Source organism: Mus musculus, chromosome 19, assembly GCF_000001635.26.
Source record: "Mus musculus strain C57BL/6J chromosome 19, GRCm38.p6 C57BL/6J".
NCBI lineage: Eukaryota > Metazoa > Chordata > Mammalia > Rodentia > Muridae > Mus > Mus musculus.
The window spans coordinates 4710939-4823380 of NC_000085.6; the positions used below are offsets into that span (position 1 = coordinate 4710939).

Consider the following 112442-nt stretch of genomic DNA (forward strand, 5'->3'; position numbering starts at 1 on the left):
AAGAACATTCTTTTTGTGGTCCTTTCTTGTCCATCTCAGGCATTCCTAGTGTATGAAAGGGCCTAGCTCTTCTCAGGAGTATAGAACCCAAAGGCTTGCTACAAAAATCCATCTTTTTTTTTTTTTTTTTTTTTTTTTCTCCCTTCTGGTACCTCCCTGAGCTTAGTTAGCTCTCCAATCTGGAGGAACAGTACTTTCAGAGCTGGAGTGGGGGTGGGAGTGTCACATGACATAACGCACTTTTAGCACCCACTGCTAGCACCCACTCTGTGCATTTGCTCTGATTTGGGCATATTTCCTTCCTCTCCTAGGCAGATAGCAGCTCACCTTGGTTAATGCCATTAAACCGTAGACCACTCAGCTGCTAATAAACCAGGAAGAAACCCGGCCGTGCTAGGACTAGAAATGTCCATCCCTGCCCCCAACCCCCTTAAGACAGTGACTAGGCCGGAATTCTCCTGGTTGATAAATGAGAGGAGCTGAGGAGCCGCTGTGATGACGGTTCCGAGAATCTGATTTGTGAGAAGGCGAATCTCCAGGAGCACCATGGAGATGCTTTTGGAAAGCGGGCCAGCCTACCTGCCAGAAGGAGGACGAGAGAAAGGGGGCAAGGCAGAGAGAAACGCTTAAGCGAGATGGCCTGGAGGTGCCCCAAAAGGGACCTTTGAAAAGGAAACGGAGGCCGCATCTCGGGGAAACCTCGGAGGTAAGTGACATTTAAAGGGGTTGCGCATCCAGGCAAAGGCGCGACAGAGACAAAGGTGGAATTCCAAACTGGGAAGAATAAGCCTGGTTAACTGTGGGTGGTACCCAGACGCCCAAGGGTGTCGCGGGGCTGGCGAGGACCGGAAGGTGGGGGTCAATCGGGGCATCCACGCGGAAGACAGTGGGGGGTCGGGAACTGGCGAAGGAGCGAACGTCCTGCGTTTGCCCCGGGGAAGGTCAGAGACCCCCTACCGGAGAACTACTGCAGGAACCTAGAGGGGCCGCGGTTGCCATGACGCCGGGTGGGGAGGGGGATGACTCGCGCCCCGCCCCAAGCCCCGCGGGGCCGCGAGCTCCAGATGGTCCCGGGCCTCCCGCGGGAGCCGACGGCCTGCGGCAGGGGGAGGCTATTGTCCTCCTTCCGCGGCGCCGCAGTCCCGCCGCTCGCGCCCGCGCGCAGCCGCCACGCGCCCCGCGGCCGCCGGCCCCGCGCGCCCCCCGCGCCGCTCGCGCCCTGTGACAGCGCCCTCCTGCCGTGCGCCCTGGGCCGCCCCGCCACCGCCGCCAGTAACCTCCCGCAACCACCCCTCGCGACCGGGCTGTGGGCGCGGCGACAAGTGTGCCCCCACTAGCCGCGCTCCCCGTGCCCGGCAGGCGCTCCGCACCCAGGTAGGTGCAGCCGGCGCCCCGGCCCGCTTTGTCCCGGCCGGCAAGGAGGCGCGCTTTGTGCGGCCGCGTGCAGGCGGCGGGGTCGGTCCTGGGGAGCTCAGGAGGGAGGATGCGACGCCGAGTTCCCGGGTCCTGTGCGGGACACCCAGGTATCGCTGTGAAGATTCTGGGGGCCGAGGCTTGGGGCACGCGGACCTCTATGGAGCGCAGAGAAGAGTCTGGAAGAGTTGGGCTGACAGACGCGCTGATGGATCGGGGTCGCCTGGGCTCGGAGCGCTTCTGGCAGCGCATGTTTTTAGCGGTGCGTCGGTTCCTGCGGCGGACCGGCCAGTGCTGGTAGTGGGACTGGGGACGCACTAGGTCTGCCTGGGGCCTGTGAATACCCAGCTTCATCTAGCTCCGCAGCTTGTTGGCTATGGTGCTGCGTGGGCTTTTCCTCCCCACTGTGGTAGCTATAGCTCCATGCTTCCTTTTAGGGCTCTCATTGATAAGAGAAGTGGACACGGTTGGTGGAAATGGCTGTAGCTGCTTGAGAGGATAAAACCTCTTCGGGCAGTGAGGAAGTGTTGTGTAAGGTGTTTCTGGAGCCCCTGTACATTTACAGGCCTGTGGATTCTGCCTGTCACACAACTACCCAGCAAGGCTGCCTGACTGGGGTTCCAATTCTAGCTCCACATTCCATAAACACCATCTACTTTGGCTCCAGCCTCCTGCACCCCAGGAGCCCATGCATGACACTGCATGCTTGTCTGAGATGCAGGTTTGATTTCTCCGTGGGCTGTTTCTCAGCTGTCTTCCCCCATTACAATTCCAATTTTAAGAGCCTGTGTTTGTAGGTATTGTCAGTAGATATCCGCTACCCAGTTTCTCTTTAAGGTGAGGAGAGAAGAGTGAGTTTCATATGTGTACGTGTACATCTCAGCTTGAGCACCGGGCAGCCCTCTCGGCATGTTGAGAGGAGCACAGGATGGAGGGAGGGGGTGAAGGAAAAGCTAAGATGGAGCTTAGACTTTTCCGGTAAGGAAACTGATGTCAGCTCAAGCTTAGGACGGGGGTGGCAACCGAGGGGAAGTGAGTCTGAATAATTATGCCCCGGTAAAGGATTTTTCATTTATTTATTTATTTTTAGACCAGGTAATTTTCCTGCCAGTGGTTTGGGTGCGGAGGTAACGTGTGCAACACCATGCTCAGCCTAAACAGCACATTCTAAAGGAGAAAATGAAAGTCTCAGTGTCTTCAGCCCAGCTCCCACATTTCTCACTGACTGGGGAAAGGTTGGGTTGTTGGTTTTGTTTTTATTTTTTTTTCTCCTGTTCGTTGCTGTGATGCATCTTTCTCTTGCTTTTTAAAGTACCCTGGGTTTCACTGTGATTCTCTTTTCTTTTTTTTCTCCATGCCAATCCATCCATTTATACTTTGAGTCAAATGAGATTTTTAACTTTGCCACCGTCCCCATCTGCCCTAATGTATTATTCACCCTCTGGTCATTTATTCAGCTTTGGCTTCCAGAGGCTGTCAAGCCCTGCAGACCTTCCTCTAGTTGTTAGTTCCGTTTGATGAGCTCTAGAGCCTGCTTCATCTTCCCTCTGTCCTGGCCTGGGGCTCTCGCTCTGTCCTGAGTGAGAAGAGGTATTTCATTTAGCTTGGGATATGGCCTGCACACACAGGGAAGCCACCCACAGACACACTCACCCCAGACACTGTGCCTTCGAAGCTCTCAGAGGTCCCTAAGTGGTCCCAGCTGCTTGCTTGTCATCTTTGGCCATTAGTGGTCCTCCCTGAGCTGCCTGGGAATGAAAATCCCAAGCCCATTCCAGATGTGCTGCCCATTCCAGATGTGCTAAGCCTGATCTGTCTCAGTGGCCCAGCACTCAGGTCAGGTGGTTTGTATTTGCGACTCCTTGGTCCATGCTAGTGCTTAGCCCTGAAAGTCCTCCAGCTGAGAAGCAGGTCTTTCCTCCTCCTGTCTTCATTCTCTCCACGAGCCTTCTCTTCATCCTTAAGAAAGACATTGATTCAGTGACCAAAATAAGAATCATGGGAAATTCCTGTGATACCTCTTTATTGAATACCTGTTCTGCTGAGTGACCAATACTCCAGTTCTCAAGAAGTTAAAAGTGGAACAAGCAGAGACACATAAACAACTAATGGTCATAACTATGTTGAGCACAGTAACAGCTGCGTGCAGAGTGCTAAATGAAGCCCAGAGGAGGGAGGTAAAGAGTGGGGGAACTAGATGGCAAGGCAGGGCAGGAAATAGGCTTTCTGACTTTTCAAACTAGTGTCAATGGAGGAAGGTGAGAGAGGGTCAGCTGCCTGCAGGACCAACGCAGTCTGTACCCAGCCGGACTTGGGTGGGCATAGGTCCGGCAAGACCTCTAGCCTGAAGCTAGTGGGAGCTAACACTGCTCTGACACTGACCACATAAGCTTCGTGGGCCGGGCTGAGGTCAGCGGTTAAGAATGAGGGAATGCAGAACTATAATCTGGATTAACGGTGGTGCCTCCCTTTTGCCAGAGTTCACAAATCCTTGGAGGAGAATAAAATTGAGGATTCGCCATTGAAGGGGGAAGGCAGTATGGGGCTTGGGGTTTGCTCGACGTGTGAGCATGGAGATCCAGGTCATACATAAGGGACAATCGAGGTAGGAAGATTCAAGCAGAAAGCCATGGTGACGGTGATTGTTAGAACACAGGCAATAGATTGTGGAGGAGGATGACTGGGGCAAAGCTGGGCTGCCTAGAAACTGTCAAGACACAGACAGGGCCTCAGAGCCGCCGTGCTGAGCAGTTCCACCTCGTATTGTCCTGTGATCTATTGGAATAAACCCTATGGAGGCACCGCATGGCCCTGGGGGGTGTCTGTGACTTTGAGATCATCCGCGCCCTGTTAACTCTTCATCTGTATCATGCTGCTTGGAGATTCAGGTGCCAAAGCATGTGCAGCCCTAGCCGTGACCTGCGAAGAAGAGCATTCTAATGCTCTGCTTTTCATTTAGTGAGACTCTAGCTCCAGATGTTCTCCCCAGAATTACAGAAGGCAAGGCAGGCCAGGAAATAGGGTTTCTTTCTTTTTTTTCTCTTTCTTTTTCTGGTTTTTTGAGACAGGGTTTCTCTGTGTAGCCCTGGCTGTTCTGGAACTCACTCTGTAGACCAGGCTGGCCTCGAACTCAGAAATCCACCTGCCTCTGCCTCCCAAGTGTTGGGATCAAAGGCGTGCGCCACCACGCCCGGCTGGAAATAGGGTTTCTAATTCTTCAAACCAGTGTCAGTGGAGGAAGGTGAGAGAGGGTCAGCTGCCTTCAGGACCAGCCCATAGCCAAGCAGTCTGTGCCGGACTTGGGTGGGCATAGGCTCCAGCAAGACCTTCCCAGCCACACATCCCTGGAAGGTCAGGATCCCAGGCCTGGACACTAGTGGGTTCTGAGAGGAGCAAAGGGGCATGGTAGGGTCTGCAGAGAAGTTGGCAGCACTTCCCTACCTAAAGGAATCCATTGGCAACAAACAAGCACCAACAAAAAATCAGCCCTGGGGGCTGGTTTAGTAGGCTTGTAGGAGGTTTTAGCCTATAAAAGGCAAATAGTAAAACTAATGAGGAGGGCATTGGTGGCGCACACCTTTGATCCCAGCACTTGGGAGGCAGAGGCAGGCGGATTTCTGAGTTCGAGGCCAGCCTGGTCTGCAGAGTGAGTTCCAGGACAGCCAGGGCTACACAGAAAAACCCTGTCTCGAAAAAACCAAAACCAACCAACCAACCAAAAACCTAATGAGGAAAACTGGGCGTCTTAGTGCGAGTGATTCTGCCTGAAGGCCTGTGTTCTAACTCCCTTCCCTTAGCTGAGCTGAGTCGCCTCTGGTTGGGAGACTTTAACTCCACACACAGTGGGCTGAGGGCAGTGCTTCCGAGTCAGACTCGAGTTTCTTGTTCAAAACCAAAACCGTTGGGTGGCTGGCCCGGGTCACGCCAGGCTTACAGTGCTCTTCGCTCAGGGTGGTTCAACTCTGCCCTACAATTTAGTTTTATATAAATATTTACAGAGCAAATCCAGTGAGTCCATTGGTAGAAAATGATGGGAACGGAAGTTTCCTAGTGGAAACTAAGCTCTTTGTCTATAGGGTAAGGGTAACAAAAGACCCAAATCTAGGGACCAGAGACCTTTGTTCTTTATAATTTGGCCTCCTTAGCTTTATCTGTCATCTGAGAGGAAAGCCTCCATAAGGAATTGCCTAGAGCAGACTGGCCTGTGGACATGTCTGTGGGGGATTGTCCAGATTATTCATTGATGTGAGAGGCCTCCATCCACTGGGGGTGGCACCTTTCCCTGAGTGGTCTTGTGCTATAGCAAGAAAGAAAGGAAGGAAGGAAGGAAGGAAGGAAGGAAGGAAGGAAGGAAGGAAGGAAGACAGACAGACAGACAGACAGACAGACAGACAGACAGAGATAAGCAGGAACTGCTGCTCTGACTTCCCTTAGTGATGTCTTGAAATTTATAAGCCAAATAAATCCTCCCCAAAGTTGATTTTGGTCAGAGGGTTTTATCAGAGCAACGGGAAGGAAACTAGAACACACCACCCTCATGCCACTCCCAGGGAAAGCTGGTGTGAATCATGTGGGCAGCCCTGCAGCCCTGCCCTTAAAGAAGACCAGGCTCAGGTCTTTGGGACCAGCTAATCATAGCAGGCAAGTCCTGTGTGCCCGCGTGAACACGCCAAGTCCTGTGTGCCCGCGTGAACACGCCAAGTCCTGTGTGCCCGTGTGAACACGCCAAGTCCTGTGTGCCCGTGTGAACACACCAAATCCTGTGTGCCCGTGTGAACACGCCAAGTCCTGTGTGCCCGCGTGAACACGCCATCCTCCCCACCGAAGATCTCAACCTTCCCAGCCAGCCTTCCCCAGACCACATGAGCAGTCTTTCTTTCTTCCCAGATCGAGTATTGCCAAGGTCATACTCCTAGCCTAGGAAGTAGTTCATGAGTTTAAATGCTTGAAGGGATATTAGGAGAGTGAGAAATGTAGGATTTAGAGTTCTGTTAAAGTTTACACCTCTCTACCCCCATCCCCTTGATTGGCTACTAAATGTTGTATTGCCCCAGAACTTTGAACCTAACAGACTTTCAGAAAAAAATCTCCAGCAGCTAATCTGAAGGTCATGTGAGGACAGAGCGTGTTTGCTTAAGTTAAGGTCATAAATGGTACTGGCAAGCATTCATGATGCAGACACCATATCCTGGCCATAGAAGAAGGCAGAGATGAGCACCGGTCCCTCAGGGCACTGCTGAAAGGCTCTGGGAAGGTCAGGGAGATGTTCTCTGTATCAGTCAGAGGCTATGATGAAAGAGAAAGATGGCTCAGTGGTCAAAAGCAGTGGTGGTTCTTTCAGAGGACCCAGGTTCGATTCCCAGCACCCACAGGTCAGCTCACAACCATATGTAAGGTCAGTTTCAGTGACTCCCGCATCCTCGTTTGGCCTCACTGGGCACCAGGCAAACGCATGGTACACATGCAAGCACACACAGGTATACACACACACACAGAGCAAAACTTTCATATCCATAAAACAAAATTGAAAAGACATTTTTTAAAGTCAGAAAGAACCTTGCTTCAAAACCCAGTATGTAGCTTCGAGCCAAATAACCCTGAGCCAGTGGGTTAACAGCAGCAGCAGCGTGGCTACTTCATCTATGAATCAGGGAAGGCCCTCCGCTCATGAGTGACAGGACACACGGCACAACTGACACTTGTTAAGAACTTAGGAAGCATTTTCTGTAGCAACAAAAGAGCCCTAGAGGTAAGAGCCATGCCTTGCCCCCTATGAGCACCTAGACATTTGGTCCGTGCCTGTCTCAGTTCGGCCATCTTTATGCTTCTGTGGTAATTTACCTCAGCTCTAGAGCAGAATCTGGGCCTTTAATCTCCAGGTACTTACAAAGAAGACTCAGAAGAAGAGTAGAGCGGGAGTCTGAAACCATCATCTTAAAGCTGCTGTGTGCGTGACCCTGAATCCTTTGTGTCTTCCTTTAGCATACCTGCTCTGTCCTATGGAGCTCTGGCCTGTGGCCCTTGAAGCCCTTGCAGGCTCCAATGCTTCCTTCCTTCAAGTGCATGTGTCTCTCCTCATCATTCCTGTCTAGCCACTCCCTCAGGGTGGCTTCCCACTGGGGGCTGATTTTTTTTTCACCAACAAAAGAAAGCTACCCAGTCATAACCTCTGGCTCCAGCAAAGCCACGGAGAGCTGGGGCAAGCAGATAGAAGAACATGATAACCCAGCATGGTGGTGCACACCTTCAGTCCCAGCACGTGGGAGGCAGAGGCAGGGGAATCCCTTACGTTTAAGGTCAGCTTGGTCTACAAGGCAAGTTCCAGGACAGGCATGGCTACAGAGATAAGCCATGTCTTGAAAAATCCAAACAAAAAGCAGAAGAAAGGCCTGGTGAGCAGCGGCTCAGCCTCACACACACCCCCCCCCCCCCCCCGCGCGCTGCTCATCAGCCACGTCTTTTTGCAGGAACAGGAAGCCACCCACCACCATGAGCAGCACTCTGTCACCCACTGACTTTGACAGCTTGGAGATCCAGGGCCAGTACAGTGACATCAACAACCGCTGGGACCTGCCTGACTCAGACTGGGACAATGACAGCAGTTCGGCCCGCCTCTTTGAGAGGTCCAGGATCAAGGCCCTGGCAGGTACGGGAGGGGCAGGGAGGCGAAGGGATTGGTAGAGGTGGGTTTCTGAGCTTGCGATGGAGAATCCTCTGTCTTTATGGGAAGACTTGCCTCGGTCTCTAAGCTGCTGCTCTGAAGAAACAGGTACCGACCCCTGGTCACCAGATCCAACCTCAAGGACAAACCCCATGCAGTGTACAACACCCCCTAGTTTTCTTCTCCCCTAGCCTGGCGATGCCACACACATTAACCCCTGGAAGGAGCCAGCTGGGTAGATGAGCATCTACCTGCATCGGGTCTCTGCCCCTGCAGTGCTTTGCCTTTATATCTCTAGTTGTCACTTCTGTCCCCATCCACTTCTCCCTCCCCTCCCCTCCCAACGTTTCCCACAGCTGTTCCACTCCTGGCTCATTATCTTCCTGGCACTCTCCCCGCCCTCCTACCTGCTGCCTGTGACTCCAGTTATTTTATTTACCTGTTCCCTGAAGCAGTTCTCTCAGCAGCAGCCCTCCCATTCTCTCAGGGCTTGTGCTCCACCCACCCCCTCGGCCCCTGCCCTCCCCTATGGCCAGGGCTCTCCCCTTGGCTGAGCTGGGACAAACAAACCAGTCTGACTGGCCTCCTGCCTGGGGGGGGGGGGGGGCTGTGGTCATAGCAACAGGAGTGCAGCTGCCACCTGACACCACCACCAGCCTGTGGCTGTTTTGGGATTGACTCACCTACACACCCTAAGGCCACCCACCCAGGCTGCCTTCCACAATCATCCCACGGACCTGCCCGTGGCCCAGCCAGTTCCACTATGGGAGCTTATTCCTCATTACTTCCACACAGGGAGTGATTTCCCAGTGGGGCAGCTCCCAGCAGAAGAGTTTTGGAGGCCCAGAGAATTTTTTACAAATACCAGTTCTCAAGAAGGACATGTAGTCCAGAAACTCAGGACTCTTAAAAGCTTTCCGGACAATGGTTCCAGCTCGTGGGGTTCATGGGTCACTTTCTCCTGGCATCTTCCTAGCTGGGACTGGAGGCCGGCTGATGAAATACTCATATTAGTACTTCAGTAGCTCAGGGAAGACAGAAAATGTGGGGCGTGGAAAATGTCACCCCTGTTGGAGAAGTGTGCCTGGCAGCCTGGGTTTAGATTCGGGAATCCTCTATCCGCTCGCTCTCATTGATGTTATGGTGCACATGCTACCCAAAACGTTCATGGTATCTGCAGTGACACATAACTCCCAGAACTGTCACTGTATCAGGACGGGTCACATGCCAACCAGTGTGATCATGAGCTCTATGTGCACATGCTACATGCCACCCAGTAAATTTGCCAAGTCTAGTTCATATGACAGGTGCTACCCGAAGCTCTCACGACGTCTGAGCACGCCACATACCACTCAGTACTGCTACCATGCCCGAGCATTTGACACATACTTCCCAATATTGTCAAACTCTGCACATAAGACCTGTACCAATCAGAACTGTTACAGTGCACGCGCACGCGCACACGCAGTGTCTCATTGAGTGTTTATTCCCCTGGAGAGGCATCTGTGAATGGCCATGGCTTTGTACAGTGCCACTCACTCAGTAGGTGCCAAATAAACCCTAAATAATTAAAACGAGGAGGAACAAGCGTGGGTTAAGAGTGACAGAAGCAGAGGCCTAGGAAGAGATAGGAAGGGCCCTGATAACGTGCCCAGTATTAGGGTGTCCGGGGCTGGGATATTGACTGAGGAGCTGGTGGGCTGCGGGAAAGGGCTGGTACTGGAGGGCAGTCACAGTACTTACTCCCCAGAGGAGGCCATAGGGGTCAACACCTGGCTTCTCTTCCTGAATCTCCTTGCTTCCGCGTTTCTCTGCTCTCAGGGCTGAGATCAAAGCTCAGCTATCCCGGAACAAGCCCACCTAGAGATGCCCAAAGAAGCTGGCCCACCTGCAGACCTTCTGAAAGCAGGAGTTTGCTTTGGGGCCCTCTCTGGCAGTTTTCCCCTAGTCTTGGGCAACTAGTAGCCTGACGAACAGGTCTCTGGGTGCTGGCAACTCCCTCCTCCGCCCCTGCAGGGCCTGGCCATGCCCCAACTGGCTCCGCCTCCTAGGCAGCCTGCCCCTCCCCCGCCACTGTCCGACCTGTTTGTCTGGAGCTGCCTCTGTCTCCTCTCTCTACAACCAGGTGTGCCCCACTCACTGTCTCAGAAGCTGAGGCATCCCATAACTTTTTCCCCACTCCTTGAAACTCCCAGCATCCTTGAAACCACTCCACCCAGCCAGGTACGGAGGAAGCCTTTTTCTGGACGCCCCCAGCACAGGCTCAGGGGATACACACTCGGCCCCGGCAGGGGAGCATGGACTCTGGGCCACAGGCTGAGTAGGAGGCAGAAGCAGGCACCATGAATACAAACGGAGTGGGCAGGGTCCATGGGAACGGCCTGAACGGGGCTGCTGAGTTTTACTATGAGGCTGTGGAAGGGTCTCAGAACCCTGGGGGCGTCCTGCTCTCACCAGCTGCCTTCATCAATCCTGCTCAGTATGCCAGTGTGCTGGAAGGACGCTTCAAACAGCTTCAAGGTGAGTTTCCCTGGACAGAGGGCGTCCTGGTGTGCCCAAAGGGGCCCAACCTGGGGCAGGAAGAGCTTGCAGACCCAGAACCCATGCCTACCGCTTTCTGTGACTCAAATGTTTCTGTTGAGGGACAACGTGGTGAAGCCCAGAGGGAATCACTAACCGTATTCTGCCAGAGAATGCTGGCATGTGGACAACTGGAATCCCACTGGATCAGACTGGGGGTGGGAGTAGGGCTGCCATAAGGGGTGTGACCTTGAGGTGCCCTGCTGGGTGCAAAGGTGGTGTGGATGGAGGGTTAATGTCTTCAGCCAGAGAGGCCACAGCACTCTCCCCTGGCAGCTCACCCTCATGGTTTGGCCATGCTGGCCTTGTTAAGGAATGGGAGAAGGGCAGTGGCCTCAAGGCCTAGGACCTAGAGCTTTTGTTTTCCCGGGCTTCTGAATGGGTGTGAAGGGAGGCTGAGTGAAGAATGGCAGCGTGTGTTGGAGGAGAGGGTTTGTACTCACAGGTCCCATAGATGCCTCAACAGCAGTGTTCATCGTGGCCCAAATAAGTTTATTTCATGCTATGTGTGTTTAGGGATGATGTGGGTGTCTTGTGGTGCTACACTTTAGTGCCTGGATTTACCAGGTCTTTCTAGGTACAGTTTCCATTTTTAGTCTACCTGTATGCCTCACACCAGTGGGCCGGGCATCAGGGAGGTCTCCCTGGGTTCAGTAATGGCTAGATGACTTAAGCTGTCTTCAATTCATAGGGCCTGGAGATCCTAAAAGAGGGAGAGTCACCATGGGTGATTAGGACCCCAGGTTTGGCATAGGCACAGGACTTGGAGATGAGAAAGTCAGGAATGGACTTGGGTGTGTGGTTGCTCTATCAGGGAGGTGCACAGGAATGTGAGATTAAGGGATGAGTCTAAATTTCTGAGGTGCTGGGGCTGAGTTGGGGACAAATGGAACTCTACACTTCCCACTTGGGCTGAGTCCTTTCTTGGGGCTCTCAAAGGGCAACTGGCAGGAATCCTGGCTTCCAGAGTAGTTTACAGTACAAAGCTTACATCTTCCCTCCACATTTACAAAGTCTGTGATCATCAGTTTCCTGTGCAACCTGACAGCCCTTGCCAGGGCTCCCCTGGGGGTGAGGCCTCCCCACCATGCCTGTCTTTCTTGAAGGTTGGCACTCAGCTCTGCCTGAACTGCTCCCTTGAACCTGCAAGTTATTATTTCTTTTTGTTCTCCCCCTCCCCTTTTCTTTTCCCCCCGAGACAGGGTTTCTCTGTAGCCCTGGTTGTAGACCAGGCTGGCCTCAAACTCAGAAATCTGTCTGCCTCTGTCTCCCAAGTGCTGGGATTAAAGGTGTGTGCCACCAATGCCCTGCTCTTTTTGTTCTTTTGGTTTTGTTTGTTTGTTTGAGATGGGATCCACCCTAGCTGGTCTGGAATTCAGAGATCTTCCTCCCAAGACTAAAGGCATGTGCCACCATGCGCAGTCTAAGTTCTTATACATTATTTCTTAATCTTGGGGTATTGGTGTTCTAGATTTAGATCCTCTACAGCCAACCGTGCGACTCTACTTTAGGGTAGGAGTAGCTTGCCTTTTCTGTACATGGTCCAGGGCCTTAAAGACCCACACAGGCTCCCCACTGAAGCTCTGAGATCTGCTGAGATCTGCTGCCATGTTTACAAGGCTCCACCTTCTCCCTGTCCACATCTGAAAGAAAAGAGGACTAGCCCTTATCGAAGCTCCTCCAGGAGGGAGCCGTGTTGCACTGAGCACCGGATAGATGTATCTCATTTCATTGTCACAGTGCCTCAATAAAGTAGGAAGTAATATGCTCATCCTACAAATGGGGAAACCGAGGCATGAGTAAGCTGCCCAGTATTTCAATGCTATTACAGCATGATGCCTAATCCCAGAACCCCCCTCCCCTGGAGCAGTTTCCTTCTCCCTTTTCTTCCTCCTCCTTCTTTATTTTTGGCTTTTCTTTTTTCTTTTTTTTTTTTTTTTTTTTTTTTGGCTTTTTGAGACAGGGTTTCTCTGAGTAGCTCTGGCTGTCCTGGAACTCACTCTGTAGACCAGGCTGGCCTCGAACTCAGAAATCCGCCTCCAGAGTGCAGGGATTAAAGGCGTGTGCCACCACGCCTGGCTCGATTTTTGGCTTTTCAAGACAGGATTTCTAGCCCGGTCTGTCTGTAAATTTACTCTGGATACGAGGCTGGCCTTGAACTCAGAGATCCACCTCCCTTAGCCACTGGAGTGCTGGGATTAAAGGCGTGACCACCATTGCCCGAGTTGCCCAGCCCCTCCTGTTGTCTTTTGTTTGTCTTGCTTTACTTCTCCTTGGCTCTGCAGCTCAGCCCAGCCTTTGCATTTATTTCTTAGTTGGGTAGATTACTGGTTTTTTTCCTTGCCCATCCCCACCCCTGCCCGACCCCAGCCGTCACTTCTGCTCTCTCAGGCATCCCAAGTCCCCATCCTACACCCTGCCCATTGGTGTTTCAAAGCAGGCACACTGTCCTGGAAGGACAGAAATGACTCCTTGTTGCCACTACAGATGAGCGAGAAGCCGTGCAGAAGAAAACCTTCACCAAGTGGGTGAACTCCCACCTGGCCCGGGTGACATGCCGGGTGGGAGACCTGTACAGCGACCTGCGGGACGGGCGCAACCTCCTGAGGCTCCTGGAGGTGCTCTCGGGAGAGACCCTGGTGAGCTGGGGTAATGCATGGAAGAGGGAGCCTCAGAGACTGGACAAGGGGACCAACCATAGGAGGGGCCATAGAGAGCAGAGAAAACACCATGGCTCCTCTGCCCAGAGGATGGTCTCATTCCAAGGGGCTTTGCTGCGTGGATTACACGGGAGCCATGCTATGCAGAAACAGGAACAGTGACCCTATTGAAAACATTTCTTCTCCCACCCACCCTGAGTGCAATTAATTCCCTTGGGAATCTTAATCTGCCCAAGCCTCATCTGTAACCTTGCTTGGGCTCCTGGACCTCTGGGTTGGCCCTGTGTTCTCTGAAGGAGATAATGGGAGGTATGGAGCAGGTTGCTGAAAGACATCGTGGTCTCATGCATGCCTCTGTACCCTCCGTCCGCTGACAGCCAAAACCTACCAAGGGCCGAATGCGGATTCACTGCCTGGAGAATGTAGATAAAGCGCTGCAGTTCCTGAAGGAGCAGAAGGTGCACTTGGAAAACATGGGCTCCCATGACATTGTGGACGGAAACCACCGTCTGACCCTTGGGCTAGTGTGGACCATCATCCTCCGATTTCAGGTATCCTCTGAGTGTTATCTGAGGCGTAAACTGTACATGAACCCGAGTCATACCTCCACACTGTTACTGATGGCCCATGGCAAGATAAATACAAACACCGAGGTGCTGGAGAGATGACTCAGCAGCTAAGAACACTGTAATGGCTACTCTTCCAGAGGACCCGGGTTTGATTCCCAGTACCCATATGGCAGCTCACAACCACTTATAATTCCAGTTCTAGGGGGTCTGATGCAATCTCATGGCCTCTGAGAACACCAGGCACATGCAGGGTGCACAGACTAACATTCAGGCAAAATACCCATACACTTAAAAATAAAATAATAATGAATAAACTTTAAAAATTATACCTTACTGGGCAGTGGTGGCGCATGCCTTTAATCCCAGCACTTGGGAGGCAGAGGCAGGTGGATTTCTGAGTTCGAGGCCAGCCTGGTTTACAGAGTGAGTTCCAGGACAGCCAGGGCTACACAGAGAAACCCTGTCTTGAAAAGACAAAAAAAAAAAAAAAAAAAAAAAAAAAAAATTATACCTCTAAACTGGGAGGTGGTGGTACACGCCTTTAGTCCCAGCACTTGGGAGGCAGGTGGATCTCTGTGAGTTTGAGGCTATCCTGGTACAGCCAGGGCTATACAGAGAAACTCTGTATCAAAAACAAAAGGAAAAGAAAATGAACATCTGGAATTTTCTATGTCAGTTTGCCTTTGAGGCAATATCCATGCATCTGACCCAGGATCTTATCACTTTCCATGTTATACTTGGTGCCATGTCAACTCCTCATGGAACCTCTCCTTTCCCAGTTGACCTCTAAGCAGAGCTCTTTCAGCTCCACCTTTGAAAGCCAGCTAGCTCTCGGAGAACATTTATTCACACGCCAATATTCTTCACAGAACCAGCTCCCTTTACTTGTGGGCCCTTCCACTACATTGATATCCCACTTCAAATCTCCTGGACCTGATAATACACGTAATTAGCCCAGGATATGAGGGCCCGGGTCTGCCCCATCACAGCATTCCTAAAGATCAATTTCCCGTGATTCTGTCTGAGAATAACACCAAGACACCACTAGGGAATGAAGGCCCTGCTCACTACTTTCTTAGATCCAAGACATCAGTGTGGAGACAGAAGACAACAAGGAGAAGAAGTCAGCCAAGGATGCCCTGCTGCTGTGGTGCCAGATGAAGACTGCAGGGTGAGAGGCCCAGGAGCACGGGGACTGGGGATGACCACACCCAGACTAGACAGTATAGGAAGGATGGGCTCTGAGGTTCACAGCGTCACCCCTGTCCTGTCCTTATATCACAGAGCATTCAGTGTTTTTCCTGGTCTTTCTTTATAGATACCCCAATGTCAATGTGCACAACTTTACCACCAGTTGGAGAGATGGGCTGGCCTTTAATGCCATTGTGCACAAACACCGGTAAGAAGGCGGAGTTAGTGACCCAGGCGCACATAGCTAGGCAGGGAGAGTGGCTGAACTGTAGCATAGCCATAGAGGAAAGAAAAATGAAGGAAAATCCCAGTCCCTGAGAAGCAGAAGAAGAGTAGTAAACTCAAGGCCAGTCTGGTCTCACAGGGAGTCCTGGGCCAGTCAAGGCGACATAAGAGGAACCCTGTCTCAAAAAGAAGGAAGGAGAAAAAAAAGTGTGGGAGAGGAGCCAGGAGTATATGCTGCACTGGGGGTGGGCTTGGGGTGTTTCCAACCAGGAATAAATTCACTCTTTTTTCTTCAGGCTCTGACATGCTTTTGATGTTTTCTGTGTACCCTCCCCCACACTCAGGCCAGACCTGTTGGATTTTGAGTCCCTGAAGAAGTGTAATGCACACTACAATCTGCAGAATGCTTTCAATCTGGCTGAAAAGGAACTTGGCCTGACGAAGCTCCTGGATCCTGAAGGTGGGCCAGAGCTCTGCAAGACAGGTGTAGGGAAGACAGAGGCAAATTCGTGGTTGCCAAGGGAGGGCCGGTTGCCAAGGGAGGGATGCAAATACTCAGGAATTAGGTAGTAGCAATGGTTTCCACAGCCTTGAATATAGTCCAGGCTGCTTGAACTGTATACTTTTAAAGGATAACTTTTGGTAAGAAAGTTGTGTCTCAAAAATAAGAAAGTGTCCGTGCGGTACCGTATGCCTATAATCCCAGCACCGGGCAGGCCAACGTAGGAGGATTAGATATTTAAACCCAGCCTTGCTATAGAGCAAGTTTGAGGCCATCCTGGGCTACATGAGACTCTACTTCAAAACAGGGAGTTCTGGCTCAGCCCAGAGCACTTGTATGACAGAGCCAGTCACTTAGCCTAGTGACTAGGGCTGGGAATGAAACTCAGAGGTAAAGCGGTCAACACCCATGCTCTAGCACCACAAAAATAAATTAAAAAATTAAAAAGTCAAATGAGAGGTCTTTGGTTCACATGCTCTCTCTCTCATGATTTACTCTAAAATTCTAAGGTTTTAGTTATGTTATAGGACCTTTGGTTCTAGGAACTAGCCCGTGGTCAGATGCCCCTGCTGGCTGCCCCTGGTGACGCTAAGGTTAAAGGACTCTAACTTTTGTACCTGGTGCTGCATTCTTGCTTGGCATACCTTAGTTGTCCCCATCAACACCCCTCTGTCATAACTGTCCTCAGTTTACGGAAGAGATGGGGCCTTTTATAGATCGGGTGACCTGCTGAAGGTCATAGACCTGTTACAGCTAAGATTCAGGTTCAACCCTGCTCTAGAGCCTGTTTCCCCTGCTGCCTCTGCAGGGCAGAGCAATCTGGGTGCAGCCAGAAAAGGGCAGAGAGCCAGCCCACAAGCCCCTGTTGGAAGTGTTCCTTCTTAGCTTGTCTGGCTGGTTTGATTCTTTCTCCCTGATTTTTATCCCCCGCCCCCATAGCCCTGCCTCCCATGCCCTTAGTTCTGAATGACCAGTATGGCACCCAGCTGACACTCGGGGTGTCTTGGCTGCTTAGACACAGAGTGAGGCTAAGTGCAAAACTTCTAGAATGGAGACCATTGCAAAGCACGGCTGTTCTGCAGAATTCAGGAGCAAAGTGATGGTCCTGTGACCTGACTGAGCTCACTTCAGGAGCTCCAGCTTGCTTGGGTGTTTTCTGAAGGCTGTGAAGGGCTTCTGGTCCCATAGTCTTGCCTTTGAGAGGAGGAATCTGTGGCCGTAGTCCGACAGCTCAGGGATCCCAAGTCCTTGTCAGCTGCAGTTGAGTGGAGGGATGCTCGGTCTGAAGGATGCTTACCCCCTTGGCTGCGCCCATGGCTGAACTTTGGGAGCCAGATGGAAAACAACAGCAGTGACCATGCCTCAAGATGGTGCTCAGTGCTGGTATCTGTCCCCGCTGTGCTGTACCCAGGCTCGGGAGGCTTAGCTGGCGGTTTCTGCTCCACTGTCCCGCAACCCATTGACCTTTTAAGACATTTCTCTAGCTTAGGGGTCCATGATCCACCACCACCCGGGAATGGTATTTTTTTGCTTGCATTTCTTTCCATAAACAGTCAGCTTTAGCATATATCAAGTATTCTGAGTAAAAATCTTTCTTCCACTGCTTAGCAGGCCCTTCCCCATATCCAAGAGAAACTTGGAATGATTGAGTTGTTACTTGGCCCCAAAGCACGGGTTTTCAACCTGTGGGTCCAACCCTTCCACAGGCTTCACATGTCAGATACCATGCATATCAGATAAATACATTATGATTCAGAGCAGCAACAAAAATAATTTTATGGTTGGGGGATCACCATAACCTGAGGAACTATATATTTTGTTTGTTTGGTTGGCTTTTTTTTTTTTTTTTGGTTTTTTGAGACAGGGTTTCTCTGTGTAGTCCTGGCTGTCCTGGAACTCACTCTGTAGACCAGGCTGGCCTCGAACTCAGAAATTCGCCTGCCTCTGCCTCCCGAGTGCTGGGATTAAAGGCGTGCGCCACCACCGCCCGGCTCTTTTTTCGCTTTTCGAAATAGGGTTTCTCTGTAGTTCTGGCTGTCCTGGAACTCACTCTGTAGATCAGGCTGGCCTTGAACTCAGAGATCTGCCTCTCTGCCTCCTGAGTGCTGAGATTAAAGGTGTGTGCTACCACTGCCCACTTTGAGGAACTATATTAAAGAATATTAGGAAGGTTGAGAACCGCTGCTTTAAAGGTACCTGAGAAGATGTGTTAGCCTTGGAGGGCTAGGGGGCATGAGGTGAGCGAGTCAGATTTTGGGCCACATGTCTTGAAGGGAGGCAGGTTTGTGCTGCCTGCCTCACCCAGGTGGTCCTTTTCCTCAGATGTGAATGTAGACCAGCCCGACGAGAAGTCTATCATCACCTACGTGGCCACTTACTACCACTACTTCTCCAAGATGAAGGCCCTGGCTGTGGAAGGCAAAAGAATTGGCAAGGTGCCCTCACCGTGAGACAGTGGGCGGAAGGGCCAGAGGAGGCCTGGTGGAGGTCTTCCTCCTCAAACAGGACCGGGTAGAGCCATCGCACTGTGTGAGATACCCACCTGCCTGTCTCCTGCCACAGGTCCTAGACCATGCCATGGAGGCAGAACACCTGGTAGAGAAATACGAGTCCCTGGCCTCTGAACTGCTGCAGTGGATTGAGCAAACGATCGTGACCCTCAATGACCGACAGCTGGCCAACTCCCTGAGTGGAGTCCAGAACCAGCTGCAGTCTTTCAACTCCTATCGCACTGTGGAGAAGCCACCCAAGTAGGTGTCCCCTGGGCCCCACCCTGCCAGAGCATGCCTGCCCAGAGCTTTGCTCACTTGAGAGAAAACCTAAATGAGGGCGTCCTTCAGGGAGGGACACTTGGCAGTACAGAAATGCAGCCAAGGCTTGTTCCCTCCTCGCAAAGTGCTGGAAGCATCCAAACAGCACAGTTGTTCCAAAACACATTTTCTAATGACTAGCCATTTTTAAAAAGCATGCCATGGAAGAATGATTGCCATGGCATGTCAAGTCAGTGAAATCCATCAGATAAAAATTACTGGTTGTAAGCCAGCTGGTGTGGCTCATACCTGCAAATTCCAGCACTTGGGAGTCTGAGTCAGGAAGATTTTGCTGCGAGTTCTGAGGCCAGCCATAGAGAGTTCCAACCTGGGCATGAGAGTAAGACAATGCCTGGAAAAAAATAAATGGATGGATAGGCAGGCAGACAGACAGACAGGGCCATGCAATAGTGTAGTCTCAGTGTAGGAATAGACAGGACCGGACTTGAAGGGCAGGTCAGCAGCTAGCGGTGTGGTGTGGCTGGTAGCATGAGCAACACAATGATAATTCGTGTGTAAGATGGCTCTTAGCAATGCTACAGAGCACAGACAAGTGTGTGTGTAAATGTGTGTGTGTGTCCTTTGCCTGGAAAATACTCTTCTGAGCACTCAGCAAAGGTGAACTCTCAAGGACACTCTCTAACATGTATATTACCTTGTAATATAGTAATAATAAGTCCTGTTCATGAAGCAACCAACTGAAATAGTAATCCTCAAATGACATGGAAGAAGAAGTAGGCTACAAGAGTTCTTCATAAGCCACAGCAAACAAAGTTATAAGCATCCAAGTTAAAAGTGCCCGAGTTCAAATCCTGGCTCTGCCACCCTGCAGTTGTGATTGCTGAAGAACGTGTACAGCATGTTTGTGTTTAGTTTTCTCATCTGGAAAACAGAGGAGAGAATGTAGACGGTGATGGGAAGTTACCATGTGCAAAGTGCTGGAAGTGGTGAGAGCCAAGGCCCTGGTCACAGCTACTCGGTTGGTCACTGAGCTCTGGTTACCGTAGCTCCCTGTTGTAGGAGGCAGAAACTAGGGTTACTTTAAAATGATGTTCCTGCTGAGGCTGGAGTTGCAGGCTTATAATCCAGGCCATGCAGGAAGCTGAGACAGGATGATCACAAGCTCAAGGTCCAAGCCAACCTGGGTAACGTAGACCTTTGGTGAAGCAGAAAGTTTCCTTAAAGAGGTACAGATGTAGCTCAGTGGTGGGGTATTTGCTTAGCATGCATGAGGCCCTGAGCTATAATAAGTAAATAAGTAAATAAATAGAAGAAGGAAGGAAGGAAGTTAGTTAGTTAGTTCTTAAGACAAGCATAGTGATGCTAACCTGTTACCCTAGGTCTCTAAAGACTGAGGCAGAAGGACTATGAGTTCAAGGCTAGCCTGGGCTACATAGCAAAAGAAAGAAAAACGAAGTGAGGGTGGCATACAATTTGAATGCCAGCCCTCAGAGGGAAGCAGATCTATGAGATCAGGGCCAGCCTGGTCTACATAATGAGTTCCAAGAAAAAAAACAAAAAAGAAAACCAAGGTGTGTCCTTTTGGCTTACCTGCTCCTTTTTTTTTTTTTTTCTTTTTTTTTTTTTTTTTTTTTTTTGCTTTCACACAAAGCATGTGTAGCTTTCATGAGAAGAAAAGCAGTGTGGGTACTCTGTGTCATAGAGCTGCGGGCTTGGGTCCCTCGTGGTCTTCGCCTCTGATCTCAGCTTGGCTTCTGCTTCAGGTTCACGGAGAAAGGGAACTTGGAGGTGTTGCTCTTCACCATCCAGAGCAAGCTACGGGCCAACAACCAGAAGGTCTACACACCCCGGGAAGGCCGGCTCATCTCGGACATCAACAAGGTCCGTGGCCTCCCTAATTTAGCATCCACAGAGGCCATTCTCGGCCTCTGTACTTTTCATGCCTCATGGGAACCAGGGCCTTCTTGACCTCCACCGAGCCCTGCTACCCACTGCCCACACACCCAGGCATGACTCTGGTATCCTCTCACGATTGTGGTCTCTTTCCCTCTCACTATCCATACAGAGCCAAGAAATAAATCGGACCGCAGGCTTTTGTTTTACGTGTCCCGTTCCACTGTCTCTACCTCTCTTTTTTCACACACATAAGACTAATGCAGGGAAACAAGTTTGCCCACAGAGTCCGACCTCTGTAGACACACCAGACATTTTCCATAGATGAACTCATATCTTACCCAGAAGCAAACAGTTATTATGTGGCTTCACAGTGTGCCTGGAACCTCTCCCTTTTCAGGCACAGGTGCCTCACTGAGACTCTTCCATGGATCGGCTAGGCGGATCTATGCTTCTATGGCACAGCCTTCTGACCTCTTCTGGCCCTGGTCCCACTGTACTAATCCACTTTCTACCTCACAGGCCTGGGAGCGGCTGGAGAAAGCCGAACATGAGCGAGAGCTAGCGCTGCGCACAGAGCTGATCCGCCAGGAGAAGCTGGAGCAACTGGCTGCTCGCTTCGACCGCAAGGCTGCCATGCGGGAGACCTGGCTCAGTGAGAACCAGCGACTTGTGTCCCAGGTAGGACTCATGTTTCAGACACATCCAGGCTGGTGGGGAGGAATGGGAGACAGACAGTCCCAGGGAAGGGTTCCTGCAGAGGGCAAGAAGATAAAACACAGACAGTATCTGTCGTGCAGGAAACTCAGGATCTGGGGGCCCAAGGCTTGCCCAGGAGAAAAGACCTCGAGGCAGGTTGAGCAGATGCATTCGGCCACTGCCTAAAGTTGGCACCTGGCAGACAGTGCGCCCTGGGGAATAGACAGAGCAAGCAGAGGTCCTGTCCCTTGGTTCTCAACCCTCCTCTCGCCACCTCTGTCACAGGACAACTTTGGGCTGGAACTGGCAGCAGTGGAGGCTGCAGTGAGAAAGCATGAAGCCATTGAGACAGACATTGTCGCCTACAGTGGCCGGGTGCAGGCGGTGGATGCTGTAGCTGCAGAACTGGCTGCTGAGCACTACCATGACATTAAGCGCATTGCGGCACGTCAGAACAACGTGGCCCGGCTCTGGGACTTCTTACGGCAAATGGTGGCTGCCCGCCGTGAGAGACTTCTTCTCAACCTGGAGCTGCAGAAAGTGTTTCAGGACCTGCTCTACCTCATGGACTGGATGGCAGAGATGAAGGTAGGAGTGGCTTGTGGCGCCACTCAGCTGGGCAGGAGTCCTGGGGTGTGGCTGTCTACCTCACTCACCCACTCAGCCCATCTCTTTGTAGAGTGTACTAATGCAGAGCCAATCCCTCCTAGTTCTCAGGAGCGCAGGTGACAGACTGTCCGTATGGGGCTCCCAGCCTAAGGGGGAAAAAGTCTGATAAAAACACCCATAGACACCATAGCAGGTGCTTCTAAGGCCTGCAGGCACTGGAGCTGGTGGTTGGGCAAGGCCTTTCTGAGAGAAGTCTTTTGAACTGAGGCAAGGAGCCAGCCCAGAGAGCTCTGATGAGAGCAGGTTCTGGTCAAAAGGAATAATGAGGTTAGGCCCCGTGTTGTGCAAGTGGGGATTGCAAAGGTAGACCAGTAGCTACCTATAAAGGGGAGGAATGGTTGACTCCATCGCAATCCCCACAGGCTTGGTCAAGGAATTTGAATTTTACTCAGAGCATTTAAAGTGTTTAAAGGGTTTCAAAGAAAGAGGTGTTATTCCACCTCCTGTTTTAAAAAGATCCCTTGGGCTACTGTGTGCAGAAAGTCTGTGGGCAGCAGGAGTGGGAGTAGAGAAACAGACTGCCATCTTCTAGGGGAGAGGTGGGCTCGAGGGTGGGTCTGGGAGCAAACACTGAAGGGTGCTGGCCTGGAATAGGGACAGTAGTGGGGACCTCTGACTCTGGAGCCGAGCTGAGTCACCAGAACAGGCTTTACTGAGAAAACTTCCATGGGAGGGCAGTGGAGGATAGAGAACCAAGTGTGAAAACAGAACTGGGGGTGCGCGTGCACTCGTGTGCTCGTGGACGTGCACGTGTGCGCATGCTCACAAGAATGCTCCAAGTGAGTGTAATGTGGAACTATCCAGAGTGGGAAAGACCATGCACGCTGGTAGGGCGCTATGCAGTTCTCAGACGGGCACTGGCATGCCATATGTGTCTGGCAGGGCCGACTGCAGTCTCAGGACTTGGGCAAGCACCTGGCTGGAGTGGAGGACCTCCTGCAGCTACACGAACTGGTGGAGGCGGACATCGCGGTTCAGGCTGAGAGGGTTCGAGCGGTCAGCGCCTCTGCCCTGCGTTTCTGCGACCCAGGGAAAGGTGAAAACTGGGGGGAGGGAGGCTGGATCTGGAAGGACTAGGAAACAGGGAACATCAGGCTTGTCATTTGGGAGAACTTGAGGGGGGGGCGGGGCAGGATCATTTTTGCTTAGATAATAGTGATAGCTAGGTCCTGAGTGGAGTCCTACCACAGTGAGCTGGGGTGGTTCATGACAAGGGTGGTTGGATAGCACCTAACACTCTGGACCTCTGGCTTTTCTTTGTTTTCAGAGTATAGGCCATGTGACCCACAGCTGGTGTCAGAGAGGGTGGCCACTCTGGAGCAGAGCTATGAGGCCCTGTGTGAATTGGCAGCGACTAGAAGGGCCCGACTGGAAGAGTCACGTCGTCTCTGGAGGTTCCTCTGGGAAGTGGGTGAGGCTGAGGCCTGGGTCCGGGAGCAGCAGCACCTCCTGGCCTCAGCTGATACAGGCCGGGACCTGACTGGTGTCCTTCGCCTGCTCAACAAGCACGCAGCCCTACGGGGTGAGATGAGTGGCCGTCTGGGGCCCCTGAAGCTCACCCTGGAGCAAGGTCAGCAGTTAGTCGCTGAGGGCCACCCTGGAGCCAACCAAGCCTCAACCCGTGCAGCCGAGCTCCAGGCCCAGTGGGAGCGACTAGAAGCCCTGGCCGAGGAGCGAGCCCAGCAGCTGGCACAGGCTGCCAGCCTCTACCAGTTCCAGGCAGATGCAAATGACATGGAGGCCTGGTTGGTGGATGCACTGCGCCTGGTATCTAGCCCCGAGGTAGGGCACGACGAGTTCTCCACACAGGCCCTGGCCAGGCAGCACAGGGCCCTTGAAGAGGAGATCCGAGCCCACCGGCCTACACTGGATGCCCTGAGGGAGCAGGCTGCAGCCCTGCCACCTGCACTGAGCCACACACCGGAGGTACAGGGCAGGGTGCCCACTCTGGAGCAGCACTATGAGGAGCTGCAGGCCCGAGCCGGTGAGCGTGCACGAGCCCTGGAGGCAGCCCTGGCGTTCTATACCATGCTCAGCGAGGCTGGGGCCTGTGGCCTCTGGGTAGAGGAGAAGGAGCAATGGCTCAACGGGCTGGCCCTACCTGAGCGCCTGGAGGACCTGGAGGTGGTCCAGCAGAGGTAAGACCCATTGTTTTCTCTGAGGTGTATCCCGTGCGAGCTGGGGGCCTGGTGCAGGGAGGGATGCAAGTATCACTAGCAGTTACCTGCTACATTCTCTGAGCCTTAACTGCTCTGAGCCGTAATACTGTCTCTTTACAAGGTCCTGTTGTTGTTTCTCTTAGTTGTAGTGTGTGTGTAATTTTTTTAGGATATATTTAATGTGTGTGAGTGTTTTGCCTATATGTATGTTTGTGCACTACCTGTGCCTGGTGCCTGCAGAGGTCAGAAGAGGGCATTGGAGCCTCTAAAACTGGAGTTATAAATGGTTTCATGAGCCACACCATGGTTACTAAAGGTCCTCTACAAGAGCCACCATGCTCTTTAACCAGTGGTCATCTCTTGCTTTTAGAATACTGAGACAAGGTCTTACTCTATAGCCTAGGCTTGGTGAATGTGTAACAACTGTCTTGTCTAAGCTTCCTGAGTATTGGAATTGGAGACATGTGCCACCATGCCCAACTATTTAAAGTTTTAATGAAAATGTTACGCGCACTCAAAAGTAGAGAACATGTCACAACAAATCCGTGTCTCCACCCCCAGACTCCATTATTATCAATATGTTCATATTTTTGATTGATTTCCCCTTTTAAAAAATCAAGTCTCTAATACGATTAGAGACTTCATCATCTCAAGATGGCCCCTTTAAGAGAGATGTGGAAGTATCCTTATATAGACTAGTAATACATTTTAGTTATGTGTGGACTTAAAATAGCTACGTATTTGGAAGCTGGATATGCAGTATGCTTGCGTTGCCAGCATCCAAGAGGCCATGGCAGCCTCTATAAGTCTTAGACCATTCTGAGCTGTATAGCAAGCCCAAGATAGCCGAGGACATATAAAGACCCTGACATAAAAGAACAAGCATAATATATATACTATAAGTTTATAATATACCTGGCTGGGGGAAGGCTGTGCAGGGAAGAGCAGGTACTGCTTTTCCTGAGCTTGATTCTCAACACCCACATCAGGTCTTGAAATCAGTTCTAGGGTATCTGACACCATCTCATCCTTTTTCTGCTGGTGTGTACACACACACACACACACACACACACACACTCACACACAAATAAACACAGAGTTGTATCCAAAGAACAGTAAACCTTACAGTCATTTAGAAAGAACATCTTTTTTCTTTTCTTAAAAGGTTCTTACTGTGTAGCGCTAGCTGTCCTGAAACTTGCAGTGTAAGCCAGACTGCTTTTTTTTTCCGAGACAGGGTTTCTCTGTGTAGCCCTGGCTGTCCTGGAACTCAGGCTGTAGACCAGGCTGGCCTCCAACTCAGAAATCCGCCTGCCTCTGCCTCCCGAGTGCTGGGATTAAAGGCGTGCGCCACCACCGCCCGGCTAAGCCAGACTGCTCTTGAACTCGCAGAGATTCACTCTTCCTCTACCTCTCCAATGTTGGGATTAAAGGCATATGCTAACATGTCCAGCTGAAAAATTTTATTGAATTTCAATACTGTTATCCCATAAAACAAAATTAGTAACCCCTAGATATCATCTATTGTCAGTCTATAATCAAATTTCCTGGCAGTTTTTGAAATAAAAAGGTTTTTTTGGTTTTTACTTTTTTAAGATTTATTTTAAGTATATGAGTACACTGTAGCCGTACTGATGGTTGTGAGCCATCATGTGGTTTCTGGGAATGAAGGTTGCTTGGGTGTTTTGTTTTGTAGTTTTTAAGATCTATTACAATGTGGGCTTGATGAACCTTTGGGTTAAATCCAGCCTGCTGCCTGAGGTGGTGTTTTATTTTGTTTTGTTTTGTAAATAGTTTTATTGGAGCAGAGCCACCTCCCTCATTTATGGATCACTATAGCTGTGCTCATCCTTTTTCTGCTGGTGTACACACACACACACACACACACACACACACACACACACACGCACTTGCACCTAGCAGAGTTGAAGACTTGTGGATCAGACTGTGACTCATAGAGACAAGTATTGGATCACCTGGCCCTTTATAGAAATGTCAGCTGTCCCCTCCCAAAGGAATTGCATTTCACACTTTCTGCTTCGACATTAATTGCTGTTGTCGTCGTCTCTTTGCTCCTAGCAGCAGGATGGGGTGTGGGTAGGTAGCTAGGTAAGAGTTCCAAAAGGAACACTGAGGTTCTGGTGAAGGTGGGGACCCACCGTGCCACAGTTGAGGTTGACTGTGTAGGTATACCTGACTTGGGGCCTTCACTCTATTTTGAGCAATCCTAAAGTAGATAGTTTTTCAACTCATTTTGAGGGAGTTGGGGACAGACTCACAGGTACTGTGGACCTTATAGGCCAAGAGGCCCAGCAATGCTGGAACGGAATCTTCGTGTTTAAGGGACAGAGTTCTGTGGGCATCTAAGGGATGCGTCACATCATTCCAGGCCTACTGTTCCCTCGCTTCAGGTTTGAGACCCTGGAGCCTGAAATGAACGCCCTGGCTGCACGGGTTACTGCTGTCAATGACATCGCTGAGCAGCTGCTGAAGGCCAGTCCACCAGGCAAGGACCGCATCATTGGCACCCAGGAGCAGCTCAACCAAAGGTGGGAGGCAGCCCCAGGGCATTTACTTACTAGGCAATGCAGATGGCATTTAGAGAAAGAATATGGCAGAGCCTAGAAGGGGACTGAAGATGAGGAAAGAAACCTGACTGCAATTACGTTGGGAGAAAAGAAGTTATAGAATAAAAGAGAGCAGGGCAGTCCGCAGAGCCTGGAAACGATCAGAAAAAGGATTCGAGGAGCAGGGCTGGGTAACCTCTTGTGAAAGTAGAAGCAGGAGCTGTATGCAAAGAGCAGGAAGAAGAGATTCCCAAGTCCCTGGCCAGGGCAAGGAAGCTGAGCCCTTCACATGAGACCTTTTCCCTACTTACAGGTGGCAGCAGTTTCGGTCCCTGGCAGATGGCAAAAAGGCGGCTCTGACATCAGCCCTGAGCATCCAGAATTACCACCTAGAGTGCACAGAGACCCAGGCCTGGATGAGAGAGAAGACTAAGGTCATTGAGTCCACCCAGGGCCTGGGCAATGATCTAGCTGGTGTGCTGGCCCTGCAGCGGAAGTTGGCGGGTACTGAGAGAGATCTGGAAGCTATCTCTGCCCGGGTGGGTGAGCTGACCCAAGAGGCAAATGCCTTGGCTGCTGGGCACCCAGCTCAAGCTCCTGCCATCAACACCCGGCTTGGAGAGGTACAAGCAGGATGGGAAGATCTTCGGGCGACCATGAGGCGGAGAGAAGAGTCCCTGGGTGAGGCTCGGCGGCTGCAGGATTTCCTGCGCAGCTTGGATGACTTCCAGGCCTGGCTAGGCCGCACACAGACCGCTGTAGCCTCCGAAGAAGGGCCAGCCACCCTTCCCGAGGCAGAAGCCCTCTTAGCCCAGCACGCAGCTCTGCGGGGAGAAGTGGAGAGAGCCCAGAGCGAGTACAGCCGCCTCAGGACCTTGGGCGAGGAGGTGACCAGAGACCAGGCTGATCCCCAGTGCCTCTTCCTCAGACAGAGGCTGGAAGCCCTTGGAACCGGCTGGGAGGAGCTGGGTCGCATGTGGGAGAGCCGGCAAGGCCGCCTGGCCCAGGCCCATGGCTTCCAGGGGTTTTTAAGAGATGCTCGCCAGGCTGAGGGTGTTCTCAGCAGCCAGGTAAGAGTCCAGAAAACAGTTCCAGCTAGGAAGAAGAGGAAAATGGGGATCAGGGGAAGGACACACAAAGTGATAAAAGGGATGGGCATTACCAGTGAACAAGCAAGATAGGCAGGAAGAATATATTAGAAATACGTTCTAATAACAGGTTTTATATGTTATTAAAATAAAGTGGCTCTCAACCTTCCTAATACTATAACCTTTTAGTACAGTTTTTCGGGTTGTGGTGACCCCCAACCGTAAAATTATTTTGTTGCTACTTCATAACTGTACTTTTGCTACTGTTATGAGTTGTAATATAAATATCTGATATGCAAGTTATCTGATTTGTGACTCACTGTGGAAAACTGCTGTTATTAGAATAGAATAATTCTTAACAAAATCTAAATGTGAACATAAACTGACTTTAGAAGAAATGAAAAGCCTGGCTAGTCCTGTAAATATTAAATAAATCAACAATTACAAATAAGGGGGTATTCTCAGAGGGGTAGAATCTACATGCTATGAGAAGTGAGCTTGCCGTACTCTCTTCCACCCAGGAATATGTCTTGTCTCACACGGAGATGCCAGGGACACTGCAGGCGGCAGATGCAGCCATTAAAAAGCTGGAAGACTTCATGAGCACTATGGACGCCAATGGAGAGCGCATCCGCGGACTCCTGGAGGCTGGACGTCAGCTGGTGTCCAAGGGCAATATCCATGCTGAGAAGATCCAAGAGAAGGCGGACTCCATCGAGAAGAGGTGTGGTGAGAATGGCGGATCTGAGGAAGCTTAGAGGAAGGTGGCTGATAGTTTACCTGTGTATGGGTGAACTGATAGAGGGCAGAGAGTTGAACACAGAAGACAAAACAGAAAGATCAGAGTAGTTGTAGAGGCTGGGTCAGGATCCACAGATGGCAGGCCTGGAAATCAGATTCCTGGGGTGTCTTTCGGGGCTCCTGAGAGACAGTCTCCTCATAGGAGGAAGACTGGACCTTCTAGGGAAGTTAAGGGTATGGCTTTATCCTGGGCTGCCATTACAGGCACAGAAAGAATCAGGAGGCGGTGCAGCAGCTTTTAGGACGCCTTCGGGACAACCGAGAGCAGCAGCACTTCTTGCAAGACTGTCAGGAGGTGAGGCTCAGTTCCCTGGTACCCCCATGGCATTTCCTTGCCATTCATCCCTTACACACACAAAGCCTTTCGTGGCTTCTTCTGGAGTCTTCTGCATCTCCTGGATCATGCCCCAGCCCCCTTTCCCTCTAAAAGACCTCCTCCTTCATTCTTGCTTTATGCTTGTGCCAGCTGAGACTCTGGATCGATGAGAAGATGCTGACAGCTCAGGATGTGTCCTATGACGAAGCTCGCAACCTGCACACCAAGTGGCAGAAACACCAGGCATTCATGGCCGAGCTTGCAGCCAACAAGGACTGGCTGGACAAAGTGGACAAGGTAACCAGTGTGGGCAGAGCCACACAATGCTTGAGCCTTTGGTGGTGCTTCTGGGCAGATCCTGGACATAGTATAGGCCGAGGGGGCCTAACTCCAGGACATGCTCTTTCCAGAGGCTCACATTGCCAAATGGGTAGTTATGGCCTGAGGATGAAGTTCTGTCAGACAGAACTTCATGAAAACACAGTAGACGAGAGAGCCTGTTGTGGCTTGGGTTCAATGTCATAACTGCTTCTGGATCTGCAACACCATAACCCTCTACACCTGGGGTCTGCAAACATTTGTAAAGGGCTGATAGGAAATGCTTCTGGCTCTGTAGGCCATATACCTGTGTTTCAGCTCCTCGTTTCTACTGTCATAGAGACCAATGAACATGGCTGTCCTCCAATAAAACTTTATTAAAACATGCAGGGGGGCCAGATTTTGTCCATCTGCCATGGTTTGACAAGCCTTGGTTTTTAATCTTGTCATTCCTAGGACTTTGTCTCCCACACAGCTCTGTCTCAGTTGCTGGGGACACGTAAATATTACTTCTCAGCAAATCCTCCTGGAGATGGTGATGTTAGCTAGTGTGTTGCTATGTGGTTCGTGGCATATCAGAAGATGTTTTCTCTTAATAATACCTGGGGAGAGGAAAGCAGCTTGCAGTGCTTGCATCTGCTCAGGAGATACATGCATAGTGGTCCCATATGCAAATCATTGAGAGGAAAGGGAGGTGATGCTACCCCTGGATCAGACGAAAAGGAAAAGCACTGTAGCCAGGATGTGAAATCTACACAGACAGCTAAGTCATATCCAGAGCAGAAGGGCTAGTCTGGAGGCAGAAGCCCGTAATACTAGCTACTGGGGAAGTTGATGTGAGAGGATCCCAAGTTCAGTGCCATCCTGGACAATTTAGTGAGACTCTGTCTCAAAATGAAAGGGGTCGTAGCTTTGCCTAGCATTTATAAGGTTCTTTGTTCAATGCCCAGGATTGCAAAAAATAAGTGAAAAGATCCAGAGTAGAATACAGTGGGTGCCAAAAGGTGGAGTTCCCAAAGCCTGGGCACTAAGCAGAGATGAAGGGATGCACTGGGGCCATCCGTGGAAGGAAAAGAGAATGTGAGCAAGCAGAAGGAGTAGGTTCCAGGGAAAGAGTGATGATAAGCAGAAAACCAGAAGTGTGAGGAGGACTGGGAGCAAGGAGGACATCAGCCTGCCTGGAGCACAGAAGGCTCCTGTATGACAGAGTATGGCAAGGCAAAGGTAGGACGAGTGTCCTGGGCAAGATCAGAAAAAGCATGAATCACTATGCTGGGAGCGTGCTAAAGGCTTTGAAGCAGCACCAGACAAACCAGCCTTTGATCCTCTTCATCCAACAGTCAAATAAAATAAAGGCCTGAACAAAGCATTTGAGTTCATGGCCTCAGAAGCAGACTCCGGAACCAGAATTTTGGAGCAGCCCAACTTCAGGAGAGGTGATCCCCAAAACGCCATGGAGGGGAGCGAGAAGATGAGACAGAAGAGAGAGTAGTCCAGACAGGATTCGTTAGAGTAAAGCATGTCCTTGGCTTGTGTGAGGCCCAGGTTCGATCCCTAGTCCCACGGAGTGGGAGAGGAGATGCGAGTTCCCTCATGCCAGAGTTTGCAGCAGGCTGCTGGAGCGCAGAGCTACTGGGGCACTCTGAGAGACGTCAGAACCTGACGCAGTGCTACCCCACCCAGAGCACAGAGTGGCTGCGTATCCATCCGTCACCCCTGTCTGCCACTGGTTGGGAGTGAGTGCTTCTGACTCACCACTCATGCTTCCTGTACTCCCATAGAAACATGTCTTCAAGCTGAGAGGCTGAAGCTGGGAAGACCATGTGAGATGTGCTTTAGTGCAAGGGAGGAGACATGAGTTAAGAAACATAAAATGACAGCACATAATTAAAGTCTGTGTGCAACATAATAGTAGAAGATTCCAAATGGCTTTAAAGGTTTTTTTATTTAGACAGGATCTTGCTGTGTAGACCAGGCTGACGTTAAACTTATAGCTTCCCGTTTCAGTTTCCCAAGTGCGAAATTTCAGGCATGAGCCACCAGGCCCAGCTTGCAGTGGCTTCCTAAGTAAGGGAGGGTCGAGTTAGATTGATCTTGAAAAGGGAGTGGAGCGTGGTCAACAGTAAAGAGCAGTGTGGAAGGCTTTCAAAACCTCTGGGGAGAGACTATTAATGAGCCTGCCTCACACAGGACGTTAGAATTACCTGGAACATTTCAGCTCTCTATTGCTCAGATCCCTGGCCTGTGATCAGCCTGCAACATTCAGTGGAGTCTGATTTTGACACTTACACATCTTTTGTCTTGTCACCTAGGAAGGGCGGGAGCTGACTCTTGAAAAGCCAGAACTCAAAGTCGTAGTGTCAGAGAAGCTGGAGGACCTGCACCGGCGCTGGGATGAACTGGAGACCACTACCCAAGCCAAGGCCCGCAGTCTTTTTGATGCCAACCGGGCAGAGCTATTTGCTCAAAGCTGTTCTGCCCTGGAGAGCTGGCTGGAGAGCCTGCAGGCCCAGCTGCACTCAGATGACTATGGCAAAGACCTCACCAGTGTCAACATTCTGCTGAAGAAGCAACAGGTATGCAAGGGGCCTTTGGGGAGATGAACAGTCAGACAACCTGTGGAAGAGGGTGCCTAGCTTTTGAAATTCAGGAGGCCTGGTAAATGTCTCATAGCATTTCTGACAGTGATCATAATTAAAGACTCCGTCACAGTCTATTAGGGCTGTGTATCAGTTAGGGAAGTCAGGAGACAGGCCACACTAATAACATGGACAAGGAAACGTTAGCTTAACAAAAGTACTCATTAGTAAAAGGTGTTATTACTAAAGGTGTTATCTCAATCTGTTTCTGTTGCTACAATACAATTCCAGAGACTGGGTGATTTATTTTTTTAAAAAGTTTATTTTGGCTTGCAGTTTTGGAGGAACAAGGGTGTAGTACCAGTATCTGCTCGGTTTCTGATGTGTTGTAAGATGACAGAAGAACAAAATGGAAATTAGCTCATGTGAAAGAGACAAAACCCAAGAGGCAGCGTCACTTTACAACCTGTTCTTGTAACTAATCCAGTCTCGTGGGAACTATATAAATCCCTTTAATGGTCCACTCATCTTGTAAAGGCCCTCTACTGCTTGTCAACACTTTACTTTGAGGTCCAGATTTCAGCATAAGTTTTGGAGGAAACAAATTACAACTTAAGCCAGATCAAGTCTAAAAAGAATTTTACAGTTGGTGTCAGAAAACCTTTTCTCTGTAAAGAGACAATAGGACCACCAACAGCTCTGTGTGTAAAAATGTTTATCACCAAACCTGACTATTTGAGTTTAGTCTCTAGAACCTGCATGGTAGGAGAGAAATCCATATACACCCACAAATTAATAAAATACATATTTAAAAAATTCAGCAGAGCTAAACAATACTTTACATTTTGTAGGTTATATGATCTTTGTCACAGCAATTCAACTTTGTCTTTATTATAAATAAATGAATGAATGCCCAATACTACGAGGAATGCGTCAATATACTTAATTTAGTAAATAGATTGTATTTGTTGATTCCCTGACCCTAAGAATCCTGGAATAGCAGGATTCCTTTCCCTGGAGGGGAAAGAGGCACTAGATCCCTGTACTCTGAAAAAAAAAAAGCCCAAGCAAAAAGCTAAGCATGCCTGCTCCAGTGTTTTGTGCTTTTTCCTCTAGCGCCCTCTTCTGACAAGGCTGCCAATTGTACCAGCTTGGGAAAAATGCTTATGGGGGGCGGGGGCGGGGGGGTCTAGGTGAGCATCTCAAAGAAGGCTAAAGTGGATTTGTGACTGAGAGACAATGAGTTCATAATATGCACAGTTGTCACATAGTCCTGGCATTTTTATAAAGAAAAAAAATTGTGTGTGAACTACCCAGACCGTAAGAGGCTGTTTTTCCCGTGGGGAGGCCCCAGGAATCAGAAATCATGGCTGGTTTGATACAGGCTTATGTCTTAGGAGTTGAAGTAGAAATGTGCACTGATCTCTCTTATCTCCTCACGTTTGCAGATGCTGGAACGAGAGATGGCTGTGAGAGAGAAGGAGGTAGAGGCGATACAGGCCCAGGCCCAGGCCCTGGCCCAGGAAGACCAGAGTGCAGGGGAGGTAGAAAGGACCTCAAGGGCTGTGGAGGAGAAGTTCAGGGCCTTGTGTCAACCCATGAAAGAACGCTGCCGGCGCCTGCACGCCTCCCGGGAGCAGCACCAGTTCCACCGGGATGTGGAGGATGAGATAGTGAGTCACGGGCATGGAACGGCAAGCTGCTCCCAGCCGTGTGGCTCTCGGGCCCACTTCCTGGGCACTGGGATGTTCATGGATGTCCTGCAAGGCTCCCTGGCCTCGAATGAGATAGCTCCCTTTACACACACAGTTGTAGCTGTAGACAGCTCCTCTCTGCGGCTCTATTAACCTTTTTTTTTCTCTCCAGTTGTGGGTGACTGAGCGGCTTCCCATGGCCAGCTCTCTGGAACATGGCAAGGACTTGCCCAGTGTCCAGCTTCTCATGAAGAAAAACCAGGTGAGGCCAAGGGCAAGGGTGAAAACAAAGTTCCCAAGAGCATCTTCTCACTCAGACCTTTGTTTTTTCCCTTGTTTTGTGGTGATGGGAGGTAGAGGGTGAGTGCTGTTGATTGGAGATAAGGCCTTACTATGTATCTTTGGCTGGCTTTGAACTCAAAGAGATCCACTTTTATCTGCTGGGATTAATGGTGCATGTATGCTGCCATGTCCGGCTCCTTTGTTTTTCCCTATGATAGGGTGTCTGTGGCATTATCTTGTTGCTTGTAGCCCTAGACTTGATTTTTCTTCCCCACACTCGGGAGAGTGGCCTCTGTTGATAGGAAAGAATGAGGATTGAAGGGGTATCACATTGTCCCCCACCCACCCAACCGTCCCCACCCACCCAACCGTCCCCCTCCGGAGTCTTGACAAAGAGTCTTTGAGAGGATTCAGAAAAGAGAAGAATGTAGGGAGGGCTGGAGGGCTCAAGGTGGAGCAGGTAGGTCCAAGGGGACACAGGCTTGCAGTTCCTTTTGCAAGCCTTTCAGTGTGTCTTCTGTTGCTCTGGACAGACCCTGCAGAAGGAGATCCAGGGCCATGAGCCCCGGATTGCAGACCTCAAAGAGAGGCAGCGCACTCTGGGAACAGCAGCAGCAGGTCCAGAGCTGGCTGAGCTCCAAGAAATGTGGAAACGCCTGAGCCATGAGCTGGAGCTTCGGGGCAAGCGGCTGGAGGAAGCTCTTCGAGCCCAGCAATTCTATCGTGATGCTGCAGAGGCCGAGGCTTGGATGGGTGAGCAGGAGTTACACATGATGGGCCAGGAAAAGGCCAAGGTGAGAGTCAGAGCAATGGCTGGTTTGTGCGGCCAGTTCTTCTACCCCCAAGCCCCTGCTGCCTGATATTCAATTTCCCCTCTCCCAGGATGAGCTGAGCGCCCAGGCAGAAGTGAAGAAGCATCAGGTATTGGAACAAGCCCTTGCTGACTATGCCCAGACCATCAAACAACTAGCAGCCAGCAGTCAAGATATGATTGACCATGAACATCCAGAGAGGTGAGTGTGTGAGTATCATGAGCCTTGACCCTGGAGGAGAGGAGGGCTGGCTCTGGGAAAGTAGGGGTTGTGACATCTTCTGAACTATGGCCATACAGAATAGAAAGTTGGGAGAAGCAGGGACTTGGCAAGCAGTTAGCAGACAGAGCAGTTAGGTGACACAGAGCAAGCCATTCTCTCTACCTCTGCAGCACAAGACTAACAATACGCCAAGCCCAGGTGGACAAGCTGTACGCCAGCCTGAAGGAGCTGGCAGGAGAGCGGCGCGAGCGCCTGCAGGAGCACCTCCGGCTGTGCCAGCTCCGCAGAGAGCTGGATGACCTGGAACAGTGGATACAGGAGCGTGAAGTTGTGGCAGCCTCCCATGAACTGGGCCAAGACTATGAGCACGTGACTGTGAGTGCCTGCAGACTAGCACAGAAAGGATCAAGGCCTGCAGGGAGACCAAAGTGTTGGCCCAGGCAGAGTGATGAGGGTGGGGACAAAGAACCAGCGGAGGTGGGTTTTGAGTTGAGTTCTGCACAACTTTTGAGCAGTTATGCAGAAAGAGGGGCACAGGGATGCCTGTAGGTGAGGATAAAAATGAAATTGTTACTCTTTCCCAACAGAACCTCAACAAAATGGGAGAGTTTCAGATTCTCTGCTGTGGTTGGAGGTTTGGGTCCTCTGGTGCAGAAATCTAGCCCAGTTAGGGTGTCCGTGTTAAGGGCTATAGGTTTGGGGTATTCTAGGTACCTTTTGTCAGGTGTCTTGTAGGACTGTGGTATTATGTTACCTTAGCCATTTTAGTTAACATTTGCAACCTGGTGAAATTCCTTATTGATGCGTTTCTCAGGTTGTATCCTTACTGTCGAGCAAATCACAAGTGTAACGTTAAAGCTGCCATACCTGCTCACTGAGCAGTGGGTTCTCAGAAAGAAGTGACTGCTCCTTGAGGGGGGGACCTCACACAGAAGGGCTCATCTCTGTGTCTACAGATGCTTCGGGACAAATTCCGAGAGTTCTCCAAGGACACCAGCACCATTGGCCAGGAGCGCGTAGACAGTGCCAATGCACTGGCCAATGGGCTCATTGCTGGGGGCCATGCTGCACGGGCCACTGTGGCCGAGTGGAAGGACAGTCTCAATGAGGCCTGGGCTGACCTGCTGGAGCTGCTGGACACAAGAGGTCAGGTGCTGGCTGCTGCGTATGAGCTGCAGCGCTTCCTGCATGGAGCCCGCCAAGCCCTGGCACGGGTACAGCACAAGCAGCAGCAGCTTCCAGACGGGACTGGCCGTGACCTCAATGCTGCTGAGGCCCTGCAGCGCCGGCACTGTGCCTATGAGCACGACATCCAAGCCCTCAGCACTCAGGTCTGACCCCATATGAACTAGTCGGGAAGGAAAAGCTGAGAGGAAACTATTTGGTGGGAAATTGGAGGGGGGCCTTGTGTGCTAGGGAAGGTCTCTGAGAAGCTGGGGGGAAGATGGCACCCCTGGAGGGGCATTTGGAGATGAGGTTAAAATCACTCCAGAAATTTATCTCCAGCCAATGGATATCAGCTATCACATTCAGGATTTCTTTTATAGCATGTGTGCACACACACATGTCACAACGTGTATGGAGGTCAGAGGACAACGTCTAAGCGGTGATTCTATCCTTGCACTTCAGGTTCTGGTGGTCAGACCTGAGTGAGTGCTTTATACATACTGAGGCGTCTCCCTGGCTAAGTTCACGCTTTTAACGAGGACCCACAACTTCTTCGAATAGTTCCAATGGCTGCAAGATCCTTCATGCTTTGCCAAAACCTACCTGTTTTGATGCCATTCAGGCCAGAATTCTCGATTCCTAAGTTTAACACAGATCACTTTCAACCTCATATGGCCAGTCAGCTCCAACCTGAATCTACTCTCTAGGCTGCACATCTCGTACTAGTGATTTTCAGTGTCCCTTATACCCTGGGTAGAACAGCTCAACTTGATTTTAGAACCCTATCCCCAGGGCTAGGCCTGAACCTTGGTTCCTCCTACCACAACTTTGGCTGGTGGAACAGACATGAAGTAGAAAGCCATGTGAGAAGAGAGAGACTTCAGCTCTGCTGTCCCCCAGCTCTGCCTGACTCAGACCTGAATTCCCACCTTCAGGTCCAGCAAGTTCAAGATGATGGCCAAAGGCTACAGAAGGCCTATGCTGGAGACAAGGCTGAGGAAATTGGCCGTCACATGCAGGCAGTGGCTGAGGCCTGGGCCCAGCTCCAGGGAAGTTCTGCTGCCCGCCGACAGCTGTTACTGGATACCACGGACAAATTCCGATTCTTTAAGGCTGTCCGAGAGTTGATGCTGTGGATGGATGGGATTAACCTGCAGATGGATGCCCAGGAGCGGCCCCGGTGAGACCCATAGTGCCTGGTGTCCTTCACAAGTTGTATGATGCTACTGGTGGCTGTGGTGGGGCTGGGACAGCCTGTAATACCACCTTTGTCTTGGCCCAGGGATGTGTCCTCTGCAGATTTAGTCATCAAAAACCAACAAGGAATCAAAGCAGAGATAGAGGCCAGAGCAGACAGGTTCTCCTCCTGCATTGACATGGGGCAGGAGCTGCTGGCCCGGAGCCACTATGCTGCTGAGGAGGTAGGCAAGACCTGGAGAGAATCTGGCTAGATGCACCTAACAGGGCCCATGCCTGTAATTTCTGTTCATTTTGTTTATTTGTGAATTATTGTTTGTTTGCTTAAGACAGGGGCTCGCCATGTAGCTCAGGCTGGTCACGGTTCTCTTACTCTATCCTGCCAAGTGCTTTGACATTGCCCATCTTCTGCTTTTTGTCATTCTCTCTTAGCAAGAATTCTTTCACTCTCTCCTCCCGATGCTGTCCATAGATTTCTAAAACCTCACTTCTCCTCCCAGGACTGTTTTCCTCCCCTCTCGACGTTAAGTTAAAAGTCATCGCTGTATTTTGGTGGCTCCCAGAGACCATGGGAAAGCTCCATTAAGTCCTAAGTCATGCCTCCTTTCCCTACTCCCCAGATCTCAGAGAAGCTGTCTCAGCTACAGTCCCGGCGCCAGGAGACAGCTGACAAGTGGCAGGAGAAGATGGACTGGCTACAGCTTGGTGAGCCACTGTGGGATGTCACGGGAGGGAGGGGTCTTGTGAGGGAGCGCCTGGGCGTTGCCTGTATGTGGTAGCCACAGTGCATGAGCCCAGGATCCCTGGGTGTGGAATCCCAGGATTCCTCTACACTTGGTACCAAATCATGTCAGTGCTCTGGAACAACGCTGGTCTTTGTCCCTGTATTTGAGGTTGATCTGCCCGATGCCATTTTGCACTCTAACCTTCCATCTTTCTATGACCCCTACCCCAATCGTGGCAGTTTTGGAGGTGCTTGTGTTTGGGAGAGATGCAGGGATGGCGGAGGCCTGGCTGTGCAGTCAGGAGCCATTGGTGCGAAGTGCAGAACTGGGTTGCACTGTGGACGAAGTAGAGAGCCTCATCAAGCGACACGAAGCCTTTCAGAAGTCGGCCGTGGCCTGGGAAGAGCGTTTCAGTGCGCTGGAGAAGCTCACTGCGGTGAGAACTGTGGGACCTCAGAGGTGCCCAACCCCACTGCTGCCCCATTTCTTCCCTTCCCACCACACTGCTTCTCTCTCTGCATGTGAGCTTAGAGTGCTCTTCTGTTCCATGTCAGTCAGCTTGGGGGCCACTAAGATCCCTCTGCCTCCTGCTCTAACTCTTTAGAGTCTCTTGTCCATCTTTCCTGCTTTATTGGGCTAGAGGTGAGACACTGCAGCTTTTCACCTCACCCTGATGCTTGCTGACCTCAGCATTTCTTAACAGCTGGAAGAGCGGGAAAATGAGCGGAAAAGGAAGAGGGAGGAGGAGGAACGGAGGAAACAGCCTCCTACTTCAGAGCCCATGGCTAGTCAGCCAGAAGGGAGTCTGGTAGATGGCCAGAGAGTTCCTGACACTGCCTGGGATGGGTAAGAGCTAGATACCCGGGCCAGGATGCTGAAGCTAAGCCCAAGCAAGCCACCGGTTAATTATTCTGTGTCATATATGATTATTCTAGGACTCAGTCAAAATTGCCACCATCCACACAAGCACCCAGTGTTAATGGGGTCTGCACGGACACCGACTCCTCACAGGTAATTTCATGTCCCTGGACGTCTCTTTCAACCCAGCCAGCCCCCAGATCCTCACAGATTCTTATCTTTGCAGCCCCTGTTGGAACAGCAGAGACTTGAACAGAGCAATGTCCCCGAAGGACCTGTGAGTCTACCTAGAGGGCTGGGTGTGGGTGCCTGGAGATGAAGGGACAAAAGAAGTGGGTAGGGATCCTGGGTATGAGGTTCAACAGAAGCTTGGGCTGGGAGACCAGCTCTTGGCTGTAGAACATCCTAATTCCAAGGAAGGATACCATCCATGTCATCTTTTAGCACTGATGTTTTCCCCACAGGGATCTGGCACAGGAGACGAGTCCAGTGGGCCCCGGGGAGAGAGGCAGACCCTGCCCCGGGGCCCTGCTCCTTCTCCAATGCCCCAGAGCAGATCATCTGAAGCAGCTCATGGTGCCACCCTGCCCACACGAGGACCTGAGCTCTCTGCTCAGGAACAGATGGAAGGGATGCTGTGCCGCAAACAAGAGATGGAAGCCTTCAACAAGAAAGCTGCCAACAGGTATCAACCCTGGCTGTGCTGTGCAGAGCCTGTGGCCTCTCGGGTTTCTGCTTCTGAAGAGGGTTTCCTGGAAACTTCCTAGACAGAGAGGGGGGCACTTTATAGGAGTTTGTCCTTTGAGAAAGTGACTCCAGGGATGGCCACAAGTGACCCAAAGACAAGAGTTCCATAGTGCCCATGTTACAGGTCCCCCAAAGGCTTGCCTACCAGGTTTCTGACCCTGACATATCTTCCCCCAGGTCATGGCAGAATGTGTACTGTGTACTTCGGCGTGGGAGCCTCGGCTTTTACAAGGATGCCAGGGCAGCTAGTGCAGGAGTGCCCTACCATGGAGAAGTGCCTGTCAGCCTGGCCAGGGCCCAGGGAAGTGTGGCCTTTGATTATCGGAAACGCAAACATGTTTTCAAGCTGGGGTAGGTACCTGGGCTCCTCTCGGGTTGGAATGGAAGGAGTCAGAAATAAGCAAGGTGCAGAGAGAAGGAAGTTACTGGAGAGAGCACATGAACATAGCTGCCATGCTAGGGGCTGTATTTGCAGGTGGAAGACAGTGGTGATTCTGGAATGAGGAATGGAGGAACTAAAACAAAGGCTGAGAAGTTATCTTGCATGGGAACTATGAGGGCAGGATGCTGGCTACTCCAGCTTCCAGGGGCCTGCCAAGTGCCAGCAAAAGCCTACATAGCCTCAGCTGGAAATGGGCTTACTAGGGCCTTCTGTGGTCTATTAGAAAGAATTTGCTATTGCACTTCTGCAGAATTCTGAAACTATGAAGAATGTATAAAATCTAATCTGGCCTTGAGGGCTGTGTCCTCCAAGTCAATCCAGTCGGGAGAATTCCGAGCTCACAGCACCACTGACAATGCCAAAGACAGGTTCTTAGCTCTCCCTGTACCTTCTCTCCCAACAGCTTACAGGATGGCAAAGAATACCTATTCCAGGCCAAGGACGAGGTGAGCCTTCCCCTGCCCGCTGTGCTCTCTCTCCCTGCCAGCACCGGGTTTTATGAGACAGGGTCTCACTCTGTAGACTTGGTTCCTACTCCAGAGTGGCCTTGAACTCATACCAATCCTCCTACCTCAGTCTCCTGTGCCACCATGACCAACTGATGCTCCCCATCCTAATGAGGTCCTTTTTCTCTTTCTAAAATGAAAACCTCACTCTCTTTTTCTACCTCCTCCCATCATATTTCCCCTCTGTCTGCTACAGGCTGCCCCAAGTCAGTCCTTGTGTATGAGCTGATGTCTCCCTGTCCCCTGCAGGCAGAGATGAGCTCATGGCTGAGAGTGGTGAATGCAGCCATTGCCACTGCATCCTCTGCCCCTGGAGAGTCAGAAGAGCCAGTGGTGCCCAGTGCCAGCCGGGGTCTGACCCGGGCCATGACCATGCCCCCAGTGTCACAGCCTGAGGGTTCCATCGTGCTTCGAAGCAAGGATGGCAGAGAAAGAGAGCGAGAAAAACGATTCAGCTTCTTTAAGAAGAACAAGTAGTCGGGGCAAGACTCCCAGGCCAGCTCCCTCCCTCTGTTCAGAAAACTGCCAGGGACTGTCGACAGAGACCACCCTCTTGGCAGGACAACTGCCTGCTGCTAGGGTCTGCTGCTAAGGTCAACCCATCACCAGGAACTGTCACTGGGGACAAAAGAGTGTTCCCACAACCTTCTCTTCTGCTATTTAATTCAACTGGTGGTGGGACCCAGGCTACCCCTAATACCACCCATTCCTACCTTGTCACCTCTTCCCAAGCCTTATACCTCCACCCATCCCCCCACCATGGTGCAGATAGTGCCACCCTCAACGTGGGCTATGTGGGAACCATTGTCCCTGCCTCAGGGTCATTGTGCCACCACAGCTAGGGTGTGCCATCCACCATTCAGTTCTTTGCCTCTGGGATCAGCCAGGACCCTCAGAGCTGAAGCAGGCAGGACCTGAGGGCAGGAGCGCCAGATGATGAAGTCGGAGGCGCTGAAGCCTTCCCTGCCTATCCTGCCTCACCCTCTGACTCAAGGGGCTGCTTGTTTCCAGCCACTCTAGGTGGCTCCCAAGTGTGAGTTGTTCAGGAGTAGCCACATCCTTGAGCCTATCCAAGGAGGTGATTAAACAGCTCGACTTCTCTCACTGCCTCTGGGTGTTGTTGCTTTCCTGACCGTAGCCTCTCCTGGTCTCCTGCATGTCAGATAGCCACTGTACGCCCAGCTTCTGAGCCCCCACAAACTGTGTGATCCTGAGAGCCTCCCTGCCCAGTCTCCCCATGATAGTGATCTGTTTCACTGGGCTGACCTATGCTAAGCCTCTGTTTAAACCAAAGACATCCACTGTGGGTTGGGCTGATGATAATTAACAGTATTCATGATCAAAGGAAGCAAGTCACTCTCCCTGGTGCACACTTTTTTGTTAAATTTCTTGCCGTGCATGCAAGGCAAGCACTCTAAACTACAACTCCTCGCTAATTTTCCTCACTCCCAAGTGTCTCAACTGTTTTCAATAAGGAGTAGTGAGGGTTATTACCACAACCTAGTCTTAACTGCTGCTCAGCCATCAGTGGAAAGGTGAGCACCTTTCTGTCTTTCCCATAAAATCAAGGGAGCTCCCACAGAATCAGAAGAGTGGCAGGTCCTACCTCCTGAATTCTAGGTCACCCTAGAAAGCCATAAGGATATCCTGAGTATGTAAATAAACACACAATGTATTCTAGAGATGGAGAGAGTATTTGTTCTTAAACTTTGCAATGTATAAACAGAAGGTATTAAAAATTGCAAGTCTTGAGTCTGTTTGACTCAGGAAAACTACTGTCTTCAGCATAACTGGCCAGGGACCCCAAGCAGCCCTGACTACCATCAGTCAAAACAAAGACAAGCAGAGCCAGGTGTATGTAGACTAGGAACTATTATGACACAGCCCCAAGCTGGGCTCCACACATCAGATCTGGCACAGCACATTATTCACAGGGTAAGTATTCTCTCTCTCAGGGACGGCCTTTCTCTTAGGTGGTTTCAGTCGCCCCACAACAGTGTAACAGCAACACCCCATTCTCAGGCAAAACAAACGTCAGCACACATTTTCCTCATAACTCTCCTTCAGCTGTTACACATGGAGCGTTATTGTGGAGAGCTCAGATCATGGGGCTTGGGGGAAAAAGCAGTAATTGGAAAAGTTTGAAAGCAGATGTACTATGTGTGAGAGGAATTAATGGAGAAATGGCCTTGCAATTGAGTGCTAGGCAGAGCAGTAACTGAATGAAAAGGAAGGACAGGAATTAGGTGAAAGTCTACACGTGTGGCAGCTAAAGCCACTTGAGAATAGGGTTCCACATAGGACAGATAAGAGGGTAAACAGAGGGCTAGGGAGCAAGTCTTCAGGAAAGACATCTTGGAGTATCGGTGGGAGAGAGGAGAAGGATGATAGATAGAACGGGGCCCTGAAAGCTATGGGGACAAAAATAACACCAGTGTTGGCCCTGCAGACCGGTGGGAAGCAGGGATCAGCAGCAATGAATGGGCTCATACTTTGCACTTTTACCGACCACCACTGACGAGGGTGGGTTTTGCTTGTGTTGACCCACATGGAAGCTAATGGCCACAGTGGACTACTGAGTATGCAACGTGTGGCAAGTGTAAACTGCGATGTGCTGAAGGTATGAAATAACAGATATTCAGGACTTCAAGGGGAATTCAATTATCTCAATTTTTATATTGGTCTCATGTTAGAATGTCAAAAATATTAAAATAGATTTCAAGGTTTTATAGTTTGATGTTTCCTGGAAATTTGTATTTATTCACTGTGCTAGGTATGAAACCGAGAGCTTTGTGGTTGTTAGATTAATGCTTTACTATTGAGCTGAACCCACAGACCATTTTCACAGTTTATCACGAATTACTTATATGACTCATTGTATCTCTATTGTATGGCACTGTTCAAACTGGACCACAGATCTAAGAGTGAAAGGTAATAGGAATGGAAGAGAATAGACTATCTACATGAGCTGTGGTAGGAGAGGGTATCTTAAAGAGAACATAAAAGAGAAAGCTTTAGGAAACAATAATTTGGTTACATTAAAAATATTTCCCTCAAAAAACAAAGCTATTAGTGTAATGACAAGATATCTGAACCAAGTAGAAATAGCTACAATATGAGGAAAACTCGACAGCTCAACCCAAAGGCTGAGACCTAAAATCCAGACAGAAGACGGAAAGCAGGAAATGTACATTCGCACAAATGATAAGAACAAGGTATTTTGAAATTCATTAGAAACAAGACAAAAACAAACTACGTCGAGTTGTGAATAAAACTTTACACCTTTTCAACTGACAAAAATTAGAAAAGTTACTACCAGACCTTGGTAATGACAGGAAAAACAGAACAGACAAACATAGTGCCTCTGTGTTCCAAGTGGAGGATATTCTAGCAGGGCTTTTTTCTTTTTTTCTTTTTTTCTGGGAACTTGGTACTACTTACACATGTTAGGGTTTGGTTTGGTTTGGTTGTCTTGGGGTATGGGGTTTTGTTTTGTCTGTTTGTTTGAGACATTGCTTCTCTCTGTAGCCCTTAGTGTTCTGGAAGTTGCTCTTAGACCAGGCTGGCCTCCAACTCACAGAGCCGCCTGAATGTGCTCATCACCACCCAACTCACATAATAAAAAACGATAAAACTGGAGGCTAGAAATGATATCACACACCTGTAATTAACCAGCACTTGGGAGGCTGAGGTAGGAGTGTGAGTTCAAGGCTAGTCTGGATTACACAGCCAGTTCTTGGACAGCCTTGACTACACAGAAAAGCCATGTCTAAAAGAGGCAGGGAGGGAGAAAGGGGGTGAAATGAAATTGTATAGAAAAATGGGAACTGGGCTGGTGAGATGGCTCAGTGGGTAAGAGCACCGGACTGCTCTTCCGAAGGTCAGGAGTTCAAATCTCAGCAACCACATGGTGGCTCATAACCATCCATAGCGAGATCTGACTCTCTCTTCTGAAGTGTCTGAGGACAGCTACAGTGTACTTACATATAATAAATAAATAAATAAATCTTAAAAAAGAAAAAAATGGGAACTGTTAGTAGAGCATTAGTTGTGGAGCCCCCACAAATTTGGGAAGAGATCCCAAAATACAATGTACAAGGTTAGGTGATAGCAGATCCCGAGGAGGTTCCAGGACAGCCAAGACTGCCAGAAAACCCCATCTCGAAAAACAAACCAAAAAAAATTAATTTTAAAAATGTGTAATTACAATTAGACAATGCCTTCTGAAATGAGTGGGAAACATGGATTTGGTAAAGAAATGTTTCCAAGTAGCTTGGGTGCAGGAAGTCAACTCGGGGAACTGATCTCTATACTATTGGAGGAGCTGGTGTTGGAACTACCACAATGGGGAATTGTTTTGACAACAATGGGGATGGTCTAACAACCATCCCGGTGCCTCTTCTAGGAGATGAATTCAATCCCTCAATGTCTGTAAGCCCGCTGCTTTGTGATAGTGATCCACCAAGCTGGTACCCTGCTTGCCACCAGGAGGTGCCCTTGGACCGCAACAGAGAGTCTGGAGCCTGACAATTGCCTGTGCCTCAGGCAGCTTGGGACGGATGCGGAACCCTTGTCACTCATTCCCCAAACCTGGATTCTCCCTGGACCTCTGGACAACGTATTCCTTGGTAATGCTCACCACATTTCAGGAACCAGGATAGACAGATACTACGAGGGAAAGCCAGCCCACGTATATTCATGAATAAACATGACAAAGTATAGTTTGGATAGAGAAATGCCTCCCTCAGACCTAACCTAGTTCTAACCCAGATTATCTTTCTACTCCACTCTCAGTCTCAGCTTCTTCACCAATGAACAACACTATTGCAGTGAAAATTAAATTGTTTTACGGGAATTCTTACCCCTTCCTACCCAAACAAGGGAGAGATTAGGTTAAGATGTGGTAGTGCCTGGGTTTCTGAAGTATCGCTCTCAGCAGCCAGAGGTTGAGAAAACCCCCTTCTAGCGGGCCCAGTGACACAACCCTTTGTCATCAGCCCCCTCGACAGTGCGCCCAATACCACGATCCATTGTGATGCTTAGAGACTCCCCCGGGCCTTACGGTTTTGCCAAGGCAATGGTTGCTTCCTGAGCCCCCTTGACGCGCAAGCCGCGACCCACTCCCAAGGCGGTGATTGGCTAGCCCGGGCTGGGGGCGGGCTGACCTTCGCTCCGCAGTGCCGTCACCACATGACCCCGCCCCCGCACGGGGGGCGGACAGTTGTGTGCGGCCGCAGGATTGGTCGCCCCGCTCCTGCGAGGGGGAGGGGAGGCAGGCAGCGCGCACTCGCGCGTGCGTGAGCTGGCGCGCGAGAAAGCGCCCGGTCGCGCCGAGGCTCGAGCGGCCGTCGCCATTTTGTAGGGTTCTCTCTGACGCGGGACCCGCCGCCACCGCCGGCACCACCCGGAGGTAGGAGAGGATGCTGTGGGTGTGTGGGAAGCCCTGGAGCGGACTGGGCCGGACCTCGGAGGGCCGGGAAGGCTCGGGTTTGGGGCCACTCATCTTCTGAGGAAGGTCCCGGGAAGACAAGGAAAGGAGGCGGGGCCGGGTCTCCGGAGGGGGCGGGGCAGGGGTCGGGCCGAGTCTTTGTTGGGATGTTGCAGCGGAGGTTGGGCCGCTGAGGATAGGGGTCCAGTGTTGGGTGAAAGAGGGCTTTCGTTCTTGGAGTATGGTGGGAGGGGATACCGCGCTGTGGAGAGGTACACAGATTTCCCTCCAAAAACCCGTAACTAGGGACATTCAGATACTTCATGCCTTCCACTTGTCTTTCATCCCTGTGCTAAACCGTGAAGGAGCTAACCTTGTAGAGTCAATGTGCCTGACCTCACGGATATATATCTTAGACCTTGTTGTGCATTCTGACCCCCGACCTTCTGTTGGCATTGTCACACAGCAGTTCCTCTCTCAAAAAGAACTGTGAGGGTCGGGGTGTGCTGTAGTGTCAGTTTCTCACTTCACACCTGACTTTTAAAATCTTGTTTCTTCTCTGCCAGGCTCTTGTCAGGATGGTGAAGCTGTTCATTGGAAATCTGCCCCGGGAGGCCACAGAGCAGGAGATCCGCTCACTCTTCGAGCAGTACGGGAAGGTGCTGGAATGTGACATCATTAAGAATTATGGCTTTGTGCACATAGAGGACAAGACGGCCGCTGAGGATGCCATACGCAACCTGCACCACTACAAGCTGCACGGAGTGAACATCAATGTGGAAGCCAGCAAGAATAAGAGCAAAGCTTCAACCAAGTTACACGTGGGCAACATCAGCCCCACTTGTACCAACCAAGAGCTTCGGGCCAAGTTTGAGGAGTACGGCCCAGTCATCGAATGTGACATCGTGAAAGATTATGCCTTTGTACACATGGAGCGGGCAGAGGATGCGGTGGAGGCCATCAGGGGCCTCGACAACACAGAGTTTCAAGGTGAACTGTTCTGGGGATTGGGTGGCAGACCTTCGTGGAGTCTCTAGCTCAAGGCAGAGGGAAGAACACAAGACCACAGGGCTTCAAGAGTGGCTTCTGCCATTCTTTTAAATGCAAAGAACAGGTTATGTTTACTACTCTTAGCATAATTCACTCTGGGGAAGTAAGCCTTCCCCATTGTATTCGCCAAGCTCCTTCTCCACAACTGCATGGGCTCCTGCCTGCCTGCCTTTGGTCTTCATTCACTTGAGTACTGTCACAAGTCTTAAGTTGCCTAGGCAGAGAAGTAGTTAGGTAGTGTGAGAAGGGCTAGAGGTTAGGACTTTGTTGCTGGTTTGTGGTGGACCCAGAAGCCTTTGAGAGTTTTTACCCTCTGCTGCTTTCGAGGATGGCTGGTGGTAGTAAAGAGGAAAAAGGGAATCTAGAAGAAGCGCAGTATGAGAATCTGTGGTGAGTCTGGTTGGGTAGATGGGTATCTTTGAGGTGTTCAAATTTGTTCAGTCTGTGGGCTACTACAGGCAAAGCCAGGAAACAGGTCATAGGTTCTTCTGCTCCATCTATTACTTTAACAGGCTAGGAAAACAGCTTTTTTTCTTTAGAAATTGGATAGGAATGATGGTCTTGCTTCTAGGGAAATTTCATCAAGGACATTATAGAGCTTATTATATTGCTTATATTGATCATAAGTATTATCACCAGTACCATAGGATCTTGTCTGAAAATACTTGCAATCGTGTTACTATAGTAACCACTAGTTACAAGTGGCTACTAAATTTAAATTAATTCAAGTAAATTTTCAAATTAGATTTTTCCAGTGTGGGCAAGAATGAGAGAATGGCTACTGTATTAGGAAACAGATCAGACCCACATTGCAGGAAGTTCATTGGTTAGTAGTTATCCAAGTCTTTTATTGACACGGTCATGTTGGACCACAAATTCAAGTCTACTTTTCTAGTTCCTAAGTCAACATCTTTTTGTGGCCTAAAAGTTAAATATACAAAGGTCCTCTTATTAGAAAACAATGAATTGGTGGAGAAAAGGTAAACTTAAATCAGAAAAGTGTAAATATGCAAATAGTGATGCTTACTGGAGGCTCACTATTATGTATTCTAGCTTCACCACTAATACCCTGGCCTTTAGTTATTGAAAGCCTAAACGTTGTAGCTGATTCCTGTCCTTAACCTCAAGTTGACAAGTGTATTCCCTATGCTTTCCCCATTATAAAACAACTCTGTGTGCCTCTGTGAAAGGATGGCAGGGAGGTAATATGTGCATTTTGACAATAAAAGCAATATTAATTAAAGTTGAATGCTATTTGCAACCACGATTGCTTCTACTCTGGTTAGGAAAGTACTTAAAATCTGACAGTTAAACTTTAAACATTCCTAATTCTCACTTGATGTGGAAAGAGGTCATAAATGCGCAGGGGAGCATAAGGAAGGAGTTCCTGCCCCAGCCCTTTGGTTCTGGGGTCATCCAAGGGCCCCACAAATACTGCTCTACCATGAGTCTGTATGTCCCCATCCCTGAAGAAGGTAACAAAATGGGAAAAAAAAAAAAAAAAAAAAAAAAAACCTAAATTTGCAACTGAAATTCTCAGTGTATAGTATACGCCCTTTTACATTTAACTCAGGAAATGAGTTAAAAGGATGAGAAGGATGAGTACATGGGACCTTTTTTTTTCTTTGGTGCTGACTATTGGACCCAGGATCTTGAGCATGCTCTGTACACATTTCCACTGAGTTATGCTGCTTATCCCTTGTATTTGCTTAATAACAGATATAATTACAAAGAAACAGGGAACTGAATAATGCAATGGATGTATTTTTATTTTATATATATATATATAAAAATATAAATAAATCACTTCCATAGAAAGTACAGACAATAAACTGAGTTGAAAAAGAATCATTTATTAGTATCACATTCTTTTTCTGGCTCTTCTGAAGAGTGATTGGCTCTTGCTTACATATGCAGGTATTTTTGTACTCAGCTAATTTTTTTCTCCATGATGTAACAAAGTTTAGTACTGGGTAATTGTTTTTTGATTGTTTGTTTGTTTGTTTGTTTGCTGAGACAGCCCTCACAATCACAATCCCGCTTCAGACTCTAAGTGCTGGCATTATACATAAGCCTGTCATGTGTCTTCTTGAAATTATAATCTAGATGCCAACTTGGCATTTTGTTCAACTTAATGCCTTTTTGGTTGATAAAGTGCCACTTTGAACATCTTTTGAATATTCTGTGCATTAATGGTTGTCTAGTATTTAAGTTTCTGCATTGTGTAACTTCTAAGCATAGACTAAGTTTACCTGGGGCTTTCAAGATGTCTCCTCTCCACAGGCAGCAGTGAATGCAGTTTGAATTGGAACCACAAAGAAGCTGTTCCCAAGTAACCATCCGGACAGCTGAATTGGGAAGGATGTGCAAGACCTTAGGGGTGTCCTTCTAGTGACAAAGCAATGGAGCATTATCATGTCACCTACATCTCCAGTCTTCCGTGAACCCTCACCTAAGATAGACCTTCAGAATTAGGATTAACTTTTTAGCATTTTAATAGTCTCTCTTGTTCTAGTTTTCAAGAGAAAATGCTTTTTCTGGGCTGATTTTCTGGTAAATATTGTAAAATTTCAGTAACTTAGAGATTCTAAAGCACAGAATTTTATTTTACAGGTGTTTCTAGCTCTAAGTTCACAACTGTAGAAATGGATTTTGCCACACTAGAGCATTCTCATCCTCTACACTAAAAGCATGACTAGTGCAGGGCAGACATCAAGTAAAATCACTGTAGTTCAATGGAAAATGAACTCAGTCAGAATCTATCAAAGTCAACAAATTCATTGGTTTTTTTCCCCCTTAAAAGTAGACTTGTAGCCGGGCATGGTGGCACACGCCTTTAATCCCAGCACTCGGGAGGCAGAGGCAGGCGGATTTCTGAGTTCGAGGCCACCTGGTCTACAAAGTGAGCTCCAGGACAGCCAGGGCTATACAGAGAAACCCTGTCTCGAAAAACCAAAAAAAAAAAAAAAAAAAAAAAAAAAAAGTAGACTTGTAGATATCTGGGTCAATGCAGAGTGTTCCCTTTCTAGACTGGCATGGTTATTCTGACTCGTGTCAGTTATACAGCTGTCTGTCTGAAAGTGGCTTATCCTCTCAAATATAGAGAGCCTTACATAGGAGGTATAAGTGAGTATGTGTAGCACACGATACTTTCATTCACACCATCTATCTATTGACAGCATCAGTGGTATGAGGAAGACTAGTAGCTGGGGTCCTAAATTAGAACACTTTTGTTTTGGGACAGGGTTTCTCCATAGTTAGTTCTGGCTGTCTTGGAACTCACTCTGTAGACCAGGCTGACCTTGAACTCAGAGGTTCACCTGTCTCTGCTTTGATCTCTGAGTGCTGGGATTAAAGGTGAGCACCACCACAGCCTGGCTAAAGCATCTTTGTTCTCACTAAAGATGGTTTACGTTGAAGACAACAAGGGTCCCTGGATTGGGTGATAACATAAACTCTTGGGCAAAAGAGTTCTTTTCTTAGCTATTTCTCAGTGGTAATTTTCTAGAAACATGTATATGTGTATTGCTTGAATGGGTGCTCACAGTTCTTTTGGGCAACTGTAGAGAAATTATGTTCTGCATGGTAGGAATAAAATGTTGGTCATTCTTTTACATGAGAACAGTTCCTAAAAAACGAGTGCTGTTTTTCATTTTATTTTTGTTTGGGTCCCAGGGATCAAACTTGGTTTTTCATACAGTAGCCAAGTGTTAAACTATTGAGAGAGCCATGTCCAACCCCAGAACTTGGTCATTTTTAATACCTACTGTAAGAGGCTATGTTCAAACAGTTCTGCGTATGAGAAAAGGAGTTGAAATCTAGAAACATGGTGGATAGAAGATTGCTGTTGACCATGTTGTCATATATACATGCTAAGGGGCATATTCAGAGGTGGAAAAGATGTCTTCTAAAACTTCTATTAGTTTTATTAGTAGTAAGGTTTTGTTAGATGTCTAGCTTGATTTGGAGGTAGTAACAGTCACAGTAAAAGGTAGCAATCTTTGCACTCTGCATTGGGGAAGGAAATAAGCTGTGGAGACACAACTAGGAGAGAGTCTCCTGTGTTGCTGGTATAAACAGCATCTGACTCCAATTTTATGGGTCTTACTTCTGTTGAAACATCAATTTTTTTAAAAGGATTGCTGAATGAAGGGGCCCAGGAGCGTGTATGTCCATATATTTTACGTTTACTTTTATTTGAGTGAAAAGAGTGTTAATGAGTAATAATTTTAATCTGTTTCCTCAAGGCAAACGAATGCATGTACAGTTGTCAACTAGCCGGCTTCGGACTGCCCCTGGGATGGGAGACCAGAGTGGTTGCTATCGGTGTGGTAAAGAAGGACATTGGTCCAAAGAGTGCCCAGTAGACCGTACAGGGCGTGTGGCAGACTTTACTGAGCAGTACAATGAACAATATGGAGCAGTGCGCACACCTTATACTATGGGTTATGGGGAGTCCATGTATTACAACGATGCCTATGGAGCACTTGACTACTATAAGCGCTACCGCGTCCGATCTTACGAAGCTGTGGCGGCGGCGGCTGCAGCTTCCGCATACAATTACGCAGAGCAGACCATGTCTCATCTTCCTCAAGTTCAGAGCTCAGCTGTACCCAGTCACCTCAACTCCACTTCTGTTGATCCTTATGACAGACACCTATTGCAGAACTCTGGCTCTGCTGCCACCTCAGCTGCAATGGCTGCTGCCGCTTCCTCTTCCTATTATGGAAGGGACAGGAGCCCACTACGTCGGAATGCGGCTGTGCTTCCCGCAGTTGGAGAGGGCTATGGTTATGGGCCAGAGAGCGAGATGTCTCAGGCTTCAGCAGCAACTCGGAATTCTCTGTATGACATGGCCCGGTATGAGCGGGAGCAGTATGTGGACCGAACACGGTACTCAGCCTTTTAAAAACTGGAGGTGAGAGTGGGGAGGATGTGGTTGAAATTTGCACTTAGTTCCCTACAAGAGACCTCTGCTTCACTGAGGAGCCAAATCACCAAACAGGACCTTATCAAAAAGCAAAAATTACATGTTTTGAGTATTTTCTATAAGTTTATGCCACAGGTTTACTTGGCCTGTTGATGAGTTAGTGTGATTCCAATGTGTTTCTTCTGAAACATGAACATGCTCAGTAAAAATATTATTTAACCAGTTGTAAAAAGATACTTGGTATGAAGAAAAAAAAGGCAGGGAGAGCTAACATGCTGGCCCTTTGTTTGTGTAGTTACATTCTCATCCAGGAAAACTAAGACTCAGAGAGCATCAGTACTTTGCCTATGATTATCTCATGATAGAGCCAAAATTCACTCAGCTGACTCTTAAATTCTGGCCAGTAGGTGGTGGCACACACCCAAATCCTAGCACTTGGGACACAGGCAGGTAGGTAGAGCTGAGTAAGGCTAGCCTGATATACAAAGTTCCACGACAGCCAGGGCTACACAGAGAAACCCTGTCTTTAAAAACCAAAATAAAAGCATACTCTTCACTACTACACTGCTGTGATGGTTAAGGTGAAGGGTACCATTTGGGAGCTAGTAATGGACAGCACAGTGAGTTTTAACTAACTTCTTGGGTTTCCAGTTTGCTAATACTTCTTAGAGTAGCACATACCTTAGTCTCTCTCAGTACCAGAGAAAATGAGGTGGGAGGACTATGATGAGTTAGAGAAAAACCTAGGCTACACAGCAAGTTCTAGTAAAATCTAGGAAATATAGCAATACCCCCATGTTACAGACAACAAAACCCAACTATTTATTAGCCTTTATCAAAGGAAAAGTGTGCTACTTTGTGCATCAGATAAAGCCCTAATATTCCAAGACACTTCCGTATTGCATGTTTTCATGTTTGTATTCTATGAAGTCCTTATTTTAGCCCAAAGCATCCATCTGTTTGATATAGGCACTTACACCCTATTTCTTCATAGCCTATGATAAAATTCTTGTTTCTCTGAGATAGTTTTGTGTTATAAGGGAACATTCAAAGGAATTAGATAAAACAATTTCTGATGTGCCAAAATCTTATAGATGGTGACACAGGAAATTCAGTGTTTCCCTATTTCAAGAAATGTGTACAGTACTGGAATGGCAAGAATTGGAGATATCCAGAGACTAGTAAAGTAAATTTTACTAGAATGGAAATGGCATTTGTAATTTACAATTCTCTCATGGTTTTCCTTGTACACTGAAATCGAGCATCACTTGAGTTAAAGCCCCAACAGTGTGGTTACCACTGACACTTCAATGTTCTCAACTTATCCCCTGCATCCATATATGTATTGAGAAAAGAATGGCATGCATGTTGTTAAGTTTATATGCTATACACTTGTGTCATTGAGACTTGGGATTTCTTAGAACCATCATTCAGCCATGTGTTCAACATGTGAATGGAGTTTGCTAATTTTACACCTGGGTCTACTTTGTGAGATACCTCTGATAAAGTTAGCATAAATCTGTTAGATAACTTTTTTCTCTCAAGTATAAAAGCTAAACATGTTTAAGTTAGTATATTATAGCCTTTAAGGGTGTTTTTAGGACATTTTAAAAGTGAATTTAAACGTCAGTCAGTAGGTGCTCAACTAACCTCTTTTTAGTGATGACTTTTAAAGAAACTTACCTTCCAGGTGTGAACCTCAAATGGACTGAATAACCCTGAGTTGGTTGCAGTCCCAGGAGCCTGATGTTAATGAGGCTGCCAGGATGAAATACTCCACAACTGTTGGGGATCCAAATTCGGGTCTCACCCTAACAGAACTGATCCAAGAACATCACAGCTTTTGAAGTCGATTGGCACAGATCAAGACCAAGATTTGGCCCTGTGTCTGTATTAAGTAGAGGAGCTTGGTGTGAGTTAATTTTTTTTTTCCCCCTGCCATTGGTGTCTGGAGTTCCCACCATCAATGGAGGAATTACAGTCCTAGCAGTAGTTTCTTTTGATTTGTCAGGGGTTATTTGGTCAATTAGGAAACTACTGCAACTGTGGCTCTGACCTGACTGTATAACATGCAGATAGATACCTTAAAGGGTAAATGACCAACTGTTCTTTAACAGTATTCTTGGTGACTATGCTTTTTGAATGTTTTCTTTGGAACATCTGTAATAGTAAAATTGGGCTGGGCATGCATGGGTGGTGGACACCTGTAGTCCCAGCTACTCAGAACAGATGTTTATGCTCATACTGGGCAACATACTTAGATCCCAACTCTTAAAAGAAAGAAAGTGACTGTTAATCTGATATCTTAGCCATCTTTTGCTTTTTTTCTGGACCCCCAAATTAATCTGTAGCTATTGAAGATTTATACCTTCCTTGAAGCTTTCTACTATAGAGGGGTTACCTGAGTTAAAAGATAGGAAAATGGTGGGCTTGCGGGTTTATACTATCAGCAGTTTTGTATCTTGAGCAGCATTTAGCTTAAGTAGGTTCCTAGCTGTACCTATTAGAATTTGGGGTGACTTTGTGGGATATACATTCAACCCAAAACCTGACTTGATTTTGTTTTGTTCTTTGTGTCACCCCCTCCCCCCATTGGCATACAGGACGGGACCAGGGCCCTTGTACTCGGAACCAGACTGCACTCCAGGCATTGTGTAAGCCTCTTGTGTTCTGCTTTCTTTCAGGTAGGATAATTGCGGACTGAACCCTCGGGCTGCGGTCATATATGAGAACTTGGTCCTCGCGGTCCCCTTTGCCAGGATGTTTCCATTGCTTCATGTTTCAGTAAACAAAGGAATTTGTGACCAACTATGTTTTCTTTCTTAATTTAATTCTTCTAAGTTGACTTTTCTTTCCTCGATGCTAGTTGTCTGTAGCTTTTCACTGTTCCTTATACCCTCAGCCTCTGAACAGCCCTAGGTAAGGGTTATGCTGACATCCCTTTTCCTGTACAGTAGAAGCCCCTCTTAATCTTGCTTTTCTTAGGAGTTGAGCCCTTCTCCCTGCCTTCCTGCAGCATCTCCTTTCCCTTTAAAATGACCATGTAGTGGCAAGCAACCTTTAACTCTTCTGTCAGTGCTGGACTCTTAGCATTGAAGCTGGTCTTCTGAAGTCGCTAGGACCATTGGGTTTTGTTGTTGTCTTGGTTTGATTTTGTTTTGGTTTTCGGTTTTGTCTGACCTGTGATCGTGGTACAGCATTTGCTGAAATTTAGCCTTGTTTTATTCCACTCCTCCCAATTTTTTTTTGAAAAAAAAAAAATAAATGTTTCTAATACTTAATCTTTTCTTAACTGAGTGGCCATTATTTACCACTAGTGTCTTCTGATTCGTAAGTTGTGCTTGAGCTACAAAACTCCAATGTGTGAATGAATGCCTAAAATGTACAGAGAAACTGAGCTCAGCAATCTATGGTTTCAGGTGAGCTAGAATCTTCAAACACTGGACTACCTGGACAAGCTCATTTCTCCGAAATAATTAGGGCTATAATGCAGTTAAAAGGTTAACCAACCCAGAAAGCCAAGGTACTAGTGACAGACGCCCCATAGAAAATACTGCTTCATAAAAAGGCTGTGCTAGGGTAGCTCCTAAATCCTGTCACGTGGACTCAATTTAACAACACACTGCTCTGGGCCAGTGTAAAGAATGAACTTTTTAGGGGCTGGAGAGGTGGGCTCAGTGACTAAGAGCAAGCAGAGGACCCAGTTCAGTTCCCCACACCCACATGATAGCTTACAACCATCTATGGAACTCCAGTTCCAAGAGATCTGATACCCTCCAGGCACTAGGCAGACACATTAGTGTACACACACCCACACACATTCAGGTACTCATACCCTTAGTTGGTAACACCCTCCCTCATAGGTTTGATAGACACTCTCTCTCACTCTTCTGTGTATTTTGAGAAAAACTGTCCCTATGTACCCTGGTGGACCTAGAACATGCCATGTACAACAGACCAGTCTCATACTTGCATTGATACTCCTGCCTCCCAAATCTTGGGAGTGGACATAAGCCATCATTCTTAGTTTATCCTTTGTTAATTGGGGTTGGAGATGGCTTAGCAGCAAAGAGCATGGACTGCTCTTCCAGAGGGGACAGGTTCAACTCCCAGTACCCATACTGGTGGCGTACCCATACTGGTGGCTCACAACTATCTTATGATTTCAGTTCCAGGCAGGTCAATGTCCTTTTCTGACCTCCAAGGGTAGGTGCAACATGCATGTGGCAGAACAAACATCCAGATACATAAATTTAAAATCTCAAAAATAATAAAAAATAAGAGGCTAGCCATATAGAGCACAAAGCCTGGGGTCAGTTCCCTAGATTTTTCCCAAGTGCATGTAAATTCCCTTATCAACTTTTTTTTTTTTTTAAGATTTATTTATTATATGTAAGTACACTGTAGCTGTCTTCAGACACACCAGAAGAGGGAGTCAGATCTTGTTACGGATGGTTGTGAGCCACCATGTGGTTGCTGGGATTTGAACTCTGGACCTTCGGAAGAGCAGTTGGGTGCTCTTACCCACTGAGCCATCTCACCAGCCCCCCTTATGAACTCTTATGTGATTTCTTCTCAAAGTGTTAATATTTCTGCTAGGGTTAGGCATTGGCTAAAGTGAGTCAGATGGGTCTGTTTTAGGGGGAGCTAATTTTTAAGTATAGCTCACGTTGGTCTTGACATCATTATGTAGCTGAAGCTTTCCTTGCACTCCTACTGATCTTTCCCCTTTAATGCCTCACGGGCTAGGATTCCATGTATGGATCACCATACCTGAGCCACTAACCGCAGTAATGCAGGATCAGAGAAAAAGTACTTTCTACAGAGACCCAACTATGCTGGGTCCATGGCATACACTGTTAAACACTCAAAACAGAGTCTGGATTATTAGGAGCTGGAGGCTAGCCTGGACTATGAGACCCAATCTCAGAAAAACTGAACCATCTCTGCAGCCCCTCTCTTTAATTTTTTAAGTGTGTATGTGTTTGTATGTGCCAGTCCAGAAGCACAGGTGGAGGTCAGAAGAAAACGTTCAGAGGTTGTTTGCTCCATCCTGGGTCCTAGGGGACAGCAAATATTTACTTATCTCACCAGCTCTTCTAAAAATATCTTGCGTGCGTGCGTGCGTGCGTGTGTGTGTGTGTGTGTGTGTGTGTGTGTGTGTGTGTGTGTGTGTGTGTGTGTGTGTGTGTGTGTGCGCGCGCGCAAAGACTGAAATAAGATGTCAATATGGGGTGTCCACGTGAACTAGCTGCCAACCAGCCCTAGTGTCCTCTCCTGTCCCCGTCCTACTTTCCCCATCTCTGCTGTTCACCTAAGAACCCAGCTTCTCCAAGAGTCCTAGGAATCTGACCTCTGATCTTATGTATGAAACATTAACCATTTTAGTTCTTGAGACAGGGTCACATGTAGCCTAACCTGGACTCAGGCTATTTTATATGTCCTTCATCTCCTGATCATCTTGCCTCCTGAGTGCTGGGATTATATACATGTAACTGTCTAGTTCTATGTAGTCCTGTGGATCAAACCCAGGGCTTCATATATGGTATGCAAACACCTTACCAACGAGCTACATCCCCAACCAAAACTTTTATTTTGCATTTTTTGTTTTGAGACATTTCATTTATCCTATGCTGGCTTCTAATTTGCTATATAGCTGAGGCTGGCCTTGAACTCCTGGATCCTCCAGTTTCTACCCCCAAAGTGTTAAAATTATAGGCAGGCATAAGCCTCAACAAACTGAGGAATTATTTTAATCAGTATTTTATAAATCTTGAGTTCCTGTATATTAAATCTAAATGATGAACTAAATCCTGCTTAAAGTTTACTGGTTCCCGCCCCCCCATATGAAAATGGTGAAGTGAACGTTCTGATTACATGTGATACCTTCTTCATTTAGATGAGGGTGCTGGAGACCAAGCATAAAACCTGATGTATGCCAAATTTCCTAAGCTATATAATAACCTAACCCAACCCATTTTACAAGACTTTATGTGAAAGGTAATTTTGCCTGGAAATATAAACCTAATATCTATGGAGGCCAGAAGAGGGCATTGCACAGATACTACACTTTTACACACAGGGGTGCTGGACAAGTCCTAAGTCTTCTGAAAGAGAAGCCAGTGCTCGCTCCTAACTGCTGAGCCATCTCTATCCCCTTCACTTTCTTTTGAGATAGGATCTTCCTTTCTTTGGTATCAAGACTGTCCTCAAACTGTCATCCTGCATCATCCTCTCTCACGCTTTGGCTAAGAGTGTACCATCACTTCAGATTCCACATATTTTATACCTTACAATCTTCTGACTTTTTGAAAAGGCCAGAATACAATCAACAGAGGTCCATGTCAACACTCTTACTAGCAAATGAAGTACAAAAGGCCCATGTTAATTCCAACATTCCACACTAAAGTGGGATGGTCCCTGTTGTCACACAAAAGAAATTCAAACAGGGGGCTGGTTTGATGGCTCAGTAGGTAAGAGCACCCGACTGCTCTTCTGCAGGTCCGGAGTTCAAATCCCAGCAACCATATGGTGGCTCACAACCATCTGTAACAAGATCTGACTCCCTCTCCTGGAGTGTCTGAAGACAGCTACAGTGTACTTACATATAATAAATAAATTAAAAAAAAAAAAGAAATTCAAATAAAGCCACTGAGATTCCATTGTGATTGGTATGCACAGCACCAGACAAAACTAAGGTGTGTACTGGTTGAGCCAATCGTGGTAGTGCATGCCTTAAGTCACAGGATTCAGGAAGCAGGGGCAGGAGTATCTCTGTGTAAGCTACAGGATAGCCAGTACTATCCAGAGACCTTGGATCAAATAAATAGAACAATAAAATGTGCAGGTATTGATGTCCCCAGAATCTCTAGTGGTATTCCATATTTCTTATTTGTGTGTATCTATGCAACTGCTATATGCCATGTGTAGACAGGTGCCCTAGGAAGTCAAAAGACAGCACTGATACCCTGGAGTTGGAGTTAGAGATGGTTGTTAGTTACCATTGGGGTGGTGGGAAATAAACTCACATCCTCTGCAAGAGCAGCATGCTAACTAAGCCATCGCTCCAGGTGCATGAATTTTTATATAATCTAAGTTGCTAGTTACTACAACAGCTTTGATGGTAAAATTATACTAAGACTTTCTTTTTCTTTCACTTGCCCCTAATAAATAAATACTGGGAAAGACTTAAGTGTTCAACTAGTTAGAACTGCCCAAAAGAAAAAATGTATTTCTTTCTAAACAACTACAATTCCCATCCAAAGGGGTCCAATACCTTCTTCTGACCTCCACGGGTACCAGACACAAATGTGGTAAACATACAAACTTGCAGGCAATTAAAAAAAAATGTGTTTTTTAAAGCAGAACCACACTAGTCAGGTGTGGTGGCACAGGCCTTTCTTTCATCTCAGTGATGGAAGGTGAATCCCTGTGTGTTCAAAGCCAGCCAGCGTGATGAGTTCCAGGCCAGCCAGGATACAGAGATTCTGTCTCAAAACCAACCAAAAAACCTTCACTTATCAGTTGTCTACAGAGATATCGAATGTGAGGAGTGGTGAGAACTGAGGTAAGTTGCTGGCTCAGTTTGGGGGGAATGAGAAAAATATCCCTGTCCTTTTGCCTTTCTTCCTGTGATGTTTGAGCCTGTGTAAGTAAGGCAGAGCCCTAGAGACTGGCAGAGCCCCCAAACAAGGAACAGCCCCTAGAAGCAGCATTCTGTGAAATACTGTAAATGAAAGGAAAGTAAATTTAAATGTCATTTAAATGCTGATTTAAATATCATCACTACCTGGGAGAAAAGGGGCCAGATTCCTTGAAAACTTCCTGGTGCTAATGCAATGCCTTTGTAGGGTTGGGAGAGAGACAGAGACACAGAACTACTAAGGCTCGGCTCTGCTTGGCAAAAAGAATAAAACCCCAAAAACTCCTGTAACAAGCCTTGCTTCATCTTTTAGGTCTGCCTGTGACAGCCTTTGACCTACTCCTTCCCTCTAATTTCCAGCCACAAAGTGAAGACAGGCGCAGAAAAGTATGCAATGCACTGCATGGAACTTTCCCCAAGGACATAAGAGGTTGGTTGTCTGCAAAAACGGCTCCCCCAAAAGGGAAGCAGTCTGCCTAAGTTTGGTTCCTGGCTTCAGTTTTTGACTCATATAGGAACCTCAGGGAGTTTCCCATTCTTGACAATTTGGGAGAGGGAGAGGAAAATATACACACATCCGAAGGAAGAATTACCAATATTAAAAGAATCTGTGCCAGGGTGGCCACACATCCCAGGAACTTACTAAATAGATTGGGATCAGATTTGTGGCAGCCAGCCCTCCAGTTTCCCAAGTAGGAGATCGAGGTATAAGCCACTACATGGGGCTTTAAAATTGCTGAACTCTGCTGGGCGATAGTGGCGCACACCTTTCATCCCAGCACTTGGGAGGCAGATTTCTGAGTTTGAGGCCAGCCTGGTCTACAGAGTGAGGTCCAGGACAGCCAGAGAAACCCTGTCTCACCAAAAGAAAAAAGAAGAAAAAAAAGAAAAAAGAAAAAATTGCTGAACTCCTTGTTTTTATTTTATGTGCAATGATATTTACAGGACAGGTGCTAAGTCAGTTAAGAACACTGACTTTTTAGCCAGGAGAGATGATATACCCCTTTAATCCCACACTCAGGAGGCAAAGAAGTAGGAGAATCTCCATGGATTTGAGGCCAGTCTGATCTACATAGTGAGCTTTATGACAATCAGTACTGTGACCCTGTGATCACCATCACCACCACCACCAAAAAGTTAAATTTATAAGCACTGGCTGCTTTTACAGAGGACAGTAACTCCAATTTCAGGGAACCTGACACACTCTTCAGGCCACCATGGGCATTTCACACACACGGCACACATATGTGCAGATAAAACAACAGTTGAAAAAAAGATATGAACCAATTAGTATAGAGAAGACAAAAGTGGTATACTCAAGGGATGCTCATCATTCAAGGGATAGTTTCCATAAAACAGTTACTACTGTTTATTTTACGTGGAGTGTAAAGGCTGAAGTTCAGCAGTAGAAACTAGAGTGTATATGAGGTATATATTGGTATAGCAGAGAATTTTCTAAGTTTTTAAGAATGGTCAATGAGTAAGCAAAAAAATTGGCTAAGTACCACAAACTACACAGTCTAAGAACACTGATATCCTTTAAACACTGTCAAATGTCACAACACGGATCAAGCTATACAGAAAAACACTCACCAAGAGGGAGACTGTAAGAAAGCTAAGGGTAAACTCTCCAACATATATTCCTGGCTCCCACCAACTCCAGGAAATACATACTTGAGAAAAGAGATCAGTCTCTTGAACTGCAGGGTTGTGACTTAGGGAATGAATGAATGAATGGTCTAACAGTGAAAGGTGAATCTGCACTGATGAAAACCTAAAATGTGTATGAGGTCCGGGAGATGAGCCAGCTTCTCTTGAGTTTACCACTTTTACCTTCTCTACCCCACTGAGTCATCCTTTTTAACATGTTATGTTTTATCTGCATAGGTAGTAGATGTATGGAGAATACATCCCTAGCTCAGTTATGTCTCCTGCCCCCCACATTTGGTACAATATTAGGGACTAAGTCTAGTGTCTCAGTATGCTAGACAAGCACTCTTCTACTTCTTGAGACAGAATCCTCTGCCTGAAACTTGGTAAGTTGCCTAGAATGGCCTTGAACTGATTCCACATAGCTCAGGCAGCCCTTGACCTTCCAGACCCTCCTCTACCTTAGCCTCTTGAGTAAATTAAGAGGGCTCGTGTGTACAGCAAGTCTGGCTTAACTCTTATCTTTTCTTAGTCCTCCTTTCCAATAACCAGGAAGGTTCATTGAGGACAACTGTCTCTAAAGAGAAATCACAAGTATATTCTGGAAGCCTTGATACTAACAAGTTACTAGGTAAGGGTTTTTACAGCCCCACGATCCCAGGAAATACATACCTGAGAATGGAGATTGGTCTCTTAAACTGTGGGATTTTGACATAGGGAATAGTGTAATATTTGGGGGACTGGGGAGGGTGTCATTAAAAATTGGCAACAGTGAAAGGTGAATCTGCAATGATAAAAACTTAACATGTATATGAGGTCAGGGAGATGAACCAGCAGGCAAAATGCCTATGACACAAGCCTCATGATCCGAGTTCAATCTTCAGAATACACAAGGCAGGACAACCTTCACACTTGCACCATTTATCTATCTCCCCACTCCTCTTTTCTCTCCGTCACATATGTAAATAGATGTAGGATGTTTAAAAACCAAGTGCATGAGTCATCAACAATCTTGGTTCTGAACAAACAACACCTGAACATGCCATCACACCCACCCAGTATCAACAAACACTGTCTGAAACACTTCAGTGCCGAGTCCATACTGTGTCTTATGAATTACAGTGCTTTTATGCCTTCATAGAAACAGTGGTTGAATATAGAAAAATGGACTTTTAATACTTTCCTATCATTACTGTAGCACACTGGTGTATCACTGGCCTGTATTGTGTTAGCATGTTTCCTTCTACAAATGGTTGTTTTAAGTTGCTGACTTCATTTATAGTTTTTAAAACAAATTAAATGAATTATGGTTTAGGATTAGTATACATTTTTTCAACAATTTCTCTAATAGCCCTAGTTTGTGCCACTTTGTTTTCTGTATTTATACAAAATAGTTAATATACTCAGCACTGACAGTTACAAAATCAAATTAGCAAGCAACTCTGAAAAGTGATTAATGCTGTTGATTAACATTTAAACTTTTATGTTAAATAAGTTATGTTAAATAAGCACAGACGAGGGAGATGGCTCTGGATAAAAACATTTCTATAATTTCAGCATTCCTACAGCAGAATAGAGGTGAACAAGAAATTGACTTGAGGGAACTTCAGAGCAAGCTAGTGCCATGTGCACCCACATTCAGACACATGGGCAGACAGCCGTGCATACAAGCTACGGACTACAAAAGAAGCACATCGATCTCGACGGCATTCACGTTTGCTCATCTACAGTAAACAGACTTTTAGTTAGCTTTGCATATCCACATGGTAAGAAATGTGTCACCAAAAACAAGGGAAATGTTTAAGTATCTCTGATCTACATGAATTTACTTTTCTGTCTTTGTGTATGTGTGAAATAATTTCAAAGATACAAGGGGGGTGGGGACACACCAAACCATAGACAGTTTCACTGCTTAAAAACTTAACTTTCTTTTCATCTTCAAAATGGGTTAGGCCTGGTTGTGCAGCTCTGTAATCCAAGATACTCCAAGAGCCTTAGGAGGACTTTAAGTTCATGTCCAGGATAGGTAATTTAACTTCAAAGGCTACATAAGCATGTGTAATGAATGACCTATGCTTAATCTCCAGTACTGGAAAAAAGAAAACTCAGACCTACTGATCAAAAAAAAAAAAAATCCCTTATCAGGACTACCTACGATTACCTAAGGGACGGACAGATCCAAATGCAAAGAGGAAAGGAATCTCACCTGTTTAAAATGTGCCTGAAACAGAGTAGTTACCTAGAACTCTCACCCCAGAGAGTCTATTTGCTGCTCATTCTAAATTTTTGCTAAATTTCTTTAAAAAACAAAAACAAACTAGACCTCCGTTACTATAAAAACATGGACACATTCATTGCTTAAGTTCCCCTCATCCTCTGACCACTATCATGCACTATAATACAATACACCCTTACCCACAATTCTATTTACTTACTATGTTCACTGTCCTTAATATAAAACTTATTTGGATGATGGCACTTCCATTAGTCTAGGTGGTGAAGACAACATGTAAGACAAACAGAACATGAAATAATACAGTCTTTTAAAATAAAAAACGACACAGCTTAGTACAAAACTAACTTTGGATTGGTAGAAATAGAAGCTGGATGAAAATAAGTTTTAAGAGAAAACTCAAGCAAGGGACTTAAGTTAGTAAATGCACTTGCCATTAATCCTGACAACTTTAGTTCCATCCCCAGGACCCATATGGGATAACCAACTCTTACTAGCTGTCTTCTGACCTCCACATGCATGCCACAGCCACACATACACACATTGTAAAAAAAATTTTTTTTAATTAAAGCAAATAGTAGAAAGCAAACAATTGAAAAGGTTTTGCTTCAGACAAGTGAAAGTAACGAAGTTAACTGGTAAGGAAAACATGACCAAACTTTCTCTACATGAAAATAACACTACGTACTACTGATACATTGATCCAGTCAAAAAAGGAAATCATTTCACAGGATATAAGCCACAGGAAAGAGGAAGTGGCCCTAAAATGTATGTGAGTGGACTGGCCTTATTAAGACTAGCTAATTTAGAGGGAACATGATATGGATTCAAATGCCTGAAAGCGGGTATATGTGGTGAGAGTAGTGGGTAGCTGTAATCCCAGCATTTGGGAAGCAGAGACAGGAGATAAACCATTTGAAGGCTACTAATACCAAAGAGCAAGAATTAAAACCAAAATGGGATGGAGATGGCTTGTCAGTTAAGAGTTCTGGCTGCTTTTCCAGAGAACCTGGGTTCAATTCCTAGGAAATATGTGGGAGCTTACAACTATCTGTAACTCTATGTTCTAAATGATCTGATGCATTCTTCTGGCCTCCAAAGGTGCCAGGCATGCATGTGTTATATAGACTAAAATATATGCAGGCAAAAAGCCAAACCAACAAAGAATATAGAAAACTAAATGGGAAGGGAGGTGGAGGGATGGCTCTGTGGATAAAATGCTAGCTGCCCTAGCACAACTTAAGAGATGATTCCCCTCTGGATGCCTCAAGATAAGCACAGGTGATTACTTTGAACTTAGAATAAGTGATGGATATGAAACAAACAAAAAAGATGATTCCCCAACACCAAATAAGAATACACCCCAGGAACAGGAACAGAAATAAATAGGATCCCAGAGGATTTGTCTAACCTAAAAGGGTTCACTAAGGTACCCTGTCTCAAAAATTGCAGTAGGGGTGGCATATACTTTTAATCCCAGCAGATGGATCTCTATGAATTTGAGGCCAGCCTAATAGTTTCAGAACACTCAAATCTATAACAGGGACACTACCCAGCCATCTGCTTGGAAAAAAAAAGTAACAGGACTGAGACTGCTCAGCAGTTAGCATGCCTGACTGCCCCCCCCGCCCCCATACATAAACACAAAATTTAAGAACATTTTTAAAAATAATGTAGAGGCCTGACAAGGTGGTACACCTCATTCAAGAGGTAAAGACAAGGGAATCTGAGTTAAGATTCTAGCCAGTGTGGTCTACATAGCAAGTGGGGCAGCCAAGGCTACAGAGACCCTCTCCAAAACAAACAAACAAACAAACAGTGGAGAACATCTATTTTAAACTCAGGTCTTACACACATACAAACATATGCATAAACTCCTTCCCCTTCAACACACATAACTGGAATTCACAGCATTCATTAGCATTCATGAATGCTCTAGTTTTAGTACTCAATACAAAAATAACTGTATTGTTGCTACAAAGTTTCCAAGTTGCCCACCAAAAAATGTAAACTGCTACTAGACTGAGAAGAAGAAATAGATGAGGAGACAGATATTACCTGTTATAACTAATAGATCTCCATGGGTTCAATTCAGATGTTGGGTATTATGTGACAAGTGGATGAGGAAGCAACAAAGGTTCCTCTAAAAGATAAACATCTCAAATTACAACAAACCTATTAATACTCAAAGCATTCCAGCCCAATTCATCCCATGGCTAGTTCTGCCCCCAGGAGCTAGGTTAAACTGGTCTAGAGCAGTAGTTTCCCTAGAAATGCAGAGTATTGTAGGTAGGAGTCTTCATGTCAGGCCTTCAGTTAAAAAAGTCAGTGTACATACACCCCTGTATTGCCAGCACTTGGGAGGCAGAGGCAGGAGAGTCTATGAAAAGATGAAGACAGTCTGATCTACATAGTAAGCTTTAGGACAGGCCATTGTAGAGACCCACCTCAATACCACTGAAGGGAGGGAGGGAGGGAGGGAGGGAGGGAGGGAGGGAGGGAGGGAGGGAGGGAGGGAGAAGAAAAGGACCATAATTTCTTAGCTGTATTGTAGCTGAGGTTCTATTTACAATGTGTGTGTTATGTATGAGTATCAAAGTTTACATACATGAAAGTCAGAGGACAACTTTCAGCAGTCAATTCTCTCCTTCCACCAAAGGCTCTGGGTATTGAGCTCAAGTTGTCAGTTTTAACCCACTCAAGCAGCTCACTGGCTCTTTCAGAACAGATTTAAAGACCTTTTAACTAAGTAGTCATTTAGAAATCAAACTCAGATACTCACCTCACACTGCAAATCAAGTAAACTGAAAAAATGTGGGAACAGAAAGAAGACAAGAATTAAACAATTACTGTTCTTGCAGAGGACCTGGAGATTCATTCCCAACAGCCCTGTGGTAGTTATAAGGGCTGGTAACTAGTTTCAGGGGATATGATACCATCTTTTCAGACTTAAGGGTAAAAGCATGCACATGGTGCATATATTATGATGTATATTAGATATACATACACAAAAGTATAAATTGTACAAAAATGCAAAAAGTGGATCTGGAGAGATGACTCAAGTGATGAGCACTTAGTGCTCTTGCAGAGGACCCAGCACCAGCACTCACACAGTAACACCAACCAGTTCCAGGGAATCTAATGACTTTATTCTGACCTGAGCGTATTAGGCATGAGCATGGTACATAGACATACATGCAGGCAAAACACTCATATACATAAAACAAAAAGGAAGAATATTCTTACATTCAAGTGCAAAAAACTTCCAATCCAAGACTGGTTACCTAAAAAGGCTCAAAACCCAGGTGACAGTATGTAGTTAAACTTTCTGACCTGAAAAACTATGAAGTATCAAAAAAGCTATCATCTATACCCAAGTCATACATACCAATTTACAAACAAGATGGAAGTTTAGACATGAAAAGATAAAAAGGCTAACTAAGCATGACCACACAGGCCTGTGACTCCTAACACTTCAGAGACTGAAGCAGAAGGTTAGCCTTGTTTACAAAGCAAGTTCAGGATCAGCCAGGGCTACAATCTCAAAAAACTACAAAGGGAAAAAAGTGGGTGGCACATTCCTACAATCCCAGTACTTCGTGGGCAGAGCCAGGATTTCAGTTTTAGGCTGGACTGGACTACATGGTAAGAAGTAAAACCCCGTGTCAATAGGCTCTTGAAAAATATATGTTTCATAACATAAAAATGTTATAAAAGCAGATGCAGAGGCAGACAGATCTTAGGAAGTTTGAGGCCAGCCTGGTCCACTTGTCAAGTTCCAAGACAGCCAGGGTTACATAGAGGAACCCTGTCTCAAATCACATATCATCCCCAGAAAGATGCTACTTCAGGCCTGCAAGCCCTCCACAGCTTGGTGGGTCAGCACCCTGAATTCCATTTGAACCAGGTATGGCCTGTCAGCCTTTACTTTCTCTTCTTTTGGAAGCTTTTCAAATTGAATATGCCATGAAGGCTGTGGAAACAGAAGCAATTAGGAAAAAATGGAAAGATGGCAGTGTATTTGGAGCAGAAAATTAGTTCTTTGGAAACTTTATGATGGCTCCAAATTTTTTTTAACATTGATTGGCATATTAGAACGACAGGAGCATGTTTACTGGCACATGCTCTTCCCTTAGCAGAAGCAACAACATCCAACTTTATATACTTTGGCTGCATCATTTCTCTAGATTATAAACATCTCTAAAACCAAGAACTGCAGATAAGAGCAGTCATGTATGTACATACTTATACACATTACGATGCTAACAGACCTTTGGGCTGCAGTTTAATGTTGGAATCTGATAGTGCAAATGACAGGACAGAGAGCTCTGTATGACTGACCTATAAGGAATTTCATTTGGCTACTGAGACTGTGCCACGGGCAAAGCTGCACTGACAGAAATAGAAAAGCTTAAAATGAAAGAAATGACCTGCCATGATGTAGTTAAAGAAATTGCAAAAATTATCTGTATCATACATGATGAAGGATAAAGCTTTTGAAATAGAGTTCACACAGTTCACAATAGGAAGTAGTAATCAGCCAGGAAAAAAAAAAAAACACTCAATATAGAACCTCTATCTTTTTTTTTCTGTAGACATATCTTTGGTTTTCTTTTTTAAAGAGCTTGTCTAGAGCACCCAAGCTTATTGATCCTCCCAAACTTCTGAGCCCATGTGCAAAAGAATCACAAGTGTACCCAACAACCAGCTCTCAAGATGGGATTCAATCAAGGGCCTTCCACATACTATACCATTGAGCTATATAACCCAGTCCAAAAACCATTTATAATCTATCAAGTTGAAAAAGATATTTAAATGTGGAGGTAGATGTTTATACAGTAACATTACTAACCCAGCAGATGAGAATGGACTGATTTCATTCAAGTGAAACCCTGACCCGCAATCCCAGCTCCAGTAGTAGTTATTTTGGCTGATGGTCAGAATTTCAAAAAGAGGCTGATGTAAATTAGCCTTCTTAAATACAAAACAGCACTGCTCATTCCCCCCTCACCTCCCAGACAGGTCTTGGACTGGCCTGGAACTCATTGTTCACTAAGGATAACCTTGAAAACCTGATCCTCCAGCCTCCATGCCCCAATGCTAGATTATAGGCATATATCCACTATATGTGGCAAAAATAATTTTTAAGGCACACCATTTTATGCTAGTAGAGATTCAGATACAGTGTGAAAATCACATTCTAAGGACTGAAAATACAGTAAAAGTCACTTCATCCCATACATCATTTTTTCCTGAGACAAGCTCTCAGTATATTACCCAGGCTAGTCTTGAATGGACAGACTCAAGGCAAATGCCAAAGTTTAATTTTGACAGTTCTGGGCTTGTATACTGTGAGAGCCCTTCACAACTGCATTACAATCCCAAACTCTGAAAAGGGGTCTTAAAAAAGTTGCATAGCCTGTTATCAAATGTGTGGTTCTCTTGCCTGCCTCATGCTCATGACTAGCCAGGATTATGGCTATACTATACTCAGATGTTTCCTTTTCCCTCTGGGCCACTCATACTCCACAGATGTGCCATGCTAGAATTCTGTTGGGACCTTTTCATTCCATTTTAATTCTTACACTGCCTCTCTAACTTTAAATTAAAATCTTTGATGTTTCTCCCCCCCCCCCCCCAGGATGTTGCTATGTAGCCCTGAAACCTGCTATGGAGAACCAGGCTGCCGGTTTCAAACTTGCAGCCATCACCCTACCTCTCTACCCACCAGCAAAAAATGTCTTGTCTGTATTAACAAGTCTTTAAATATATCACAATGTTCTAGTTTAGTTGAAGTCTGTAACTAAAAGTCATTTTCCTTCCCTTTTCCACACCATGGGTGGAACAGATTGGACTATACTGTACTAATAATAACGCTCTATACTAAATTCTGTACTATTGATTTTTCTAAGTTTGGTATCAATAGTCCTTACATTGTAAAATTCATCCCACATTGCCGTATTCCTGAAGCCAATTAAGCATGTTAGATATAGAAGAACTAAAGGAAATTAAGGCACACTCTTAGAACTTATTTGACTTGGCAACTTAGGTAAAACTTGTGGGAATAAAATGCTCACCTTACCATTAAGTCCTATACAGAAGAATCCAAATGGGTGGTATACTTATTCCAACAAACTGTCTTAGCTCATCACTACAGAGGGCATCATCTTTACTTCTAAGCTAGTTACCTGCTAAAAAGCCATTATTCCTGTCCCAAGATGTCAATCTCAAAGGCATCAGTTAGCTTGAGAAGGATAAGGTACAAGCATGACTAACCCTTTTATTTTTTATTATTATTAATGCAAAACCTGGACAAATCCATGAGACTTTCAAAATCCCCTCCCTCTCCAGAACCAACTGGTTATTTTTAGACATTCTTTTCCTGTTTCTAAATAAGATGTTCCTAACTTACCATTTGGCACACTTTTTAAAACTACCTTCCAATTTCTTTCTTTTATGGTTGGTCTCTCTACATACTGCTGGCTGTCCTAAAACTATCTAGACCAAGTTGACCTCAAACTCAGTAAGATCCGCCTGCCTTTGCTGCTCCAATTCTATAATCCAAGGCATGTGTAAACATACCCAGTTTAAGAGCATTGCTCTTATACACACTACCCAATTCATACTTCACCAGTTAAGTGAAAATACTGCCTCCGTGTACATTATGCACTGCCATGGATTCAATGTGTTGTGCATGTTTTCTTTCATTTACATTTGAAATGCCAATCAAGGTAGAGACCTTAGTAGGAAGTGATCAAATCATAACGGCAAAGCTTAAGAGATTAGAACTGCCTTTTATAAAGAAACCAGAGATCGATGGGCAGTGGTGGTGAACAACTTTAATCCCAGCACTCAGGAGGCAGATCTCTGTTGAGTTCAAGGCCAGCCTGGTCTACACAGTGAGTTCCAGGACAGCCATGGCTACACAGAGAAACCCTGTCAAGGGGGGTGGGGGAGGGGGAGGATTACTTCTATTGTGTTCATGTACCATTCTATTCGTACTTTGCTGTATTACCTCAAACTGAGACAAACCACTATTCCAACTGTCACTCTATACAGCCTAGACTAGCCTGGAAACTCCATTATTATGTACTGTTTATCCAGAGAGACCAGAATACACACAATCATTCTCTTTCAGCATCCTAAATGCCAAGATTATAGGTATACATAGTATATTTATATTTCTTGTAAAGTTTTTTCTTCTCTAATTAAAAAAAATCTGTACTTGATAATTCAACTTTTAAATCTCCAAAAGAACCTCTTATTTTTGAGACATCTCCTCCTTAAACTCACCTGCTTCAACCTAATCAGCCTGCTTATTCTCTAAATGAACTAGAGACTAGTTCTTGGACTGCACCACCATCATTCTGTGAAGTCAATCTTTATCTCAGTATGACCTCAAGCGCTGAGAAAACTAATTCCAACAATTGAAAATAGCTTTTCATTCCCACAGCACATATGATCTACACCTCTCACTATTCTTTCCCCCTTAAGTCTACATTAGTGTTAATGCATCAGGGTAAAGACGGCTGAACTTGGCATTACTCGAGTCAACCCTGCTTCTGAAGAGTCCTAAAAAACTTCAAAGTCATTCTTGGTCTAGTGTACAAGGTACAGCTCAGAGGAAGAGCATATTCTTGAGTCTTAATGAAAAGACCTTAGTGCCCAAAACAAACTGCCAATCACTACTTGAGAGCTCCCTGACTACCCTCATAGCATCTTTGAGCTACTTAGAAACCAGAATGGATCATGTCTTCAATACAAAATAGTGCAACCATTGCAGCCGCCCAGTCTCCTTCCAAGGACATACCAAATCTCTGTATACCCAAGACTGGGGAACATGTAGGAAGGAATAAGGCAGCTAATGGAGGCAAAGCGAGACTAGGCTTGATGCCCTTATTGATATGCATTCTTCTACATGCTCCATACATGGCAAACAGTAAAGTCCAAAGCAAGCTCACAGGTGTTCATTATGTTAATGAACAAATGAATAGCAGAAGAGTGCTAAGGAAGCCGTGTTTACCATTAAAGTCTTTTTTTCTTGAAACAGACTCCTGAGTCAGTCATGCCAGTACTACCCTGTCTACTTACACATTAGTGTAACCTCATGGAATGCTCACTCACTTCACTGGAAACTTACACTAAAATAAGTTCAAACCAGCCGGGCGTGGTGGCGCACGCCTTTAATCCCAGCACTAGGGAGGCAGAGGCAGGTGGATTTCTGAGTTCGAGACCAGCCTGGTCTACAGAGTGAGTTCCAGAACAGCCAGGGCTACACAGAGAAACCCTGTCTCAAAAAACCAAAAAAAATAAATAAGTCCAAACCACTTTAACACTGGAAATCAGTTGTATTCAGTTTCTACAAATTGTTGAGACAGGGCCTCATATAGCATAGGTTAGCCTCTAACTCTGGTTCTGAACCCGCAGCTCACAACCACTTTGTTAGAAGAACCTTCCGTTTCACAGGAGTCTCATCATCAGATATTTACATTGTGATTCATAACACTAGCAAAATTAGTTATGAAGCCTCAACAAAAATAATTTATGGTCGAGGGTCACAACATGGGAAACATGCATTAAAGGGTTTCAGCATTAGGAAGACTGAAAAACCACACGGCTCTTACTGGTTACATAGCTAAAAAAAAAAAAAAAAATACAACCTGGAACTCCTGCTCTCACCTCCCCAGTGCTAGACTACATAAGTACGCTACCATATCAGTAGTTCTGCAAGTGCTAGAGACCAGGCCCAGGGCTCCAAGCATACTGAGTATGTTATCAACAGAGCCACAGCAGCAGCCCCCACTTTTCAATTCAGTGTTTTCCCATTGCACTTTAGTTTCCCAGCAGGTCAATGAGTAGAAGACATTTTGCTTGCTGAACCACATTATGTAACATGGTTAGTACTTGAACTCTGATCACTTCACTTTCAAGTGCTGCTGAGACTGTATGCATCACATTCAGCCAAGAGCTTTCCCCTCCTTCATGCACACGTATGTGTGCCAGAGTGACAGGTGGATGTCAGAAGACACAGTATAGAGGCGGTTTCTCCACCAGGTGGGCTCCAAGTCATCAGGCTTGCCAACAAGCACTGTCTGTCTGAAGCAGAAAGCTAAGAGTTCAAAACCAGTCTGGGTACATACGTAGCAAAAGCATATCTTTCATTTAAAAAAAAAAAATCTCTGAGCCAACCCACACCTAAGTGATGAAAACATTGCTGAGCTGTTAAAGGAATCAGTCTCATAAAACAAAAAGCAAGATGATTCAGATAAATTTTCATCTCTCTGAATGTTCTCATAATGTAAAAAGTATAGCCTTTAGCCCTAATTACTCAGAAGGTGAGAGGCAGGAGGACCACCTGAGCAACATGGTGAGAAATCACCAAGGACTATTCTAACAAGCCAATAAAAACAATCCATTCAGACAGGATGCTCCATTTGTATGCAATTTTATCTTATTTTTGAGGTCGGGTCTCACTATGCAGCTCTGACTCTCCTGGAACTCAATCTGTAGACCAGACTGTCCTTGAACTCAAGAGATCTGCCTGTCTCTACTTTGCAAATGCTAGAAAAAAGGCATACACCATCACACCCAGATCTACGTGTTAGAGCTAAGCCAAAGGAATATACCAAAAATCCTGGCTCAGTCTATCTTACCTCTGCTTCTCACCCTGTCCCCACCGCAGCTCTAAACCCCAGGGCCTGGGTAACCATCTGTGACAGTGTCCTCAAGCCTGATGAGTCAACAGCTCTAAGTCACCACCTTCTGGGATGTGCTGTTCCCAACCGTCACATGGGAAACTCTCAGTGCATAACAGTAATCACATCCATCCATTAGAGAAGAGGAGACAACATAGGAGCGAACCTCTCCAAGAGAGTGGCAGAGAACCAACTCAGTCAGGAAGGAAAATTTTGCTTAGAAAAAGATTTCCTGGAAAAATTGAAGAACATATAATATACATCACCTAGCACAGGGTCTCACTACAAAAAAGTTACCTTTGTCCACAGAAAGCTGTCACAATCCCAGCCATGTATAAATTAGAATGAATCAACGAGACAGACAGAGCAGAGCAGTTAGTAGAAAAACTTGAAGTCACCCAAGACAAAGCAGCTCTTATCTCATCTTTATTTCATCTTTTATCTCTATCATATTTCCTTTTATCATTAATGAGCCCTTTACTAAAAGCATGCCTGACACAACATAGGTATCCAGTAGTGGTCAAATAAATGATTCTGAGACGAGGCCCTATATATGTTAAAATAAAACATAGAAAATAAACTGTTTCAATAAAAACATGACACTAAACAGTGGCTCCTCACTGAATCCAAATACTTGTCTTCACTGTTAAAGACTCAGTAAGTTTATCAAGGACTTACAAAGGACCCGCTGGGCCCTTTATACCTCATCTGAAGGCATTAAGTACAAGCTATGAGATGCTTGTGGAATGCAGTCTCTTGATTTTGGCAGAACTATAAATAGTGAAGTGCATCATGAGGTAGTTCTGGCCTATGGAGTAGCTAAATAACTCTGTGGGAGCCATACCTTCATTTTTCCCAAAGATGAAAGCTACCTCTTCTTCCTCAAACCTTCACCTTTTTCCTGAAAATAAGTCAAGGGAGATATGTTTACTGAGTGTTAACAGCAGATGCAAGTATACACAATGATTAATTCTCCAGCAAGTAAAGATCTACAGCTCTAAACCACTAGCTAACTGGCTTCAACAGAAGTAGACCAGTAGGAGATGTCTTCATTGAAACAGAGATGCCTACTTGAGTTCTGTAGAACCTCTTTTTTTAATTTAGTACCTAAAGTCATCTACTATTTTAAAAAGCAAAATTTAAAAACCTCAGTGTTAGCCAAAAGCTAAGTAGCTTAAACTTTAAACACTCCCCCATCTTCTGTTCAGGGTACAAATAAATAAAGAACCCAGAAACAAGCCCAAACAAGAACTTTCTCAAAGCACACATACCCTAATTTGAAAAACCATTTATTTCACTGGAAGGTGCTCCAAATTTCTAAGTCTAGTCTTTGGGCCAAAATAGAAAACTAGGAGCAGTGATTCTCAACAAGGTCACTCCCAAATCCAATACCCACTGACTGCAGTCAGGAGGAAGGGAGGAGACAGCACAGCCCCACCGGTTTCTGCATAGGAGGCATGCTGGGAGAGCAGAACTCAAAGGGGAAGCTACAGAAGAGCAAACAGGAGAACAGGAAATTGAGCAGGAGAGAGAATAGGAAAGAGAAAGAACTTAACAAGGTAAATTAAGGTCCACGGTTCCTGGGGACTGAATGCACAGAGCCGAGAACGTCCCGGAGATGGGGCACCACGAAGGGTGTATTCTCATGCACAACCGCAGCTTGGGATTTCAGCCCACACACATCCCACCTGAAAGAGAGCACAGTACAGGGGCTTTACAGCAAAGCTCAAAGGGCTTTCCCACTTAGAACTTCAAAGAACATCTCACAAAATCATACCTTGATAACTCACTTTTAAGTTTATTGTTCCCTTCCCTAGTATCAACAATTTCTAAAAATGAAAACAGCTTGAAGGTGAGAGAATCACTGGGAAGGCTAAACAGTCCCCAACAAAGGCCTTTCTCCAAAATTAAACAGCAAATCTTTCATGATAGTAGGAAGACATTCTATTACTTTCAATGTTAACAATATTAGCATTCCCAAAATAAGGTAATTCCACAAACTCATCAGAGAAAATAGAAAAAACAAAATCAAACAAACCAAAAAAACAGAAAGTTCCAATTAGCCCCTGGAGTAAAGAGTCAGCAAACAGTTTGACAGGATGTTTCAATATAAGAATTATTGCTAAGGACACTGAACATGTTTGAAAGTTTATACGTCAACTTGTAAAAGATGCAAGCTACATCAAATCCCTTAAGTTTCTCTTCCAGCACAATCCTAGTCAAATAAACCCAATAAGTAATTCCCTATCCATACATAGACCTGGGCAAGCCACACACCTTCTGCCTTAATATGAAAGATGACAAGATTAAGGATCCATGGCAATATCAGGAACACAGAAGGGCTCCTCAAAAGTAAAGGAAAATTACCAAGTACAACAGCAATCTCAAAAACAAATAAACAAACCTAAAGACCAAAGCTGACAAGAAGCATCAAAAGAGAATATAGTCAAAACAGAAGCACCACCATGGTGGTAAACACCTATAATTTCAGCACTCAAAGATTGAAAGTAGACTGCCAAAATTGTGTTCGAGGCCAGGTTATACTACAGACTTAGACCCTGTCATGGTCATGGTCATGGTCATGGTCAAATGGACAAAGGTGAAGTTGTTGAGTAATGCCCTTAATTAGATGAGGGAGTGATGTGCTCATGGCAAAGTTCCTAATCCTAGATTTCAACACTACCAATGAATAAACACAGGTATGCACACAGACTTATACTGCCATATTACCTTAAGAGGAAGATGTCAAACCCGGGGTCAAAAATTAAAAATCTGAATAAGAAGCTACAACACAAGAGAATAAAAGATAACAAAAGTAGACCCTTAAGACATGAAGCTACACTGAGCAGCTAATTGGACTTTGAAGTTGATGCCAGACTCCTTGCTCTATGAGAAGTATGTTTTCTACTATTTTCTGCCTCAGCTTTTCACTAAGTTCTTTAAATGACTAAGAGACCTTTGAGAATATGAGAAATATATTCAAGATTAAGATGATTTCATTTTGTAGATCTTCATAGAACTTGAACAATAATCACTTAACTAATTACAAGCTTTTTCTTAGTGGTCAGACCCTTTCACAGCATAATGGATCACAGCAACTCGAAAAAAACTAATGCCGCACAGCGAAGAAATTCTACAGACTCTGAGAAGGAGTACACCTAACCAAGTCTGAATATCTGGATCCCAGATCAAATTACCACATGCAGGTTTGACCCAAGATTCACCAGTATACCACTGTTTGTTCTTACAGACACAATTACAATGAGAATGACCCCCACTATTAAAAGCCATGGAAAAAATAGACACAAGAGCAAAGGATGTTTACCTCAAACTTCAGCATTTAAAGATGTGTCTGTAGACTGAACCATGTTAGTAACCTCACTCTAGCCCTGCAGCAGCAGCAAGCAAAGCAGCGTAATTGGAACCTTTTAGGCCACAGGAGGGATGGCAAAACCAACAGGTGACACCCCCCCACTCTCACCTCAAACTTTAAAAGGCTGAGTACCGCGCCCGATCCGCATACTGCTCCCGCTCATACCGGGCCATGTCGTACAGGGAATTCCGAGCAGCTGCTGAAGCTTGGGACAACTCACTGTCATGCCCGTAACCGTAGCCCTCTCCAACAGTGAGGACTGGGCCTGTAGCGCGACGCAGGGGGCTCCGATCCCGCCCGTAATATGAAGTAGAAGCTGCAGTACAAGCAGCAGCAGCTGCTGCTGCTGCTGCAGCTCCTGAAGGCGGCAACAGATGTCTATTGTAGGGATCGAGAGAGGTGGAGGTGAGGTGACTGGCCATGGCTGTGTTCTGGACTTGTGGCAGCTGAGACAAAGTCTGCTCTGCATAGTTACTATACGCAGAGGCAGCTGCAGCTGCCACTGCCTCATAGGACCGGGCAGCACGGCAGCGCTTGTAGTAGGCATCGAGCGCTCCGTACGTGTTGTTGTAATACAATGAATCCCCATAACTCATGGTGTAAGGCGTACGCACTGCTCCATATTGCTCATTATATTGCTCGGTCAAGTCTGCCACGCGGCCCGAACGATCTATTGGACACTCTTTGGACCAGTGCCCCTCTTTCCCGCACCGATAGCAGCCGCTCTGGTCTCCCATCCCGGGCGCGGTCCTAAGCCGGCTGGTGGACAACTGCACGTGCATTCGTTTGCCTTGAAGAAACAGACGCAAGAAGGGTTGCTATCACAAAGTAATAGCCCAGACCTCTACCCCAGTCACTGGTCACCTAAACAACTCTTGGTTTGGGGCAAATTGACAAAAAGACTTTCATTGGGGGAGGGGAAATTCCAAAATATGGACTTGGTATAAATGACCTTATTTCAAGCAAAGATCAAGCAGATGAAGAAGAAATATTATAATCACTAACACCAGCTTACTAAGAATTCTACTCCTACACAGAAGAGATTTCATCCACTGCCGACTGGACAAATACCTATCCCAGTGGCCCAATACAAAAGAAACTCAAACTAGAATGCTCCAATCTCTCAACTTCTATATCAAGACTGATTCCATTAAACAGGAAAAAAAAATTCTGAGCCACTGTTATGCATCAACACCCCAAAATCAGTTACCATCACTTAGGAATGATCGGGATTTGTTCCAAGTTGAGCCTGGGAGCAAGTTTCAAGCCAGATCTTTTGGAACAGCCATGAATTAAGGAAGTCTGGGGACACAAGGTAGAAGTGATCTTTTTAAATTGTTCTCTCTCATCTGATAATTAATCATCCTAATAGGGATTCTCCAAAATTTGACTCTCCAAGTCAGAGTCAAAAGGAAATTGGGCAGGCTGTCAACACATACACGCACAAGAAGTGCATTTTAATAAAAGACAAGGAAAGGCACAAAGAATAACCAATAATGTTAAGTGAAATAAACTGCTCAGAGTAGCAATTTAAGTGCTTTCTCGTATAAAAGAGAAGATGAAAAAAGCTGGACATGGTGGCACGTGCCTTATTTCCTAGCACTCTGAAGGCTGAGGCCAGAGGATGGTTAAGCTTGAACCCAATTTGAGTTACCTACAGCTTGTCTCAAAAACTAAGTAAGAATGTTAAATTCTAAGAAAGTGCTCCAAAAATGAAAAGTAGTTCTAAAAGCCATAATAAAAGAAAAGCAGTTAACTTTTAGGATTAAAATTAAAACTAAATTCTCAATCTTTCACCTAAGACACTAATCATGTCAACCAATTTACTGGCAAGTAAATTCAAAGGGGATCTGAATTCAGCAGAGCCTCCACAATGCAATGACAGCAGCGCACCGAACACCCATTTCAAAAGAGGTGAACAGAGAGAGGGGCGTGAAGGAGGACGCAGAGGTTAAGATCACTCACTGGCTGCTCTTCCAGAGAAGCCAGGTTCTAACCAGCATTCACATGGCAGATCACAACCACCTGTAATTCATTTCCAGGGTATCTGACACCCTCTTCTAACAACACACACAGTGCCAGGCATACATGTGGTACAAATACAAACATGTAGGTACTGATTACAAAATTTAAAAAAACAAAACAAACAAACAAAAAACAAAAACAAAAAAAAAAAAACATTTTTTTTTCCCCCAGAAAAAGGTAACAAGAGTCAGGTAGTAGTGACACACGCCTTTAATCCCAGCACTGGGGAGACAGAGGCAGGCATATCTCTGAGTTCAAGGCCAGCTTGGTCTACAGAATGAGTTCCAGGGCAGCCAGGACTACAAAGAAACCTTGTCCGGGGAGGGAGGGGCACAAAAAACAGTGACTAGAAAGATGGGTTTTCCAGCAGCAGAGAAAGTGATAAAATAATCTCTCATGCTAAATCAAAACTATATTCTAAAAATTAGAAAAGGAGGCAGAGGAACAAAACACAAAACCAGTGAATCTCAATAAATGTAGGCTACAGATCAAAAGAAGATAGGCAATTAGTATGCACAAACCATAACAACTACGCTGGCATGTGCCCAGGAGACTACTTTTTAGTACATAACAAATTAGAGCAAAGACATGCAGCCAAGAAACCAACAGACACATTTAAGACATGAAAGTATTTCATAAATGCCCTGATCTAATAATTTGTGGACTCTAGTGTCCAAAAAGGGAACTAAATCTTTTATAATTTTCTTCAAGTAGGCAAACAAAAAAAAATATATACTAGATTATAATAAACTGAAAGGGAAAAGATCAGTCAGGTAAATAACATTACTTACACAAAGTTTTAATCATTTAATTATTAATGATTATAATTTAATTATTAAGAAATGAAACAGGAATGCTAGGGGCTTGGGGGACACACACCTAGAAGAGGCTGAAGGCAGAAAAATGGCTTGAGCCCAGGAGTTTAAGGCCAACCTGGGTAATATAAATGAAGAAAGGAGGGGAGAAGAGATTGTCTCCAGCTGTGGCTCAGCAGCAGAATGCCCTGGGCTCCATCCATCTCTAACACCACTTTCTAAAAATATATTAAGGGAAATAGTGTAAAATTAGCCAGTCACAGGTCAACATCAGAGCCAGAGTTTAGGATACCCAATTACAAGAACACGTCCTCAAAACACACCACAGGTCGCCCTTACACACAGAACGGCCACAAGCACACACTTTGTGATTGAAATGCTAAAAAGCCTCTAAAAACTAGGTACCATACCACAGCCCTCCACAAAAAGCAGTCTTTGCTTCCAATTAAGTTGTTGACAAAATAATTCTCAGCTTCCAATTAAAAGAGAAAAGCAAACTAGACCTGAGAGACCTGTGACATTTTTAATAATACACAGCAATACCCATGACACAGGGCATTTGTCACAGGGGGTGGAGAGTCAGACTCTCAGAAACATTTAAGGAAAATGAATAAAGATGGCAGTAAAGCACTATTCAAAAGTAGTACTGAACAAAGAACTAGCCACTACTTTGTGTCAAAACAGCCAGAACCCAAGTCTGAAATATAGTTCTAGGGGTCTATGCATTCACAGTATGTACATACACACCACACACTCAAGCACACACATAAAGTTTTATGTGTGTGTGTGTGTGTGTGTGTGTGTGTGTGTGTGTGATTTAAAGAAAAGAAATACAGTTATAGGTCTGGTGGGATGGCTCAGCAGTTAAGAGCACTTCCTGTTCTTCCAAAGGTCCTGGGTTAAATTCCCAGCACCTGTATCATTTCCTGGCTCACAACTATCAGACTCTAGTTCCAGGAGGGGATCTGACACCCTCTTCATTTGCACTCTAGAGGCCACATACACAAATCTTTCAAAATCTTTGTGTGTGGGCATATATTTTCTTCTTCGTTCTTTTTTTTTGTTTGTTTAAAGAAACATAGCTATGAGTTACAAGACTACGCTATGATATGCAAGTTCAAAAACTGACTCTTGGAGCCTAAAAGGATGAGAGGAGTTGAAAGTTCAGCAGGCAATTCAACCAAGTGTTTTGGGTTTTTTTTGTTTGTTTTCTTGAGACAGGTTTCTTTGGGTAGCTTTGGTTGTACTAGAACAGGCTGGCCTCGTTCCACCTGCCTCTGACTCTCAAGTGCTGGGACTATTTAAAGGCATTTGCCACCATCACCCAGCTTCAACAGTCTTTTAAATGCCGCTCTTGACAAGAAACTTTTAATCTTAAAACAAAATACCTCCCAAATCAAATGATAATGCACATCAGCACCCAAGCTGCCCTCCACGCACGCACAATTCCGCTGGCCAGGACTCCATGCACATATAAACTAGCCCAAGATGTCTAAATCAATCGACCCCTATATGCACATGGAACCAACCGGAAGACATGCCATTACTGCTCCAAATCCCAATGCCTCCTCCCTAAATTCTTAAAAAATTACAAAAATAAATAAAAAGAAATCAATCTTCTAAGTGGTTTTTCAAATATAACTCCTTGGCACAAAAGTAGAACAAAATTAAATAGAGCTACAACTTTTGAAGCTCATTATTTGTACTGAAAAAGAACTGAGACAAGAGGGTAAGTTCAACCCAGAATTCTGTCCCTATAAGTGTCCTTTTCTTCTGATCTCCCTCTATCAAGTGCAACACAACAGTGATCCTGTGCTGTGCTGAGCCAATAAAAGCCAGAGGCAAGCACTTTGCAATGGGCGACGGTGGGGGCTGGGGGCTGGGGCCCAGCAGGTGAAGTCTTCAGAGAAAGGACTTCAAAACAGGCTCAAAGCCTTAAAGGGCTCAACATAAAAGCCAAGCTCTTTTCCCCCCTCTAGACCATCATTCTCCATTTTATGAAATTTATTGCACATATTTTGCATTGTTTCTGAAAGCTTCACAAAAAAGAGGGTCAGTGGACTATTCCACAAGTAAAAGAAGCCCTTGTCACCTAACTACCTGAGTTCCATCCACGGGACCCACATGGTAGGAGAGAACATGAAAACACACACACACACACACACACACACACACAAAAGCTTTTGTTCAAGTGTATCACTGATCCTTCATCAGCCAGCAAAATCCTTCCATCCCAATGCCTTCCTTTTCTCAACCAATTCATTCCTAACAGCCTTGTACTGAGCACTCCAAAAGAGTGATTCACCTTGAAACTCTGTGTTGTCGAGGCCCCTGATGGCCTCCACCGCATCCTCTGCCCGCTCCATGTGTACAAAGGCATAATCTTTCACGATGTCACATTCGATGACTGGGCCGTACTCCTCAAACTTGGCCCGAAGCTCTTGGTTGGTACAAGTGGGGCTGATGTTGCCCACGTGTAACTTGGTTGAAGCTTTGCTCTTATTCTTGCTGGCTTCCACATTGATGTTCACTCCGTGCAGCTTGTAGTGGTGCAGGTTGCGTATGGCATCCTCAGCGGCCGTCTTGTCCTCTATGTGCACAAAGCCATAATTCTTAATGATGTCACATTCCAGCACCTTCCCGTACTGCTCGAAGAGTGAGCGGATCTCCTGCTCTGTGGCCTCCCGGGGCAGATTTCCAATGAACAGCTTCACCATCTCCACACAGCCTGCAAGTAGAGAAACAAGATTTTTAGGAGAAGACCTCAAGTCCATAGCAACTGTTAAAAAAAGGGAAAAAAAAAATCAAATAAATAAATGGCTCCCATCATCTCCTTTCACTTTAGCACATAGTCCCAAAAGTTTTCTCCTACAGGCATGCTCTTACATCTCCAATCAGTAACAAATGTGGAGTTCAACAAGAGCCTGCTTCTATTTCTCACAAGAAGTTCTATAAAGAGGAAAAATGTAACAAGGCAGACTTTTGTAGACAAAGGGGATTTTGCGGTGTGGCTCCAACCTACAGCACGGTACATTATAGGCAAGTATTCCGCCACTGAGTTACACTTCCCCTGCCCCAGACAAAGGAATAACGCTCTAAGTTTTCAGCATAAATAAAAAAAATGCTACAGGTACTGAGAGCTACTCACTTTGACATTTGAAAACAAGATTCTAACTACTAGACTTGCTAATTATAATTACTTCAAATTAGCTCTTCCTCTCTTAGCAACCATTTCCGGAAAAGTGGGAATTTCACTCGGAGTAGTGAGTTCCGGGATCAACCAGATAAAAAGCAGGGAAATATAGAAAATGCCCGAGTAGGAGGAGTCCTCTGGGGTGGGGGTGGGGGTGGGGCATGTCATTACAGGCTCCTACAGAAGAACTGGTCAAAGACTGGTGCTACAGTTTGGTGAGGAAGCCAACAATGCCCAGGGCATGACAGATTCTCCAGCCTAAATCTAAGATTTATCTAGGTGGAAACCCCAAAGAAGATTGAGCAAAGCAGAGGGTAAGGTGGACAAAAGAAAGCTATTCCGGGAGTAGAGAACGAGGACTTGGAGGAAGGTTGTTTCAGGCTTACCGCACTAAGTCGAGGACCGATGTCGGCTCTCAGGGACGGGTGCGCAGACCGCAACCCCACTATGCCAACCCTGACACCCACCGGAGTCAGGTAAGTTTTTTTAACAGAGAAAAGAACACAGTGGAAGAACGTGGAGTATCTCACCGCATGGATACCTGCAGGTCCTCCTCCTTGCAGCGCGGACGGTTCTGACAAAACGCTAAAATGGCGGCGGCCACAGCAGTGACTCTGGGTAGAAAGAGGGGTGAACCTACCCACCGGATTGGCCGTTCGGTAAAGTAAAAGGCTGGCGTTCCCGGAGATCCTCTTCCTGATTGGTTACCCGGAACGCCAATTACCTGAGAGGCCAGGAAGAGGTGGAAACGTCAGTAACCTGGACCTTTTATATGAAAGCCAATGAGCACCCAGCCTAGTGAAACTGAAGCCACTGATTGGGCAAGAGGTCCATCTGAAGGTGGAGCTAGAAACGCGGAATTCTTCAAAGCGCGGCCAGCCATTAGGCAGAATGAACAAGGTGCCGTGCGTCAGTGGGGCAACCTGTAGCTTCGTGGCTCCCAACTTTGTTAAGCTTTCACATTTTGTCACTTACACGTGCACATCCTGACAAAATTCAAGTTCTGTCACCACAATTCCGCACCGGTCCCTAGCTGAGCGTCACCACGCCCCGCAACGTGGATATTGCATCAGTCAACCTACCCAGACCTCCCGGCGATAGCCAAGCTCCCGCCCCTACTTAAAAAGCAACCCCCACTTTCCAATGTAGTCCTTCTGAGTCTCAAGTTACCAAAATTATAAGTATCTTTATGTAATTTTAAAACTCTAAAACAGTCAGTGGATCCAGCTTCGATAACAGTTCAATGGCCCAGACAATAGGGTGGTCAGAGACGTAGGAGACACAGGGGTTAAGGTTCCCTTTAGGAAACAGCCTCCCACCTCCCCAAAAGGTGTGAAAAACAGAGATTGAAAATCGACACCCCATCCCACCCCAACTTCACCCCGCCAAGAGAAGAAACAAAAAACAAAACAAAAAACGGGAACAGCAATTTTTGATTTTGTTTGGTTTTATTGGGCTCCATTAGCCAAAACTAAGTTTAAATTCCCTAAAACTGACCTTGGAAAAAAGGCTTGTGACAATCAGCTGTAAACAAGTACAAACGAACATTCTTCACAGGGTCCAAATTCCCTCATCACATTTTTCTCACCCACTGGCTGCTTCACATAATCCCATACTCATTGAGCAAGCAACTTTAGTCATGACCCTCTGCAACGCAGCTTCTTAAGATGGAGATAACCGGGAAAGGTGCTGAATGGAGAACTTAAAGGTGAACAGGCAGAAAGCAGGGGGAACTTCATGAGAACAGGATGATTGGGAGTAAAATAACAAATAGAGCATACTACCTCCCAAAACTGCCACAAAAGAAAGAAAAAGTCAAACAAAAGGCAGAGACAGAAAATAAGCTACTGGATTCTATAGCAGAAAATTAGTCTATAATTTAAGGCTAGGAAATAGGCCCCTTAAAAAGTAACAATATGACATTAAATATGGCCATGGCTTCATTCTGCAGCACCTGAGACTGAGTAAAAGCCACCTGAGATCTGTAATACAAGTTCTGCTGTCCTGCACAGGCCCTTTCAGAGGGGATCTAAAATGCACAGCCACATCTCAATATGCACCCAGAAATGCATAGGGTATAGAAATCATTTTCTCTCAGTTTAATCATCTTTCTTATGCCAAAATTCCTGGAGGTTGGGGTTACAGTAGCAAACAAGACCAATTCACTCCACTAAACTGGACTGGCTCCCGGTCTGAAGGGGAAGAGCCTGCTAACAAGCCAAGGGAACCACTATCCCCACAGTGTGCAGACAGACAGACAGCCCTCACCCTGTGACCAATCCCCAAGTGGAAATAGTCTCCAGACAATACCACCGCTGGAGTTAAATGCCAGACGGTCTATACAGCAAGTCCCAAGCTTGCCAGGCCTATATAGTGTGACTTGGTCTAAAGGAAAAACCGGGGACGGGGATCCAAGCTTCGTGGTCTAACAAACCTACCCATCCAGTCTCCTTAGTTATTACCAGCCCTCCAGATAGACTGGCTTTATTGTCTCTACCTATTCAGAATACATTATTCAGGCCAGGCCTGTTGGCGCACACCTTTAATCCCAGCACTTGGGAGGCAGAGGCAGGCGGATTTCCAAGTTCCAAGCCAGCCTGGTCTACAGAATGAGTTCCAGGACAGCCAGGGCTACACAGAGAGACCCTGTCTCGAAAAAAAAAAAAAAAAAAGAATACATTATTCTTTCTTCAGATTTTTTACTGGCCAATCCATCTAAAGGCATGACTTATAACTATTTACTTTCACAAATAATATACTATCACTTGAAACTCTATCTTGTTCACTTCCTATATTATATGGCCTCAATGTTGGAACTACCCTGATAACATGAAAGACACTCAAATACTTGTTAACTAAGAAACTCATGTATGAGATAACTTTTTGATAACCATAAGGAAGGGACTGAATTTTCACTAACATAGATATGCTGCTGGTTGAAAAGGTCCTGCCTAGCAAGGACCTGGGTTTGTTCCCCAGCAACATGGCAAAAAATTCACAGATGCCTCCCTCCCCTGATCTCAAACTCAGGATCCTCCTGCCTTAGCCTTTCTCATGCTAGGAACATAGGTATGAACTAACACATTCATCTAATAACTTACACTTTTAATAAGTAACTAGCTTCTAGTCCAGAAATGAGTTAAAAGCTGACAAAGGTTCGAACTAAAACCCAGTATCCTTCAAGGATAACCAAGTGTGCCAACTCCAACCCCACTGCCAGCCATGCCACCTCAATCCCCTTCTCTTCTGGTACTGTAAACTTTATTTTCAGTAAACAAAGACTGTGATCCTAGGACACATACTGAAGGGGGAGCACCAAAATGGGTGTGATCTAGGATCTTAAGCAATGACTATGTACTACTACGACAGCAAAAACTTAAGATTGTAATGTGACTTAAATGTGCTGTAGTCATACCTATACCCCAAGTCTTCTGCACAACTAAGCACTTCACGGGGTCATCTCGGTGTACCCAGATCTGATGTCTTTTCATGTGTATGTGTGTGAACCTGAGTGCAGCCTGTGTAGGGCCTACAGAGGGCATTGGATGCTCTAAAGCTGGAATTAAGATCTGAGCTACCAAGTAGGTTCAGAGAACCACACCCTGGAGGAGAAAGCACTCTAAACCAAAGAGTGCTGAGACGAATTTAGTCCTCCCATCACTTGTCACGTGCTCATTCACCCTGTCCAGCATGACTATGGATAATAATCACAATTACAAGAGGGGTAAAGAGGCGGGCGTGGTGGCGCACACCTTTAACCCCAGCACTCAGGAGGCAGAAGCAGGAGGATTTCTGAGTTCGAGGCCAGCCTGGTCTACAAAGTGATTTCCAGGACAGCCAGGGCTACACAGAGAAACCCTGTCTCGAAAAACTCAAAACAAAACAAAACAAAACAAAACAACCCAAGAGAAGTAAAGACATTTTGGTTTCCATGGACATTAACATATAAAAATGACTTTTAACCAGGCAGTAGCAGCTCACTCCTTTAATCCCAGCATTTGGAAGGCAAAGGCAGGCAGATCTCTGAGTTGGAGGACAGCCTGGTCTAGAATGAGTTCCAGGACAAACAGACAGGGCTACACCCTGGGGGGAGAAACGGGGGGGGGGGGGGGGACTTTTTTGGTAATAAAATTATCACCTCTTTGCATTTCTGAGCCCAATGATTTAAAAAAAAAAGACGACTTTTAAGCAGCACTTAGAACCATGATCATTGTCAGATAAGGAAGGCTACAATTCGGTTGGCAGAGTGCTTCCTAACATGCAGGAGGCCTAGTCATTCCAATCCTGAACACCACATACACTGGACATGGTGGATTGCCAACAATACTAGCACTTGGGATATGAAGACAGAAAGATGGATTTCAAGGTCATCTTCAGCTACATATGGAGTTGGGACACCGACCAACTTGACACAGAAGACCCTGTCTTAATAAAATAAAATATAGTATGACAAAGAAAAGGCTGATTATGGTGGTGCATACCTTTAATTACAGCACTCACCAGACAGAGGCAGGCAAACAGCTGAGTATGAGGTGAGCCTGATCCACACATTGGATTCCAGGCCAGCCACTGCTACATAATGATACCCTGTCTCACAAACTTAGACAGAAAAAAAAATGCTGGTTGACAAAATGAGGCAGAAGTCCTGACTGGCCAATAGTCACACAGCGAAGAGGCAGCAGAGAGCCAGCATTCAAATTCAGCAAGCCAGAGGCAAGTCTCAAGTTTTTCTCTAGGTTAAACAAGACTGAGTTCCCAGTACTGCCATCTCAAGCTTCCCACACAGTTTCAAATGACTCAGAGTTAGACCAGAAATCACTTGTAAGAAATTTTCTTCTGGAAACTCTCATTTAACATCATTTAAAAATAGAATTTAGGTAACTATCTAGCTCCCCATGTGCTGTCTTCTATGAAAGAACATTACTCCGTCCAGGAGTGGAGGCTTGCACCTTTAATCCCAGCACTCGGAAGGCAGAGGCAGGCAGATCTCTTGTGAGTTTGAGGCCAATCTGGTCTAAATGGTAAATTCCAGGATAACCAGTACTGTTACACAGACAGATCTCAAATAAATAAATAAACAAATAATAAAAATAATAATAAAATAAAACTAGTGCATAAATCTAGGGAAGGTGTTTTCACTATGACTTTATGCAGTCATGCTGTTCTGTTGTCCACTGACTTGGCTTGATAGACAAAATGCCTGAAGGACCAGCAGATGTGCAAGGACTTTTGACAAGCTGCGGGGTGGGAGGGTTGTGTACAGTACAGGAATTAGAAACATAGCACAAGGGAAAACAAAAACAAAAGCCGGGCTGGTGGTGCACGCCTTTAATACCTTGTGCTATGTTTCTAATCAGTGGACAGGCGGATTTCTGAGTTCCAGGCCAGCCTGGTCTACAGAGTGAGTTCCAGGACAGCCAGGGCTACACAGAGAAACCCTGTCTCAAAAAACAAACAAACAAGAAACATAGCACCTCTAGAGACTGGGACCTCACTGATAAGTCTCATTTCTATTGCAAGAAACAGAACAGCTGGCCACCCGAAAGAATGTTTTAAAAGCCACCCTCAGAAGAGAGCAGACTGACAAGGCCTCTATGCAGTATTGTTCCAGGAATAAACCAACAACGTCTCCAATATGGCCAAGGTATACAAGTGCCGTGTAGAAGCTGAATGACCTGAAGATGCAAATGAAAGCCCGGTTCCCCAAAACACTCATTACATTTCTGTCCTCCCATTCACCAAAGCCAACTTTTAAGAACTTGGAACTCAGAAATCTATAAAAAGCAAAGTATGATTGGGTTATAGAATTAACACAGGTTGGTAATTTAAATAAAAGGATGTTTTTAAACAATCTGCAAGAGAAAGGAAAGTGGCAAATGATTTAGCTGTGTAGTTTCTTCTGGCTTTAGTGAAAACCCCAAGGGCTGAGGCAACAATGCATGTGGATCTACAGATGGCCGACCATTAGACCGATTCAATAGGCCAAACCGCCTTGAAGAGTTTGGACTGCAATGAAGGTCAGCACAGGCCCTGGAAGTGTATTGAGCTGGTTTTGGGAGTGGGAGGGATTTAGTTTGTTTGGTGGTGGTGTTTGGGTTTTTGCAGGAACCATGGAATTGTGACTGTGGCAGAACAAGAACTGGAAAGGAAAACGACAAAGGAATACTGTAAATACAAAAGCCACGATCTCAGCCTGCATTCAACCCTCTATTCCCCCAGTCACGCCAAGCCTGTACCTTGGCCCTCAAGTCATTCTACCATCACAGAGAAAGTATCAAGAAACCTATCCTCCCATTCTACCCAGTCCTGCAAAAGAATGAAAATGAGCAGCAAAGCACCTGAAGGGGAGGCGATGAGCAGAAAGAGAAGAAAATAAAAGAACTCTGACCCCTACACAGCCTGAGACTTATCCCACTTAACCACAAAAAAAGAACTCGTAATAATAAGGCATTTTTACATGATGGGCAGAAGGAAGAAGACATCTGGGGCAAGCTACTGTCACAGCCAAGTTCATATGAAGCCAATATACAACCCTCCCAATCAACTTATCAGCTGCGTGCACACACACACATATATGTATGTAAATGTGTGTATATATATATATATATATATACACACATACATACATACATGCACTTACACATACAAGCACACACACACACACTCTCCCTTTTGCAAGACCCAAAAGCGCTCTAAAGCATTCTTCCCCAAGGACTATCAGGTTTCAGTTATCGTTCCACTTATCTAGTCTTCTTTCATTTACCCACCAAGTTCATGCCTCCATTTTATTCCTGGTTGAAACTACCCAGGTCTTCCACCCCAGAAGTATATAAAGAACTCTGGACTCTTCATCCAATCTTAGCATCCCTACTTGATAATATTTGTACCCCAGCCCCTTCTCAAAAATATGTCTGTTATAACACCTTCAAATATAAACCCAGCCAGAAGACATCTAAAAACCGTAATAGATGCAGACAGGGAAAAGGAGTCTCAGGTGCTGTGATGGCTTAGCTTGGCAGGAAACAGGAAGGATGCTCCGTGGTGAAGTTCAACAGGCGAAGTACGAGGATTGGCCAGAACACCCCATATGCTTCAAATTCCCAATGCCCTCATTCCTCCAACCACAGGGCAGTACCAGATAGTGGTGTCACTCCCACACCACTACAGCTCCTTTCCCAGACCCCAGGCTCAACATCCCCTCAAGCCCACTACCTGGAGGCCTTTGCAGCTGCCAGTACCCAGTACCCAGCCCAGCCAGATCGCAGCCAGAACCATCCTGCTGTACTGTGTAGCTTTTGGTTTATTTTTGTTTTTCCTGAACTGGGAAAAAAATCAGGGACATTGGTCAAACATAAGTAGAGGTAATGGGCATGTTTACTGAAATTTGACGTGATCAACTAAAATTGATTGCTGAGAAAGTCCAACCACTTGATCTGAACTCTCTAGTCCCAAAGATGGCATGCTATTTAAGATGAGCTTAATTCCATTGGTCGCCAGGAAACCATTCCAATCCCCACACTCAAGCACCCTTCCACACCCACTCTGGGTCTTCAGGCTGCCTTTCTTCTAGCTGTCACGTCTTCCTGGATGTCAAACTGGCTCACCTGACAGTGCAATCAAGACAATGACAACCAGGTTTCCAAACCACGAATCGCCCCAAGTTTTATTTGTAGTCCATACAAAAGAAGGGAAAAGAATTAAGATTTCTAACACCACCTACTTGGAGAGATAGGGAATTGGGACTATGCCAGTCACCATCAGCTAAAACATCAGTGGTAAGCGGGGATTTGGACACGGACCAACTGACTGTCCCACAGGATCTCAGTCTCAACAGCCTCTACAGAAGGACAGGCAGGGCCCCTGGACTGCTGGCATAGCTGGGCACAGAGGAAATAGCTAAAGTAACCCTTTCCTGGCCTCCCTCGCATCTAAAAAGAAAAACGCGCCGCCTGACATCAGCTGTCGGTTGTATCACCTCCAAACAACCTTAAGTATCGCGCACAAAAATAAAAGGGAGCCAGGAAAAAAATTAAAATATAAAAGAAATTCCCATTCTGGGGAGATGGCTGGGTAGAGGGAAAACCACAGATCTAAAGCCAGTAGCAAGATGTGCTGCTGAGGCAAAGAAACAAAGCAGGTTACTGCCAAACACAAAAGGGTCCTCTCCTGGGGAAGGCCCACATGATAGAGGGAGGGAATGAAAAGCCACCATTGGGAGAGGTATGAGAGAGGGTGGTGATAACCTGGGTCTGCACCCTACCCTACCTCTTCCTCTCTCTCCCTTCCTGTGGTGCCCCATCCCCAGGATGGCCCTACATGCGGCGCTGGTAGCCAGAGTGCATCTGAGCTGCCCGCAGGTAATCATTATAGGAGCCCGAATAGCGTGCGTAATCGGAATGGGCATCGGGCAGGCGACGGTAATCCAGCGAGGACTTTGTCGGCGAGCGGCGGAACGAAAGCTGCGACTCTGATAAACGGCGGTAATCAGAGAGCTCGGCTAAACGCCGGTCGGAACCATACCTAGTCGAGAGAAGAAGACAGTTGGTGAATGAGACAGTTGAGGGCAGGGCTCCAGGTAGGCCTAGGGGAGATGCCATTGGGGACAGGGAGGGTATACCAGATTTGTCTCAAACAGTTGGTGTCCCTGTCAGAAGGCTCATCATACTATCCAGGTCAAGGAACCAACCTGGGTTCTTCAGGTCAGTGGGAAACCAAGCCCTCTGCTGAAGCTCCCTTCCAAACCAGCCAAGGTGAGTCTGGTCTACATTCCCAAACAAGCTATTCCCACTCATGGGCCCTGCACAAAAAGACCTTGGTTTATCAACAGAACGACGGACGAAAGTAGGGTCCCCAACTTCCCAGGGTGGACGCACCTCATAAGCTTGCCTTCAGCCAGTGAGTGCCAAAAGGACTACTTTCTTTCACATCCATCCCACCAAAACCAGAACAAAGGAGTGAGTTTAAGGATCCTTCAGACAGTGGGAAAAATCTATGAGCCAATCCTGCAAAATGTGGCTCCATCGGTTCATAGGGGCCTCCTAGAATGAGGACCCTAAGTTTGTTGGTATCACCCCAGGCTGAGCACTATGCCCCACCTAAATCCCAATGGCCAGAACTGTTCAGACACTCACCCTCATGACTTTTGGACATCCCATAGAAGTAAGATCAAGGGAGGGGCCAATGGCTCCTGTTTCCCTCCCATGCCAACCTCAGCCCCTTGCCCTAAGCCCCAGCTAGGGGCTGAGGCGGGGGGGGCATACAGTACCTTTTTGACATGGCGACAGCCTTTTTGTAGGGATCGTCGTAGCTGGCCCGGGGTGGGGAGAGGCGGGTACGCTCATAGGGCGGCGGGGTGCTGTTGGCGTTGGCAACGGCCCCCTGGGACATAGACAGGTAGGCTGCTGATGGCTGGCCTGTCCCATCGTAGGCACTGCCCGGCTGGCCACGGTAGGAGGCAGCAGCCTGGGGATGCTGCTGGGCAGCATAGGAAGCAGCCAATGAGGCTGATGACTGAGTGCGGTAAGGAGCTGCCAGGGTGGCAGAAGGCTGAGCCCCGTAAGCAGCTGCCGCCCCATAGGAGCCAGTGGCCGCAGCAGCAGACTGAGCTCCATATGAGCCTGACAGGCCAATAGATGCTTGAGCCCCATAGCTATTCAGCTGGGTCTGAACAACTGGTTGAGCCCCATAGGAACCAGCCATTGGGGTAGTGGCTTGTGCAGCATAGGCAGCTGGCTGGCTAGCATAGGCAGCAGCTGTGGCTGGTTGTGCCACATAAGCAGCAGGCTGGGAAGAATAAGAAGCAGCCTGTTGTGCAGCATATGGGGCAGACTGGGCACTGTAAGAGGCTGAGGGCTGGGCACTGTAAGACGCTGCCTGGGCTCCATAAGCTAGTGAGGAGGCTGCAGACTGGGCACCATAGGAGGCTGCTTGAGCCCCATAGGAACCTAGGGAAGAAGCTGCTCCTTGTGTGTTATAGGAAGAAGCAGCCGCACGAACCCCATACGAAGAGGCAGCCTGGGCGCCATAAGAGGATGGCTGGTTACCATAGGAAGCAAGGGAGGAGCCCTGAGCCCCATAGGAATTAAGCGAAGAAGCTGCAGCTGCCTGACCCCCATAAGTGGAAAGGGCTGAGGCTGAGGGCTGGACTCCACCATATGGGCCAAGCGAGGAAGCTGCAGCAGACTGGGAACTAGGGCTAGCCAGCTGACCCCTGTATGGGGCCCCAAGGGAGACAGAGGGCTGAGCACGGTAAGAAGCTGCCTGAGCTGCCATGGGCTGAGTCCGATAGCCAACACCCAAAGAGGCGGAAGGCTGGGCCCTATATGCAGCTCCCAGAGACACTGAGGGTTGGGCCCGGTAGGTGGCTGGCTGGGCCGTCAGAGGCGCCACATAAGAGGCTCGAGGAGGTGAACGGCGCAGGGGGCTGCGGTCGCGACCAAAGAATGGTGGTGTGGGCTGACGGGCTTGCCCATCAAAGCCACCAGTGCTGTTGCCAAAAGCCTGCTGGTAGTCGAAGGTGGCAGAGAAGCCACCAGTTCCAGGGAATGCTGTGTCCCCAGCCCCTGGTTTCTTGGTCTTGTCCCCAGACTGGATAGCCAGGGCAGGCCCCTTCTTCTGCCCCTTGGTTGAGAGTTCCACGTTGATGCGCTTGCCCTTCACTTCTTTGCCGTTGAGCTGCGCGATGGCGGCTTTGGCATCTGCTTCCTTCTCCATGTGAACAAACGCGTAGTCTGATAAAGCAGCAGACAGAGGGTTAGCAATTAGGGGGGCAGGGCATGCTACCTAGTGGGTCCCAAACTGGACACACAACAGCACCCAGCTGTTGCCAGCTACATCCAGGTCTCTCTAAGCCCTCCTCTATGTATGCCATGAAATGTGGCCGATGTGTCACCAAACGTTTGACTGTTTCAAGCAGTCAGCCACCTTTAACTTTGGCCTTCTGTTCCCCTGCCACCTCAACCAACTAACTTTCTGGTGAGAAAAGGAAAAAGCAAAGACGAATTCAGGATAAAAATCTTCACAGCGGCTATAAATAAAACCAGCAAGCAAACAGAAAGCATTCCTAGATGACTCAATTACTCCATTTTCTCAATTCAAGCACATCTAATACTGCTTACTGCTCACCTCTAAATCTAAGAGCATAAAACACTAGGAACCACTCACATTTTGGCATGACTCACTTCTCAGTCTAGGTGCATTTAGAAAAAAGAGTGACTACGAGAAGCAGTCACAAATCCCTCCAGTGTAACCTTCCCCTTTCACATTACTTTCCAGTTTTCACGGTCACTTCATACACAAGAAGTCTCAACAATCCTGTAAGGAAAAGACCATTGTCTTCTCTTTCAGGCAAGTATGATCAATGTTTTTATGTAGCTTGCTGTAAATCAATCAATGCCAACGTCCAGCTAACTCTTCCATGGCCCTTTGTTTCATCGGTCTTTATCCTGAGAAGTCTCTGTAATATTTCTAAAAATGCTACCTTGCACAGAAGCTAGAAGATATGAGAATAGATATAATCCCACATTATTCCCTCTATTTCCTCTTTTAGGGACAGAAGAATACCTTCGCCTTAGAAGACTATTTACTGCTTTTTCAGGTTTACCTTTGTGGCATGCTTGGGGGAGGGGAGGGGGGAGGATTAGCATAGGAAGGGTCTCACACGTGCTGGGCATGACTGAGTAATACCACCAGCCACCTACCTAGGCTCTCTCATTAAAGACCTGAGTAAGTTGTGTTGGGAGAAAGTCAAAGACATGATACTGATCTGAGAACTCTAATCACTTACAACATAGGAAAAAAACTTTAAAGGGGAAGAAATTCTTGGTACCATCCATACCACAAACTACAATAGTCCCATAAGCAGTGTCTGAGGAGCAATGATCAGGACCTATCTGAGAAAGAAGGTTCTGCACTCAACTCCACTCGGGACCTGTGGCTACTTTAAGGGATTCAACAGCTAGGATCCAATCTCTGTCACATCAATTTAAGAAGTAAAAAAATTATCCGGATGGACTAAGGTTCCATTTTTATAAAACAGATTATTAGAGATGACACCCAAACGCCTCCAAACAAATACCCTCCTTTTAGGGCCCTTATTCTGAGATGCCTTATCTAAACTGTTCACTTACAACAAGTCATCTCCTAAGTTGAAGACAATGAAACCTCCAAAGAAATAAAAGACAAAAGCCAAGTGCAGTATAATGTGAATGATGCTGGACTAAAAATTCAAAGGCCAAGCTGTATTAGATCCACCCATCACTGACTATTTAGGTGACCTTAGAGAACTTCCATTTATTTCCCTACAGGAAAAGTTTATCCTGCCAACCTCAAGTTAAAAGTTCAAGTAAGAAGACAGAAATGCCTTGTGAGGTTTAAATTGATGAAGGATGATAATGGAGTCGTGACAGTTCTTCAAACCTAAACTAACCAGAGGTTTATTTCCCTAGAAAATATTATTTTTAATCTCTAATAAAGCATAATGCTACATTATAACCTAAAAGCTGCTTACCATGACAAAAGGACAAAATGAGGCAGGAGAGTTGGGTCAAAGGTAGTAAAGAGCACTGGTTCTCTCACACAGGGTCCAGGCTGGGTTCTCAGCACCCATAGAGAGGCTGACAACCACTTACATATATATAATTCCAGTTCCCAAAAATCCCACACTCACTTATGACCTGTGTAGGTACATATACATGCAGGCAAAAATATTCATACACAAGAAATAATCTATTTTTTGTGGGAAGGAAGGATTTGAGACAGGCTCTCACTATGTAGTTCTGGTTGCCCTATAAATCGGTATGTAGACCAGCTGGTCTCCAAATCAGATTCCTCCTGCCTGTCTTCCAAGTAAATAGTGGATTAAAGGTGTGGAGCACTATGCCTGGCTTAATTTAATTTAAAAAAAAAGTGAATACCAAGTTTGATGTGCCTAGTTCAACAAATGATAGTCTTCAATGTCCCCAAATTTGAAAGGTAAACCGTTCATCTAGCCACTGGATATTTCGTTTGTTTTATTTTTTGTTTTTCGAGACAGGGTTTCTCTGTGTATCCCTGGCTGTCCTGGAACTCACTCTGTAGACCAGGCTGGCCTTGAACTCAGAAATACTCCTGCCTCTGCCTCCCAACTGCTAGGATTGAAGGCATGCGCCACCACACCCGGCTTTTTTGTTTGTTTTGTTTTGCCACTGGACATTTCAATTGTCCTTTGATTACTGATCTCCACTTGGGATGAATCAGCTAAAAATAGCAGTTGTGGTCTAAGATTTCTATAATAAAGACAGAGAGATCAGGAATCGTAAAGCTTGCCTACAAGCCCAACATTTAGGAGGTGAGGTAGACAGAAGATGAGTTAGAGACCAGCAAGAGCTACAAAGTGAGGAGGCACTGCCTCAAAATAAATACATAGACAAATAAGCAAATGTTTTTAAAAGGCTGAACTAACTTGCCCTCAACCAGGACAATGTAATAACAGGAACACCCAGTCAACAATTAAGAGAAAGCATCAAGATAGCTAGAGCTTAAAGACAGATGGGAAGAAATCCGCCTGCCTCTGCCTCCCGAGTGCTGGGATTAAAGGTGTGCACCACCACCGCCCGGCTGGTGGTTAAGAGCATGTTCTGCATGTTCACAACTCCCTATAATTCCAGGGGATCTAATGCCCTCTAGTTCTAGATTACACATATAAACATAGTAAGAAAAATAATAATAAATTCTGTGTACCACCATGAACACCCACCTGTTTATCATTCTATTCAAAAATGAGCTAGGAAAACCATCTAACAAAAATTTCAATGGATTTACAAGAGAAATTAGATATCCCATCTACACCTCATACCTGGTTTTGAGTTTAAAAGGCCAAGTGCTACCCAGCATATGGTAGCAATCAGGAGGAAAGACAAGGAGGACCAGAGATTGGATGCCAACCTAAATTACTCAGCAAGGCCCTGTTTAAAATAAGTCGTGAGCTGGTGAGATGGCTCAAAGAACACTGGCTGCTCTTCCAGAGGTCCAGAGTTTAATTCCCAGCAACTACATGGTGGCACACATCTGTCTATAAAAGGATGAGTCCTCTTCTGACATATAGTTTGTACATGCAGAGCATTCCTACATTTTCAAAAGCATATAGCCGGGTGTGGTGGCGCATGCCTTTAATCCCAGCACTAGGGAGGCAGAAGCAGACGGATTTCTGAGTTCAAGGCCAGCCTGGTCTACAGAGTGAGTTCCAGGACAGCCAGGGCTATACAGGGGAACCCTGTCTTGGAAAACCCCCCCCCCAAAAAAAAAAAGAAAAAGTATATAAATAAAATTTAAAAATAAAAATAAAACACATGACAAATCAGAAAACTAAGATTTAAGAATTGGCTGATCATAGTGGCATATACACCTTTAATTCCAGCACTTGTGGATCTCTGAGTTCAAGACCAGCAAGTTATACACAATGAATTCCAAGACAACCAGTGCTGCACAGTGAGACCACAGGGGGAGGCAGGGGGAGGGGGAGCCCACTGCAACAATGAAAAGAAATTCAAGAACTGGATAGTGTATATATGACAAGTATGAGGCCCTTGGTTTGACTGCACCACTACACCACAAAAAAATAAATAAAAGCAAGAAGGAGGGGAGAAAATAAGAGAGAGGGGAAAGAGGAACAATACTTTCAAATGAGTTAGTTCAAATGGCTACCCAAATGAGCTCTCATGAGGGAGGGCCTCTGATACAAATAGTCATTTTCTATCAGGAAGTTAAGTTTCTAAGCCTGATATTAGAAGGGAGTGTGAGGTGGGTATGGAGGTACACACCTGAAATACCAGCTCCTAAGAGGTAGAGGCAATTGAGATCAGGACTTCAAGACCATCCTCAGCTACACAGCAAGTTCAGCCTGGACTGTGTAAGACACTGTTTCAAAAAAGGAAGGGAGACTGGAAAGATGCAGCCTTTGAGAACACCTGCAACTGTTGTAGAGAATCCAGAATCAGTTCCCCGAACTCCACCATCCCTCCTGACCATCCTGACCTCTGTGGGCATCAAGCATACACGCAATACACATACATAAATACTGGCACTCATACGCATAAAATAGAATAGATCTAAAAGGGGTGTGTGTGTGTACAGAAGATGTAGCTCAGAACAAGGCCAGGGAGTCTAAGTTACCTAGTTGATGAGACCTAAGACTCATTGCAGTAAGTCAAACTCAGACCTGTCAAAGACACTCAAAAGACTAATGGGACAATGAAGAGCCAGACTTTGAAGAACCTGCATGGAGAACTACTTCAGAGAAACCACTACATTAAGAATAGTAAGCTGGGCCCAGCAATATTGCACTCCTGTAATCTCAATGCTAGGGAGGCAGAGGCAGGCAATCTCCAATTTCCAGGGCAGCCAGAGCTGCACAGATAAACACTGTCTCATAAATAAATAAACAAACAAGCAAACAGACTGACTTTCTATGGTGTTTTGACTCTAGCAACAAGACTAAGAGAGTACCAAAAGTTTTCCCAAATAAAACTAAATACTTTCAACTTAAATTAACAAAAGATATATATATATATATATATATATATATATATATATACATATATACACACACACACACACACACACACACACACACATATACATACATACACACAGGAAGAATGGCTGTATTTTTCTTATCTGATATTCAAACCTCCCTTGACACCTGTATGATTCCTGAAACTGTTCATCTTTGAATATCTAGTAGTATATAGCTGTGGAGAATAGTTATCATTGCTGCTATGGAGATTTTGTTCTACAAATCATACCAAAGCCCAAGTAACCAACCAAACTACTATGATTGTTTGTTCCTGTGAAATATTCCAGAGCTGGCCATCGATTTAAGATCAAGCTTCTGCACTTTTCAAGCCCTGGAAGCCTCAGCCCCTCCCACGAGGAGCAAGCTACTGATAGCATCAGAGCTGCTCTTCTACTCCACCTCCATCCTGAAAGCCTGTCACCCCAACTGAGGTACCGGCATCAGTAGAAGTACGTTCAAATCTCACCAAATCTCTTACAGCAAAGGATAGAGTCTGTGTCATATCAGCCTAGAGTGTAGTTCTGCTATAAATATGTTTTCAAAAGGAAAGAAATGCACAAACCTTCTCTCACAGAGAATCTAGTTCTACATCCCAACCACCACAGTCACTGACTGCCAGTCCCAAACAAATTCAAGCAAATTTCTGGCCTACCATCAGAGAAAAAGCTTATTGAACCATACAAATTCCAAAGGAGTCTGTCCCCCTCAGGTACTGAATTCTACTCCCACTCTACCATCCAGACTACCTAAGAACTACAAAAAAAAAACTAGATAGGTCAATTGAGACTCTCATAAAAACTCATACATCCCATGCATTTGCTGACCAAGTACCCAAACTGAGACCTTTCCCACTCGTTTACACTAAACAGAAGCAAAAACCCATAAATCACACAGCCTGCTTAAAGTTTGCAGTAAAGTCAGATTCCAGATATAACCTGAATTGAAGGAAACAGAATGCAGTATTAGACAGAACAAACATTTCGTTCCTATAAATGCACATCCTATGACCCTTCACCCCCCTCTTTGAAAAGACAAGGAATGGCCCAAAGTTGTGACTTTCCAGAACAGCAAATGAACCCTTGATGAGAATGAGCAAGCACCTATACCCACATGTAGTTCCTGTCCTCAAAATTCCTTACAAGGCACAAGCAGATATGAATCCAACAACAGCACAACTAGGGAATAAACAAGGCCTCACTCCCAGGGTGCACTGTTGAAAATGACAGGGCAAAGTTAACTCTCATCAGTGAAACCCACATCGGTCTGGGTGTCTCATAAAATCTTGCCAACATAAAAAAAGCAGGTATTTGAAAGATAAAGAGATAAAACCCCAACATATGAAAATCAACAGGGTCTGAAAAAGACATTTCCTCAAAGGAAATAGCAAACTAGCAAGCTGTCCTAAGAATTATTCAAGCAATAAAAAGTACTAACTAAATAAATGGTGTTAAAACCAAGTTTAATAGAAATCTCACACGCCCCTCTCAACACCCCCCCCCCCCCCAGCCAGAGTATTCCCCTTTGCAATCTCACCAAGCTAATAAACATCTGTGCCCGGAGGCACCAGCTTAGCAAGTAAAAGGCTAACGAGGGAGAGGCTTAATAGCCCCCTTTCACATGCAAAAATAACGCAGAAAACCGGGGCTTCCACTTGTTAAGTTGTAAAACCCAACACAAAGTGGAGGGTGGAGGAAAAGAATTAAAAAGCACAAAACCGCCAAGGCTAACCCATCGAATACTGAAAGGTCAAAGGGGTTCCGAAAAGGCCCCTCCCATGCCCACAAGCAGATTCATTCCAGACAATACTAAAAAAGCCCGAACCCGAGAAACCAAGGGCCCGCTACCTTCCGGGAAGCATCGGGAAGGAACGCCAGAGCGGCCTTGGGGCTTCAACCCAACCTTTTCCCTTTTCCCTCGATCTGACCAAATTCTGGAGAGGAAGTGGGGAAGTGGCGAACTCTTTTCACCGCTCCATAATCCGGTTGGTGCCCTTCCCTTTCCATTTCATTTTGGTGCCAGGCTCATGCAACCAGGAAAAGGCGCCTCCTCCCAACCCCGCACACTCGCAAATCTCTGGCGCGTCCCCAGCCCCGAGGCTTCGGCTTGCAGTGGCCACTGCACCCGCCCGGAACCGACTCCTCCCACTTGATGAATGTTGCTGGGACCGCAGGGGAGAAGGGTGGCTCTACCCAACTCGCCCCCAGCACCTTAGGCCCCGCTCCTGCACACTTCCCCATCATTCCCAACCCTGAGGACCAACCCCAGAGTGAGGGGCGTGGCTAAGAGGCAGAGAGCACCGCGCGTGTCCCCTCCCGAGCGCGCTCCCGCGTTACCTTTTACCACGTCACACTCGATGACGCGTCCACGGCGCTCGAAGAGGCTGCGCAATTCCTGACTTGTACATGCAGCCGATACATTGCCCACGAAAATCTTCCAAGTGTTCAGGGGCCTCGGGCGCGACATCTCCACCACGAGCGCGCGACCTGGACGCAGCTCGTGGCCATGCAGGGCCTCGATGGCGCGCACCGCGCCAGCGTTCTCGCGCATGTGCACGAAGGCAAACTGTTTCATGACGGCGCAGCTCATGACCGTGCCATAGGGCGCGAAGAGAGCTGCCAACTCCTCCGGTGTCGTATCCGCCCCATCGACATTGCCCACAAAAATCTTCATTTTGCCGCCGCAACCGCCTTCTCGGAGAGACAGGACCTCTCCTACAGCGACAGGCAAAACGTCCGAACGACCCGCAGTCCTCCACAGGAATGGCTGGCGACCGAGAACCCCGCCGCGCAGGCGCTCTAACCTAACCAATTGGAGGCGGCATCGCGCGCGGATAGCAGCCAATCAAACAGGTTGAGAGCAGATGTCCTTTGACGCAGCCAATCCCAGAGGGCCTGGAGCCCCTTGTTAACGGAGGGGGTGGAAAAAGCATAGAGGCGCGCGACCAACCGCCACCTTCGGGGGGAGGGGAAAGGAGGGCTGGGGACGGGGAAGCGCGCTCCGGCCGAGTCCGCAGAGGCCTAGTCAGAAGAGCTACCTCCGGCCAGGGTGTGGCGTCCCGGCGGGGCCCCAAGGAAAACTTTGTTCTTTAGGGAAGTCCGGGCTCCTCCGTTTGAGCTGCCGCAGCCAAACCCTGGGTGTTGTGATGGCAGCCTCAGCGTCTGCGGTAAGGCCGCGCCCGGAGGAGAAACCAGGACAAACCCCTTTTAGTCTGGGATTGGCCCCCGACACTATATGCTTGGAGTAGGAAGGGACTGTAACTCTTTCTTTGCAAGCACATTACTTGGGGTTGCTTGAGCTCTGGAGGATTTTGCAGACAGTGAATATTGAGCGTCTGTCTGTCTCAACCTGATGGAATTTCGAGAATTACGATGATGACCATTTATTGTATGCATGAAGTTTATCACAGTATTATGTTCCATAAAGTAGAAGATCAGTAATCCTGAGGAAGCCAAAAGTTGGATCTTAAAAATATATGAGGAGGGGGCCAGGAGTGGTGGGCACCCTTTTAATCCCAGCAACCAGGAAGCAAAATCGAAAGAAATTTGTTCGAGGCCAGCCTGGTCTACATAGTGAGATCCAGGATAGGCAAGGATATAGAGAGACCCTGTCTTTAAAAAAACAGCAAAAACTTAGAGGGGCTGCTCACTGGTAAGAGAGCTTGCTGCTTTTCCAGAAAACTTGAGTTCGATTCCCAGCACCAACATGAGGGCTTACAAACCAGCTAATTCCAGTTCCAAGAGAACTGGCCATTGCACATCTGTGGTACGCAGAGAAACAAGCAAAACACCCACACACATAAAATAACGTTAAATTTAAAAAAGGCTGGAGAGATGGCTCAGTGGTTAAGAGCACCGACTGCTCTTCCAAAGGTCCTGAGTTCAAATCCCAGCAACCACATGGTGGCTCACAACCATCCATAGTAAGATCTGTCGCCCTCTTCTGGTGCATCTGAAGACAGCTACAGTATACTTAGATATAATAATAAATAAATCTTTTAAAAAAATTTAAGCCATCCCTGTAATCCCAGCACTTGGGAGGCAGAGGCAGGCAGATTTCTGAGTTCGAGGCCAGCCTGGTCTACAGAGTGAGTTCCAGGACTGCACAGAGAAACCCTGTCTCAAAAACAAACAAACAAAACTAAAAAAATTTCAAAAGAACAGAACAAAGCAGCCCACTGCTGTACTCACAGCTTTAAGGGTCAGAAGTTGAAAGTCATCCCAAATTGCCTGGGATATGTGAGACCCTATGTCAAATAAACAAATAACCTTGGGGAGAGGTCTCTTGAGTCTTGGCGGCTTTCTTTTAATGTTTTGTGTGTATGAATGTTTGCCTGTATGTATTCATATACCACGTGCATGCAGTGCCTGCGGAAGCCAGAAGAGGGCGTCAGATCCTGATGTTAGTGAGCTGTCATATGGATGCTGCTGGGAGCTGTTTCTGTTCTTTTTTTTTTTTTTTTTTTTCCTTCGAGACAGGGTTTCTCTGTGTAGCCCAGGCTGTCCTGGAGCTCACTTTGTAGGCCAGGCTGGCCTCAAACTCAGAAATCTGCCTGCCTCTGCTTCCCGAGTGCCCACCACGCCCGGCTGCTCCTGTACTCTTAACTGCTAAGCCATCTCTCTATCCCTTTGTGGGTTTCTTGTTCATGTGAGCTCCCCTTTCCTTCAAGAAAAGCACTTTATAATTAGGAGGAAACAGCTCCACAGCAAAGATGAATATATAACATAAAATGAATCATTTTAACCATGTCCAAGTGCACAGTCTGTGCTATCAAGTACATTTACATTGTACAAACCCCAGCACCATCCATCTCCAGGATAGTTTACCTTCCTCAGCTGAAATGCTGTGCCTATTAACAGTAATCCCCATCACCATCACCCTCTCTCTCCAGTCCCTTGAAACCAACATTTGACTTTCTCTCCATAAATTTGAGTATTTGGGGTACTTCACAGAAGTATATTATACAAATATTTGTCTTCAAGCTTCACATTGTAGTGTATCAAACTTCCCTTTCATTTTAAGGCATGATATTTTACTGCATGTATGCCACGTTTCTCAGTCCATTGCTTCAGGAGTGGGCACTTTGGTTGTGTTGAAACTGCAGCCATTTTGAATAATGTAGAACATGAGTGTACAAATATCCTTTGAGGGACAATAAACTATCTCGGATGGGAAGTGTACTCACTGTCACTCTGATGAGGGACAATAAACTATCTCAGATGGGAAGGGTACTCACTGTCACTCTGATGGCCTAATTCTGCTCATGCACATAAAATCAAAAATTGTAAGCAAAAATTGTTTTGAGTAAATGTATCTATAATTTGTTATTAATGTTTAATTTTAATACTTATTTTCTGTACCTTATATAAGGAGCCTCATGAAAAAAAGAGAAGAAGCAGCCCTGATTTAAATTCCTGTTAGGGCCAGTGAGGTGTCTCAGTGGATATGGATGGTTGCAACCTGTCTGGTGACTTGAGTTTACTTCTCAAGACCAAAATGGTGGAGGGAAAGAACTGATTCCTTTGTGTTGTTCTTGAAATTCTACAAACACCTACTTCCCCCCCAATACAAAAAAAAGGATACATATATACATATGTATATATGTATGATTGTACACACACAATGTTTAAGCCCCTTTCTCCTAGATCAAAGGTGTGTCAAAGACTTTACCCAAGTTAGGTATGGCTATATGACTCACTCTGGCCAATGAAAGTTAGAAGTGCTGTCCTTCGGCTGATAGTGGACATACTGAGCTAAGGTTTCTGTCATCCAGAATGACTTCAGTAGACAGAACCCTCACCTTCATACTGAGCCTATCATCTGTACAAACACATAACCATTATTAAACAGCAGAAATAAGCCCAAAGATGTTTCTAGGCAAGTCCCCTTGAAAGGCATTTCTAATAATGCATATATCATGTGAAGTGTTTTTTGTGAAATATGATCTTTATGGTTAAATACAAATTGAGGGACTGAAGAAATTCCTCAGTGGTTAGGAGCAAAGGCTGCTCTTCTAGAGGGCCTGCACTCAGTTTCCAGCACCAACATGGCAGCTCTCAAGCCTGTAACTCCAGTTCCAGGGGATCTGTGGCACCAAGCCCATATGTGGTATAAAGATATATGCTTGCAGGCAAAATATTCATACACATAAAATCTTTAAACAAAAAACAAGAAAAGAAAGAAAATGCTAATTAACTGGATTTTATTGCCATCTTACCACTGGCAGTGCTTTCCAAAGTGGTGAATAGAATTCAACTCAGTGTGTTTAGTGAACATGCTTTGTTTCTAAATGAAATGAACTGAGTTTTACACAGTGTTGAGGTCTGGCCTGTTACTATGGATTGAACGCTAAATTCTGCATCCCAAGAGCAAATTCTCACACATGCCAGGTTTTGTCCTGCAAACCTTGCTCCTTAATTTAGAACTGTTGGTTGAATAAAGATGTTTACAGGAGAGTAGGCAGGGCTTTGGTTCCAGAGCTTGGGAATCTGAGGCAGATACATGAGAAAAGAGGAGGAAGAAGGGACCATGGTGTGATGGTTTGTGTATGCCTGATCCAGGGAGTGGCACCATTAGGCGGTGTGGTCTTGTTGGAGAAACTGTGTCACTATGGGCATGAGCTTTAAGACCCTCTTCCAACCTGCCCGGAAGCCAGTCTTCTACTAGCAGCCTTCACATGAAGATATAGACCTCTCAGCTCATGCTGTACTGTGCCTGCCTAGATGCTGCCCTGCTCCCACCTTGATGGTAATAGACTGAACCTCTGAACCTGTAAGCCACCCCCAAATATATGTTGTCCTTTATAAGACTAGCCTTGGTCATGATGTCTGACCAAGTAAAACCTAAGTAAAACCCTAAGACAGAAGATGGTACCAGGAGTGGGGTATCGATGTGATAGTCCTGACCATGATTTTTCTGGGAAGATTGTGGATTTTGGGACTTTGGATTTGGAAAGCAGAGGAATGCTTTAAATGGAGCTTAATGAGCTATGCTAGTAGGACTATGGTAGACTTTGTTACTGAGAATGATTTGAATTGTGCAGAACTGGCCCAAGAGGTTTCAGTGGAGAATTTCACTATGTGGCCTAGAGACTGCTTTTGTCTGATATTTTGATAAAGAATCTGGCTACTGGGCTGGAGAGATGGCACAGTGGTTAAGAGCACTGTCTGCTCCTCCAAAGGTCCTGAGTTCAATTCCCAGCAACCACATGGTGGCTCACAACCATCTGTAATGGGATCTGATACCCTCTTCTGGTGTTTCTGAGGACAGCAACAGTGTATTCATATACGTATAAATAAATAAATCTTTAAAAAAAAAAGAAGGAAGGAAAGAAAGAAAGAAAGGAAAAAAAGGAAAGAAAGAAAGGAAGGAAGGAAGGAAGGAAAAGAAAGAAAGAAAGAAAGAAAGAAAGAAAGAAAGAAAGAAAGGAAGGAAGGAAGGAAGAAACTGGCTACTTTTTGCCCTCCTCTGAAGAGTTTGCCTGAGGCTAGGGGAAGAAACTCAGATTAATTGCCTTAAGAAAGGAAGTCTCAGAAACACTCATTATAGCCTTTGTTCTCTGGTTAAGTCTCATGAAGAGCATTTTAAACAAGCATAGCAAGCTGAGAAAGGAAAAATAAAAAAATATATGGCTCAAGCTGGGCAGTGGTAGCTCATGCTTTTAATCCTAGCACTCGGGAGGCAGAGGCAGGTGGATTTCTGAGCCTGGTCTACAGAGTGAGTTCCAGGACAAACAGGGCTACACAAGAGAAACCCTGTCATTCATGTATGTGTGTGTTTATGTATGTGTGTGTGTGTGGTATGTGTGTGTGGTGTGTGTGTGTGTGTGTGTGTGGTATGTGTGTGTGGTGTGTGTGTGTGTGTGTGGTATGTGTGTGTGTGGTATGTGTGTATGTGGGGTGTGTTTGTGTATGTGTGTGTGGTGTGTGTGTGTGTATGTGTGTATGTGTGTGTGTGTGGTATGTGTGTATGTGTGTGTATGTGTGTGTATGTGGGGTGTGTGTGTGTGTGTGTGTGTGTGGTGTGTGTGTGTGTGTATGTGTGTGTGTATGAGTGTGTATATGTGTGTGTATGTGGGTGTGGGTGTGTATGTGTGTGGTATGTGTGTGTATGTGTGTGTATGTGTGAGTATGTGGGGGGTGTGTGTGTATGTGGGGGGGTGTGTATGTGTGTGTATGTGTGTGTGTGTATATGAGGGGTGTGTATGTGTGGTGTGTGTGTGTGTGTGTGTGTGTGTGTGTGTGTATAAAATCTGCTGAGGAAAGCTGCTAACAGGGAGTGGATCCAGCTTAGGAGAAGGAACTTTACTGCTGCTAACAACATGGAGATCTGAATATGGCTTTGACATCAGACATGGAGATGTTTGGAGTTGGTTTCCTGTCTTGCCTTGGGGATCAGAGTTAAGTGATTGGATGAATCTCAGAAGAGACTTTGAACTTTGGACTTTTAACATTGTTGATACTGCTCTAGGCTATGGGGACTTTGGAAGTTGGACTAAATGTATTTTGCATTATGCTTTGTTTGCCCCTCCCCCAAACTGCTTTGTTTGAACAAGCCTATGAAGTCCAGGGAGTGGAATGTGATGGTTTGTATGTGCTCGGAAGAGGGAGTGGCTCTACTAGGAGATGTGGCCTTGTTGGAGTAGGTATGTCCCTGTTTGCAAGGGCTTAAGACCTTCACCCTAGCTGCCTGGAAGTCAGAAGTCAGTCTTCTCCTAGCAGCCTTTGGATGAAGATGTAGAACTCTCAGCTCTGCCTGCACCATGCCTGCCTGGATGATGCCCTGCTCCCACCTTTATGATACTGGACTGAACCTCTGAACCTGTAAGCCAGCCCCAATTATGTTGTCCTGTAAGACTTGCCTTGGTCATGGTGTCCATTCACAGCAGTAAAACACTAAGACAGCTGGCCTGTTGGAGTAAGAGCAGCCCAGGTAGGACATTGTGGAGAGCCTTTGGGGGACCACTTGGCAGGAATCTGACATTAGGCCATGACAAGGAAGTAAGTTCAAGCAAGAATCTTTAGGCTACAATAGGGAAGTAGGATCAGGCAGGAATTTTAATCTTAGGGTGGAACAAGAGAAGTAGGCTTCAGGCATGAATCGGATTTTGGGCTTGGACAAAGACTTGGGCTGAGGTATTTTGGTCATTCTGACAAGCCCTTGGAAAGGACTGTCATGGGAGTGATCACAGGGCTTTGCTTACTGCCTTGCTAGTCCCTTTATGTACTGCTCATCCATAACACTTGCATGTAAGGAAAATGGTATAAAAGCAGGTTGGAAAAAGTTAAACCTGTCTTCAGTCTCAGAATTGACTGGGGTCATGCTGCAGCTTTGTCAAGTTGTCTCTTTCTTTTAAATCCTCCCTCCTGCACTGGAGAACCTGTTGACTGACAGTAGCATCTATGATACTGGGTGTGATAATGAGTTAAAGAGAAGCTTCTTGGACTGAGTCAAACCTCATATACGGGGTCGCATAACTTAATGATACTGGGTGTGATAATGAGTTAAAGAGAAGCTTCTTGGACTGAGTCAAACCTCATATACGGGGTCGCATAACTTAATGATACTGGGTGTGATAATGAGTTAAAGAGAAGCTTCTTGGACTGAGTCAAACCTCATATACGGGGTCGCATAACTTAATGATACTGGGTGTGATAATGAGTTAAAGAGAAGCTTCTTGGACTGAGTCAAACCTCATATACGGGGTCGCATAACTTAATGATACTGGGTGTGATAATGAGTTAAAGAGAAGCTTCTTGGACTGAGTCAAACCTCATATACGGGGTCGCATAACTTAATGATACTGGGTGTGATAATGAGTTAAAGAGAAGCTTCTTGGACTGAGTCAAACCTCATATACGGGGTCGCATAACTTAATGATACTGGGTGTGATAATGAGTTAAAGAAAAGCTTCTTGGACTGAGTCAAACCTCATATACGGGGTCGCATAACTTAATGATACTGGGTGTGATAATGAGTTAAAGAGAAGCTTCTTGGACTGAGTCAAACCTCATACGGGGTCGCATAACTTAATGATACTGGGTGTGATAATGAGTTAAAGAAAAGCTTCTTGGACTGAGTCAAACCTCATATACGGGGTCGCATAACTTAATGATACTGGGTGTGATAATGAGTTAAAGAAAAGCTTCTTGGACTGAGTCAAACCTCATACGGGGTCGCATAACTTAATGATACTGGGTGTGATAATGAGTTAAAGAGAAGCTTCTTGGACTGAGTCAAACCTCATATACGGGGTCGCATAACTTAATGATACTGGGTGTGATAATGAGTTAAAGAGAAGCTTCTTGGACTGAGTCAAACCTCATATACGGGGTCGCATAACTTAATGATACTGGGTGTGATAATGAGTTAAAGAGAAGCTTCTTGGACTGAGTCAAACCTCATACGGGGTCGCATAACTTAATGATACTGGGTGTGATAATGAGTTAAAGAGAAGCTTCTTGGACTGAGTCAAACCTCATATACGGGGTCGCATAACTTAATGATACTGGGTGTGATAATGAGTTAAAGAGAAGCTTCTTGGACTGAGTCAAACCTCATATACGGGGTCGCATAACTTAATGATACTGGGTGTGATAATGAGTTAAAGAGAAGCTTCTTGGACTGAGTCAAACCTCATATACGGGGTCGCATAACTTAATGATACTGGGTGTGATAATGAGTTAAAGAGAAGCTTCTTGGACTGAGTCAAACCTCATATACGGGGTCGCATAACTTAATGATACTGGGTGTGATAATGAGTTAAAGAGAAGCTTCTTGGACTGAGTCAAACCTCATATACGGGGTCGCATAACTTAATGATACTGGGTGTGATAATGAGTTAAAGAGAAGCTTCTTGGACTGAGTCAAACCTCATACGGGGTCGCATAACTTAATGATACTGGGTGTGATAATGAGTTAAAGAGAAGCTTCTTGGACTGAGTCAAACCTCATATACGGGGTCGCATAACTTAATGATACTGGGTGTGATAATGAGTTAAAGAGAAGCTTCTTGGACTGAGTCAAACCTCATATACGGGGTCGCATAACTTAATGATACTGGGTGTGATAATGAGTTAAAGAGAAGCTTCTTGGACTGAGTCAAACCTCATATACGGGGTCGCATAACTTAATGATACTGGGTGTGATAATGAGTTAAAGAGAAGCTTCTTGGACTGAGTCAAACCTCATATACGGGGTCGCATAACTTAATGATACTGGGTGTGATAATGAGTTAAAGAGAAGCTTCTTGGACTGAGTCAAACCTCATATACGGAGTCGCATAACTTAATGATACTGGGTGTGATAATGAGTTAAAGAGAAGCTTCTTGGACTGAGTCAAACCTCATACGGGGTCGCATAACTTAATGTGGGGGAGGTCCAGAAGGGTTGGCCAAAATGAAAAGTTTCTAAAAACATGCTGAGCAAAAAAGTCAACTCAAAGAACCGAGTCCGCCTGAGAGCACTGGCATACACCTTCCCCTGTTCGTGGGAGGTGAAGAAAGTGGGTATCTGTGAATTTGAGCCCAGCTTGGTCTACATAGCAAGTTCCTGGCTAGCCAGGGCTACATGGTAAGATCCTGTCTCAAATAAATATTAAAGGGCATACAGAGGTTCAGTGCAAATAAATATCTTACCATTTTATATACACACTTGAGCATCTATGAATTTTAATATCCTACTAGGATCCTGAATGGAAACCATGTGGATACTGGGGAATGATTAATTGGAAATTAATCATTAATTTAATGTAAATTAAATGCGTTTTTTTTCCAGCTACATTTAGTAGCTCACTTTACTTGCGAGGGTAACCATAAACAAGAGTGCATGCAAATGTCCAGAAAGTGGGGAAAGAGATCTTGGGTCCCAAGCTTTACAAGATTGGCTCCCTGGACCCAAGGAGAGATGAAAAACAACAAGCAGAGCAGCCAGAAGGAACAGGGTCCAAGGTCTGACACTGCCAGCAGCCTTTAAGCAGGAGCGAGGCAGGAGCGGGGAACTGGGAACAGAGCCAGGAGGCTACAACTCCAGGCCAACTGGAAACCACTGCCCAGCTCAAAGCAAAAGGGACAAAGTCTGGCAGCTCACACAATCATAAAAGCTGCTCTGTCAAGAACAGGCAAGCCTGGGCTGGAGAGATGGCTCAGTGGTTAAGAGCACCGACTGCTCTTCCAAAGGTCCTGAGTTCAAATTCAAGCAACTACATGGTGGCTCACAACCATCAGTAATGAGATCTGATGCCCTCTGCTGGAGTGTCTGAAGACAACTACAGTGTACTTACATATAATAAATAAATAAATCTTTAAAAAAATAGGCAAACCTGATTGCTACAGGGAACGCTGTTGGGGACAGACTAGATGAGTATGAATACTGAATCTAAGACCCACATGCTGTTTCCTAGTTAGCAGCCATCGGCCAAGAATGGATTTTTTGTTGTTGTTGGTTTTTTTTTTTTTTTTTTTTTGGCTTTTCGAGACAGGGTTTCTCTGTAAAGCCCCAGCTGTTCTGGAACTCACTCTGTAGACCAAGCTGGCCTCGAACTCAGAAATTCGCCTGCCTCTGCCTTCCGAGTGCTGGGATTAAAGGCGTGTGCCACCACACCCGGCTCAAGAATGGATTTTTGTTGGGAGTTTCTCCATGTAGCCTCAGGCTCATAGCCACATAGTCCTGAACTTGCGTATCTCAGGTTCTTGGCCAGGGCAAGGTAATCTTAGCATTTGGAGGTGGAAATGAGATGACCTGGAGTTTAAAGTCATCCTCAGCCTGTAGGGAGGAAGTCAGAGACTAGCCTGGACTGCAGGAGACCCTGTCTCAAAAAACAAAAAAAACAAAAGGAGGGGGGAGATGACTCAGTGGTTAAGAACATATATTTTTATTTCAGAAGAGCAAGGTTCAACACCAATATGGCAATTCAAATCTGTCTGTAAATCCAGTTTCCAGATCTATTACCCTCTATTGACCACTAAGGGCATCAGGTATATATGTGATGAACTGACATACATGCAAAGCAGCCAGAACACTCAATATAACTCATATTGGATAGCTGGAGCTAAGAAATTAGTGGTGATTTAGAAGAGACCAGCATTTAAGTCCAAATCCCAGTATCAACAATGTTAACAGTCCAAAGATCAAGGTCTCTTCTGAGATTCATCCATTCACTTAACTCTGATCCCCAAGGCAAGACAGGAAACCAACTGGGCAAACTCCAAACATCTCCATGTCTGATGTCAAAGCCATATTCAGATCTCCACTCCTTTTTCATCATTGTTAGCAGCAGAAAAGGTCCTTCTCCTAAGCTGGATCCACTCCCTGTTAGCAGCTTTCCTCAGCTCACAGCTCTGGCATCTTGAATATTTTTGGGTCCCCAAGGCAATTTTAATGTTACAGCTTCTTGTTTCAGTGTCTGGGATCCACACATGATCTTCCGGGCTCCTCCAAAAGGCTGGCTTCACTTCTCCAGCTCTGCCCTCTGTAGCACTCTAAGCTCAGGTTGATCCACTTCACTGCTGCTGCCATTCTTGGTGATCATCCCATGGTACTGGCATCTCCAATACGATGGGGTCTTCCTCTGCAACTAGGTTTCATCAATAGCCTCTCATAGGCTCTCTTTATGGTGCCAAGCCTCAACTTCTTTGCATGACCCCTTCAGTCCTGGGCCATCAAGTGCAACTGAGGCTGCACCTTCACCAATGGCCTTTCATGGCCTCTCACAGTGCCAAGCCTCAGCTGTTCTTCATGACCCCTTTATGCCTTCAAAGGCAGTAACACGTGGGTCATTTTTTTTAAAGATTTATTTATTATTATATCTAAGTACACTGTAGCTGTCTTCAGAGACACCAGAAGAGGGCATCAGATCTCATTACGATGGTTGTGAGCCACCATGTGGTTGCTGGGATTTGAACTCACAACCTTTGGAAGAGCAGTTGGTGCTCTAACTGCTGAGCCATCTCTCCAGCCTCCCCCCCCACCCCCACCCCGGGTGATTCTTACACATTACCAAGCACGAGGTACAACCTTGGCTATCTCTGGAACACAGCTTCTTTGTGCTCTCAGAAAACACTTCCCAGAAGATTTCATCTCAGTGATGATGGTCTCTTCATAATCACTGCTAATTTCTTAGCTCCAGCTAACCAGCATCAATTGTCCCAGTAGTCTCTTCTATTTTACACTCTAAAGCCAGAGCCACATGGCTGAATCTGCCAAGTTCTGCTGCTTCCAGGAGCTGGAACATGGCCCCCTTGTTCTATTACATTATCACTGGCTGTTTTCCAACTCCTTCACCACCTAAGCTTGGTTGCTCTGGATCTTGCTCTGTAGATTAACCTTGTACTCAGAGATCTGCATGCATTTCTCCTGAGCACTGGGATTAAAGGTGTGATCCACCAAGGTTGGATTTAAGATTTTCTTCACCTAGAACTTGCTCTGTTCTAGGCTGGCCTTGAACTCAGAGATCGACTTGGCTTTATCTCCTGGGATTAAAGGTGCATGCCACCATGCCTGGAACTAAATTTAGCAGGGGTAGGATCTTGCCCCAGAGGCCCACTCC

General features: G+C 46.2%; 5 protein-coding genes, 1 long non-coding RNA gene and 1 pseudogene across 30 annotated transcripts; 3 read left to right on the forward strand and 4 right to left on the reverse strand.

The window, feature by feature from the left end:
• Positions 1-269: 269 nt before the first annotated feature.
• On the forward strand, positions 270-43040 carry Sptbn2 (spectrin beta, non-erythrocytic 2). 4 transcript variants are annotated; one of them, NM_021287.2, is made up of 37 exons: positions 270-706; positions 7881-8059; positions 13142-13293; positions 13692-13865; positions 14963-15054; positions 15202-15282; positions 15644-15759; positions 18124-18236; positions 18364-18551; positions 20336-20453; positions 20988-21146; positions 21450-21752; positions 22716-22869; positions 23101-23971; positions 26404-26541; positions 26873-27629; positions 28169-28371; positions 28653-28743; positions 28915-29061; positions 31395-31658; positions 33110-33334; positions 33528-33617; positions 34171-34431; positions 34520-34650; positions 34842-35046; positions 35628-36002; positions 36774-37018; positions 37121-37259; positions 37656-37740; positions 38000-38196; positions 38464-38606; positions 38696-38771; positions 38845-38895; positions 39083-39303; positions 39543-39716; positions 40211-40253; positions 40563-43040. In NM_021287.2, the coding sequence occupies exons 2-37, from the start codon at positions 7903-7905 to the stop codon at positions 40788-40790; spliced, it is 7167 nt and encodes a 2388-aa protein (NP_067262.1). In that variant the 5' UTR covers positions 270-706; positions 7881-7902; the 3' UTR covers positions 40791-43040. The 4 variants fall into 4 exon arrangements, with proteins under 4 accessions (NP_067262.1, XP_006531767.1, XP_006531768.1 ...); XM_006531704.4 differs by lacking the exon at positions 270-706 and adding an exon at positions 741-1374 and having other exon boundaries at positions 40563-41422; XM_006531705.4 differs by lacking the exon at positions 270-706 and adding an exon at positions 1129-1523 and having other exon boundaries at positions 40563-41422.
• On the reverse strand, positions 2711-9906 carry Gm42061. Of its 2 annotated transcripts, XR_003952887.1 has the most exons (3): positions 9818-9906; positions 3067-3372; positions 2711-2989 (listed from the first exon to the last, which is right to left on the reverse strand). It is a non-coding gene; the product is annotated as a predicted gene, 42061 (long non-coding RNA). The 2 variants fall into 2 exon arrangements; XR_003952886.1 differs by having other exon boundaries at positions 2711-3372.
• Positions 31975-100696, reverse strand: Gm21992 (predicted gene 21992). Of its 3 annotated transcripts, NM_001290127.1 has the most exons (4): positions 100234-100696; positions 81460-81882; positions 76423-77104; positions 73355-74629 (listed from the first exon to the last, which is right to left on the reverse strand). In NM_001290127.1, the coding sequence occupies exons 1-3, from the start codon at positions 100568-100570 to the stop codon at positions 76431-76433; spliced, it is 1434 nt and encodes a 477-aa protein (NP_001277056.1). In that variant the 5' UTR covers positions 100571-100696; the 3' UTR covers positions 73355-74629; positions 76423-76430. The 3 variants fall into 3 exon arrangements, 2 of the variants coding, with proteins under 2 accessions (NP_001277056.1, NP_001277057.1); NR_157185.1 differs by lacking the exons at positions 73355-74629; positions 76423-77104; positions 81460-81882 and adding exons at positions 31975-33929; positions 82878-83071 and having other exon boundaries at positions 100234-100661; NM_001290128.1 differs by lacking the exon at positions 81460-81882.
• On the forward strand, positions 45514-55008 carry Rbm4b (RNA binding motif protein 4B). 15 transcript variants are annotated; one of them, XR_003952809.1, is made up of 6 exons: positions 45626-45723; positions 46308-46731; positions 49075-49344; positions 51039-51709; positions 53412-53633; positions 54325-55002. XR_003952809.1 is itself a non-coding variant. In XM_006531824.4 (4 exons), exons 2-3 carry the CDS (start codon positions 46320-46322, stop codon positions 51698-51700), a joined length of 1074 nt encoding a protein of 357 aa, XP_006531887.1. In that variant the 5' UTR covers positions 45574-45723; positions 46308-46319; the 3' UTR covers positions 51701-51709; positions 53412-55002. The 15 variants fall into 15 exon arrangements, 7 of the variants coding, with proteins under 7 accessions (XP_006531886.1, XP_006531887.1, XP_006531888.1 ...); XR_001782610.2 differs by lacking the exon at positions 49075-49344 and having other exon boundaries at positions 45514-45723; positions 54406-55002; XR_003952808.1 differs by lacking the exon at positions 53412-53633 and having other exon boundaries at positions 45572-45723; positions 54406-55002.
• Positions 67134-67759, forward strand: Gm19103 (predicted gene, 19103; annotated as a pseudogene).
• On the reverse strand, positions 73355-83071 carry Rbm4 (RNA binding motif protein 4). 5 transcript variants are annotated; one of them, NM_001290123.1, is made up of 4 exons: positions 82889-83071; positions 81460-81882; positions 76423-77104; positions 73355-74629 (listed from the first exon to the last, which is right to left on the reverse strand). In NM_001290123.1, the coding sequence occupies exons 2-3, from the start codon at positions 81869-81871 to the stop codon at positions 76431-76433; spliced, it is 1086 nt and encodes a 361-aa protein (NP_001277052.1). In that variant the 5' UTR covers positions 81872-81882; positions 82889-83071; the 3' UTR covers positions 73355-74629; positions 76423-76430. The 5 variants fall into 5 exon arrangements, with proteins under 5 accessions (NP_001277052.1, NP_001277051.1, NP_033058.2 ...); NM_001290122.1 differs by having other exon boundaries at positions 82878-83071; NM_009032.3 differs by having other exon boundaries at positions 82734-82963.
• Rbm14 (RNA binding motif protein 14) lies at positions 89628-100696 on the reverse strand. The gene is made up of 3 exons (NM_019869.3): positions 100234-100696; positions 91613-93077; positions 89628-90867 (listed from the first exon to the last, which is right to left on the reverse strand). The coding sequence occupies exons 1-3, from the start codon at positions 100568-100570 to the stop codon at positions 90660-90662; spliced, it is 2010 nt and encodes a 669-aa protein (NP_063922.2). The 5' UTR covers positions 100571-100696; the 3' UTR covers positions 89628-90659.
• Positions 100697-112442: the final 11746 nt, after the last annotated feature.

Coding starts and splice junctions, on each gene's coding strand:
- Sptbn2 (XM_006531703.4), top strand. CDS start 10,417: ATGAATACAAACGGAGTGGGCAGGGTCCATGGGAACGGCCTGAACGGG. Junction 21,753..22,715: donor ACTGGATGGCAGAGATGAAG/GTAGGAGTGGCT, acceptor TGTGTCTGGCAG/GGCCGACTGCAGTCTCAGGA. Junction 31,659..33,109: donor TTCTGCTGAAGAAGCAACAG/GTATGCAAGGGG, acceptor TCACGTTTGCAG/ATGCTGGAACGAGAGATGGC.
- Rbm4 (NM_001290123.1), bottom strand. CDS start 81,871: ATGGTGAAGCTGTTCATTGGAAATCTGCCCCGGGAGGCCACAGAGCAG. Junction 77,105..81,459: donor CGACAACACAGAGTTTCAAG/GTGAATCACTCT, acceptor TGTTTCTTCAAG/GCAAACGAATGCACGTGCAG.
- Gm21992 (NM_001290127.1), bottom strand. CDS start 100,570: ATGAAGATTTTTGTGGGCAATGTCGATGGGGCGGATACGACACCGGAG. Junction 81,883..100,233: donor CGAGTGTGACGTGGTAAAAG/GTAACGCGGGAG, acceptor CTCTACTTGCAG/GCTGTGTGGAGATGGTGAAG. Junction 77,105..81,459: donor CGACAACACAGAGTTTCAAG/GTGAATCACTCT, acceptor TGTTTCTTCAAG/GCAAACGAATGCACGTGCAG.
- Rbm14 (NM_019869.3), bottom strand. CDS start 100,570: ATGAAGATTTTTGTGGGCAATGTCGATGGGGCGGATACGACACCGGAG. Junction 93,078..100,233: donor CGAGTGTGACGTGGTAAAAG/GTAACGCGGGAG, acceptor CTGCTTTATCAG/ACTACGCGTTTGTTCACATG. Junction 90,868..91,612: donor GCTGTCGCCATGTCAAAAAG/GTACTGTATGCC, acceptor TCTCTCGACTAG/GTATGGTTCCGACCGGCGTT.
- Rbm4b (XM_006531823.4), top strand. CDS start 46,320: ATGGTGAAGCTGTTCATTGGAAATCTGCCCCGGGAGGCCACAGAGCAG. Junction 46,732..51,038: donor CGACAACACAGAGTTTCAAG/GTGAACTGTTCT, acceptor TGTTTCCTCAAG/GCAAACGAATGCATGTACAG.